The sequence below is a fragment of the Sorex araneus genome, chromosome 2 (assembly GCF_027595985.1).
Source record: "Sorex araneus isolate mSorAra2 chromosome 2, mSorAra2.pri, whole genome shotgun sequence".
In the NCBI taxonomy this organism is placed as follows: domain Eukaryota; kingdom Metazoa; phylum Chordata; class Mammalia; order Eulipotyphla; family Soricidae; genus Sorex; species Sorex araneus.
The window spans coordinates 30,861,384-30,996,828 of record NC_073303.1 but is presented as its reverse complement, the minus strand read 5'-3'; the positions used below and the strand labels follow the sequence as shown (position 1 = coordinate 30,996,828).

General features: G+C 51.6%; 10 protein-coding genes and 1 pseudogene across 21 annotated transcripts in view; 3 read left to right on the top strand and 8 right to left on the bottom strand.

The window, feature by feature from the left end:
* The window catches only part of FKBPL (FKBP prolyl isomerase like), a 2,541-nt gene extending 1,895 nt beyond the window's left edge, over positions 1-646 (bottom strand). For all 3 annotated transcript variants that reach the window (XM_055127566.1, XM_055127567.1, XM_055127568.1), the window contains exon 1: positions 108-646. The gene's annotated coding sequence lies outside the window, so the exon portion shown is untranslated. The remainder of the gene's footprint in view (positions 1-107) is intronic.
* Positions 647-1,987: 1,341 nt separating this feature from the next.
* LOC129402696 (U2 spliceosomal RNA) lies at positions 1,988-2,160 on the bottom strand (annotated as a pseudogene).
* Positions 2,161-24,323: 22,163 nt separating this feature from the next.
* On the bottom strand, positions 24,324-29,360 carry PRRT1 (proline rich transmembrane protein 1). Its single transcript, XM_004621303.2, has 4 exons — positions 29,160-29,360; positions 27,724-28,259; positions 26,906-27,091; positions 24,324-26,771 (listed from the first exon to the last, which is right to left on the bottom strand). The coding sequence occupies exons 1-4, from the start codon at positions 29,176-29,178 to the stop codon at positions 26,595-26,597; spliced, it is 918 nt and encodes a 305-aa protein (XP_004621360.1). The 5' UTR covers positions 29,179-29,360; the 3' UTR covers positions 24,324-26,594.
* Positions 29,361-30,757: 1,397 nt separating this feature from the next.
* Positions 30,758-45,761, top strand: PPT2 (palmitoyl-protein thioesterase 2). Of its 4 annotated transcripts, none has more exons than XM_004621304.2 (9): positions 30,758-31,508; positions 32,448-32,641; positions 32,885-33,038; positions 33,634-33,729; positions 33,821-33,928; positions 36,047-36,130; positions 36,242-36,326; positions 44,760-44,814; positions 44,973-45,761. In XM_004621304.2, the coding sequence occupies exons 1-9, from the start codon at positions 31,499-31,501 to the stop codon at positions 45,114-45,116; spliced, it is 930 nt and encodes a 309-aa protein (XP_004621361.1). In that variant the 5' UTR covers positions 30,758-31,498; the 3' UTR covers positions 45,117-45,761. The 4 variants fall into 4 exon arrangements, with proteins under 4 accessions (XP_004621361.1, XP_054984697.1, XP_054984698.1 ...); XM_055128722.1 differs by lacking the exon at positions 30,758-31,508 and adding an exon at positions 31,535-32,125; XM_055128723.1 differs by lacking the exon at positions 30,758-31,508 and adding an exon at positions 32,230-32,332.
* A 151-nt stretch (positions 45,762-45,912) lies between these two features.
* On the top strand, positions 45,913-49,381 carry EGFL8 (EGF like domain multiple 8). Of its 3 annotated transcripts, none has more exons than XM_004621330.2 (9): positions 45,913-46,722; positions 47,381-47,501; positions 47,689-47,811; positions 47,904-48,016; positions 48,117-48,212; positions 48,298-48,468; positions 48,552-48,631; positions 48,707-48,860; positions 49,047-49,381. In XM_004621330.2, exons 1-9 carry the CDS (start codon positions 46,605-46,607, stop codon positions 49,097-49,099), a joined length of 1,029 nt encoding a protein of 342 aa, XP_004621387.2. In that variant the 5' UTR covers positions 45,913-46,604; the 3' UTR covers positions 49,100-49,381. The 3 variants fall into 3 exon arrangements, with proteins under 3 accessions (XP_004621387.2, XP_054984694.1, XP_054984695.1); XM_055128720.1 differs by lacking the exon at positions 49,047-49,381 and adding an exon at positions 46,979-47,043 and having other exon boundaries at positions 46,634-46,722; positions 48,707-49,040; XM_055128719.1 differs by lacking the exon at positions 49,047-49,381 and having other exon boundaries at positions 48,707-49,040.
* A 136-nt stretch (positions 49,382-49,517) lies between these two features.
* On the bottom strand, positions 49,518-61,201 carry AGPAT1 (1-acylglycerol-3-phosphate O-acyltransferase 1). 4 transcript variants are annotated; one of them, XM_055128725.1, is made up of 7 exons: positions 60,970-61,201; positions 52,921-53,129; positions 52,577-52,710; positions 52,106-52,281; positions 51,882-51,977; positions 51,681-51,753; positions 49,518-50,762 (listed from the first exon to the last, which is right to left on the bottom strand). In XM_055128725.1, the coding sequence occupies exons 2-7, from the start codon at positions 53,118-53,120 to the stop codon at positions 50,578-50,580; spliced, it is 864 nt and encodes a 287-aa protein (XP_054984700.1). In that variant the 5' UTR covers positions 53,121-53,129; positions 60,970-61,201; the 3' UTR covers positions 49,518-50,577. The 4 variants fall into 4 exon arrangements, with proteins under 4 accessions (XP_054984700.1, XP_004621362.1, XP_054984699.1 ...); XM_004621305.2 differs by lacking the exon at positions 60,970-61,201 and adding an exon at positions 59,064-59,304; XM_055128724.1 differs by lacking the exon at positions 60,970-61,201 and adding an exon at positions 57,772-57,922.
* A 653-nt stretch (positions 61,202-61,854) lies between these two features.
* On the top strand, positions 61,855-64,136 carry RNF5 (ring finger protein 5). Its single transcript, XM_004621309.2, has 6 exons — positions 61,855-62,072; positions 62,898-62,916; positions 63,011-63,123; positions 63,216-63,270; positions 63,347-63,464; positions 63,569-64,136. Exons 1-6 carry the CDS (start codon positions 61,933-61,935, stop codon positions 63,664-63,666), a joined length of 543 nt encoding a protein of 180 aa, XP_004621366.1. The 5' UTR covers positions 61,855-61,932; the 3' UTR covers positions 63,667-64,136.
* A 189-nt stretch (positions 64,137-64,325) lies between these two features.
* On the bottom strand, positions 64,326-69,663 carry AGER (advanced glycosylation end-product specific receptor). Its single transcript, XM_004621308.3, has 11 exons — positions 68,031-69,663; positions 67,759-67,868; positions 67,445-67,637; positions 67,229-67,293; positions 67,036-67,123; positions 66,010-66,189; positions 65,751-65,869; positions 65,423-65,564; positions 65,127-65,147; positions 64,699-64,828; positions 64,326-64,578 (listed from the first exon to the last, which is right to left on the bottom strand). Exons 1-11 carry the CDS (start codon positions 68,083-68,085, stop codon positions 64,479-64,481), a joined length of 1,203 nt encoding a protein of 400 aa, XP_004621365.1. The 5' UTR covers positions 68,086-69,663; the 3' UTR covers positions 64,326-64,478.
* Positions 69,664-69,814: 151 nt separating this feature from the next.
* PBX2 (PBX homeobox 2) lies at positions 69,815-73,939 on the bottom strand. The gene is made up of 9 exons (XM_055125499.1): positions 73,704-73,939; positions 72,793-72,866; positions 72,344-72,591; positions 72,059-72,249; positions 71,766-71,901; positions 71,519-71,672; positions 70,743-70,831; positions 70,547-70,633; positions 69,815-70,435 (listed from the first exon to the last, which is right to left on the bottom strand). Exons 1-9 carry the CDS (start codon positions 73,922-73,924, stop codon positions 70,343-70,345), a joined length of 1,293 nt encoding a protein of 430 aa, XP_054981474.1. The 5' UTR covers positions 73,925-73,939; the 3' UTR covers positions 69,815-70,342.
* Positions 73,940-74,738: 799 nt separating this feature from the next.
* Positions 74,739-78,641, bottom strand: GPSM3 (G protein signaling modulator 3). 2 transcript variants are annotated; one of them, XM_055125500.1, is made up of 5 exons: positions 76,904-78,641; positions 76,633-76,762; positions 76,343-76,442; positions 75,690-75,889; positions 74,739-75,450 (listed from the first exon to the last, which is right to left on the bottom strand). In XM_055125500.1, the coding sequence occupies exons 1-5, from the start codon at positions 76,999-77,001 to the stop codon at positions 75,310-75,312; spliced, it is 669 nt and encodes a 222-aa protein (XP_054981475.1). In that variant the 5' UTR covers positions 77,002-78,641; the 3' UTR covers positions 74,739-75,309. The 2 variants fall into 2 exon arrangements, with proteins under 2 accessions (XP_054981475.1, XP_004621369.1); XM_004621312.2 differs by having other exon boundaries at positions 76,633-78,641.
* A 115-nt stretch (positions 78,642-78,756) lies between these two features.
* On the bottom strand, positions 78,757-108,657 carry NOTCH4 (notch receptor 4). Its single transcript, XM_055125498.1, has 30 exons — positions 108,491-108,657; positions 107,655-107,736; positions 107,201-107,493; positions 104,432-104,779; positions 104,231-104,353; positions 103,882-104,118; positions 103,626-103,781; positions 102,615-102,809; positions 101,253-101,366; positions 99,700-99,813; positions 99,498-99,620; positions 97,566-97,725; positions 96,444-96,595; positions 96,059-96,211; positions 94,721-94,838; positions 94,443-94,530; positions 94,056-94,209; positions 92,626-92,810; positions 89,456-89,708; positions 89,133-89,245; positions 87,557-88,080; positions 85,234-85,617; positions 84,955-85,130; positions 83,901-84,120; positions 83,275-83,353; positions 83,059-83,197; positions 82,012-82,307; positions 80,680-80,827; positions 80,141-80,238; positions 78,757-79,982 (listed from the first exon to the last, which is right to left on the bottom strand). The coding sequence occupies exons 1-30, from the start codon at positions 108,555-108,557 to the stop codon at positions 79,314-79,316; spliced, it is 5,961 nt and encodes a 1,986-aa protein (XP_054981473.1). The 5' UTR covers positions 108,558-108,657; the 3' UTR covers positions 78,757-79,313.
* Between the last annotated feature and the right edge of the window lie 26,788 nt (positions 108,658-135,445).

The window sequence follows — 135,445 nt, the reverse complement described above, 5'->3', positions numbered from 1 at the left end:
GGAGGTTGGCCAAGATCAATATTTAGGCTTCTCCGCCCCCCGCCTCCCATCCCCCCAACCTCCCCGCACCAAATCGGCTCTGTTTCCTTGGAAGAGCGTCTTCTTACCTTTCCCTTCTTATTCTCCATCGCCGTTCATGCTCTTCTTCATCTTAATAGCTTTTCTTAAAAGCTTAAGATTTGGGGAGGAACTTTAAAAAAAAAAAAAAAAAGATTCCGGGGAAATCTTCGTGGTCTTTCGATTCACGGTGTGTATCTGTGTCACCAGGGAAACTTGTTAAATTGCAGGTTCCGATTTCGGAAGTCTGGGAAGGGGCTTGCAGTTTAGCATTTTTAACAAGCTTTTGCTTGCTGGTTGGTGGATCACACTTTGAATTAACCCTCTTCCGGTTGTCTTCTCCCTAGGCAGTGCTCCCCTTCAGTCTCTTCCCTGTTTTGCATATAGAACTGGTAGAACCTGCCCCACTAGGTCTTTCAGTGTTCTTCCATAGGGGCAGTATATAATTATGTGTGAAGATGCAGGTTCCTTTTGTGACTCATCCCTGCTTGTCCTGTACCCTGTACCTGCTGGATGATTACAGCTCTTCAAAGAAGGAGAATGCCACTTAGCCCTTCACTTGGAGTCTCTGTAAATTTGCTTTCCAAAAGCCCGCCCTTGTGTCCCAGGCTGCAAGGAACAAGCTAGGAACAACCAAAACAGGGAGGAGTTTCATGTCTCAGAGGTGTCAAAATAATACTTTCCTTAACTGAAAACAAGATCCACACTTCAACAATCGTTGTAAAAATGTGCTCGGCAAGGTGGCAGGTTGGGAGTTCTGGGATGGTGGCCGGGGGAGGGGAGACACGGGACTGGGAACCCCGGTGAAGGGACAAAAACACTGGTCCTAGGATTAGTGCTGGAACATAGTTTGTCTGAAAACTGCGGATAACTTTCTAAATCATACTTTATACATTTTTAAAAAAATAACTTTCCGGGGCTGGAGCGATAGCACAGCGGGTAGGGCGTTTGCCTTGCACGCAACCGACCCGGATTCTAATCCGAGTATCCCATATGGTCCCCTGAGCACCGCCAGGGGTAATTCCTGAGTGAAGAGCCAGGAGTAACCCCTGTGCATCGCCGGGTGCGACCCAAAAAACCAAAAAAATTTTTTTAAAAAATAATAACTTTCATTGTTTTATAATGAGTCACAGGCCTTTTTCAAGTTTTTTTTTTTTAATGGGTTCTCCCCCATGAGGCCTTAACGGAATTAAGAACAACTTTTGGGCCCACTACCAGCCCCCTTCCCCCCATAACTAAATACTGAGATTCCTAGAATCTCTGGGCTTTTATTGGAAATTAATCCACCTCTACTACATTCTTCTCTTGCTATATTAGGGACTTCTAAGAAAGGCAGGAATTCTAGAATAAGTGACAAAAGGTTGAATTATACCCTAATCCCTGGATAAACGTTGCTAGCCTCTATTATTTGTTGTCTGTAACTGAGAGGGCTGCTCTAAATGAATCTCCAGATATCAACTCTCTTTAGAGGAAGCTATACTCTGCTACAAATGCGTTGCTTTGTTATGTTCCCTTCGTGTTTTGTGTCTGTAGACTTCTGTTCCAGCAAACACAACACAACAGACATTTGTCTTTTTTGTGTTTTATCTCCTTGTTTGGCAAATAATTTATTGAGTATCTGCTATGTTCCAGGCAGCATACTGGAGTTGAGGACAGATAGATGAATGAGACAGATACAGTCCCTGAGCTCATGGAACTTGTAATCATCTGGCAAGGGAGAATCCGTTGTTACAGAAAGTAACAAGTGTGCCATGCCAAGAGAGTGAAAGATGAGGAAATAATCTTTGAGGTTGAAATACTTCTGAGGCTCTTAGAGCTGAATTTTGGAGGGGGCTGAGCTATAGTACAATGGGTAGGATACTTGCCTTGAATGCAGCTGACCCAGGTTTGGTCCCCAGCATCCAATATGGTCCCCCAAGCACAACCAGGAGTGAGTTTCAACTTCAGAGCCAGGAGTAATCCCTGAGCATCGCCAGGTGTGGCCTGAAACTACATCCCCCGCCCCCAAAAAAGAATTTTTGAGAAGACAATAAACTTTGTACTGAGAAATAATGAATGAAATTCATACTACACTTGATCTTAGCCAAAAGGCCGAGAAGCAATGAATGAAATTCATGTTCTTATTTTATTTTTAGATTCTGGGCTATATCCCAGAGTACTCAGGGCTTACTCCTGCCTCTCTGCTCAGGTGTCACTCCTGACCGAGCTCATGGGATCATATGTGACACCTGGGATCAAACCTTGGTCTTTAGTGTGCTTTCCTGTCTCTCCAACCCACACTGAATTAAATTTAAAGTATAACTTAGGGGGGCTGGAGCGATAGCATAGTGGGTAGGGTATTTGCCTTGCACACAGCCAACCCGGATTGAATTCCCAGCATCCCATATGGTCCCCTGAGCACTGCCAGGGGTATTCCTAAGTGAATGAGCCAGGAGTAACCCCTGTGCATACTGGGTGTGATGCAAAAAGCAAAAAAAAGCAATGCATCTGGACTGTGAGCTGGGCTACAGCTCCGTGCTGCCCAGGGATGGATTTTTCCTCTCCACCCTGTTTTTATGCATGGAAAATGGCGGCGGCAGCAATATCCACGTGGCGAGAGCCACCTTCTAAGACTCCTAACCCAGAGGTACGGTTTTTGCAGTTTTGTGGCTCATAGGCAATCATGGGAAGCGGGTGTTACCGGCACACCCTCGGCCCAGATAAGATCCGGAGCTGCTGAGCGCGAAATGGACCCTCTGCTCCTAAAGACTATGATTCCAGAGGTCTTCTAACCCATTTTGGCACCCAGAGCGGCTTCTTACAGCAATGCATCTGGACTGTGATCTGAGATAAAATATCAGAAATCCAAAACCGTGCAGCCTCCAGTGGCCGCGCAAGTTTATAGAGTCTTCATTCTCAGCAATGAAAAGAAATTATTAAATGATGCCTTTTCAGCAGGCCTGATTGTTGGGGGAAAATTCCAAACAATAATAATGAGTTCTCTATTAAGATATTGAATATATTCAAAGTATAGCGAGAATAAAGTGAAGAACATCAGCTACTTAGGTGGGGGCTGGGTGGGAGGGGGGTATTTTGGGGTTCTTGGGTACATGTGCACTGGTGAAGGGATGGGGGTTCAATCATTATGTGACTGAGACTTAAACCTGAAAGCTTTGTTTTTTTTTTTCACGGTGTTTCAATAAAATAAAAACTTTTTAAAAGAGCAAAAAAAAATGTATAACTTAGTCTCTTTATGTTGCCTTTTCACCACTGCAACTATAAAAACAAATATAAGGGACCTGAGAGATAGCAAAGGGTCCGATCACACACTTTACATGCAAAAGTCGTATGTTCCGGCACAGCACTTTTATGGTCCCCTGAGAACCACCAAGAACCCCTGTTGAAATCTGGCTGCACACAACCAAAGGTCCCACCTAGATTAAAATTAGCAAGTTAGGGGCCAGAGAGATAGTCAAGAGGGTAGGGTACTTGCCTTGCACATGGCCGACCCAGGTTTGATCCTCAGCATCCCATATGGTCCCCCAGGCACCGGCAGGAGTGATTCCTGAGTGCAGAGCCAGACATAAGCCCTGAGCATTGCTAGGTGTGGCTCCAAAACAGACAGACAAACAAAATTAGCAGGTGATTCTCTGAAAAGTGGCATAAATTTGCTCATGGAATTGGGCAAGATTTGAGATGCCTTCTGGATTCCACACCAATGGACTAAGAATCACCCAGTGGCCCGGCAAGGAGCACTAGGCATCCTCATTCAGCAGAGTGACCCTTCCCTCCATCCAGAGCTGGAAAATCCAGAGCTCCACTGCTGTTTCATGAGCTTCTGTCTTAACTGATTTATAGCCTCGCCCTTCCTTTTTGTTGATAATCGAATTGTATCTTTTTATTGTTGCAGTGTATACTTGTCCCAATTAAATCCTGTTATGATTATATGCAATTGGATTAAATTAGAAAGTCAAAGAAACCAAGACTGAAGAGATAATACAATGGGTAGGGCACCTGCCTTGCCCACAGCCAACCTAAGCACCACAAGGCATAATTCCTGAACTCAGAGTCAGGAGTAATCCCTGGGCTTCTCCAAGGGTCACTGTCACTGTCACTGTCCTCCCGTTGCTCATCGGTTTGCTCAAGCAGGCACCAGTAACGACTTAATTGTAAAATTTCTTGTTACTGTTTTTGGCATATCGAATAGCTTGCCAGGCTCTGCCGTGCAGGTGAGATACTTTCGGTAGCTTTCCGGGCTCTCTGAGAGGGGTGGAAGAATCGAACCAGGGTCAGCCATGTGCAAGGCAAATGCCTTACCCGATGTGCTATCACTCCAGCCCATTCTCCAAGGGTGGTCCAAAAAAACAAAATTAAAAGTGAAAAATACTTTCAGGTAACATGGTTACAATAGTGTCAACTTTTATGGTTTGGAGGTATAAATTACTGTCCAAAACTCTCCATCACTATCCTTATGTCAGTTCTAGTCCAGCTCTTCCTCCAACCCCCACACCCACACAACCTTGATGATCTCAGTGACTCAATCAAAGGCCAAAGATTTGTCATTTGTCATCATTTGATATTGTCTATTCCCTTGTTTTGTTTCTCCATACAATTGAGATAATCTGACTTATTTCACTTAACATGATTCCCTTCGAGTTGCAGCAAGCTGCCAGAATTCTTTTCTGATAGCTGCATAGTATTTCATTGTGTGTGTGCGTGTATGTGTGTGTGTGTGTGTGTGTGTGTGAGAGAGAGAGAGAGAGAGAGAGAGAGAGAGAGAGAGAGAGAGAGAGAGAGGGAGGGAGGGAGGGAGAGAGAGGGGGAGAGGGAGAGGGAGGGAGAGAGATTTATTTATTCATCTGTTCTTGGGCATTTGCGTTTTTCCATATCCTGGCTATTGTACCTAGTGCTGCAATGAACATAGGTGCGCATATGTTTAGAAGCCTTTCTAGCTAACAGTAGAAGTTCGCTCTCTTGAGGTCTGAACCTCATCTTATGCACACACTGCTTGCTAACTCCGTTTCTTTGCCTCTTGAGTTTCATTATGCCAAGGCTCATCAAGGAATTGAAAGGAAGGATGGAAACAAGCCAAAATTGTTAGATATTAACCCTAAGTGTTTTGGATTTCATCAGTGAATTTCCCCTTTCCCTCCTCTTAGAGAAGCTTACATGTTCTTCTTGCTAGCATCCCTAATTTAGTTGAAGTTTATCTTTGCATCCCTAATTTAGTTAAAGTTTATCTTTAACCTTCCCTTTGTGTTTTACTTCTCATTGTCTCAGTTCCCCAACTCAGTCTTGATTACTTATAAGCCAAAATTTCTAGTAATTCTGAATTTTGTATTTGTAGTGCTTTGTATTTGAAGTGCTGTGTACCTGCTTTTCTATTTCCCCCATAGCCTTTTTATATTTTACTATAGAGCAATATTCTTTGGTTAAACACAAAAAGACTTAATGCTATGCGCCTAATATTTGAGAGTTGATTAACTCTAAAATAGATCTACTCCTGGGCATTGGTCATCATTACTTGACTCAGAGCTTCGGTTCCTGTAGTTCCTAACACCCCAAAAGGGAGGTCCTGCCATGGGACTGGGACAGACCTGGGGCGAGTCACAAAGCTACCCCAGAATCAAAATGGGACAAGTCTAGAAAGCATAAATGCATGTTCTTGATACAAGTTGTTATGACTTAAGAGACTGGACCACCATGGGGAAGGACAAACTGGGCTGGTCTGAGGAGACTTTAATCTGGGATTTATGGTAAAAGTCTTGCTTGCTCGCAGAGCCCAGAGAACTAAGTTTTGAGATCTTTGTCTTTTACTGTGTTTATCCGAACAACTGCAGGTATTGATAAGAAGTAAACTTAGCTGTTTAACACACAGGACTAGAAAGAAAGACGAAAGCAATGTAGATGTCCCTCTGAGACAGAGTGTCTCCTTGAGTTTTGCTTCTGCCAAATGTTTTGTGTTAATCTGAAGAGAATTGCCTCTGCCAAATGTTTTGTCTCTAAATGATCAATCACACCTACGTCCTATACCTCAACCCCCGTCAGATGTCCTGTAAGTATACTAGCAGCTCTGCATTAAATGGGCCAGTTTCACCATCAGGCTGTGGTCCCTCATCCTCTGTCTCTCTGCTGGGGAGGCCTGGGGAGAATGGGAAGCAGCTCTCAGCCACCAAATGCATGTGTCGCCGGCACACACATATTTTTTGGGTTTTTGGGGGGTCTTTTTTTTGGGGGGGTCACACCTGGCGATGCTCAGGGGTTACTCCTGGCTCTGCACTCAGGAATTACTCCTGGCGATGCTCAGGGGACCACAATGGATGCCGGAAATTGAAACCGGGGTTGACCGCATGCAAGGCAAACACCCTACCCACTGTGCTATCGATCCAGCCCCCTACTCATATTTTTTGAACTCACAAAAATGATCCTGTTCCCAGGTCTAGCTAGAGAAGACATGCAAAAAAGATGACATGTGAAAAAATGCTTATCTCTTGGGATAGAGGCTTGGACTAGGTTATGAAGATGGATAATGTTTTCACTTTACTTGATCTCTAACATTTGAAAATGATGTGCAGAAGCAGCCTTGGGGGGCCTTGGGGGGCTCAGGTGGTAACGGTCTCCTTGGTCTGGAGTGCCCCCATTAAATGCTGAAGGCCCAAGTTATCCACCTCCATCCCCCGAAGCAGTGCATGACCTCTTGGGGCCCTCTGGTGGGGAGGACCCCTCAGAATAAGCTGGGAGTAGCTCAGCTTACTGCGGAGGTCCAAATGCATAAACAAAGTAAATCAAAGTAGAGATTTAATTGGCTTTATTCAAGATTTATGAAAATGGCAGCATGCACTTTAGCAACTAAAAAGATATTAAATGATTGAATGAGTTTATACGAAAACAGAGGGGTTTGTAGTCAGCTAGAGGGTGAGACAAGGTTACTAACAAAAGACAAGCCTATTGTTTGCACGAGTGATTTCTTCTTTTTAAAAATTTTATTTTTATTTGTTTGGGAGCCACATCTGGCAATGCTCAGGGGTTTCTTCTCCTGGCTCTGCACTCAGAAAGTGCTCCTGGCAGTGCCCTGAGGACCAGATGAGATGCCGGGGATGGAACTCAGGCTAGCCGTGTGCAAGCAAAGCACCATATCCACTGTACCCTCTCTCTAATTTCTTTGTTGTTTTGTGTTTTTATTTTTGTTTTGGGCTGCACCTGGCTATTCCCAGACCTTACTCCTGGGATCACTCCTGGTGGGCTCAGGGGTTCATATGGGGTGCCAGAGATCAAATCTGAGTTGACAATATGCAAGCCAAGAGTCCTACCCACTTTATTATCACTCAGACCCTCTAATCTCTTATTTATTTATTTATTTGCTTTTTTTTGGGGGGTCACACCCAGTTATGCACAGGGGTTACTCCTGGCTCATGCACTCAGGAATTACTCCTGGCAGTGCTTGGGGGACCATATGGGATGCTGGGAATCGAACCCAGGTCGGCCACGTGCAAGGCAAACGCCCTACACACTGTGCTATCGCTCCAGCCCCAGACCCTCTAATTTCTTAAATTGGATACACAACTCATAGGCTAAAAAAAGGAAAGAAACAATACATTGTACTTTATTGTTGCTGGTGGCTCATAAAGTGGGAAGCAGAGGAGGTAGACTCAAGGAAAGAGTGCTCCCATATCTCTGTTCAATCCACCGCAGCCACCAGCTCTCTCAGAAATGCCTGGCCCAGATCAGGTTACTCCCAACCTCAGCACAGACATTGTGGGTCCATTGCCTTTCCCTCACAGAACAGAATTCCAGGAGGAGGCCAAATAGTTATTAGAACCAAAGTACAGACCTTTTCCACAGGAACCAAAGTGCAGCCAGTTTAGTTGTTAGTAACCATCTTGCTATTCTGTATGATCATATAACTGATGATGAACTTGGGCATGAACCCGAGACCACAAATTGGGAAAGGGAACAGAATAAACAAAATTTACAGGGAGTGCCAGCGAATCAGTAACCTAGTAGTCAACTAGGCATGAAAAGAATAGAACAAATGGGCACCCACAGGTGGCACTATCCAATCAGCACTATCGGATAAATCACCAGCCAATCAGGCGAGTTAGGGAGAAAGAACAATGTGGCTTTAGGGTACTTAAACCCTTCCCTGCAGCTGGTGGGGGTCATAGCCCAACCATTTCTCTGTGGGGTGCGGCCCTGGTCAGTCAGTCTATAATACTCTCTGTCCTCTCCATCTCTGTCTGCCTCTGTCTGTCTCTGTCTCTGTCTCTGTCTCTGCCCCACCCCCCGCCACCACCCCTGTCTCTCTCTCTCTCTCTCTCTCTCTCTCTCTCTCTCTCTCTCTCTCTCTCTCTCTCTCTCTCTAACAAATCTCTTTATAATCTTTGGACTCCTCACAGGTGCCTTGTGTTCGAATCACAGAACCTAACACAGTGAAGCGAGAACGTTTCACTGAAACGTATTTACAAAGATGTGAAGGGAAGAGAGACATGCATGCTTGAGAGAGATCACAGGCTTCTCTGGAGTGGAAACAGGCAAGCATGAAGACAAGCAAAGTGAGATACATGTTCAAAGGAGAACAGGAGCTTGAAGAGCGAGGCCCGACTGGCTTTGGAAGGAGTTTTTATACAGTTCTTCCAAGTGGATTTTTCTGGAGTTTTGCATACATGGAAATGAATCTGGGCATTGTCACAGGAAAATATGGCACTGTTGATGATATGAGACTCATGGATTCTCTTGTCGCTTCTCCTTTCCTGAGGGGTCCACCCTTCTCTGGATTTCTGTGTGTAGGTGGTAATTCAGTTTCTCTTTTCCAAAGGTCTTAGGATTTGTATGTGTCAGAGGGATCTGGTCTTCGGAGCCAGGAATCACTTTTTTTTTTTTTTGCTTCTTAGGTAGGTCACACCCAGCGATGCACAGGGGTTACTCCTGGCTCTGCACTCAAGAATTACTTCTTGGGGCCGGAGCGATAGCACAGCGGGTAGGGCGTTTGCCTTGCACGTGGCCGACCTGGGTTCGATCCCCGGCATCCCATATGGTCCCCCAAGCACCACCAGGAGTAATTCCTGAGTGCAAGCCAGGAGTAACCCCTGAGCATTGCTGGGTGTGACCCAAAAAGAAAAAAAAAAAAGAATTACTCCTGGCCGTGCTCGAAGGACCTTATGGGATGCTGGAATTTGAGCCTGGGTTGGCTGGGTGCAATCACAGGAGCTACTTCTGGCTCTGTGCTCAGGGATCACTTCTGGCAGTGCTTGGGGAACCATATGGGATGCCAGGGTTCTAAGGTCACCTGCATGCAAGGCAAGTGCCCGGCCTTCTGTACTATTGCTCTGGCCCCTCAGGAGAAACTCTTAAACTGAACCACCCGGGCCAGAGAGAGAGCGAGAGCACAGTAGGGAAGGCACTTGCTTTGAGCCTGAGTGAGATCGGGTCAGAGAGATAGCACAGTGATAGTTCAGTCTGAGAGCTAGAAGGTTCAATTTGCCTTCAAATTAAACAATACAAGGCCAGAGAGAGACAACAGTGAGGAAGGCACTTGCCCTCAAACCCGAGTTCGCTCCGTGAGCAACACTAGAAGTGATTTCTGAGTCCAGAGTCAGAGTCAGCCCTGAACAAGACAAGCAAAAACAAAAACTGAAAGACAAAAAACATCATCCTTTTTTTTTAATAGGCAAAATGTTGTTTTGTTTAGGGGGCACACGTGGCTGTACTCAGGGCTTGCTCCTGGCTCTGCTCTCAGGGATCACTTCTGGTGGTGCTTCAGGAGCCATGTGGGGTGATGGGGATTTAATCCAGGTCTGCCTCATGCAACACAAATGCCCTATTCACTGTACTATCACTTTGGCCTATGGACAAAAGATTTTAGTAGACATTTCACAAGATAATGTGTATGAATGGTTATAAATTATGCAAACAGACAGCATCATTTGTCATAGAGCAAAACATTTAAAACCAAGAAGATAGGGGCTGGAGCAATAGCACAGCGGGTAGGGCGTTTTCCTTGCATGCGGCCGACCCGAGTTCGATTCCCAGCATCCCATATGGTCCCCTGAGCACCACCAGGAGTGATTCCTGAGTGTAGAGCCAGAAGTAACCCCTGTGCATAGCCAGGTGTGACCCAAAAAGAAAAAAAAAACCAAGAAGATAATAATAAACAAGCAAACAGTTCTGTATTCTGAAAATGTAGTGTCCCCATTAAAAAATTCCCACTAAACATTTTCAGTTCCCAGTTCCTTCTCATCCACAAAAATATATGTCCAACTATTATTTAACAGTTATAATGAATATTTATTATTATTATATTACATTTTTTTTAGCTTTTGGGGCACACCTGGTAGTGCTCAGGGCTTACTCTGGCTCTGTGCTCAGGGATTACTCCTAGCAGGTTTGGGGGACCTAATGGAATGTCAGGGATCAAACCAGAATTGGTTGCATGCGAGGCAAGTGCCCTATTCTCTGTACTATCTCTCCGGCCCTGGATGTTTATTATTAAATTAAATGCAAACATCTCACTCATTAAAAAAAACTGTCTACAAAGGCTTGTTCATAGCAGATATATTCATAACAGCACCAGATTGAAAGCAATACATATGTACATCAAGTACATGTATGTATGTACATCAAGTACATATGTATATCAAGTACAAGTAAATGGATAAACTGATAATCACAAAATGGAATGCCACTGTTGTTAGGGGCTGGGACAGAGATTATTTGCAAAGCAGTATAAGGGAATTTGGGGGATTATAAAAATATTACTACTATTGGGACTGAAGCGATAGTACAGCAGGTAGGGCATTTGCCTTGCATATGGCCGACCTGGATTCATTCTCAGCATCCCATATGGTCCCCAAGCACAGCTAGGAGTACTTCCTGAGTGCATGAGCCAAGAGTAACCCCTGTGCATCGCCGGGTGTGACCTAAAATGAAAAAAAATATTACTATTATTATTGCCTTGTGATTAAGACATTTCTATAGCCTCGGGTGAGAGGAATGAGAGAAAGGAGCATATGGAATCTTTGGAAAAGAGAGATTATGGGAAACTCTGGGTTAGGAAGGTGAGAAGCAGGGGCCAGAGAGAGAGAGTTCAATGAACCTAGTACATGTTCTGCATGTAAGAGACTTGGATTCGATCTTCAACACTACATGAACCCCTGAAGACCACCAGGAGTGACCCTTGATCACTGCTGGCAGTAGCCCCTCAGCACTGTCAGATGCGACCCCAAAACAAGACAAAAATAGAGACAACTGGAGGAACATGGGGTTATTGGTTCTGGTATCTGTCACTACAAGAAGTGAATCTATTTGGGGGCTGGAGCAATAATACAGCGGGTAGGGCTTGCATTCAGCCGACCTGGGTTCGATTCCCGGCATCCCATATGGTCCTCTGAGCACCGCCAGGGGTGATTCTTGAGTGCAGAGCCAGGAGTAACCCCTCTGCATTGCCAGATGTGACCCATAAAGCAAAAAACAATTTAAAAAAGTGAATCTATTATTTTGGACCAGTCCTTCCCTCAACTAACTGTTGGGAGCAATTCATGCTGAGGGGATGAATTTGGCTGTTGTTTGAGGATTTAAATAATTCTTTTTTATTGCACTTGAAGTCCAACCAAGGGTCTTGTACCCGAGACTCCAGCATGCAAGTCATGTGCTCCAGTCCTTTGAGCCATCTCTCCAGACTTACCTTTGCTCCAGTGTTGGCCTGTAAGGCCGTTGCTTCACCTTTAGTAAAGATCTAGCCAGGACCAGAGAGATAGTCCAGTGAGCTGCATGCAGGAGTTCCCCAGCACTGCCAGGAGTCTCTGAGCACTGCCAGGTGTACCAGGAAGTCAAAACCAAAAGGAGAGAAAAAAGAAATGATCTAACCAGGGTGTGCTACCTTCTGGAGTCGCCCACATGCCAGCTTGGGGTGCATAATTTCTCTTAACTTTATAGGTCTCTCTTTTATTCCTAAATAAAACTATTTGCTTCAGAGGGGAAAAAAAAGAAAGGGAGGAAAAATAAAAGAAGGGGTCTGAGGGTAGGGTGCTTGCCTTGCACCCGGCCAACCCAGGTTTGATCCTCAGCACCATGTAGTGGTCCCCTGAGAACTGCCAAAAACAATTCCAGGACACAGAGAAAGGAGTAAGCTCTGAGAACCACTGAGTGTGGCCCATAAGCAGGAACAACAATAGCAACAACAAAGGAAAGGATATAATTAGATGGTAGATGGAGAGGTTTAGAAGTTAACGCAGGTTATTTGTAAGAACAGTTGGTAAGGTAAGGTGGTGGTTCAGCGTTACCTTCTCAACGCAAGGTATATGGCACTTGCTTGTTAAGTGGGTAGAGTTTGGATTTTTTTCTTATTTATCTAATAATCCTACTGAAGAGTCAGAATTTGTGAATGAACATGGAGGTACATGGGTTGGGAGTCGGAGAGGATAAGGCAGACTACAAATGATTTAAGAATCTATCCTTATGGGGGGGTTGGGCACTTTGGTGGAAGTAAAGTAACTTCATATATTAGATGTAAATGCTGATACTGTTTGTAACCATGTTACTTAACAAACTACAATAACATTTGCTATATTTATTTATTTTTTGGACTGGAGCGATAGCACAGAGGGTAGGGCCTTGCACGCAGCCGACCTGGGTTCGATTCCTCCGTCCCTCTTGGAGAGCCCGGCAAGCTACCGAGAGTATCCTGCCCAGCAGAGTCTGGCAAGCTCCCCGTGGCATATTTGATATGCCAAAAACAGTAACGAGTCTCACAATGGAGACGTTACTAGTGCCCACTCGAGCAAATCGATGAACAATGGGACACAGTGCTACAACAGTGCTACAGTGCTACATTTGGTTTTTTGGTTTTGGGGTAGTACCCAGAGGTCCTCAAGGGCTTATTCTCAGCAGTGCACTCAGCAATCACTCCTGGCAGGCTTTGGGAACCAGATGGAGTAGTGGGGATTGAATTTAGATGCAAGGTAAGTGCCCTACTATCTCTTGGGCCCTTAAATTTTAAAACAACTTTTGTTTTATTTTGTTTTGTTTTGGGTAATAGTGGGTATCTGTATCTCCATGTTTATTTCTTCTTTTAAAAGTTTTTTTTTTTGAGGGCCAGAGCAAAAGTACAGTGAGTATGGTATTTGCTTTACATGTGACCAACCCAGGTTCAACCCCCAGTATCCCATATGGTTCCCCCAAGCACTGTCAGGAGTAATTCCTTAGTGCACAGCTAGGAGTAACCCCCGAGCATTGCCAGATGTGACTCAAAAAGCCAAAAAATAAGATAAAATAAAGATATAGGAATGTGGATTGGGGTTGTAGGTCAGCAGTAGAGTAATTGCCTTGTATATCTCTTTTTTTTCTTTTATTGAGGGGAATTGGGATTGCCACACTCAGCTGTGCTCAGGGCTTACTCCTGACTCTGCACTCAGAGATCACTCCTGGCTGTACTCAAGGAACTTTATGGGGTGCCAGGGATCGAACCCAGGTCAGCCATGTGCAGGGCAAGCAGTCAACTTGCTGTACTATTTGCTCTGCCTCTTCCTGTATGTCTTGTATCTTTTATTTTATTTTATTTTATTTTGCAGTGTTAAGGCATTAGAGATGTCCTTGAGACTCAAACTTAATAGCAAGGGAAGTGAAAGCAAAAATAAACAAGTGAGGGCAGAGAAATAGAGCGTGGCAGAACTATAGAATAGGCTCTTACTTGCCTATTCTATAGTTTTGCATGTGGCCCATCCCTGAGCGCCTACAGGGGTCGCTCCTGAGCACAGAGCCTGGAATTGTCCCTGAGCACTTCATGGTGTCTCCAAACCGGTTTGCTCCAAATAAATAAAAATAAACAATTGAAACTATTAAATTTTAAACCACACAGGGGCTGGAGCGATATAGCACAGCGGGTAGGGCATTTGCCTTGCACGCAGCTGACCCAGTTCGATTCCCAGCATCCCATATGGTCCCCTGAGCACTGCCAGAAGTAATTTTTGAGTGCATGAGCCAGAGTAACCCCTGTACTTTGCCAAGTGTGACCCAAGAAGCCTAAATATATATATACATATATATACATATATATATATATATTTAAACCACACAATATGAGCTAGGGATGCACTCGTAAAATCAAGCAAAATTGTAAAATAAAAATAATAAAATAAGATAAAAGAATAGGCCAGAACCAGGGAGTTAGTTCAAAGAACGGAGTACACGTTCTGCATTCTGGGTGTGCTTCTTGGGCACCTACATAGAGAGTGACGTCTGAGCCAGGAGTACCTTCCAAGTACATTCAGGTATGGTCCAATCTATCCAGCTCCCAAGAATGGAAAGTAGCATAGATAAATCACAGAAACATAATGGGATACTCTTCAGATACTTATTTTTAGTGGGGGAGAGGGACATTTGGCGGTGCTCAGGAATTACTCCTGGCTCGGTGTTCAGAGATTACTCTAAGTGGGCTCAGGGAATCATATGGGATAGTGGGGATTGAATCCCAGTAGCCCCATGCAAGGCAAGTGTCCTACCCACTATATTATTGCTCCGGCTTTATTCAGCTATTTTTAAGAATCTGAGAATTTTCCATTTGCAGTAAAATGGAAGGAACTTGACAGGGACATGCAGAACAAAGTAAGTCAGAAGGTGAAAGACAAATAATGGATTATTTCACCTGTCTGTGAAAGATCACTGTATATCACTGTCATCCTGTTGTTCATTGATTTGCTCGAGTGGATGCCAGTAATGTCTCCATTCACCCCTGTTGCGTGCTATGTAGCCTGATGGTGTATTGGGGGCTCTTTCAGGGTCAGGGGAATGAGGACCGTCGTTATTACTGTTTTTGGCATATCGAGTACGCCACGGGTAGCTTGCCAGGCTCTGCAAGATAGGAGATAAAATTGATGAGCAGAGAAAAATGAAACTAAGCCAGTGGTCATTGACCACAGAAACAGAACTGAATTGCAGGGCAAAGGGTGGGTTAAAAGAAAGAGTGGAGGGAATTTCATAGTTAATTTTTGCTTTTTTGGGACTTTGGTGAGTGACTCAGGGAGGTCATAGTTAAGGAAAGCTCCAGATACAAGGGCAAAAGTGATAAATGGCAGGGGAGACATTTCCAGCTATGGGTGCTCTGTAAGGAGTATGGACAGTTGAGCCTTGGAGAATGGCATTGTTTGTTTTCCATTCCCTCTTGATCATTCAAGGTTGCTGTTGTTGGTTGCAGTGACTGATTTTTACATGCCTGGTTGTGGCACTCACGCCATTTAGCTGTGATGCTCACTGGGGTGCCACATCAGGTTGTGTTCACCCACTCAACCACAGTGCTCCCCGAGGCTTCCACTCCTTGCAGTGCTCACTGGTGCTTGCAGAAATTGGACCATTGTGCTTTGAGGTTATTTTCGTTGCGAGGGCTGGGGTGGTGCTGGGGATCTCTGACAGTGAAGCGGCCAGGATCACACTCTGAACCACATGGGATACCAGGATTTGATCTTGTAACCATATGCTTGAAGGCAGGCACTCCAATCATAGTGCGCTCTCTCTCTCTCTCTCTCTCTCTCTCTCTCTCTCTCTCTCTCTCTCTCTCTCTCTCTTTCTCTCTCTCTCTTTCTCTCTCTCTCTCTCTCTTCTCTCCTCTCTCTCTTTCTCTTATTTTTGGTTTTCCAGCTACACCCAACTGTGGATAGGCCTTACCTTGGTTTTGTGTCAAGGATCACTCCTAGTGGGGCTCAGGGGACCATGTGAGGTGCTGGGGATCAAATCCAGGTCAACCATGTGCAAAGCAAGCACCTTTAAAGAGATGATACCCACTGTACTATCTCTCCCCTCTTTCATTTTGTTTTGTTTTTGGGGGGGACACTGGTTGATTCTAGTGGTACCTGGGGTGAGGCGGACTTTGTGGTTCTGGGTGGTTGGACCCAGGCTCCCACATGCAATGCATGTTCTCAGCCCATTGAGCAATCTCTCTGGCCCCATAAATCCTAGCTTCCTAAACTGCATCACTAAATGTGGGAATCGCAAAAAAATTTTGTGACAATAAAAGATGTTTTTGTTTTTTGTCTCTTTTTGGTTTGGTTTTATTTTTTTGCAGTTTGGACTACATCTGGCAGGATTTAGGGGATTACTCCCGGCTTTGTGGTTAGGGCTCACTCCCAGCAGTGCTCAGGGGATCAGGAATTGAACCCAGGCCTCTTGGATGCAAAATACGTGTTTAGCCCTTTCTAATGTGGAATGACCAAAGATTAATCAGAAATCAACAGCATAATGAATACAAGGCCCTTCTGGCAGCGTCCCCCCCTCCCGTGTTGCATTTCTCAGGCACAAAGAAGTCCTGCGTGGAAAAAGTTTATGAGGTTCAGCTCTGAATCACTGCTGCTTCTCTAGGACGAGTCGTAATTTGGAAATGCAGAGAAAGGACGTTTTGCAGACAGTGGAAGTAGCACAACCCAGGAGAGGTGAATAGAGAAAAAACTTTACACCCAGTGTTGCTGATCTCTGGCTTATTTATCTCTCTTTCTGCGCTAGTCCTAGCTGCCCTGCCACCAGGCATGGAACGTGTTGGAAGTTTCTGCTCCCTCACACTCTCCTCTGTTCCATACTCACCACATGGAACCATATGCTGCATTTAGTCCCTGCCAATTATCATCAGCATGTGAGACAAAAATTCTAGCTTTTCCAAAGGCTAAATAAATTTCCCCTTCTGTTTAGCTTTAGTGGTTTCTGTGGTTTTCAGTTCTGCTGGGATTTATGTCAAAATTACATCCCCTCCTGCTTGCTCCAAAAGCATTTTGCTTCTGCTTCCGTTTCAGGCCTGGATTTCAGCAGGGCGAGGCCATTTCCAAAGTGGAATGCTTCCCCGATAAGAGCTGCTCTTCACTGAACCCTGACCGTGCATGAGGAACATAACACCAGGCCCTGTTCAGCGGGTCGCATGTACATGACCTCATTTTCTCTTCATTGTGTGAGGAGCTGCTCTCCAGTCACTCAGATCTTTACCAAACACCTCCTCAGTGCCAGACACTGTGCACTGGGAACAAAGCAATGGCGGGGGGCGAGGGGAAGCCCTGGCACTCCAGCAGCTGCTGTTTCAAATGAAGATAACAGGCAATGAAAATCAATCAGCAAAATATAATGTCATGGGGACTGGAGAGAGTACAAGTGGGGCGGGGGCTTGCCTAGAACAAGGCCAATCCAGATTCGATCCCCGGCATCCCATATGGTTCCCTGAGCACCACCAACAGTAATTCCTGAGTGCAGAGCCAGAAGTTACCCCTGAGCATCAACGGGTGTGGCCTAAAATATGTGTATATATGTATATATATAATGTCTTTTAAAAAGAATTCTTGTTGCAACAAATTAGAAATGGAAATATATATTTATGTATACATATACACATATTTTCAGATGTACATATGAAAGGTCACATCACTCAATCTTTAACAACATGTCAGTGACGTCCAAAAGAATGTCTTAATGACCCCTACCAAAATAGAACAATCTTCACACTGTTTCCTCTGTAGAAATTTTTTTTAGCATTTTTCAGCCATTTTTCATAACAGACAATGCAAAATATATTATTTCGGTTATGCTTTGGGACTGGAATTGGGGCTTAGAATGGAAACATCCCAAATTTGGTGGTGGGAAGGTGTAATGGTGGTGGGATTGGTGTTTGAATATTAAATGTAATCAAGGGGCTGGAGCGGTAGTAAGAGGGTAGGGCGCTTGCCTTGCACTCAGCCGACCTGGGTTCGATTCTCAGCATCCCATATGGTCCCCTGAGCACCACCAGGGGTGATTCCTGAGTGCAGAGCCAGGAATAACCTCTGTGCATTGCCGGGTGTCACCCAAAAAGCAAAAAAAAAAAAAAAAAAAAAAATTCTTGTTGTTGTTGTCCACGAGGAGAAAATAGAAGTACAAAGGTCCTAATTGCATTGTTTTTATTTTTACTTTCAAGTAATGCTCAGGGGTTGCTCCTGGCTCTGCACTCAGGCATTACTTCCGGCAGTGCTGGGGGGAGGGGGGGCAGAGAAGATGCCAGAGATCAGACCCCAGTCTAGCACCATACCAGCTGTACTATCACTCTGGCTCATCAATTTTTTTTCAGACAAAATGATTTTTATTGAATTTCATTTAGAAAGATGTGAGGGGCAGAAAGAATATGAGTCTATGGGCTTCTCCAGAGTGGAAAAAGAAAAGAGAGAGAAACAAGCAGGCAAGACACCTGTTCAAGGGAGAACAAGGCATGAAGAGTGAGCAAGAATTGGATTTTGATGCTCAATTCAGGGCAGATAGAAGAATTGCAAGGGGGCCCTAGGGGTGAAGCAAGAGTGGGTGGGGATAAGGTCTGAGGGTTTGGTAAGAACTGCAAGGAGATTGGATCTGTTTGTTTGGTTCTTGGGCCACACCTAGAGATACTCAGGACTGGCTCTGCATTCTGGGATGACTCCGGGTGGGCTAGGGGACCAGTATGGATTGCCCAGGATAGAACCTGGCTTAGTTTTATGCAATAAGCCCCTTACCCACTGTACTATCTCTCACACCCCAAGTTTTATATTTTTAAAGTGGGACTAGTAATCCTCAGTGGGTTTTAGCAAGGTGAGTGATATCATCTGGGAGTCTAAATGATTACCCTGGGGACTGGAAAGATAGCTCAAAGGACTGGAATGCATGCTACACTCACGAGATGCCTGGGTTTGATCCCCAAAACTGTGTAGTCCCCCAAGCACAGAACCAGGAATTAGACTCTGAGCACCTCCCCCCAAATTAAAAAAAATCACTGGTGTCTTTTTGGGCTAAGGGCTATATATCAGTCAAAATTGGATGTGGATGCAGGAAGAAGGGCCAAAGCAATAGTACAGTGGGTAGGGTGCTTGCCTTGCAAGTGGCCCACCCATGTTCAATCTCTAGCACCCAATATGGTCCCCTGAGCTCTGCTGGGAATGATCCCTGAGCACAGTACTATGAGTAATCCCTAAGTGGTCCAAAAAAAAAAAAAAAAAGAAAAGAAAAAAAGAAATCAATGTAAGGGCCAAAGAGATAGTACAATGGGTAGGGTGTTTGCCTTGCATATAGCTGACCCTGGTTCAATCCCTGGACCCTATATGGTTTCCCCAAGTCTCTCCAGAAGTGATTCCTGAGGGCAGAGCCAGGAGTTAGCCTGAGCAATTCTGGGTGTGGCCCCAAAACTAACAAACAAAAAAATAGATGTGGAAAATTAAGATGTTGGTCAAGGACAGTAGTTAACATGTATTCTTTGCCTTTCCTCCCCTGCCCCAACGAGACCCCAAGTCACTGCCCACGAATGGCCTCTCTGGCTTCTGATCAAGTAGCTTAATGGCCATGATCCCAGAGACTCAGAAACAAATCTCGGAACCCAGTGGCTTTTGGCAGAAATCCCTCCAGATTTAATTATTAAAATTTCAGAACTCCAAAATCACATGCTATTCATAATCAGCAAGAGAAAACAAACTGTCTAATGTTGCCTTTCGGCAGACCTGAGTGTTGAGGTAAAATCTCAAATAATAATGGTGGGTCTGGTGTCAAAATATTGAACGTAATCAAAGTAGAGATAGAGTAATGTGAAATCATCTGCCACACAGGTAGGGGAGGGTGTGAGATGGGGGTATACTGGGGTTTTTGGTAGTGGAAAATGTGCACTGGTGAAGAGACAAGTGTTTCTCCATAGTATGACCGAGACTTAAACCAGAAAGCCTTGTAACTGCTCTCATGGTGATTCAATAAATAAATTTATAGCACTGCACTGTAGCACTGTCATCCCGTTGTTCATCGATTTGCTCAAGCGGGCACCAGTAACGTCTCCATTGTGAGACTTGTTGTTACTGTCTCTGGCATATCGAATACACCACAGGTAGCGAGCCAGGCTTTGCCGTGCGAGTGGGATACTCTTGGTAGCTTGCTGGGCTCTCCAAGAGGGACGGAGGAATCGAACCTGGGTTAGCCGCGTGCAAGGCAAACTCCCTACCTGGTGTGCTATCGCTCCAGTCTCTGTGGCACAATGGAGAGCGCATTGCATTTCTAGACTAGATGGGAGAGGAGCAGGAGCTATAAATGCAGACCAGAAAGGAGTATTTTTGGGGAGAGGGGCACACATGACAGTGTTCAGGGGTTACTCCCGACTCTGCACTCAGAAATTACGCCTGACGGTTCTCGGGGGATGAAATGGAATGCCGGGCGTTGACTCCAGGTCAGCAGTATGCAAGGGAAGTGCCTTATCTGCTGTACTATCTCTCTGGCCCCTAGAAAGAGATTTTGAAGTAAAGAAAACAGTTCAAGGAGGAGGGAGTGACCTGTCACATGATGTCACGTCAACTGTCACATGATGTTGATGGGTCTAAACCAGGCTTTCTCATCCTCAGCACACATTTATCACTAAGTTATTGAACAAACATCATGTGACTGAAAAAATAAAGCCTTCCTGCTATTGTTGAAATTTATCCTTGTCCCTCTTTAATCAGAATTTCCCTCCCACCATGGGAGTAGCAAATAGGAATTTATTTATTCGTGTTTTGGCAAACAAAATATTTTCCTCAAAGATGAGCTATAGAATTGTGGCATGAGTTGCATCATGATGGCACAATTGTATGATAATGGGCACCTTTCAGTAGGGGGGAAACTAATTATGCAAAATACCAGAGTTAATTTCAAGTGTCCCATTTCTGAGTGGATGTAAGGGGCAGCTCCCAGTGCACCAATGAGAGAGGAGCAAGTCAGCGGCTGCAGTAACAGGGGAAGGGAAGGTTTGAATATGGTAGAGAGACCCGCCCAGAGACTTGGGAGTAGGCACCATGAGGAAATACTCTCCTGAAAGTGTCCTCACTTTCAGAAGTAGAAAGAAAGGCCATCACCTTCTGAAATTGTGGTCTCAGATCTGGGAAATGTGAGCCAGCTGGGGAAGTATGAGTCTACAGGCTACACTGAAGGTCCACATGAGGAAGTAGCGATGCACGATAGCACTGTTGTCCCGGTGTCACCGATTTGCTCGAGCAGGCACCAGTAATGTCTCCATTGTGAGATTTGTTACTGTTTTTGGCATATCGAATAGGCTACAGGTAGCTTGCCAGGCTCTGCCGTGCGGGCGGGATATTCTCGGTAGCTTGCCAGGCTCTCTGAAAGGGACGGAGGAATCAAACCAGGGTCAGCCGTGTGCAAGGCAAACACCCCACCCGCTGTGCTATCTATCACTCAAGTCCACATGAGGAAGTAAGAGCAGTCAAAAGACTTGTTTCCCTCCAGACACATTCAGCCCAGGGAGCTGTAAATATCAGGCAGGGTTGGTATCTACCGGGGGGGGGGGGGGGGGGGGTGAAATGAATCCAAGTGAGAAGTGCCAAGAATACAGGGCAAGGGCTGAGAGGTGATTACAGTGGTGAACTTTGGAAACCTTGAACTGGGGACTGAAGAGGGTAATGAACCCCGGGGATCCAAGCACACTGCGTGAAAGAGCAAATGGCTGGGGCTAGTGGGTAAGCCTGAGAATTTTTGAAATTTCAACGTTTTGAAATTTTGAAATGGGGATACCTAAAGGAGGAGGGAGTGACATGAAAAGACTAACGAGATTTTGGATGAAGCAACATTACTGGCACCAACCAAGTCAAAAAAATATCCATATTGCAGGAAGAGAGTCGTTGGGGGTAGGGTTGAGGGGAGCAAGCTAGAGGTGAGGAAGAAAAGAAACTGACCGGGTGCTGGGTGGCTATTTTTATGAAGGCTGAAAAATAATGACAGATGGTAGTAGTCAGGAAAGCAGTAACGAGGTGCTGGATCCTCTATGAATAAAGGAGCTTGATGATCAAGGATCCAACCAAAAATTAGGAGGGGGAAGAGCATGTGGACGGTGGGGGGGGGGGGGGTTCAATAGCTCTGTGTGCAGGCAGTTTAGGTAAGGGGGGGGGGGGGAAGAGAATTAAAAGAAGCCTCCAGAAGAGTCTGAAAGAGGTGAAGAGATCGCCCAGAAGTTGTCATTTCATTTCATCTCTCCAGGACCTGCCTAATTCGTTTTCATTCAGTTGAGTTCAAAGATTGGTAGAAGGGGTTGGAGAGGTAATCCAGCAGATAGGGCACTTGCATGCTGCTGACCTGGATTCGATCCCCAGCCACTTCCCAGGGGTAATTCCTGTGTGCAGAGCCAGGGGTAAGCCCTGAGCACCACCAGGTGTGGTCCCCAAACAAACAAAGCCCCCAAATAGTAGAAGATGTTTTGTCAGATGAGGATCTGAAAACTCATGTGATAGTCAGATGTTGGCTTTCCTCTTCAAAGTAAGGTGTGTACCTCAAGCTCTCTGGTGGGAAGAGAGGGGGAGAGGTAAGCAGAAAAGTGGTTTTAGACTCCGTTGTTGCTCTTGTTGAAGCCACACCTCTCTTTCTGGTGGTCCCTAAAGTGCCTATAAGACTGTCTTTCCTAGCCTCTTGGCTGCTTTTGGAGATCACCTGGGAATATTTTTTAAAATATATATATACTGAGCCCCACCCCTAGAGATTCTGACTTAATTGGGCTAGGATGCCTCAGATCTGGGCTTGGGGATTTTTAAATGCTCCCCAGATGACTTTAATATGTAGCCGGGAGTTAAAATTATTGCTCCAAGGAATGCCCCGAGCTCTGATTAGAAACCCACTGCTTCAACCCTACCCCAGTAGGAGAAAGATTCTTCCTTGCTGAAGTAAGGGGTGAACTGACCTGTGCCTTTAGGCATAGGTAAATTTTGACCATATGTGAATGGTATTGGTGTGTTGCAGGTATGTATGTGTGTGTGTGTGTGTGTGCGGGTGGAGGGGGGTAGTGAGGGGGAAATGTGGAGATTGAAGAAGAGAACACATTTTGAGAAAAAGCTTAGCTGCAGCCGGAAAATACAAGCGGCTAACAATCTGGTATTTAACAGAGGACAAAAGGGCTAAGATTTGAGAACAACTGGGCACTGACCAGGGGGTAGAACTGGTGATTAATTCCATTTGGTTGGAGTTTATATTGAAAAAAGAAGACTGGGTGATCTGCTTAGTTTAGGGGCCATACCCCGCAGTGCTCAGGGACCAAGTCTGGTGGTGCTGGGGACCGTATGCAGTGCCAAGATTAAAACCAACTAAAACGCAAGCACAAAAGTTTGTAAGTCTGTAACTGTACCTCACGGTGATTCATTAAAAATAAATAAATAAATAAATAAATAAATAAATAAATAAATAAATAAAGATAAAAATAATAGGGGCTGGAGTGATAGCAGAGCGGGTAGGGCATTTGCCTTGCACGCATCCAACCCGGGTTCGATTCCCAGCATCCCATTTGGTCCCCTGAGCACCGCTAGGAGTAATTCCTGAGTGCAGAGCCAGGAGTAACCCCTGTGCATCACCGGGTGTGACCCAAAAAGCAAAAACAAAACAAAAAACCAAAAATAAAACCAGTGTGTCACGGCCACAGATGCATTTCAGGCAAGCTCCTTGACCTCTGTATTGCTTCAGCTCTCAAACACTGAATGACTTTAAATTATAAGAGGGATTAAGGGCCAGATTTCAAATTTGTAAATGATTGCGTTAGCAATTGGGCATCTTGAAGAGCTTCTGTCCAGTGTAGTTTTTTTGTTTGTTTTTGTCTTGGGGTCACAGCCAGCAATGCTCTGGGATTACTCCTGTCGGGCTTGGGGAACTGTGAGATGTCGGAATTGAACTTGGGTTGGCCTCATGCAAGGCAAACACTCTACCCCCTGTACTATCACTCCAGCCCCATGTGCAGTGCAATTTTATTTTCATTTATTTTTGAGATGAAAATGGCATGAAATGCTTCATGAATTTGCACATCATCCTTATGTAGGGGTTAATCTTCTCTGCTATTCCAGTGTTCATGTGCTTCATAAGTGAGCACAAGCAGTGTGCTAGTTTTATGAAAAGTGTTCCGGGAGGATCTGACAGCAGTGTCAAGGGAACTCAGAGTAGGGAGAGGAAGTTAGAGAGACCCATTAAGGGAATTGTTGCAATCACCCTAGATGAGGTCATTTATTCAGCAAGGGCTGGAGGAAAGTTCAGATTCACAAGATACTGAGGATAGAACTGATTTGAGTTGAGACCACACCAAAAGTAAAGGCAAGAGGGAAGGAGAAGAGGCATCAAGGTTTTCAGTTAAGGGTTCTGGGGAAAAGGTGCCATTAAGAGACGGGGACACAGGGTTTCAGTGGCATTTCATCAATTTGATCTGGAACCTGCTGAGTTTAGAGGACCAGCAGCCTGGTCCGGTCCATGTGGCCATGTGCCATAGGCACTGGGAGAATGTCTGCAATATAAATATGTAAGTTGGAAAGTGTTGCAACAAAATACCATAAATTGAGTGGCTTATAAACAACAGAAATTTATTTCTCACAGGAGGGTTTGGAGAGGCAGAACACTGTGAAAATGCCATTGATTTTGGCTCCTGGTCAACTTCTAATCATTGAATATTGAGACACAACTTCAGAAGAGTAGGGAGTTAAGAAGGGGGCTTAAAGAAGAAACAATGGTTATGAAAGGAAGATACAGACACATCTCTGACAATAGTATCCCTAGAAAGAACCCATGATTTCCACATCCCATTTCACGTCCTTCCCATGTGTCCCATCTAGGTGCATCACTTTCCTCATAGATTATAAATCCCATGAGTTTCAAGGCTCACACCTACTGTCTGAGATGTTTCCCCCTGCATACTGTATGAATGCAATGCATAAATTCAGGGTAGGACCTTGTCCTGCGTATACAACTGATGAATATCAAGTCCATTGCTTGTGCCCCTTTTCCCCTCCACTAACTTTTGGTTGACCTCAGGGTAGGAGAAGACAACTAGCCACAACTGGACTTGAAAGGTTAATTTCCTTCTTCCTAGAGCTGAGGTCTAAACAGCTGTGTCCTTCCCCACCAAAGCTCTGATGTTGAAACCCCAGTGTGCAAAAGGATGACATTCGGAAGTGGGGCTTTTAGAAGAGTAGTGCCCTCATGAGTGGGATTAGTGATGACCCCACAGCCCTTTCTATCAAGTGAAGATACAATAAGAAATCTGTACTCAGAAATTACTCCTGGTGGTGCTCAGGGAACCATATGGGATGCTGGGACGAATCCCAGATCCGCCATGTGCAAGGCAAGTGCCCTCCCCGCTGTACTACCATTCTGGCCCCGAGAAGGCCGTTATCCTACTGTGTTGGCACCCTGGCTTCTAGCCGCAGGAATTGTGAGACAAACTTCTGCTGTTTATCAGCCAGCAATAGTAATTATATTTAATAACAGGAATGGACCGACGGGGTTCCCACAGCTGTCTGCTCCCTTTGGCTTCTCTCTACCAGCACCACACACCTAAGGGATCCAATCCAAGTTGTCTGTCACTCCCCGGCCCCAGGCCCTGGCAGGAAGAGTTGGAATTTTTCTCCTCTCCCTCCACCCTATTCCAACTCAACTTCTTTGGAATGTTCTGCTGTCTCATCAGTTCTCCTTCTCTGTAGTCCTAAATAAGTCCCGTTTAGTTGACTAGAGAGTGCGTGCCAGGGAAAGAAAGGGGCCCTAAAATCCTCCCATTAGCATTCCCGGGTAGCTTACCTTCCCCCTCCCCCATATGTGTCTCTTAGTGGCCTGAGATTCTGTCTCCTCCCACTTTTGTCTCCAGTGATATTATCTTCCCTGAAATGGGAGATAAAGAATATCACTGGAGAAGTAAAATACTGAAGCAAAAGAACAGGGTAGTTGCAAGGCTGCAGTCTTCAGAACTGGGGTCTCCTTTCTTACATATCGTCGTTCGGAAACTCGCCCGCGCACTCACTCATACACAGGGCAGACCTGGATGGGTACTGTTTGGCCGGGCCCCTGCCAACATGGGTTCTGTCCCCTGGGTTCCCGTCTGCCCGACTAGACCCGGGTCGGGATAGGTGGGCGTATTTACAGAAAACCCAAACACTGTTTTCATCCCAACGTGAAGGGAACCTCCCAAAACTCAGTCCAATCCCGGGCCCTCTACCCCCCACGGCAAAGTAGAGGTTCTGGGATTAGCAAGAAAATAGGCGGAGACCAGGGTGGAAGAGATAGGAAACCGCATTGGCAAAACAAAACGTAAGAGAATGGGGGCTCGCTCCGAGAGACAGGAGCAAAGGCGGAGTCTGCGGATTTGGGGGGGTGAGGCTTGACACTTCCAACCCAGTCACCGGACTCAATAACCCCGCCGGGAAGAAAAGAAGGCGGAGCCTGCCGACCTGGGGGCGGGGTTTGTCAGCGGCGGGGCGGGGCCTACGGAGGAGGCGGGGCTTCGGGAGCCGGTCACTAGGCGGGGGCGCGGACTCGGGGAGCTCGGCGGGGCGCGCTGCAGATGGGGAGGGCGGGGATCTGGAGCGAGTGCGGACCCGGACTGTGGCGGGCGTTTCGGGGAGCGGCGTCCGTGGGAGTGTGGGTTCGGGGGGCGTTGTTGAGAAACTGGTTCTGGAGCGCACCCGCCAGCCTCGAGGTTCCGCGGCGGTCTGGTTTAGGATGCATCGAAGACCCGTCGCCCGGGTGGCGGGTGTGCAGGGCGCCCTTCGGAGTGTCGCTGTGACCGCGGAACGCGCTGGGGAGCTCGGGGGGCGCAGGGCGGGGCCGGGCCAGGGACGTCCTTACGGGTCCCAGTAGTTCTCGTGGTGCTGCGCGGCAATGATGATGACCACGGTAAGGATGGTACAGAGCACCATGGCGGCGATGCCCACGGCCAGGGAGATGAAGGAGAAGTTCCGGGCCTCGCGTGAAGCGATCTCGGCGGACACCATGTCCCCGCGGGCCAACGCTGTGCGCACCTGCGGAGTGGGGTGGGAAAGGGGTCTGAGAACGCTGCCTGGCTGGTCCACCCTAAGATGCTCCCTTGGAGCCTCCAGCACTCCCCCGGAATAAGACACCCAGAACGAGCCCCCTCCGGTCGCCGTCCTCCCACCTGCACTGCCTTGAAGATGGCGATGATGCCTGTGGGCCAGAAGCAGCAGATGGTGGTCAGCACTGCGATGGGCATGTAGTCGTGGGGCGGGCGCCTGGGTTCCAGCAGCGCCAGCCCTGGGCCCTGGGGCGGCGGGGAGAGCGTGGAGGTGACGCCTGTGCCTCCTGGGGTCCCTCCCGCATAGGGCTGTAGAAGGAAGGTTGGGGGAAGAGGCTTGTCACTCGGAAGCGCTCAAGTTCTGTCTGGCCCAGCAGTTTTCAAAGCCCAGTTCTTAAGCATGCATCTCAAACAACTTGGTCGTCCACTGCCTTCCTGCGCCCCCAGAGGTCACTGAGGTCCCTCCCTTCACTGCACTCTCAGCCCTATAGCCGAGGGGCTCTCACATTCCCGTCCCATCAGTGCTGCCCTGGCTGGCCTGATTTCAAGACCTTGTTCCTTTTCCCCAGATCCTCTCTCCTCCCCAACTCAGGCCCCGGTCTGCTCTCTCTGCCTCATATCGGCTTGGGGGCTAGATTTCATTCCCCACAGCCCTTCTTCGAAACCCTCTGGGGATTAACCTCCACTCCCTCCAGTGCCCAGGTCCGGACCCCGTGAGACAGCAGACCCACCCCAGTCTCAAGCTGTTCCCTCGTCTGTCCTTTCTCCCTAGGCCCTGCCCCTCCCCACCCCCACCCGCCTCAATGTCCCCATTTCCCCTTTCCACCAGACCTCAGTGTGTCCCCGATTTCAGCTCTTGCTCCATCATGCCCCCTACGTGTCCCAGCCTGACCCTCCCCCGCTCCTCCCGCCCTTGTCCCCCAGTCTGCGGGGTTACTCACCGCGCTCACGGGGTAGACAGGCAAGTAGGCAGTGCAAGGCTGCAGCTGTAAGGGGTAGCCCGGGGCTACGTAGCCCCCCAGCGGCAGCGTGCCCACCGCGCCTGTGTGCGTGGGCACCACGAAGCCGGGCGCCTGGGCCGTGTGAGAGGGCGCCGGCGGGGGCGGGGCGGCAGCGGGCGGCGGCGGGGGCAGTGCGCCCTCGAAGCGAGTCTCCTGCAGGTAAGGGTCGGGTGGCATGCGGGGCAAGGTAGCGCAGCCGGGTGGGGGCGCTCCGGCCGCAGAGCCGGGCGGGGCGTGGTGGGGGGGCCGCGGCAGCGTGGCCGAGGACGAGGGGCCGCGCGCAGCGCTGGTGCCGGAGGAAGCGAGGCCCCCGGCCCCGAGGCGCGGCAGGGTGGCGGTGCCAGACTGGTGGTAGTGGTGATGGTGGTGGTGGTGCGAGGAGGGGGTTGCCTGGGGCGGCGGAGCGGGGGGCTCGGCTGGAGGCTGGGGGGCATTGTAGGGCGGTGGAGAGGTGTGAGGGACTGAGTCCGCGAGGCCTGGGGGCAGGAGGGCAGAAGTGACGGGGTGGAAAGAAACCAGACAGAAAGGACACCGGAAGGTGGGGAGGGGGGGCGGGACAGAGGGTCAGGGATGGAGACGGATAACGGGAGAAACAGAGCAGAAGGGTGAGAAAACATCTCTCTCTGGGGCAGGAGAGGAGCGTCGAGGCCCCCTGCCCCCTTTCTTCCTTTCAGTCTAGTTTTGAGGTCACAACTCTGCCGCTTACTGTCCCTTCCTCAGCAACGTGAATGCACTCGCAGCCCCAAACTCCTGTCCCTGGGGCTTATGGCTGCCTCGGAGTGTGCGCACATGTGCAGATCGCTGTGCGCGTTGGGTTAACATGTGCTCAATTCAACAGTTGTATAAACACATGCAGGCTATGTTCCACTTTGCTGTTCCCTCAGTGAGGAGGGGGTCTCTGACCCCTCTGGGAATTTCGGTGTTTCATTTCAACAGGATCAAGAAGGATCCTGTGGATTTTGCGCCCGAAAACCTCCCTTCCCTCCCTCCCCCCCCCCAGCTGATTATGGCTTCGTATTTCCGCACTGAATGATTCCATACAAGCCAGTGTCACCTGTCCATCTGTCACTCCCAGGGATGCTGTCCACGCAGTACCTGGCTGATGCTAAGCCACTCTCGTACTTCCCTTACCCTCTCAACCTGCCCCTCTGCCTGCGCTGTTGGCAAGGGGCAGAGTCTGAGAGTGGAAGGAGGAAAGGGAGAGAAGGGAATCATATAGAAAGAGGAAGGGGATGGGAGGTGGGGGGCAGATGTTGAGAAGGATGGAAACAGACCCCTGCTGGGGAGGGCCGAGGGAGGGGGGGGGGTCAGGGCCAAGGATAGGGGAGCATCCAGAGAAGCTGGACCGGGCTGCAGCTGCTGCTGCTGTTGTTTACCTGACTTCTCCGATGACATGCCTGCAGTCTCTCTCTGGGACGGGGTGTCTGCAGCCCCCCGAGTCGCGGTCCTGGGCTGGTGCCGGAGGCTGGGTGCACGGATTGCGCAGCCGGCAGCAGCGCAGAGATGGAGAGATGAAGACAGCCGTGGGGGGTGGAGGGAAGGGGGGGGGAGCTTAAAGGGACCGAGGCAAGGGAGGGGGAGCGCTTCAGAAGTACCCCCTCTCCGTCTCTCTCTCTCTCTCTCTCTCTCTCTCTCTCTCTCTCTCTCTCTCTCTCTCGATTTGATTTGGACTAGTCTCTCCTCCTCTCACCCTGGCATTCAAGCCCCCAGTTTGGGTTCCCTTGGAGTTGTCATGGAAACAGAGGCAGTAAGACCAGGCAAGGCGGGTGGGACTAAGGGAAAGAAGGGGGGGGGAGAGAACTCTCTCGAGTCTTCCCCACCGAGACTGGTTGTAGTGATATTGTGGGAGGAAGCTAGCAGGTGCTCGGTGCTTTCAACACCCCAGTTCCCTCGGCATATGGTTCACACTCCCCACAAACCCCAGTTTCCCTCGGAGTCCCTGCAAGGTTCCAGGATCTTTTCCCAAACCCTTAGTCCTAGTTCCCCTCCACATTAGGAGAGGTGACTATGGATGAAAACTGCAGAGGTGAGAAGTTCCCTGCCGGAATAATTCCCAGGCTTATCTTTGGACCTGCCGCCCTGGCCCAGAGCGATCTGGAAGCTAAGTGGGCGGTTCCTTCTCCAGTACCCCAGAGGGATACTGGACTGCAGGGGTGAGGTGGGGCGGGAGCGTTGGACCAGAGCTAGAAGCGTGGGCTTTCTTAGGGACGTTCTCCCCTCCAGGGTGAAGTTGCTGACACCTTTGGGATGAGAGAATGAATCAGCGGCTCAGCCCTCTCAGCCCTTCGGGATTGCATGCTTGATTCCCCTTGCATTTATTGCGCTTCTTAGAGTTCCTGGGCCTGCAGCCTTCAGATCCATTCCTTAAATCCCACCCACCCATCCACCCACCACCCCATCCGAGACGCAGCACCACCTCCAGAGTCGACTAGGGGACACAGCGGTAATTGCAGTCTTTTTATTTGCTTGCTGCGTCTCGGGAGCGCCTAGAAGGGGAGGGGAGGCCTATGGAGACTCACATGAATTGGGCCTTTACAAAAAACAGTCGGGGAACCATTACCGCCCGCCCCCTCACTCCCCAGTTTCAGACCAGCACTTTCCTGCCCCCGCCTGATGTAGTCATTTCCCAGCGCCCAGCCAGGCCTTCCCCTCTCTGCCCCAGCCAGCCAAGATGGGAATTATTCAGAGTTATTCACTCTGGCTACCTTCCCCCATCCTCACTCTACACAAAGTAAGGAGCAATTTGGGGGGCTGGAGCAATAGTACAGCAGTTAGGGCGTTTGCCTTGCATGCAGCCAACTCGGGTTCAATTCCCAGCATCCAATACGGTCCTGTCCCCCCCCCCCCCCCACCCCGGCCCAGCACCTCCAGGAGTGATTCCTGAGTGCAGATCCAGGAGTCAGCCCTGAGCATCGTCGGGTGTGACCCAAAAAGCCAAAAAAAAAAAAAAAAAGGAGCAGTTTGGTTTTATCTTTCAAGTTTTGTGGGGTCTTTTCTTTTTTGGTTTCTTTTTGAGGGTGGGTCACACCCGGCAGTGCTCAAGAGTCACTCCTGGCTCCGCATCAGGCATTACTTCAGGAGGTGCTCGGATGCGGGGTATCAGACCCGGGTCCAATGCCCAGACGCTGTACTATCTCTCCAGCCCGTTTGTTTTTGTTTGTGTGTTTCTGGGTCACATCCCTGCAGTTCCCGGGCTACTCCAGGAGAAGTTGAGGCAGGGGGAGGGGCACTCTCGTGCCGGGGAATCCAGCCCCGCAGGGCCTCCCGCTCGCGGGCAAAGCTTTCAGCCCTTTGATCTCTCTGGCTGAAAAAGACCTGGTGGACGGGGAGGAGTTTGCAGACAAACGCAAAATCGGTTCTTTCAGGCGCAAGTGTCCCTGCTAAGCCCAAGCCTAGAGGAGGCCCGGCCGTGTGGCGGAGAGGTGTGACCCCGAAGGCTCCGAGGATTGGACGCGGCGAGGCAGGAGCCGCCTACTAGGCGCTCGCGGCGGCAGAGGGCCAGGTTGTGGGGTCGCCCAGGTTGAAAGACTGGTCGAAGCCACGCGAGCGTGAGTCAGCGCTGCCCCAGGGGCCCTCCGCCCCTTGGGGGTGAGTCGTCTTCGGGGAGCGGAGGAGAAGAAGGCCGGAGAAACTGGGCCAGGCTGCACTTGGAACTCGAGGGTCCTCGAGGCCTCTCCGCCGAGTCTGAAGCCCGGGGCGCTACACGCACTTGAGCATGAAGAGTTGTAAGACGCCGACCTGGGCCGCCTGGGCGGGCTGGGGCCGGGGCTGGGGGTCCCGCCAGGCCGGGGGTCGGCTCTCCGGCGAAAATGCAGAGGACTTGTCTTTCTCCAGTCTAGCCCCAGCGCCCCTGGCAGGGGGTGGAGGGGGGTGGGGGAAAGAAACTTCGCGTTCCGCTTGGCGCCACGAGGCCGAATTGGGAAGAGGGGCGAATCCAGGCCGCGGGGCCCCGGCCCTTGGGTCGCGCGTGCATCAGCTGGGCCTGCAGAGGCCGCCTGGAGCGCCCCAGGATCCGTTTCTGGCCCTGGCCTCCCCCCGCCGTGCGAATGGGCCGCTCCGCCGAGCTCCTCCCCCCGCGCCCGGCGCGCGGTGGAAAGTTCCATGCCCCCTCGGGCTGCGGCCGGCCTTCGTAGCGGGGGACGCAGGCTCGGTTGCCAGGGAAAGCCCCGGACGTGACGGCTGAGCGCGACCCCGAGCAGCCTCCCCTCTGGCCGTCCGTCATTCCCCTGTGCGCGCGCTGCCCTCGAACCCTGCACACACACACACGCACCCCGCCCCCAACCCCCGTGGGTTCCAGGTTAAGGAACCAGCAGGCGGAGCGGGGCTCTCGGACCCTGGCCAGGTGGGAGTTTGCACTCTCCAGGGGCTCTGCGCTGCTGCTGCTGCACGGGGCCCCTTCTTGCCGAACCCCGTGTGGTGCATGGCTGGAGTGAAAAGCTGGGGAGAGCCGAGGCCTGGGGGTGGGGGGGACCCGGTCCCCCGCGCGCGGAGTTGGGGGCGGGGCGCCGGCTGCGCTTCGGTGCGTCTGCGTGGTGGAGGTGGCCTGGAAGTAGGTTATTCTGCCGAGGACTTGATGTGGGCACGGGGAGGAGGCTGGGTCCCGGGGCGGGGGTTCCGAGGCCGGCGGGGGTGGTCCTCGCCCTCACACGTCGCCCCCCTTGCAGGCGGGAGCATGCTGGGGCTGTGGCGGCCGCGGCTCCCCCCGCCGGGGCTCCTGCTCCTGCTGCCGTTTCTGCTGCCGCTGCTCCTGCCCGCGGCTCCTGCGTCCCACCGCGCCTCCTACAAGCCGGTCATCGTGGTGCACGGGCTCTTTGACAGCTCGTACAGCTTCCGCCACCTGCTGGAATACATCAACGAGGTCTGGCCGGGGACACCCCGTTGTGGGTTTGAGGTGTCTTCGGGACAGAGGTTGGGGTGAGAGGATGGGGAACTGAAAGCCCCCGCCTGCTCGTGTGGCTCTGCCCACGTCCTAGCGGAGCTGGCGCGGGTGGGCGTGGGGGACGCGATGGTGACAGCCCTGATTCTAGTGGTGGCTGGCCCCGTGTGTGGGAGGGGTGGGGGTGGGGTCCACCGTTCTTTCCTGTTCTCCCCCTTCCCACAGACACATCCCGGGACTGTGGTGACAGTGCTGGATCTCTTCGATGGCAGAGAGAGCCTGCGACCCCTGTGGGAGCAGGTGCAAGGGTTCCGAGAGGCCGTGGCCCCCATCATGGCAAAGGCCCCGGAAGGGGTGCATCTGCTCTGCTACTCACAGGGTAGGCGTCCTCCCGTCCCCCCACCTCCTAAGTCTTTCTGGAATCTTCTCTGAGGCACATAATTGCAGTGCTCTTGCCAGGACCCAGCTGACATCCTTGTCTGACATCCCTCAGCACCCAGATCTTCTCTTTGGCTGTGTCCCGAGTGGGAAGGTGCCACTTTTGGCCCCATCACCTATGGTTTTAGACACCGGGGATAATGGACCATAAAGCGGTACCCAAGATTTAAGCGTCAGAGGGACTGGAGAGATAGTACAGTGGGTAGGGCATTTGCCTTGCATGCGGCTGACCCGGGTTCAATTCCCAGCATCCCATATGGTCCCCTGAGCACCGCCAGGAGTAATTCCTGAGTGCAGAGCAAGGAGGAACCCCTGTGCATCGCCAAGTATGACCCAAAAAGAAAAAAACAAAAACAAAAACAAGATCTAAGCGTCAGAGACTCAATCTAATTCTGGCTCTTGTGTGACATGTCGCCTCTTGCCTGCTTTCTCTGGGCCTCAGTTTCCCTTCTGGACCTAGTGTCGGTGGTGGGGAGAGTGGGGAGGTTGTTGGCCAGGCATGCCCTGAGTTCCTCCCCGACATGTTCTGCCTTCAGGGGGGCTGGTGTGCCGGGCCCTTCTCTCCGTCATGGATGAGCACAATGTGGATTCTTTCATCTCTCTCTCTTCTCCACAAATGGGACAGTATGGAGGTGAGTGGGCACTGTGGATTCTGCAGTGGGGCCTTGAGTTGTGCGGGGCACAAGGACTCGGGGTCACTTGGCACTACTGTTCTCTTGCCAGACACAGACTATCTGAAGTGGCTCTTTCCCACCTCCATGAGGTCCAACCTCTACAGGATCTGCTACAGCCCTTGGGGCCAGGAATTCTCCATCTGCAACTACTGGCATGGTGAGTAGCGGATGCCAAATGGGGGTCACCGTGGAAAAGACATCCTGGCTGCCTTCATCCACAGCAGTGAAAATAATGTTAAATTTATTGACATCACTCGGTGAATAGGCACTGCTCGAATGTTTTACATTTATTCCCTTATTCCCCTTACAGTATAGTTTAGTGAAGGGGAAGGGAACCTTTACTCTTGCTTTGTAGTCTTAGGGCCTTAGCTGATGGTTCTCAAGCTCTGCTCTGAGCTCAGTGCTCGGGGATCCTTGCTGGCAGTGCTCAGGGGACCGTGCGGTGCTGGGGATCAGTGACAGGGCTCCAACGTGGGCCTTCTGTGTGCAGAGGATGTGCTCCAGCTGCTCGAGCTGTGCCTGTCCCTGTCTTTGTTTTATTTCTGAGAGGTGCTCGTGTGGGAGAGAAGGGGTGGAGGGATCTACTCTAGGCTTTTCCAGGGATCTAACTTGGGACCTCTGCCCTTTGAGCCAGTTCCTCCAAATCTTTTATCTTTGAATGGTCAGGTAGTCAGTATTTTTGTTCTTTTTTTTTTTTGGGTCACACCTGGCTATGCACAGGGGTTACTCCTGGCTCTGCACTCAGGAATTACCCTGGTGCTGGGGGGACCATATGGGATGCTGGAAATCGAACCTGGGTCAGCCGCGTGCAAGGCAAACGCTCTACCCACTGTGCTATCGCTCCAGCCCCAGTATTTTTGTTCTTTAGGCCATTTTACCTCTGGTTTTTGTATTTGCTTAACAGGCCACAGCCTGTGGTGCTCAAAGCTTATTCCTCGTTCTGTGCTCAGGGATCATTCCTGGCAAGGCTCAGAGGATCATACGTGGTGCTGGGGATTGAACCCAGCTTGATTCCTGTAAGCAAGCACCTTACCAGGTGTCCTGGCCCCAATATAATGTGGCAGCCGCTCTCTTCTGTTCTAATACCTTTTTGTTTACAAGAAACAAGTAGAGGACTGGGTTTGGCCCCATGTTTACAAATGGGGCGGTTTGTTTTTATTTTTGTTTGGGGGCCACACTTGCGGGGCTCCCAAGGCTTTACTCCTGGCTCTGTGTGAATGGATCACTCTTATCAGGACACAAGGGACCATAGGCAGTGCAGGGGATTGAACCCGGCCACATCAGTTATGTGCAAGGCAAGCGCCTTACCGCCAGAAGTAGTTTTCTTTTTTTTCTTTTTTCTTTTTGTTGTTTGGGTAATGCTCAGAGACCATGTGATGCTGGAGAATTGAACTCAGGCCTCCCAGTCTGTGAGGCATATATTCAGTCCTTTATTATCTCTGAGTCTAGAGTAGTTTTTAAGACCATGGATCCTGTGAACCGTTTAAAGCCTGTTTTCCTCACACGTGAAATAATATTAATATAGTACCTATCGACTGGAGCGATAGCACAGTGGGTTGCATGCAGCCGACCCGGGTTCGATTCCTCCATCCCTCTCAGAGAGCCCGGCAAGCTACCGAGAGTATCCTGCCCTCACGGCAGAGCCTGGCAAGCTACCCGTGGCATATTTGATATGCCAAAAAACAGTAACGACAAATCTCACAATGGAGATGTTACTGGTGCCCGCTCGAGCAAATAGATGAACAGTGGGATGACAGTGCTACAGTGCTATAGTACCCAGACCCCCACCTATCTTAATCAAGTGGTTGTGGCATCAGGAAAGTGCACGGGGCAGTGCCTTACATGAGACCAGCCTGGATCCAAGCCCCTGAGCCCGGCCAGGAGAGCCCTTGAGCACTGTTGGGTGGGGGCCCAAGAATCAGAAAAAAAACAAAAACGAGAGTCTGGGAAGGTAGGTCAGAAGGCTGGAACACCTGCTTTGCATGTTGGAACCCAGATCACCACATGGTACCTCAGGCGCCGCCAGGAACCACCCCCAGCACCCACTCATATTGAGCCTGCCCCAAAAATGTATGAAACAGGTGGTTGTGGAGATAAAAGAGCTGATGGATGTGAAGTACCCTCACAGCAGGCGCTGGCTAGAGGTGCTTGCTCTTGTGTTTGTGGTGATTATTGCTACTCCAGGATTACCGTCCACGTCGGTTCTTCTCAGCCTCCAGTCTGGCCTCCTTTCCCTGCTTTTCTGATCATCTTCCTAACCGCTTTTTGTACCCAGACCCCCACCACGATGACTTGTACCTCAATGCCAGCAGCTTCCTGGCCCTCATCAATGGGGAAAGAGACCATCCCAATGCCACAGGTAAGACCCTAAGCAGCATCCATAGGTCCCATGTTCTGCTCTCTGACCCCTTACCCAGCCGCTGTCTCCTGGCCCGACCCTCTGACTGAGTGTCATTTTCCCACCCTGCAGCATGGCGGAAGAACTTTCTCCGAGTGGGCCGCTTGGTGCTGATTGGGGGCCCCGATGACGGTGTTATCACCCCATGGCAGTCCAGGTAATCAGGTCACTGTGGCCTAGAGATCTGCTAGGGACGGTCTGTCTCATACCTGCTCCCCTATTGTTTAACGCTCCCCCCGTCACCCACGCCAAAACCCTGGGCGGCGTCCCTGCAGGCGCTTGTATCTTGCCAATTACTAAGTCCTGCCACCCGTTTCCTCCTCATCCCTACTGTGGCCCATTCATGGGGAAAGTTTTGGGTTTTTATCTTACGTTTTTCAGTTTATTACAAAAGATAGGAATGAGCCTTTAGCTGGAAAGGTACTTAGGGAGAGGTTGGCATACTTTACCATCTCCTGAGGTTGGGATTGGGATATACACACCATCCTCTTCAGATGTAACCGTGCACCAACTTCCCTGCAAAACTTTTCACTTTGAAATATTTGCCTGGGGATGCAGAGATAATATAGCCTGTGAGATGCTTGCCTTGCACTTGCAGTTGGCCCAGGTTTGATCCTTGACACCCCATATGGTCCTCCCAAGCTTGCCAGGAGTGATCCCTTCACCACCAGGTGTGACCCATAATGAACAAACTTCTCCTGTTCATAGGAAGTTGCAGAGATAGTTTACAGAGGTCCTGTGCTCTGTTACCCATTTTCCTGGTATGACTGTATACTATGAAACCATACCACGGTGTTAAACCAGATCATTTATACTGCTACAGAGTGCAAGGCAAACACCCTACCCATTGTACTGTCACTCTGGGTCCATATGTTAAACAAACGAACAAAATAAAATAAAATAAAACCAAAAAGCAAAATAGGTGGTTGTGTGGCTGGGGCGATAATTCAGAGGGCTGGAACACCTGATTTGTATGTAGGAAACCATGTTGCCACATGGTCCTCCCACGCACTGCCAGGAGCCATGCCCCAGCACCCACTTATAACGAGCCACCGGGCCAGCTCGATAATACAGCAGGTATGGTGTTTGCCTTATACGAGGCTGAATCAGGTTCAGTCTCTGGCATCCCATAAGTTCCCCTGAGGACCACCAGGAGTAATTCCTGAGTGCAGATGAGTGCAGAGCCAGGAGTAACCCCTGGACATTGCTGGGTGTGACCCAAAAAGCAAAAAAAAAAAAAAAAAAAAAAAAACAGGAACAAAAACAGGGGCTGGAGCGATAGCACAGCGGGTAGGGCAATTGCCTTGCACGTGGCCAACCTGGGTTCGATCCCCAGCATCCCGTGTGGTCCCCTGAGCACCACCAGGAGTAATTCCTAAGTACATGAGCCAGGAGTAACCCCAGTGCATTTTTGGGTGTGACCCAAAAAGCAAAAAAAAAAAAAAAAAAAAAAAGAAAGAAAGAAAAGAACAAAAACAACCCAAAACAACCATTTATTTATTTATTTTTTTAATGTCAAGGGCAAACCCAGTGCCTCAATCATGCAAGGCAAGTACTCTACTTCTGAGCTACCATCCTGACCCTTTATCACATAACTTTTTTTTTGCACCACAGTGGGCAATGTTCAGGTGTTACTCTAGGCTTTGCACTCAGGAATCACTCCTGGCAGTGCCTTGGGGACCATATGGGATACTGAGGATTGAACCTGGGTTGTCCTTGTATAAGGCAAAACACTCTACCGCTGTGCTATTGCTCCGTCCCCCCTGTTATCGCAATTCTTAGCACTTCTTTCACTTACCCGGGATGTATTAACCTCCAGTCATAGCCTCTTCATCTAAGTCCTCAGAAAAATTCCTAGTTCTATGGCATTGCTTAAATGCCTCAGTTATAGCTCATCATTAGTGATCTGAAATGTCACCTGAACTACTCAGTTAATTTTTCAGTTTTGGGGTCCCTCCCGGTGATGCTCAGGATCCATGCTCCCGGGCCATATCCAGCAGTGCTTGGGGCCACTCCTGGTGGTGCTCAGCAGTTACTCCCAGCAGTGCTGGGGGGATCCGGCCCTGTGTCCAGTGTGCAGAGCATGCACTCAGGCCTTTGAGCTCTCTGCTCACCTGAGTCATCACTTTAATCACTCAACAAATATTTATTGAGCTCGTCGTGCCAAAACACTATTCTGGGCCTTGGGGATACGCAGGTAAAAGACAAGTTTTCTCGTGTAGCTTAACTTCTGGAGGGGGAGATGGGTCATAAATGTGACTATGTATTTCAGACGGTGGTAAAATAAGGCAGAGGGAGGAATGAGAAGATGCTTAGGGGCTCTAGAGGAACAGGACAGGCGGTGAGGCGTTTGCCCTGCAAGCTGCCAATCGGCTGGCACTACATGTGGTTCCCTGAGCACCACCAGGGGTCACTCCTGAGCACTTTGCAGTGTTTCTCCCCTCCCGCTCCCCACACAAACACACACACACACACACACACACACACACACGGAACAGGATGGCTGGAGTCTCTTAGTGGGAAGTCTCCTGAAGGAATCATCATTCGAGACTAAAGGAAGTTCTAAACAGTTCTACCTTCTCAGAGCAGAGACTAAACAGTTCTACCTTCTCAGGCAAAATGAGACTCAAGAAGGAGCTGCAAAAGGAGCTGCAAAAGGCCTGGGGCAGGTGTGAGGAATAAGAACACTGTTCAGGGGGCTGGAGCCATAGGAGGTGGGGTGCTTGCCTTGCACACAGCCATTCCAGGTTCATTCTCCTAGAAGGCCCCCTGAGCACCACCAGGAGTAGTTCCTGAGTGCAGAGCCAGAAGTAACCCCTGAGCATCGTGGGGTGTGGCCCCCCCAAAAATACAATACTGTGTAACTGGAATGCAAGGCACAAGGGAGGGGTGGCAAAAGGTAACAGGGAACCAGGTCAGCTTTTATTTATCTTTTATTTGCTTTGGGGCCACAGCTGGCATTGCTTAGGACTTACTCCTGGCTGGGCGGGGAGACTGTGTGGGGTTGACTGCATGCAAGGTCCTGCCTTCTGTACTGTCGCCCCAGCTTCAAACCATTTGAGCTTTTTAGGGCAAACTCAAACCCTGGATATTTTATTTTATTTTTTAAAATTTATTTATTTATTTTAAATATAGGAGTACTGCTATTTATGCAGCCATTGATGAATTTTTAAAAATTTTATATTCTATTTATAGGCTTTTTGGGTCATACCTGACAAAGTGTAAGCACATGCAGGGGTTACACGGGGCTCTGCCCTCAGGAATGATGATCCTGGTGATCCTTTGGGGGAACATTCGGGATGCCGGGGATCAAAACATATGGGATGCCAGGGATTGAAACCAAGTTGGTCACATGAAAGGCAAATGCCCTACCCACTATACTATTGCTCCAGCCCTGAACCTTGATATTTTAAAAATAATGTTTATCAGGACCAGAGGAGAGATAGTGTGTGAATTAAGGCGCTTACTGTTGCAAGCTGCTCAGGCTGCCCTGAGCACCACCAGGAGTGACCCAAAACCATCAACAACAACAAAAACAAAAACAAACCAATGTTTATCTATTTTTGGTGCCAAGGATTGAACCTAGGACCTTATAAGCAAAACATATGTTCAACCACTGAGCTACATCCAGGCCCTACGGTGCCCTCTTTCCCACTGAAATATGCACATCAGACTCAGGACATGGCGTAAGGGACTGGAGCATTTACTTTGCATGGCCTGGGCTTGGTCCCTGGCACTGATTGGTCCCTCAAACACCCCGGGAGAGGCCCCTGAGCACAAAGCCAATAGTAGCCCCCACTGCTGGGGATGTGTATAAAACAAAAAGCCCTCAATATGCACATGTAAAGTTTACTTTTTTGTGTTAATTTGAGCTGCATCTGGCTGTGCTCAGGACTTACTTTTGGCTCTGCACTTTTTTTTTTTCTTTTTGGATCACACCCGGAGATGCACAGGGGTTACTCCTGGCTCTGCACTCAGGAACCACCCCTGGAGGTGCTCAGGGGACCATATGGAATGCTGGGACTCAAACCCGGGTCGGCCGTGTGCAAGGCAAACGCCCTACCCACTGTGCTATTGCTCCAGCCCCACAGGGATCACTTTTGATAGTGCTCAGGGGCCCATATGAGGTGCTGTGGATAGAACTGGGGTCAGCTGTATGCAAAGAAAGTTCCCTACCTACTATACTATTGCTCCAGCCTGACTCTTTTATTTTAGGTCTTTTTTTTTTCTTTTTTTTGGGTCACACCTGGCAATGCACAGGGGTTACTCCTGGCTCTGCACTCAGGAATCACCCCTGGCGGTGCTCAGGGGACCATATGGGATGCTGGGAATTGAACCTGGATCTGCTGCGTGCAAGGCAGACGCCCTACCCGCTGTGTTATTGTTCCAGCCCCCTATTTTAGGTCTTTTTAAAATTTTGTTTTTTTGAACTACACTCAGCAGTGTTCTGAGGGCCACTCCCAGCCCAGTGCTCAGGAGTTTTCATGGTGGTATTTGGGGGACCATGTGGTGCCAGGGACTGAATGTGGGCCTCTGGCATATAAAATATGTACTTCAAACCTTGAATCATCTCTGAGCCTCTAGAATGTTTTGAATGACAGATGACAGCCTTAACGGAAAGGGATGAAATACAGCATCTCATTTCATATGCAGCTACTGTGAGAATAGTAAGTAACTCATAGTTCCAAAGCACCTTTACGTACCAAAACACTATTCTAAGTACTTTTCAAATAAAGTCCATTTAATCTACGCAACAAACCCTCTGGGATAATTACTGTACCCGCATTTGACATAGAAAGTAATGTATGTACATCAGAGAATAAGTGATGTATGGGTCTTATAAGCAGAACATACTCTCCGTCACTTAGCTGCATCCTGGCCCTGACCTCTTCCTGTTCCTGCATTGTTCTCTATCCCGTGTCCACTGTCCTAGCTTAAAACCTGCAGCTGGAATCCTGTCACCTATGTCCCCTTGCTGGGGCTTGCTACTCTGTGATCTGTCACTGGGCCTCCCTAGGATTGGGGCCCAGCAGCTTCCTGTCCCCTTGGCTTTCCTTAGCCTCCGGCCCATGTTGAGGTCTCCTCGGCTGTCCTGTCCTCTGGGTATAGGTGAAAGGCCAAAGAGAGTTGCCCGGCTGGGGCCTCCTTTTTACCTCCTATCTCCCACTCCCAGCATTCCCGTTACCTAACTGGATACCTTTTTTTTTTTTGCTTTTTGGGTCACACCCGGCAATGCTCAGGGCGTCAGCATTGCCTTTTCTGAGGGTGAGTTTTATTTAAAGTGTCAGTTAAATGAACTAGTTCACTTGGTGCACTGTACCCTCAGTTAATATATATAATATATTTGGGGCCACCTAGCAATGCTTAGGAATTAGTCCTGGGAGTGTTTTGGGGAATCATATAGAATATTGGGGTTGGCTATGTGCTTGGGTAAGCACCATATCCGCTATAGAATCTCTCTGCCACACCTACAGCTCCCCCACCCCCAACCGGTAAATTTTTGTTTTGAACCAAGATCGATTTTTGTTTTTGTTTTTGTTTTCTTTTTGGGTCACACCTGGTGATGCACAGGGTTTACACCTGGCTCTGCACTCAGGAATTAGTCCTGGAGGTGCTTGGGGGACCATACGGGATGCCGGGGATTGAACCCGGTTGGCTGCATGCAAGGCAAATGCCCTACCCGTTGTGCTATTGCACCAGCCCCGAACCAAGATAGTGTTTATTGAGACTTTCTTAGAAATGTGAGGGAAGAGAAAGGAGATGTGTGTGTTCAAGAGAGAGCACAGGTTTCTCCAGAGTGGAAATAGGCGAGCAGAGAAACAGACAGGCAAGCGAGATGCTTGTCCAAGGGAGAACATGTTGCTTGGACAGCAAGACAACTAAATATTTTTCACTAATAATTTATTGCCTTTTACTTTGGTGGGTTTTTTTTATGGGGGGTGTGGTTAGGGGGGTCATACCAGATGCTGGAGATGGAACCAGACTTAGCCCTGTGCAAGGCCAGTGCCCTACCCAGTGTACTATCCAGCCTCTTACCTCCCCTTTTTGAAAACCTACCAAGTAGTGCTTTAGTGGATCAGAGGCTTCCCAGGCATACTCGGCCAACTCAGCTGACTGGTTCAGTGCTCAAGTGCAGTGGTGGGCTGCTGTCCGTGCCCAGTGATGCTGGGGGCCACAGCAGTGCTCTGGGGATCATGTGGTACCAAAGAAAGAACTCATATTTTTGCGTATACAAGACTTGAGCCTCTGGCCAGAGCAATAATACAATGGGTAAGGCATTTGCCCTGCAGGCACAGACCTGGGTTTCGTCACTGTACCACATACAATGCCCTAGGGTTCACCAGGAGTGATTCCTGTCACTGTACCACATACAATGCCCTAAGGTTCACCAGGAGTGATTCCTGAGCACAGATCCAGGGGTAAGCCCTGAGCATCACCATGTGTGGCACCTTTCCCTCCGCCCCCCCCCAAAAAAACCCCAAAAAATGTGAATCTCTGACCCCAGAGTTATCTCTCTGGCCCTGCAATATGTTAAAACTTGACCATGTTTTCATTAGCTGTCTCTCATCTATGTGTGTGCATTGTGTGATATTTATATTGTTGTGTGTGAACCATGTGAGAGTAGGTTGCAAACATAACGTCTCTTTACCCCTATACTTTAATATGTCAGTGTGTATTTCCTGTGTGGGAAATTCTTTTCCACATCCACAATACAGTTATCAAAATCAGGAAATTGCCATTGATTCATTACTCTATATACTTTATTTAAATGTTTTCTTTCTTTGTTCTTTATTTTAAATGTTCTTATTCCAACATTTGTCTTTTTTTAGGAAAAAAATTCCAGTGTAAGATCCAGCCCATGTTCAGTTACTGTGTTAGTTGTGGCTTCAGTCTCAGTCAATGTGGAATTTTCCTTCAGTTCATGACTTTGATTATTTTGAAGTTTTTTTTTTTTTTGGTAGAGAGGGATTGGGTTGGGACTTTTTGGATCCCACCTGGTGGTGCTTACGGGCTGCTCCCTGCCATATTAGGGAGTTGGCTTGCATCAGGGTTTGGGATACTGTGCAGTGCTGGGAATGGAGCCTAGGTCTCCTGCATCACAGTACGCATGCGCTCCTTTGAACTGCCTCTCCAGCCCTGTAGCTATCTTCTAGACTCTTCCTCAGATGGAATTATCTTGGCTATTTTCTCATGGTTAGACACTTATTTTTTTATTTTGCTTTTTTTGTTTAGGGGTTAAACACAGCAGTCCTCAGGGGCTACTCCTGGCTCTGTGCCCAGTAGGGACACTGCTGGTAGTCCTTGGGGCGCCGTATGGTACCAGGATGGAACCTGGGCCACCCACAAAGTCTGTGCTGCAGCCCACTGAACCATCTCTCCAGCCCTAGCTCTTGTGTTCTTGGTGGGGATTCCACACACACAACGTAGCCTCAGGTCATTATTATGTTAAGGATTTATTTTCCCTGGTTTTTTTTTTTTTTTTTTGGGACCAAACTCTCCTGTGCTCCGAGCCCACTCCTGGTTCTGTACTCAGGACTCATTCCTGACAGGCTTGGGGGACTAGCTGGGGTGCCACAGTTTGAAACAGTGCAAGGCAAGTACCCGCAGTACTATCTCTCTAGCACTCAGCTGAGGGTTTTTGAGGGTCTTCTTTGAAGAGGAGTCCTGTTTGACCTGGAGAGATAGTACTGCGGGTAGGGCACTTCCTTTGACATGCAGCCAGCCTGGGTTTGATCCCTGGCGTCCTTACGGTTCTCCAAGTCATCCATGAGCACAGAGTAGGAGCAAGCCCTGAGCACAGATGATTGTGGCCCCGAAGCAAAAACCGAAACAGAAAGAACAGCTGTTCTCCAACAGGCAGTTGAAGGTCGAGAACCAGGAAGGACCCCGTCCCCAGTCTTGGTTTGTGTTTGCTTGCGTCTGGGCCACACTCAGTGGTGCTCAGGAATATCTTCATCTCACTGCTTGAGAGTCACTCCCAGCTGTGTTCAGGGGACCAGGGACCAGAGACCAGAGACCAGAGACCAGGCCTCCAGCTTGCATAGCATTTGTGCCAGCCTGTTGAGCATCTTCCTACCTAGCCCCATCCTTTTTTTTTAAAGAAGAAATGCGGTTTATTTATTTATTTATTTATTTATTTATTTAATTTATTGCTTTTTGGGTCACACCCAGCAATGCACAGGGGTTACTCTTGGCTTTGTACTCAGGCAGGAATTACCCCTGGCGGTGCTCAGGGGACCATATGGGATGCTGGGAATTGAACCCAGGTTGGCCACGTGTAAGGCAATCGCCCTACCTGCGGTGCTGTCACTCCAGCCCCTCCATCCTTTTGTTGTTGTTGTGTTTCAGGTCATACCCAGCTGGGCTCCGGGCTTATTCCTGCCTCTGTGCTTGGGCATCACTCTCTCAGGGCACCATATATGGTGCCAGGGATCAGTCTGTTTGCTTGTGTCTGGGCCACACTCAGTGGTGCTCCGGAGTGGTGCTTAGTCACATTCAGAGCAAGCGCCTTACCCTGCTCCGGCCCCCAGCCCGTTCTTATTCTGTCCAGCTTTCCTGGTAACAGCACTTCTTTCCCATCTCTCTGCAGCTTCTTTGGTTTCTATGATGCAAATGAGACGGTGTTGGAGATGGAGGAGCAGCTGGTGAGTGTGAGCTCCCGGAAGTGAATTCCGTGATCCCCGTGCACAGAGTCCCACGTGGTTTCTGTTGTCCTCCCTGCCTGTGACCTGGGACCCCAGCCGAGTCTCACTTGGTGTCTTCCTGTGTCTCTCTGTTCCATCCCCTGCTAACCCCCTTGAAGGTTTATCTTCGGGATTCCTTTGGGTTGAAGACTCTGCTGGCCCGGGGGGCCATCGTGAAGTGTCCGATGGCCGGGATCGTGCACACGGCCTGGCACTCGAACCGCACCCTGTACGACACCTGCATTGAACCGTGGCTCTCCTGAGGACATCCACAGGGACCTGTCCCCCTGCAGGCCCTGGCCCAGAGACCAAGCGGTGGCCTTGGATAGCCGAGGCCAGGCTGTGGTGTGCCTCACTGCCCCCACACTGCCCCCTACCAGCCAGGGCTCCCCACCCCCCCAGCTCCTCTGTGAATGACAGCACGTCCTGGACGCCCCACCTCGCGTGCCCTCCTTCGGAGGCTGCTCCTCCCGCGTCCTCCCGAGGCTGAGGATGGGAAGTGACACACCAGGTTTTCCACGCTGGCCGCTGCTGCTGCTTCATCTCTGGCCATGCCGGGGGAGAGCCCAGCCTCTGCCCACACGAGGCTCTCCTTCCCGGCCACTCAGGACATTTTTAGCTTCTGTTCTTCCCCCGGATCTCTTTTTTCTCTGAACTCCCCCGTCGTCAGCCCTCCCAACCTCTGGAAGGACTAACTCGTGAGCGTGGGGTTCTGAGGTTCCCCTATGGGGACAGTTCCGTTCTTGAAGTGTCAGTGTTGGGGAATATCTGTGGCCTGCGAGGCCCATCTCAGGTTTGGGGATCCCCCAGTCCCTATGTTCAGTGTTGGGGTACCCCTGGGGGCCTAGTTTCTTTGAGGCCCCAGCCCCTCTTTTAGCTACCCATGAATGGGTACGGCCCCAGTATTTATGAAAATAAAAGTTCCATTTCCTCAGTGTGTTCTGGCTTATTTCCAGGTGAGGGGACCTGGTTCCCCAGGGAGGGTGGGGCGGGGGAGCCTGGGGCCCGGGTGCCCGGATGCCTGATATGGGGTGGGGATCCCCTTGGTCCTTCCGCTCTCTCAATGCCCATTCTGTGTGGGTTCCTGGTTCTCTGCGGGTTCTTTCCTGCTGCGGACAATTCTCTTCCTGTCTCAGCCTGACACTGGGGGGCCGAGTCTAAGTCTCCGGCCCAGCCGCACGGGTGGAATGTGTCTGCCACCCCTAGGCCAGATGAGGGGGCTGGGGGTCATGGTGGGCCTTAGTGGAGCCCCCTTTTGACCTTTGTAGGTCAGCGCCGGCCAAGGGGCTAGACAATGAGTCTCCTCTTCCTAGAAAGAAGGAATTTTGGCGGCGACAATAGAGCAGTGTCTGCTCTGGCGTGGGGTGTGGTGGCTGACTCAGTTCTGCCCCCCAGACGTTGCTCTAACAAATGTCATCAAGAAATGGGGGCAGTTTCCCCTTCATGCCCTGGCTGCCCCCCCCACCTTTGACGACTGCCTTCTTAGCTAATCTTGCCACTTCTCCCATGACCCAACCTGCTTTGTTCTCTCCCAGCTCAGTCTCATTCCCTGACCCACAGCCAGTGCCCCTCGTCTGGGTGGGGTTGGCATGGGGGAGGGGCGAGGCCAGGGCTGCTGCCGCTGGTGGCCTCTGTGGAACTGGAGACGACGGTCTATAAATAAGGGCTTATCAGGGACTTGGGAAGCGATGTCTAAGGAGCCCTTTGCAGGGGGAGAGTGAGGTCGTGAGTGGGCTTGAGCAGGGTCAGGGATGGGAGGGCTCTGTCTGGGCTGGCTCCTCCTCTTCTCTGCAGCTGCCCAGCCCGCCCACTGGAGTGAGCTGCTGCCGCTGAGGCTGAAGTCTCCAAAGAGAAGAGTGAGAAGGACAGGTGGGAGCGATCTGTCACGGGGCAGGAGATGGGGTGGAGGGGGAGGGGTGTCTCGCGGGGCCTGAGAGCATGTTGGGAGATGCTGCCAGCACAAGGGGTGGGGGTGGCAGGATTATGCGTGAGGGTGGGGCCTGGAGGTGTGTGGATTTGTGTACAAAGTGTCTGTAGGGTAATGGTGGATCTCTGAGGGAGGCTGTTTGGGGGTGCAGGGGGGCTATTCCTGCCTATGCTTGGACTACTCTGGCTCATTACTCAGGCCTTGCTCCTGGCACTGCGCAGGGGATCCTACAGTGATGGGGATCGAACCTAGGCCTCCTGCAGGTAAGGCATCTGATTCCCCAGTTTGAAGACGGAGGTAGAAACGGCATGTCAGAGAGTGGAGGGTTAACATGGTTAAGTCCAGTGTGTGTGTGTGTATGTGTGTGTGTGTGTGTGTGTGTCGGGGGCGATGCAGGGAGTTTGTCATGTCAGATGTGCGCTTATATGAAGCTGCGTGGACTGTGATGTGCTGAAGGAAGAGGTGGCATTAGGACATACAGGTGGAGACTCCCAGTGGCTAGTGCAGGACTGTGCAGTGACTGGCCTGCCCCCCTCCCCGTGGAGGGTACCTCCTACAAGTCCACAGGCAGGTCCTCCATTAACGTCTTCTTGCCTACAGCCAGCCGCCTGGCGCAAAGAATCATGGGGCCCGGAGCTGAGCACACTCTCCTAGGCGGCCTCGCATTCCTCCTGCTTCTCATGTCAGGCGAGGGAGCCAAGGGTGGATCCCACAAAGAGAGGTGACAACTGGGGATGGGGCAGGTTGAGGTCTTCACGGACCCTGCCGGGGACAGGGCTTTGCGGGTGACCAGATGGTTTCTAGAAGGGGACCCTCTGTAGAGCCTTTGGGGGAGTGCCTGGCTCAGGGTCTGGACCACTCAGGGTCCCTCCTCCCCCCCCAACCATCCCTCTCTGGCACGAGTGCAGCCCGAGGGTCTGCTCGAAGCAGACACTGGTGGTCCCGCTCCAGTACAACGAATCCTACAGCCAGCCGGTGTACAAGCCCTACCTGACTCTCTGTGGCGGGAGGCGCGTCTGCAGCACCTACAGGTGAGGGATGGGACCTGGATCCCGGGATCTCCCAAGAGGAGCCCCAGGAACTGCCATCAGACCAATGGCCAGAGCCCGGCGCTGTGTTCCAGGACCACGTACCGGGTGGCGTGGCGGGAGGTGCGGAGGGAGGTGCCGCAGACCCACACCGTGTGCTGCCAGGGCTGGAAGAAGCGGCACCCGGGGGCGCTTACCTGTGACCAAGGTGAGGTTGGGACTTCGGGGACCCCCGGGAAGGGGCTCTGGGTTGGACCGGGCCACCAGGCCTTTGGTCCCATCCTCCAGCCCCTCTCTCGCACCCTCAGCCGTCTGCGCCAAGCCCTGCCAGAACGGAGGCACCTGCGTGCGGCCCGAGCAGTGCGAGTGCGCCCCCGGCTGGGGTGGGAGACACTGTCACGTGGGTGAGTCAGGGCCTCGGGCAGCTCGTGACCCCGCCGGCCACCCCACCCCCACCCCCACTCAGCGTCCTCCTGTCCCCGGTCACAGACGTGGACGAGTGCCGGCCCGGCATCTCCCTGTGTTCGCACCGCTGCCTCAACACGGCGGGCAGCTTCACCTGCGGCTGCCCCGCGGGCCTGGCGCTGGGCCCCGACGGGCGCACCTGCACCGAGGGCTCCGCTGAGCCCCCCACCAGTGCCAGCATCCTCAGCGTGGCCGGTGAGTGCGTGGGGATGCGAGCCGTGAGGCGGAGCCTGGGCTGGTGGCGGGGTCTCCAGTGGTGGCTGTGTCCTCTGTCCCAGTTCGGGAAGCGGAGCGCGAGGACGGCGCCCTGAAGCGGGAGATCAGGGAGCTGCAGGGGCGCCTGGAGAGGCTGGAGCAGGTGAGCGCGGGTGCCTGCAGTGAAGCCCCTGGCACCCAGAGCCCCGCGCCAGCCCCTGAACATCCTCTCTTCTAGTGGGCGGGGCAGGCCGGGGCCTGGGTCCGAGCGGTGCTGCCCATGCCGCCTGAAGAGATCGAGCCCGAGCAGGTGGCCGAGCTGTGGGGCCGGGGCGACAGGATCGAGTCCCTCAGTGAGCAGGTGCTGCTGCTGGAGGAGAAGCTGGGCACCTGTGAGTCGCGCCCCTACCCCCAGACACCTCCTGACACCCGCTTCCTGGGCCTGGTCGCCCCGGCCCTCCCGGCCCCACCCCCAGGCTGAGTGGTTTGGTTTATATGCGTGAGAGTCTGGCAGTGCTCACAGCCCCCCTCAGGCTGGAGACCAGCGAAGGCTTGCCTCTCCCCTTGTCCTTAACCAGGTTCCTGCGAGGACAATAGCCTGGGCCTGGGCCTCAGTCGAAGACGGCGATAAAGGAACTGGCGCTGGGCTCCTGCTCCCTAATTTATACAGGACTGGACTTACTCATCTGGGATTGGCTGGCTGCGAGGCTGCAGATAAAGGTTATCTGCTGCCAAAAAGCAGTGTGCGGGGCTGGGGCGATAGGATGGAGGGCAGGGGGCCCGCCTTGCACGCAGCTGACCCAGGTTTGATCTCTGGCATCCCATACGGTGCCCCACCCCCCACCAGGAGTAATTCCTGAACTACTGGTGCCAGCAGTAGCCTCTGAGAACCACTGGGCGTGGCCCAAAACCAGAAATTAAAAAAGAACAACCTGCATCTTTGCAGAAGAGGCAGTGTCCTGGCTGGCCCAGCCTTCAGTGTGGGACAGGTCACCTGGAAGAATTGCTTTCTTCCACTCCTTAACAAACACAACCAGAAAGCGCCTAGATCTCTCTCTCTCTCTGTCTTTATTCTTGGTTGTTTTTTTTTCTTTCTGTTATCCAATAATTAATAAAATTCAACCACGCAAAACCAGGTCCCACTCTCTCCTTTTGCTCCCAGCCCACCTCTTTGGCTGTGGGCACAGGTCTGGGGTAGGAGGCAGGGAGTGGATAATGCCACAGAAGGAAATGAAAACTGGCTCAGAGAGGGAAGCCTCAAAAGAACGTGAAATAAATTAAAAGCCCTCCTGTCCCCTTCATCCAGGGCTCAGTTCCTTTCCCCAGCGCCCCAAGAGCAAAGTGAGAGCAGTAGCTGATGTCTGCCTCTTCCCCTGGTGTCTGTTTAGAATGGTACGGCAAGGCTGCAGGGGGCTGGGGGGGCCTGAACCACTGAAGAATTGTACCACGGGGACGGGGGGGGGGCTGAAATGTGGAGACCAAAACTGACAACCAGGAGTGTCCTTGATCCTCGGCACAGGCGGGCATGAGACCTTGGAGTCCAAGTCCAGCCTCCGACGACGGGAGGCTCCATAGGAGGGTGAAGGTGCTGAGGAATGTTCCCGAGACGAGCCTGGCAGGAGTGTTCCAGGCGTCAGCTTCCAGCCACGGCGTGAGGAGACCGCCTCACACACAGAAGAGTCCACGGAACCCACGGGTGTGGGGGCGGCGGCGGGGAACTGTCCCAGAGAATGGAGGAGTCCACTAGCCAATGGGGGGGCGGAGAGGGAGAGATCACAAAGGAAGAGGTCCACTGAGGACAGGCTGGAGTGCCCCCACCTGTGTAGGCTGAGCCACTGGCTGGCGGGGAGGCAACTGTCCCACAGACAAAATGGCACAGGAGGTGGGCATGGGCCAAAGTGTAGACTGCACCGAGGCAAGAGAGTCTGAGGGAGCCAGGGAGGGGCGGGTGCGGTGCTGTATCCACATTCACTTCAGAAGTCGGAGATTCCAAAGAAGAGAACAAGTGGGGCGAGGGAAAAAAATGAGGAAGAGGGCTTGGCCCTGCGGCAGGGCCCACTCGGGGCTGGGAGGAGTGGGGAAGAGGGCGGGGGAAGAGGAGAGGGAAGCTCAGAGCCGGGCCTCGCCCACCCCGCCAGGCTTCTTCAGATAGTCACCGCCACCCCTGCCATCCGTGGAGATTTCCCGGAAAACGGTGAGCATGGAGTGTCGAACTGTGTCGGCCAGCTCGGGGACGTCCTCTGGTGTCAATCCTTCTGTGGGCACTGGAGGCAGCACCCGCACTTGACATCGCCCTGGGAGGGATTGAGCAACACCGTGGTGTGTTTACCCAGGCCTCGGCCCACCAGGCAGCCAGCGTCTGCTGTTCCTGCTCGATCCTTAACTCTTCAGTTCTCACGCCCTGCCCGGAGCTGAGCCCTGCTCTGACGCTCGCCCTCATGACGCCTTCCCCGAGCCCGGTCCAAACCCGTGGCCGTACCTGGCCAGCCCCTGTTGGGCACTGACTACGCCACTGCACACAGACCTTTCTTTCCGGCGGACAGTGACAGCCCTTGTAGGAGAGGCCAAGTGTCATTACCCTGGCAATGCATGGTGAGTGCTTACTATCCTGCGGTAAGCAAGGTCTGGGCGACCTCAGACATGACACTGATGGCATCTCCAGTGCACTTCTGGTCGATAAAGAGGACTCCTACCAGCCAGCAGGCGGCAGGGCAGAGCTGGCCTACAGGAGCTCTCACGCTTAGAACTAGGCACACAGGTGCTGAAGGGACTTGTGACATTTCCACTCTGCCTCTGCCCCACCTTCCTATCTCATGGAAAGGCTTGTCCGTGTCCCTCTAGGCTCTCCCAGAGTTCCATTCCCCTCATTTTTTTAAGTGTGTGTGTGTCGGGGGGGAGAGTAGAGGGGTTGGGCCACACCCAGCTGTGCTTCAGGGCTACTCCAGCTTTGTGCTCAGAGGTCACTCCTGACAGTGTCTGTGGTCTATGTGACATCGGGGATGTAAGACGCTCAGCTGTGTGCGAGGCAAGTGCTTTCCCCCCTGTACCACCTCTGTGCGCCCTTCTTGTGTTCTTAGTTTTTGGCAGTGCCGAGAGCTGGACCCAGGGTTTCACCTAGACAAGTACTTGCCCACTGGGTCACATCCCTGCACCCCCACCCTCCCCTACAGTCTGTTTGGCGACCCAGCCCCAGAGCTGCCCAGAACTCTCACCAGAAGTGAACCGGCGCTCCTTCTTACAGTAGAAGTCTCGATAGGAGGACATGACTATGGGAACAATGGGAACCTGGGGAAGGAAAAGGACATCAGTCCACAGCTTCTTTCCAAGGGCCCTGGGACAAGCCTGTGAGGAGACGAAGAGATGGTGGAGGGCGCGGGCTCTGTCGGAGAAGGGGCACCGAGAGCAGTGATTACCTGGGCCTGCACAGCGAGGTGGAAGGCGCCGCGTTTGAAGGGCAGCATGGAGCCATTGTGGTTTCTCGTGCCCTCAGGGAAAACCCAGACCCGCACCTAAGGAAGACACAGACAGTTGTGTTGAGGCCATGGACTCTCTGAGGCCTGTTGAGCTGCCCATCAACTCAGCTACACCTGTTCTACTCCAGAGCCCCCCCAGCCCCCGTTTCCCCAGGGTGACTCACATCCTGGGTAAGCAAGGTCTGGGCGACCTCAGACATGACACTGATGGCATCTCCAGTGCGTTTCCGGTCGATAAAGATGACTCCTGCCAGCCAGCAGGCCAGGCCGGCAGAGCCGGCCCATAGGAGCTCACGCTTGGCAATGGGCACACAGCGGCCTGGCAGAACCTCCATCATTCCTTGGGCAGAGACGGAAACGGGAAGAGGATCAGTATGCAGGCGGTTGACTCTGCCCAGGTCATTACTAACACGATAAGGAGGGAACCGAAGACAGAGAAGGAGGGAGACGGGAAGGGGGAGGAGAGAGTAACTGCAGGGTACTCAGGGTACCCCAAGGAGAAAAGTCTGGGAGGGAATAAGGGGGCATGGCCCAAATAAGGGTGGAAGTTGAGGACCTCAAGGGCAGGAAAATCTGAGGAAAGCCCCAGGAGGACAGGCCTGGTTGGGGAGCAGGTGCCCTAAGTGGGGTCTCACCGAGCAGATCGAGGGAGCTCTGGTGATTGGAGACGACAACATAGGGCTGGGACGGAGGGAAGTGGTGAGCCCCGCGCACCTCCACTCGGATCCCATACAGGTACTTGATGTGGAGAAGCATCAGGCGCAAGATTCTGTGGGGTCATGACAAGGGGGGTCCAGATCCATCCCATGGCTGGGCATCCCCCCACCCCCGCTACGATCTTCCTGAGCATCTTGGCAGCCCTCCCGCTTCCGTGTCCCTGGCCACTCTCTCTGCTGGATGCCACGCCCCTTCTGTACCCCAAGGCTCAGGCACCTAGACGCCCACGTCTCCGGGCCTCCCCCACCCTGCTGCCCCTCACTTCATGTTCTCGACGTTGCGTCCTCGCACGGCACACACAGGGATGGCGAGCACAGCCAGGAAGAGGATCCAGCCATTGTAGAAGGCCATTTTGAAGAAGTACTTGGCACTGGGGCTGCAGAACCACAGAGTGGGCAGCAGGAAGAGCAGCAGCAGGAAGAGCAGCATCAACACCGTCCATGCCCCTGGCCACAGCTCCATTCTGGCCACCTGCAGAGGGATGGGCGAGGGACAGTGGGCCTGGATCCTGGAGGGCAGCAGGGCAGGCGAAACAGGAAGGCAGGGGTGGCAGAGTGACTGGCACCAAGGTCATGGCAAAGGGGGCCAAACTAGAGACGTAGGCAGGGTCAGGGCTCGCACTGGACAGGTCCGGACAGTGTAGTGGGGACAGAGCGCAGGACGGCTCTCCGACCCTTTGCTCCCTGAAGACTCCAGTCTATTCAAACAAGAGACTCAAGACATGGACACTCATAATGCACAGGTATACGACAATAAGAAAACAATCAAAATGACAGCAAACACTTAGCTGGCAGGGCTCTTACAGTGGCCTATACCTGTACTGTCTACACAGTAGCCACACAGAGCGAATAAGCACCTGAAACGTGGCCTAGTCTGAATAGAGCTGCGCTGGATATATAACATACACGTCAGATTTCAAAACTTTTGAATGGGAAAAAAAAAAAGAACATGAAATAGTTTACTAAAGGAGTCAAGCAATAGTACAGTGGACAGGGTGCTTGCCTTGCACACAGCTGGCCTGGGTTCAATCTCTGGCACCACATCCAATGGTCCCGGACTCCGCCAGGAGTGATCCCTGAGAGCAGAGCCTGAGCACCACCAGGTGTGGCCCCAAAACCAAAAACCAAATAGTCTATTAAGAGCAGGCGAGGGGCTGGAGTGGTAGCACAGCGGGTAGGGCGTTTGCCTTGCACTTGGCCGACCCAGGTTCGAATCCCAGCACCCCACATGGTCCCCTGAGCACCGCCAGGAGTAATTCCTGACTGCATGAGCCAGGAGTAACCCCTGTGCATTGCTGGGTGTGACCCAAAGAGCAAAAAAACCCAAAAAAACAAAACAAAACAAAACAAAAAGAGCAGGCAAAATAATACAGTCGCTAAGATAGTGTAAGGTCTCCTGAGCACTGCCAGAAGTGATACCTGAGCACAGTTAATATGACCCCCCAAACAACAAAATTCTAATAATCTTTTTTGATTATTTTTGGAAGTTTTTGGAAGGGCTGATGCTGCTCTTCTTGCTGTCCACTCTGTGGTTCTGCAGCCCCCGTGGTTCAGCACTCCAGGGGTGCTCAGGAGTACTGCTGCTCCAGCCTCCTATTAATAATCTTTTAGGTTGAAATTATAAGCTTTTAAACATACCGGAAACTACCAGATATATAGGTATTAATTTCACTCAATTATTTTACGTGGGTTTTTTTTCCCCCCTCTTTGGGTCACACCTGGTGATGCACAGGGGTTACTCCTGGTTCTGGAGTTTATTCTCAGGAATTACTCCTGGCGGTACTCAGGGGACCATATGGGATGCTGGGAATCAAACCCGGGTCAGCTGCGTGCAAGGCAAATGCCCTACCCACTGTGCTATTGCTCCAGCCCCTATTATTTTACATTTTTTGGTGCAGTTATGACAAAATTAAGCATGACATACTGGCCTGGAGAGAAAGTGCAGAGGTTAAGGTGTTTGCCTTGCATTCTTGTCAACCTCCGTTTGAATCCTCAGCACTACATAGGGTCCCCAAATTATGCTAGGGGACCTGGACACAATGGGTGTGGCCCAAAGTCCCTTACCTGCAAAATGACATAATATGGTTTCTATTATATAACAATATAAATAGTCATATTCTTAAATGTGATCTATATAAGTTTTGGTTGTTTTTTGGACCACACCTGGCTGTGCTCACCTGGCTGTGTACACCTGGCTCTGCACTCACTTCTGGCAGGCTGGGGGTGGGGGTGAGAGAACCACATAGGGTGCTCGGGATTAAAACACGAGGTCAGATGCATGTAAGGCGAGTGCCTTACTGCTGTAATATCTCTCTGGCCCCAGATAATTTACATTTTATAGGAAAAGTGCCCAGAGAGGCTAAATAACTTACCAGATATCAAGCAACTCCTGAGGGACTTCCCGGTTTAAACCTAGGCAGTTTCTGCTCCTAATCACTTGGGAACATAGCCACTTGAATGGCCACACATAAACATACACATAGCAGACACAGTGAGAGTGAGCGAACACCCCCGGACATTCTCAAGGCCTAACTGCCAGGAATAAAGGCTGTCACTAATAGTTATACAAAGATGTTGTTCAGACACAAATTTAGCTACACCAGTGACAAATACAGAAATATAAACACATACCTACAAAAATCACCCTCCGCCAGGCAGTCTCACTACCTTGGTCCCAGATAAGGCCAATCACGTACCAGAAGCAATTATACCCGCCAATCTTGCCTCCACCAGCAAACCCACCACCTCTTTCGTCTTTTCTAGCGTTGGCAGCAACTCGGTGCGTTAAGACCTTACCAAATACTGAGGGGTAGGGAAAGGCAAGGACAGAGAGCGAAAGGGACAGACTGTCACATACCACCTCCCAGCGCTGGAGGAAGAGGCACTGGCACCAGAGCCTGCCTTCCCGGCTTTTCCTCCTTTCTACTGCCTGGGGCACGGTCACAACTCACCAAAAGGGTGTTCAGGGAAGTACTCGGCACACACAGGCACTCCCACCAGTGACTGGACGGGCTGTGCTCAAAGGTGAGCCACCCCGCCGAGAAAGCATTCAGGAGACTGTCCCTCTGACCCCCTGCCCCTCCGATCCAGACCAGTGCCACACTCCATGGAATAATGTAAGACAAGCTCCCAACTCTCCCCTCCTACAACTACTCAGCCAGACCTTCTGGTCACCTGTGTTGCAACCACCGAAATTTTTCTTTTTGCTTTGCTTTTGGGCCACACCCAGTGCGGGGCTCAGAACTTATTCCTGGCTCTGTGCTCAGGGTGCTCAGGGGACCATATAGGACGCTGGGGATTGAACCTGGTTTGGCCACATGCAAAGTAAGCACCCTACCCGCTGTACTCTCTCTCTTTGGCTCCAACCACTGACATTTTTCTGGAACATAAATCTGAGTATTTCCTTATCTTGCCTTCTGCTTAGATCTTTGGCCATGTCCCCACAAAAGCCTTTTTCGCCCCCATCAAACTGACTGACCTCATTTGCTCAGACATACCAGGCTCTTTCATGCCTCTATGTCACAAACACGGTGTTTCTTTTGGCTGAAAACCCCTCCTGCCTCTTTCACTTATATTACACAGTTTGGAGTCACTTTCTTGGAGTTCTTCCTTAACCCACCAGGCCTGAGCTGTCACTGGACTGTTGTCAGTGGTTCTTAAAGTATGGAAATGCAAATTCTCCGGCCTCACTCCAGGTTTCCTTAGTCAGAAAATCTAGGCTGGGGCTGCACTACAGCTGTAAAGCACAAAATGCCTTGCATGGATGAGGCCCGGAGAGGCCAATCCTCAGCACTGTGGTGGAAAAAAAGAATTCTGGACGTAGTTCAGCAGTAGAGGGCATATCTTGCACACAAAAGACCTGGATCTGGGAGCTAGAGAGAGAGAGAGAGTCCAGCAGAGAGATCACTACTAGCCTTGGACACAACTCTACCGGTTCTATCCCCAGCACTCCACAGACTTCCCACATCTGGCAGGAGTGATCCCTGAGTTCAGAGCCTTAGGGTACAGCTGCGCATGGCCCCCAAACACACACACACACACACACACACACACACACACACACACACACACACACACCATCACCACCGAAACATTCTGGGTGCTGGTTCAGTCTATACGTTTACAAGTTGCACAGGAGTTAAGAGCCACTAATGAGTTCAAATCAACAGCATTTTTGCTTCTCTTCCTACTCTGTAAGTAGCTTGAAGATAGCAATTCTGTCTTATCCCCAAAAGCCAAGACAAAAGGCACTCAATAAATATTTGCTGAACAGAACACAGGGCTACACACCCACACGGCCATGATTAATGACAGAAACGAGAGTTCAGATGGTGAATTCTACAGCTCACCTCTAAAAGAATGTTGCCTATGATAAGACTAAGGACCGAGGACCAGCAGGGAGGACTGAGGACATAGCTCAAGGAACTAGTACCATGCTCTGTTCAATTTCCAGCACCAAAGGTCCCCAAAGCACCAGTTGCAACCCTTAGCGATGTGTTCAGGTGCTCATGTAATCCCTCCTCACTGCCAATATAAGTGGCCTAAAAACCAAATTCAAACATGGAAAAGGAGACCATGACATAGTACCATAGGTAAGACACTTGTCTTACACAGTCAACTCAGGTTCAACCCCTTATACCACTACATGCAGTTCCCTGAGCCCTGCCAGGAGTGATCCCTGAGTGCAGTCAGGAATAAGCTCTAAGCACAGCTGGGTGTGGCCCCAAACCAAAGAAAACAAAAAAAGGGGCCAGAGAGATTTCACCGGGGTTAAGGTACTTGTCTTACATGCGGTCGACTCGCTCCAACCCTGGTTCAATCCCTAGCACCACATATGCTCTTCTGTGCGCTGCCAAGAAAAACCCCCGAACAGAGTCAGGAGTAAGGAAGGAATAAGGGAAAACACAAGCCAGGAAAAGGAAATCTGTGGCCCTGATGAGAGAGAGAGAGAGAGAGAGAGAGAGAGAGAGAGAGAGAGAGAGAGAGAGAGAGAGAGACTGAGAAACACAGAGAAGGAGAGAGGGCACTGTGACCAGAGCAAGTCTCGCTCTGAAGATACAAATACAATACACAGTCACAGTAAAGGCAGAATGACAATAATCAAGAGTACATACCATCCCAACACTCCAAATGTACAGAGGAGGATTAACAGGCCATGGCGGGGATGGACGAGTGGAAAAGAGTGGACCCCGTGGCAGGCACCAAGCTCCCTGGACACCAACTTACACCACCACGGGCTAGAGAACGTGCACGAAGAGACACGGGCTAAAGAGATCAGCAAGTACAAATACACCAGGATGTTTCTTCCCGCACTCAGAAGCCCAGTTACCTTTTCAAGTCTGTGGTATTGAGTAAGTGCCCCTGTCTGGAGCAGAAATGTCCAAGGCTTAATAAACACCCGAGTGCCAAATAGGTAAATGAGCACACAGCTCCCAGAATATACTGCCAACAGAATTATGAAATAGTATACATAACTAGAAGCACACAGCACATCATGTGAAGGGGCATGCAATGGGTGGTGAGGTGACGGGGGAAGCACGGGGAGTGGAAAGGCGAATCCGCCGACCACAAATGCAGGTCAGCTAAGACACAGGATCCTACACATGGAGAGATGATTTCACATGGTGGGACCATGGATGGAACATGAGCCCCCACAAAATCCAAGGCAAATCTACACATGCATCAGTGTGCAAGAAACAAGAAACCCCTGAACAAATGAAAAAGGAAAACTCACACACTTCAACATTATCAAACCTGGAGTGAGACATGAACATCTGATAGGATGGGCAATTCTGATGGAAAAGAACATCCCTTCTCTATAGCCCAGGGTAAACCGAGGCAACCCGGCTGCAAACAATCAAATAACCACGGCAAAGGCACAAATTCGAGGTAGAAAAAAAAAACAAACGCCCCCCTCCCCCTGCCCCAGGCAGTCTGTGTGTTAGTTAAGAGTCTAGCCACAGTGTGGAAGGCCGAGAGGTCCAAAGAATGAAAAGAGGGGTACTGTGCCTAGATGGATATCCGGTGCCCGAGGGCATTCCTAGGAAGCGAACTGCATTTGGAAGGAGGCAGTAAACCACCTTCTCCCTGCCACCCCCCCCCACCCCCCAAGAGTCATGTGGGGCCACCGAGCAGGAAGAGGAATTTGGGAAAGTGTCAGGAATTTCCTTTCCAGGATTCCCGGTCCACACCCCCATCCCAAATTCGCACGCTCTCCAGCTCTCCTCCCTTTTGTAGCTCGGCCAACCCTCCTCCCTCTCAGCAGCCCTCTCCCCGTGGGCCCGTCTCTCCCCAGCAACCCTCTCCCCAGCCCGCCCTCCCAGCCCCAGACCCCCGTCCCCTCCCTCCGCCCTGGCCCCCTCGGCGCCCTCCGCCCTCGTCCTCCCATCCCTTTTCCCGCCCCCACCTCAATGGGGTGGGGGGCCTGGGGGTCTGGCCCCCTCCCCAGCCAGGCTGCAGCAGCGGTGGCGGCGGGTGGCTGTGTCTCCGCCTCGGTCGGGGTGTCGGTGCCGAGGGGCGACAGGACTTAGGGGTGTCCTAGCCCCGGCCGGTGGAGGGGAGGTGAGATTGGGAGGCTGGGCCCATAGCGGTAGGAATGGTGGGGGGTTGTCCCCCCAGCTCCCTCCCTCCCTCCCTTCCTGCTGTCTCTGAGGGCTGGGGCTGCTGCTGCCGCTATCCCCCCCCACCCCTCCCCTCCGCCTGCTGGTTTCCGGGGCGGGCCAGGAAGTAGGGGGCGGTGATGGGCGGCCCGTTTTGCCAATCGCTTCCCAGCGACCCCGGCGGCTCCTGCCCACATCTCCTGTCGCTCGCTGGCGCCGGGGAGAGCGCTCAGCTGGGTGAGCCTCCGGCTGGCCCTGGCGGGCTCCAGCTGTATCTCCAGCACACATGGCTTGTGTTTGGGTGCGCTCCTGCTTCCCTAGCTCTCCGCGTCCTGCTAGATCCGTGTGCGCTCGCTCCGGGTCTCCTTATTAGCAGACCTGCTGCTTCCCGCCAACTCCAGCCCTTCTCCGGGACCTCTTTTCCCGAATCCCATTCGATTCCCAGTATTTATCAGACACCTGCAACACGCCAAGCAGATGACTTCAGGGCTCTTCTCCCTCTAGGGCTCCATCTCTTCCCCACTTGGCCCTCCTTTTGCCCTTTGAGATTCTTTTGCCCTTTGTCCCCAGCTCTTTGCTCCCTCCTTTGAAAGGGAGAAACGGGATGGAGCGATAGCACAGGAGGTAGGGAGTTTGCCTTGCACACAGCCAACCTGGGTTCGATTCCCAGTATCCCATATGGTCCCCCGAGCACTGCCAGGAGTAATTCCTGAGTGCAGAGCCAGGAGTAACCCCTGTGCATTGCCAGGTGTGACCCAAAAAGCAAAAATAAATAAATGAAAGGGAGAAACACTTTCGAGGCCTCCCCCTGTCCCATACACGCCTCTTAAGCCCTGTCCCCAGTTCTTCCTTGGTACCCCCTTCCTGTGGGTCTCCTCCCTTAAAGCCCGAGCTAAGACAAGTCCTTCCCACGCTACATTCCGGGCGCACCTCTTCTCCTAACGGAAATTGGGTACTGAGCATTACCTCCTTTTTCTGGGGAGGGGGAGAAAATGAGGAAGAATGCGGGTCCCTTGGCAGTGATCACGCCTCCGTGATTCTGTAGCTACGGTCCGAGCTCCCGCAGCAGCCCGTGCCCCTGTCTCCCTGACTCCCATTATACCTTGAACCGGGATCATCCCATCACTCCTCCCTCTTTGGCCTCCAACTCTCCCTCTCAAGTCACTTCCCTCCTCCCCCGCCCAAAGTCTCTTAGGGTTTCTTAAGCCCTCACCTTCCCTGCCCTCCTCTAGGAAACGTCCAACCCCTCACTTGAGTCACATGGGTCCTCCGGATCGGAGGCTTGCAGAACAGCCCCTCCCCCGACACACCTTTGCCCTGCAGGAGTTTACACGCCCTGAGGAGACGTAGAGCACTCGGGCCAGTGGGAGGGTTCCTGGGGCCACGGGGAGGGTTATTCTAGGAAAAGCCCAAACTCGGAAGAAAAGGCGCAAGCTCTGAAGCAGCTTGCCCACGTCCCGGAGTCCAGTCCCGGAGGAAGCCCCCCGCTCCGCAGGACAAGGGACCGAGGAGAGGAAGGGGCGGGTCCAAGCCGTGGCGCGGCGGGTCGCCCGAGCCAGGGGCGGGCCTGGCCCCTCGGGCGCCCCCCACTCACAAAGGGGTGGGGCGCGCCTGCAGTTTCAGTGGGAGTCGAGGTCGACCCCCGTCCCGCTTTGGCGTCACATGATCACGGGAGTGAGTGAGCCTTCCGTTCCGCTGGGCTCTATAAATCACCTAGGAAGGGGCGGGCTGAGTCGTCCAGCCGAGGGAGCTGGGTTAACGCCAGCGCCGCAGACCGACGCTCTCACCATCCAGGCGCCGGGCTAATCCCAGTTCTGCTCCCTTCTTCACTGAGAGGGAGGGGACGACCCAAGTTCTGGTCTCTACGTCACCGAAGGAGGCCGGAGCCATTTTGAACCCTGCGACCCTAGTGTTTGCCTTCTTTTCTAGGTCTCCGCCGTCTTTCCCGAGCTCAGCCAATCGGGGTCGAAAGAAACGGCCCAATCAGCTGACAGAGACCGCCGCCGGAGGACCCGGATGGAGCCGAACCGAGGCCTTTGAACCCCCAAGTCCCGCCAATTGTAAAGCAGTTACCATGGCGACAAGTCAGAAGTGAAAGGGTGGGACTAGAAAAGGCGCGACCCTCTTGGGATTGGCCCTGCCTTTCCCGCCACCCACTGCGCACGCGCCTATCGCCTAACCACCATTTTCCATGGCGTTCTAGCCAATCGGTTGCTTTGGAGCGATAAGCTCCAAAGTCCAATAGGAATCCGGACATTCTATGAAAGAGGAAGTGAAGGAAAGGGGGTGGTTCATCGCGAGCGAGATCTGTTCGGACAAGCCAATTGCTTCTGGCATGAGTGATGACTGGCAGCTGCTCCGACGAATAAAGCCCTCCTTGACGGGGCAAAACGTAGGGCGTCGTCACCAATCCTAAGGCACTGCATACGGACTGAGACCGGAAGGACCAATAGCATTTGCAAGGGCAGAACCTCACAAACCTCTTTCCACTCCCACCCTGTGAGCCAATCCTTTCTTTGTAACCCGAGTGACTGGCAGGCAAACAGACCAATCGTGTAGAAAACCTTGAAGCCTGCCCAACGATCGTAGGCTGGAGGCGGTTTCTTGTTTGTTGGGGCGTGTGTATGTGTGTTTGGGGGGACTGAGGGGGCTCACGGGGGCGAAACCGGAGCGACCATGGCAGCGGCGGAGGAGGAGGACGGAGGCCCCGAAGGGCTAAATCGCGAGCGGGGCGGGGCGGGCGCGACCTTCGAATGTAATATATGTCTGGAGACTGCTCGGGAAGCGGTGGTCAGTGTGTGTGGCCACCTGTACTGGTGAGAATCCGGGGAGTGCTGCTCACCTTTATACCGGGGAGCCTGGGGATGGGGGCTCCTACCATTCTACCGATGACCAGAGGGGACACCCCCATAGGAGAGGTCCGAGGAGGGGACTTTGTGAGTCTTGTCGGATATGTGTGGGCGGAAGGGTCCTACCGGTACAGACCGGACCCAGGGGGCGTGTCAGCGCGCTTCTGTCCCGGTGAGACCCGAGCCACCTTGTCCCAGGGAAGCGAGGCGTCTTGATCTCCGCTGAACGGTAGGACGGAGGCGCATATAGAATAGGGGAGGCGCACATCAGTTGAGTGGGTGAGACCTAGGGGAATGTGGAGTCACTTTCAGGTGAGATACGGGAGCGAGTGATGTGACGAACGTGGGGACAGCAGCGCTGTGGAGGGGACGCCCGAGAGAGTAAATTAGGGTTGTGGAAATGGGAACGTGATTTGTTCTGGGAAAGAGAAAAAGGAGTAATGGGTGGGGGGGATGTCGAATGGGTTTTTTGGGCGTGATGGAAATCAGAATGGGGCTAGGCTGAAGGAGATCCAGGAAGGAGGGTTTGAAGAGAACTGGAAAGAAGTGTGTGCCTGTGTGTGTGTGTGTGTGTGTAGATTGAGGATGGACGTAGCGTTTGGTATTGGGAGATCAGAGGAGCAGGATGGCCCTGTTGACACTCAGATATTAGGAAAAGAAACAGCAGGTGCTGTCTGGGAAGGAAAGCAGAATGAGACTCCGAAGTTGGGTCTGGGACTCTTCTTTCCTTTTTCAAGTTTGACCAATCCTTCTTTTCTCCCCCCCCCCCCCCCCCCCCGCCCCCTCATGCAGTTGGCCGTGTCTTCATCAGGTGCGTAGTCAGAGGACATGAAGAGGGAAATGGGGGGTCTGAGGAGCTGGAAGAACCCGCTGTAGACTGGAAACCACTTCGTTTTTCCCCCCAGTGGCTGGAGACTCGGCCCGACAGGCAAGAGTGCCCAGTGTGTAAAGCTGGGATCAGCAGAGAAAAGGTCATTCCCCTGTATGGGCGTGGGAGTCAGAAGCCCCGGGATCCCAGGTGAGCGAGGTGGCCTTTGGCAGGGGGACAGTGGGAGGGGAGGGCCTGCCCAGGGTGGGGTGCCTACTGATGACCACTCTCTGCTTTCTCAGATTGAAAACTCCACCCCGCCCCCAGGGCCAGCGCCCAGCTCCGGAGAGCAGAGGGGTGAGTCTTGTCTGATTGTGTTCCTTCCTTGCCCAAGGTTTGCCCGCTTCCCCTCTGACTTCCTCCACCTCCCTAGGGATTCCAGCCTTTTGGTGACACCGGCGGCTTTCACTTCTCATTTGGTGTTGGTGCTTTTCCCTTTGGTTTTTTCACCACTGTCTTCAACACCCATGAGCCATTCCGTCGGGGTACAGGTAAGACTCTTCCCTCCTCCTCCTCCTCCTCCTCCCCGGGGAACCTTCTGAATCCCTTCAGGCCTCCTGGAGTGGGCGCTCCCACTGCTTTCTTCTTCCTGCAGGTGTGGATCTGGGACAGGGTCACCCGGCCTCCAGCTGGCAGGACTCCCTCTTCCTGTTCCTCGCAATCTTCTTCTTTTTCTGGCTGCTCAGTATTTGAGCCGTGTCTGCTTCCCACCCACCTCCAGCCAGAGGAAAAATCAGTATTGGGGGTCCTTGCCGACCCACCCTTCCCCCCCGACCCTCCCCCCTGCTCCTCCAGTCCTGCTGGCTGAGGCCACTCTCCAGGAAGGTGTGACAGCTGAACCTTGGATGGGAGGCCCTTCTGCTCGGAACTGCTTTCTCAGTAGCAGCACACTCGCCGCTGTGGGAGAGGACGGGCCAAGAACGGCCGTTATCTCTCCCTTCCTGATCCCTTGTCTTCCCCCACATTTGTTCAGCTGATGCTGAAAGGTGGGCAAGGCTCCCTGACTCTCCCCCACTGTCCCCTTTGTTGATTTAATTTAATTTTGCCTCTCCCCAGTGTCTAGTATGGGTTCTGACTCTCACGGGCTTCCTTCCCTAACTACCTCCTGATTCCGTGTTCAATAAACGAGGTGAGCCGGATTGATGGGCACCCTCTCCCCTTGGTCCTCTGCTCCTTCCTAACCTGGCCTGGAGCACCTTCTCCCCAATGTGCTCTGAAGCCCCAGGGGTGAGCCCCTCTTCCTTTTGAGGATCTCAGGTTGCAGGAGATGAAGTGTCTCACACTCTCTCTCTCTCTCTCTCACACACACACACACACACACACGCAAACGAGCGCGAGGATGTGTCAGGTGTTTACTCATCACTTCGGTGAGTGGCTCTGGTTGCAGCAGAACGGTCGGGAGGTGGGGTAGAGATTACACAGGGGAAGGTCAGCTGAGGGGGGGTCACGACAGTGCAGGAGAGGAGAAGGGGAGCTGCTGGTGGCGGGGTCTGGCTGGGGGACCCTCAAGGCCCTCCTGCACTGCTGCTCTCAGGTGCCTCAGGTTCCCCCGACTGCTTCAGCTCTGCACGCTCCTCCTCCTCCTCCTGGTTTTCTGGCACTTTCCTGGGGAGGAGGATGGGGGAGAATTCTGCACATGGTTTCGGGCACTCTGACATTCTTCACCCACACCCGCTCCTTGCCGCCTGAGCGCCCCTAGTCCCAGATGCCTGGCTCCCCGCTCACCTCTCTTCTCCTCGGCGCCGGCGCCGCCTTTGCCACATGATGATCCCAAGGAGCAGGGCAGCGGCCCCCAGGCCTCCGAGAACCCCGAGGCCCAGGGTCAGAGTTCCCAGCCCGGCTTCCTCGTCAGAGCCTGTGGGAAGACGGGAAGAACTAAGGGCACAGCCCCCACACCTCACCGGTCCTCTCTCGTCAAGAGTGGAACCTCCCGGGGCCGGAGCAATAGCAGAGCGGGTAGGGCGTTTGCCTTGCACGCAACCGACCCGGGTTCGATCCTCGGCATCCCATATGGTCCCCCAAGCACTGCCAGGAGTAATTCCTGAGTGCAGAGCCAGGAGTCAGCCCTGAGCATCGCTGGGTGTGACCCAAAAAGCGGGGGGAAAAAAAAAAAGAGTGGAACCTCCCGCCTCTGACTTGGTGCCACCCCACACCTGCAGACGGCCGCTCCTCACCTGTGTTGGGAAGACCTCGGCGGAGCAAGTCGGGACAGTCTGAGTGGGTGCCCCATGGGGAGTTTAGCCCTTTCTTCAGTTCAGAGGGGAGAGGAACCAGGCTGGGCCGCTGGCTTGGTAGGGTTTGGGTGAGGCCGACAAGGCCCAGGTGTGGGCACGTAAGGAAGGCTGGGAGGAGAGGGGCTGCCTCCTGGGGCCAAGGCCTGAGAGGGGTGAGGAGTTGGAGTCTGCACTGCCCAGCCCTGGGGAGCTGGGGGTCCAGGGAGAGGTCTCACCGATGAGGCTGATGGTGACAGCACGACTTTCCTGGGGCCCGTGGCTGGGATGGGTGACCACACAGCTGTAGGTTCCCTGGTCCTGAGGCCCTACCTCACTGAGAAGCAGCACGGGGTTGGGGGACACGGGCAGTGGCATGCCCTGGTGGGGGAAAGCGGACGGTGGCTGTTGTAACCCCCGTCCACACATCCCTACTCCTTCGTCTCCACGGTTTCAGACACCCTGCCTGCCTCCCCGCTCACCTACCTCTCCCTCCAGGCGCCCTCTGCCCACCTACTTGGCAGTTGGCATCTTTCTACCTCCCCACTCCCTCTCCGGGTCACTCACATCCTTGATCCAGTGGATTTGAGGGGCAGGGGCTTCACAGGTCAGGGTCACAGTCCCACCAGGGGCTACTGCCCCACCTTCGGGCTCCACTAGCAAATGAATCTCTAGGGGCACAGGCTCTGGGGGCGGGAAGGGCACGGGGTGGAGAATTACACATACACATCATCCTGGCAATGCTGGCTTTACCCTTCCCTCCTGAGGGCCAGACTTTCAGAATATGCTCCCTGGAGCTTGGGGCCCTTCCCACCGCTGTACTCACCCCCGAACCGGAGGGGGGCCGAGTGAAGGACACGGCGCCGGGGAAGGCCCGGATTGAAGCTACAGGAGAAGGTGGAGCCCGGCAAAGCTTCTCCCTCTTCTAGGGTCACCATCAGCTCAGACTGCAGGGTGAAAAGCCCTGTCTCCGGGTGTTGTATGGTCTCCTCCTTCACAGACACACCTGTGGTGGGAGGAAGACAAGACATCCAGGGTGAGTGGGAGACAAGGCTCAGAAAGATGGTGAGGGGCCTGGAGCAATGGCACAGCGGGTAGGCCGCTTGCCTTGCACATGGCCCACCTGGGTTCGATCCCTGACATCCCATGTGGTCCCCGAAGCACTGCCAGGAGTAATTCCTGAGCAGAGAGCCTGTAGTGACCCCTGTGCATTGCTGGGTGTGGCCCCTAAAACAAAACTCACAAAAAACAAAAAGATGGTGGAGTGGGGCTGGAGCAATAGCACAGCGGGTAGGGCGTCTGCCTTACACACAGCCAACCCGGGTTCGAATCCGAGCATCCCTGAGCACCACCAGGAGTTAATTCCTGAGTGCAGAGCCAGGACTAACCCCTGTGCATCGCCGGGTATGACCCAAAAAGAAGAAGAAGAAAAAAAAAAAGATGGAGTGGCCAGAGCGATGGTACCAAGGGTACGGCATTTGCCTTACACGTGGCCTATCCGATTTTGATACCTAGACCCGAATTCACCAGGGGTGATCCCTGAGCACAGTCTGTGGTAAGCCCCTGAGCATCACCAGGTGTGGCCAAAAAAGGAACAAAAAAAGATGGCTGTCTGGGGAGCTCGGTGGTCTGGGTGCATGCTTTGCACACTGGAGCCCCAGGTTGGATCCCTGGCATGGCCTGTCCCCTAAGCACCACTGGGTGTGGCCCAACCAGGGAGTGGTTTGAAGGGTTGGCACACATGCTTTGCATGCAGGAGTTCCTGAGTTCAAGTCCCTGGCACTGCATGGTCCCCAGAGCTCTGTGTGGGGCGTAACTCTGAGGTGGCTGCTTGGGGGACACTGGCATTTACCTTTTTCATCAGGTACCAGGGGTTTTCCATCGAGGAGCCAGCTAAGGGTCCCTTCAGGGTAGCCCCCTTTGGACACACATGTCCCCACCTAGGGAAAGGGGTGACATGATGTGAAACTAAGACTCCATCCACACCCACACGGCCCCTCCCCGCTCATTCTCACGACCACTGACTACATCTCGGGTTCTACTACCTTGTTGGAGACACCAGCCTTGAGTTCTGAAGCAGGATCAACAATTTCTGGCTTCCTGGGAGGCTCTGAAGGAAGGATAAACACAGTCAGAGGAGGCTTCTCATGCCTCAGTGTGGAGATGCGCCGTGGAGGCCCCCAGCGTGGCTATGCCGGGGCCACGGAGGCAAGCTGGGGGCTGAGACTCTTGAGACGAGACAAAGGCCCTGGGGCCCTTACCATACACTCGGACTTGGTAGTTGGACCTGATCTCCTTTCCGCTTCTGCTCACTGCCCGGCACTGGAAGGCCCCCTCATCTTGTATCCCGACAGCTGGCAGGAGGAGGGAGCCGTTAGGGAGGATGCGAGCCACACTGTCCCAGGAGCCCTCGTGGGGATTCAGGATCGTCCAAGCCTCTGTTCGACCTGTGTTCTGGGGACAAGAGCAGGGCGTCAGTAGCACAAGGCCTCTGGGAAGGACCGACGAGGCAGGGAGGTGGGGGATGCAGATGGAATCCAAGGAGTGCTCGTCCAGAAACGGGAGCCCAACTCACCAGCTTCCATTCCGGCTGCTGCTGCGGCTGTTTTCTGGGGATCCCCTTGCATCTCAGCACCAGTGACTTCCCGATCCGGGCTGTGATGTTTTGACCACCGACTACTGCCCCTGGGAGACAGCACCAAGGTAAAAGGGGCAGGGAGGGAAAAGAGGGGGGGGCTCATTAAGCCAGGACAGGGAGCTTGAAACCAATGCCCAGGTTCCAGAAAGTTCTGGGGAGATTTGGGGAGTACAGAGATCTTTAGTTGAAGGAGCAGGGGGGTAGCTCACCCCACAAACTAAGAACCAGCACCCAGGTTCCAGCCGCTGCTGCCCCTGCTGCCATCCTGCTTCCTTCCCGGGCTCCTGGCTCTGTCTGCGCCTCTCAACTGCTGAGACCAACGCCCTAGGTGGGGCTCGCACCCCAGCCCCTGCCCCCAGCTCCCATCCTGGCCGTCACAGGGAATGCTAAGAATTCCGGCCTCTCCGACAAGAGTCCTTCAGGTACTAAGAGAAACAATTATCACCCCGCCCCTGGGCACTGCCAGCCTCTGGACACCACATCCATGGGGGTGGGGAGTATACCTCCCAGTCATGCCTGGGGGCGGAGTGGGGGGGCAGTCCAGCCTGTAGCCTACGAAGTCAGTGCAAATGACCCCTGAAGCTCCATCCTGACTTAGCAACCAGGGGCAAGTTTCCAGCAGAGAAAGGCCTGGGTTTGAGGCCTGGGATGGTGAGGGAGAGGTTTGGGGGGGTGGGGGGGAACAGACACAAGGGGTTGGTGAAGGCAGCGGCTCATAGGTAAAACCCTTGGGGGATGATGAGAAAAAAAAATTTTTTTTCTGGAATTTTTCCCTTTTTTTTTTTTTTTTTTTGCTTTTTGGGGTCACACCCGGCAATGCACAGGGGTTACTCCTGGCTCTGCACTCAGGAATTAGCCCTGGCGGTGCTCAGGGGACCATATGGGATGCTGGGAGTTGAACCCGGGTCGGCTGCGTGCAAGGCAAATGCCCTACCCACTATGCTATTGCTCCAGCCCCAATTTTTCCTATTTTTGAAAAAAAAAAAATTCTCAACTAAACCCAGGGAAAAAAGAAATTTCTTTATTTAAAACTGCAGTGTTTTTTTTTTTCCTGTGAAACTACAAGTTTACAATGAGGAGAGAACTGCCCCAGGCCCGCACCTCCCGCCCCAACCCATCACATTCCCAACCTGCCCCGACCCTGCCCAGATCTTGGATGGGAGGAGTTCCTTAGTACGAGTCTTGTTATAATCCTGAGGGTGTTTGAGGGGTTCAGATGGTAGGGTTCAGGGCCAAGGATGGGACAATGGTCATTTTTCTTTCCCCACGCCTGGCTTTTGCACCTCCCTCCTCTCGATTTTGGACTGAGAAAAAGATACCTCGTTCCTGGGGAAACTGAGGAAGATACAGATACAAGCACCCAAACGCGTATTTAACATATTTGGCAATAACCCCCTCCCCATTCTTCCCCTCCAATCTGCACACGAGTGAAGATTCAAAGGCATGTCACTCACAGGGGAAGGTGGCATCTCTGAGGTGCTATTTCCTCAAAACAACCGAGTCCAGCCTTGTGGGAAGGGGGACTAGCCCAGAAGAGCAAGCCACAATGCCTCGCACAAGCTAACACCGACGTGATTTTACAAGCGAAGGAGAACATCTAAGACATTTTAGGGGGTGTAAGCTTGGGGCCCTGCTAAATCTATTTCCTGATGGTCAGGACTGGAGCAAGGTGGGTCTCTTGACCGGTTCTATTTGTTCCCCTTTCTCTCAGACCCCTTTGGCTATCACCCCTAATATGGGAAAGCAAGAAATAAAAAAAAAAAAATCAACGTATTTGTAAAAACATCTACTTCCCCAAACTAAAAATTAAGAACCAACAACAAACCAAGAAATAATAATAATTAAAAAAAAAAAAAAGTTAGATGGATCCCAGGGTTTCATTTTCTTTCCTTTAAAAAAAAAAAAAAAGTTTAACCCCAAAGCCCAGTCAACAATCAATCCCTAAAGTAGCAGAAACTCCCTCCGAGGTAGATATCTGAGTCAGACACTCTCGTCCACCGAGCAATTCTATTGGTTTAAGATGAGCTGCGTATGAGGTAATAAAGCCATCTGGAGGGGCGGAGGGCAGGGAGGCACAGGGGGCGTGGCAGCCTCTGTCCAGAAGCTGGGCCCCCATTTTTGGCATTTCTGGTCACACAGGGCTGGCATCTCCACAGATCCCAGAGCTTAGACAAGTGGGGTGGGGGAGCCCAGAGAGGATAGTTATATACCGTGTATGTGAGAGAAAGGGAGGATCTGGAGACAGGATTCTGGGAGTGTTTTTCAGTGTGGGAGAAAGGGGGGCGAGAGAAGACTGAGAATCGGGGGAGAAAGACACCCTTCTCCCCCCTTGGTGAACCCCGTTCTCCCTGTCACGTAATCAGCATCCCCAGCACTGAGATTCCGGGCGGGGCGGAAATGACCCCCCCGTTCGCCCTCAAAGTCTTGTGCTTCTTCCGTGTCTGGGGCTTGTCCTCTGGATGCCTGCGTCCTCTCAGAGTCGCCTGGTGAGACCCCACCCCTGTGGCCCTGAGGGGCGAGTTCAGTTGGAAGTGTCAGAGTGAACGCTCCCTGGTCCCTCTGTCGGGGATGTCACTGAGGATGGGGTCACAGCCTCCTGCCAGCCACCATTTGCCTAGAAGAAGAGAGAAGCAGTTGGGGGTGGGCTCAAGAGAATTGCTCCACGCACCAGGGAACGGGCCCTCCCATTCAAAGCTGGGAAGATAGGCTTCAGGGGTCTACTCACCCTCATTTCCCGAGGGCTGTACATCTGGCCTCCCCCGAGGTTATCCCCGTAGCCTCCTGCCCCCATGGAGTGTCGGAGAGATTCCACCTGCAGGCCACAAGGGAGGAGAGGACACTGAGATGCATCCAAAGGGAAAAAGAAAAACAAAACGCTCCAGTTCGAAGGGGAGGTCTGGAAGCTGGGACACGGGCCTGACCTGGGAGGCAGAGTAGGAGTCTCCATTGAGGCCGGGCATTCCCAGAAACATGTCTCCAGAGCCTGAGAGGTTGAAAGAGCCGCCAGAGCCTTGCAGGAGAAGAAGGGAAGAAGAGATCAGAGTCCGTGAGGGCAGACAAGAAACCCACCAAAGTTTGATTTTCCCCAAATCCCGATCTCTGTGGGGGCACGTCCTTACATGCCACAAAACAACACTGCCAAGATAGTCCCAGGGCAAGGCACTTGCCTTGCATGTCGCCATGCTCAGTTAGTTGAACCCCAACACTGCAGAAGCCTGGTGTGGCCCCAACCCGCTACCCTCCCCACCCCCCAAATAAGGAAAACAAAATGCTGCCATATTCAGAAAAACGCTCATATTCAGGTTGGCTCCTGAGCCTCCCTGGCCACATACTGCAAGAAAAAGTGGACAGGGGCTGGAGCGACAGCACAGTGGGTAAGGCGTTTGCCTTGCATGCAGCTGAGCCGGGTTCGACTCCCAGCATCCCATATGGTCCCCTGAGCACTGCCAGGAGTAATTCCTGAGTGCAGAGCCAAGAGTAACCCCGTGCATCGCCGAGTGTGACCCAAAAATTAAAAAAAAAAAAAAAAAAGTGGACACCACAGCAGTCCCCATCCCGACACTGCCATCCCTCCTCAGCTTAATCCCTTGAACCCGCCACCCCAAAGGTACCCTCTTGACTCTGACCCTGCCTAGTGAGCAAGTGGGAACAAAAGCAAGGAGTAAAAGAGCCAGCCAAGGGGGCCAGCGAGCAACACCTGCAGAGGAAGGGGGTGTCGGGGAGCTGGTGCGGCTGTGGCCCCCCTGGGTAACTGACACGGCCGTCTTCACGGCATAGATGTTTGCCTCCTCTTGGAACTTCCCGATATTTTTCTTATAGCGAATCCGCTTGTTCCCAAACCAGTTGGAGACCTGCGGGGCGTGGGGCAGAAAGGACAGTCAGGCGGACACCTTCCCTCGGGAAGTCGGGGCAGAGCCTTCTGCAAGCGCGCTCTGTCGGGTTACCTGAGACACGGTGATTCCGCACTTCTTGGCCAGCTCCTCCTTGGCCTCCTCGCTGGGATACGGGTTACTCAGGTGGGAGTAGAAATACTCGTTCAGAACTTCCGTGGCCTGTTTGCTGAAGTTTCGGCGCTTTCGCCTGCAGAGAGAGGGCAAGGGCATTGAGGTCAGTGGGGTCCGTCTTGCATACCCGCAGGGGACACCCCTGTCATGCGGTGCTGTGTGGTGCAGTGTGGCGGCCCAGGGGCTTGGAGAATGGAAGACTCGAGGTCCAGAGTGGGGGGTCTGGGCCCTACCTGGCATCCAGGAAGCGGGAGCGCAGGATCATGACGGCCTCGCAGGTGCTCTGCTTCAGCTGCATCTGGATGGCGCTGAACTTCCGGTGGATGATGCTCACCATCCGCTCCATCTCCTTGGGGGCCACAGGCCGCGTGCGGCTCTGCTCCCTCAGCAGGTTCATGACATGGGTCGTGAACTCGTTACAGGCCTGCAGGGAGGACCAGTGGCCTGGTGAGGTGGCCCCTGAGAGGGCCCCCACCCCCGAGGGTGTTCCGCTCACCCCCCGGGCCTCCTCTCCTCACCTGCTCATACTTCTCCAGCTCGGAGTGGTAGATGTGGCGGATCTGGGCGAGTTTGCTGCGATAGTCCGAGTGTTCGATGGAGTTGTCCGGGGACACGCCACCCCCGGAGGCGGCGGCTGCTGCAGCTGCTGCAGCCGAGCCCCCTCCTTTCTCAGGCCCCGCGACACCCTCAGCGAGCAGCATGTTGTCCAAGCGCATCAGCTGGGGGTCCACCGGCTCTTCCTCTTGGGAGCTTCGAATGCTGAGGCCTAGCACGCAGGCGAGTGGACTCAGGGGTGTGGACCAACCCCCTTCCCCATGACATTTGCAAGCTTTGGTTCCCTCCCCAGGCTGCGTCAGTCACCTCCCGAGTCCCTTCATTCTCAGAACCCCAAGTCCCAAACTCTCTGGCCAGGTTCACCAGCCACTGGGGCTCTGGTCCCCCGTGAGAAATCACACGACCCACATACCCGTTTTCTCCTTGATTTCACACAGGACACTGAAGAGAGCAGGCTTCATCCGGTGGCAGTTCAGGGCATGTTTCCTTGGGACAACAGGAGACAAAAGTCGAGAACATACAAAGACAGTGAAGGGTATCCAGGGGGCTGAGGGGAGCTGGGGAACAGGGGAGGTAGGTAAATCGGAGGCTGAATGGGGTGGGGGGTTCCTGGGAAAAGATCCAATACTGGAGTTTGAAGATATGGGAGGCAGTTTGGCTTCAGGAGACTGAGGGACGATGCCCACAGGACTCTAAGGGGACTAGGGTCAGCTGTAAGGGACAGTCCCAAAGAACACAGGGGGAGGGGTCTGGGGGTGTCTGCAGAGGTGAGGGTGACTATGTAGATTTCCGAGAGAGGCCGGGAAAAGAGGCAGGAGTTTGAGATGCAAGGGGCTAGGGGCGCGGGCTCCAGTGGAGAGCTCAGTACAGCTGCACGTGAAGGGTCCTGGGGCCGGGCATCTCCCCCTCCCCGCAGGGGGCGCAGACCCCTGGAAGCTGGGTCGAGACTGGAGAGGAATGAGAGCAGGGTGAGGGTGAGGGGTGCCTGGGTCCTCTGAGGTGCGGGTGGGCTGGGTGGAGCCGGAAAGGGGACAGCAAAAGCAGTTTCTTAGTCTGGGAGCCAGAGGCGGCTCTGGCGGGGGAGGGTCCGGGCAGGGAGGGTCAGTGAGAGGTTAGGAGGGGGCGAGATGACCTGGGGGTCCCCTCTCTGAAGGTTTCAGGGGCTGGGATCAGGGGAGGTTCCAGAGGAATCACTTATCTCGGGGCTCCCCAGGGGTAAGAAGAGGCTCCAGGAGTTGGGGGGGGGCCGCTCCCCGGAAGAGTCAGCGCTTGTGAATGGGGTTTCGGCCGCTCAGTGCGGGGTCCCGGGGTGGGGGCACTCACTTGGCCTGGGCTTCGTCCAGGCTCTGGTCGGTGATGGTCATTATCTGCTGCAGAATGTCCCCGATGTCTTGCTTCCCTCGGCCTCCCGGGACCCCCCCGCCACCCCCACCGGGGTCGCCGGCACCGGGAGGCTCTCCAGGGCCCCCAGTCTCCCCACCCACCAATCCCAGGCCCCCCCGGCCCCCGCCCGGAGGGGGCGGCCCCAGCAGCCGCTCGTCCATAGTTGGGGGGGGCCCTGAGGCCCCCTCCCTGCTCCGCCCCTCCCCCCGCCTGGTTACTTCCCCCCCGAAACTCGCAGGGGCCGCTGCTCCCTCCGCCCCAACCCCCGCCCGTCTCCCTCGCTCCCGTCTCCCCCGGGGGTTCACCCCGGCCCGGAGGGAGACCTGGGGTACCGTCTGGGTCCCCCACAGGAGACCCCGGCCCCCGGCGGCGGAGAAAATGGAGCCGGAGAGAGAGAGAGGAGGCCCAAGCGGGGGTGTGTGTGCGAGAGAGGGAGGAGGGCGGAGGGAGCAGGGGGAGCGAGGGAGGAGGCTGGGGGAGGGGAGCCGGGAGGAAGAGGAGGGGAGACGAGAGGAGGAACGGGGAGGAGCTGGGGGCGGGGAGAGCCGCGCAGAAACCCAGGAGCCGAGGCCGGGTGGAGGAGGGGAGAGGGGCGCGGGGCGGAGCCGGCCCAAGGGGAAACCCGGGGCTGGTGGGGGGCCGGCCCGCGCCCCGACTAGGCGGCCGGGGGTTGGGGGTGCGCCGCCCCCTGAGTTCTGAGGCCGAGATCTGGGGGATCCGGACTCTGGCCGCTGGAATGTCCGGGTTCACCGGCGGCTCAGTTCATATTTCTTGTCCTAATGACTCCCCTCCCTTTTCTACTTAATTAAAACCAGGAGAGGGGGCATAGGGGGGCGCATAATTAGGGAGGTCTCCAGCCGCTGCTTAATGAGCCAGTAATTAACTAGCCGGGGAGGGGAGCTGGCCTCGGGCCAGCCCAGAGCGCGGCCTCACCTTCCTCCCCTCTCCCCCTCGGCCCCAGACACCAGGCTTCAGTCTCGAGGAGAATCCGATTTATTCACACCACCCGAGGGCAGACAGACAGACAGTAGCCGCGGGCAAGGAGGGCGGGGGCCGGGCTAAAGTCCGTCCACAGCCCCGGGTCCCTCGGTCCGGCCGGGTGCTGAGGACGGGGAGGCGAACCTCCTTCCCCGCGCTCTTACCGGGAGGGAGTGCGGGGTGGGCTCACCCCTCAGGACACGCCTGCGATCCGCTGTGGGCGGCTGAGGACCGAACCTGCAGCCCCTCAGCCTGACTTGGGGTGGCCCCACTAGGAGCCAGGACCCAGAGGGCCCCCCACTATCCGAGAAGGGGTGGGGAGTCTGGGCAGCTGGACGGGTGGTCCTGTGGGTCAGGCTCCCAGGGACTTGGCGAAGAGTCAAATGACTATCCCACCTGGACCATTCCTCAGGACCGGGGCCTCTCACCCCCTCCCGTTCCCGGGGAAAGTGGGTGAGGGTGATGACAGGTGTCTGTTGGGTCTTCCAGCATCTGGCGCCCCTGCCAGGCAGGGGTGGGGGCAGGCTGTCCAGCTTTGAGGCCCAGATTTGCGGACAGGTCTCAAGTCTCAGCAGGTGTGTTGTGCAGGGGGCTGGGACCTTTGCTCCTCCATCCGGCCCCCACCCTGAACTCTCAGCAGCAACTCCAGGAGCTCCTGGCCCCCCGGGGGGAGGGGCGGCTCTGAGCGCTGGGCTTCCATCCGCTGGCACTGGAGAGGAGGGACCACGGGGGCTTGGTGAGGGCTGAGGGCAGTCCCTGAGGGAGCCCGGGCAGGGGTGGGGGCATGCAGGACACCTGTGATGGGGTGGGACTGTAGGGCTCGGGTGAGAGGGCACACAGCCTGGGGAGGAGGTAGGACCCCAGAAAGAATAAGGGTTCGGAGGTCTTGAAGCCTGAGTCTCCTGGTGGCAGTGATCAGGACTGGGGGGGGAGGGCGGGAAATCTCACCTGGTGACTGAGGATGGTGCTGTAGAGCTGTTCTCTGTCCTCGAGAGGCCGCGGTGGGGTTCGGACTAGGCTCGGGGGGCTCGGGGGAGCGTGGAAGGTGGCCCTCTGCTCCTCTAGGCGGCGGGACTGGGCCTCTGCCACCAGGTCCAGGAGTTGCTCAGTCTGCAGGGAGAGCAGGGAGGCCGAGCGCGGCGCCAGGACTGGGGAGCAGAGGGGAGCACTCAGAGACCGAGGAGTCGGCAAAGGAGGCACAGAGGAGGTGATGGTGGGGGACTGGGTGAGGGATAGGGAGGGGTCACAGCTAAGGGGGTGATGCAGAGTTCAGAGGTGGGTAGAGGGCCCATGATGGGCTAGGACCTAGGAGAGAGGTCAAGGGATGAAGATGTAGGCACCAGTGTCAGGGAGATCCTGTGTGTGTGTGTGTGTGTGTGTGTTTATGTGTGTGAGGGAGATCCCAGTGTGTGTGTGTGTGTCTGTGTGTGTGAGTGAGATCCCAGTGTATGTGAGGGAGATCCTGTGTGTGTGTGAGGGAGATCCCAGTGTGTGTGTGTGTGTGTGCGCGCGCGTGTGAGTGAGATCTCAGTGTGTGTGTGTGAGGGAGATCCTGTGTGTGTGTGTGTGTGTGTGTGTATGTGTGTGTGCGCGAGTGGTACCTGTTTGGCGGGTTCCTCGAGGAGGGGATGGAGGAGCAGATCGCCAAGGCCGAGCGGTGGGGCTCACAGGGGGCCAGCCATGCTCATCCTGCTGGGGCCCCTGAGGTGGACAGACAAGCGTTCTAGCCACTCCAGGTGGAGTGGGCAGGGGGCTAGGCCAGCAACCTAGTTCCTCTTCTGTGTCTCCCTGCTCAAACCCTTCCCAGGCCATGGTCACTCGGTGCCCCCCGCAGGTCCTCTCACCTCCCTCCTGCCTACTGCCAGCCGCCCACATCCCCCGCCCAGCTCACCTGCTCACCATCTTCTTCTTCCTGGGGTCTCTCAGCCTCCATCCCCTGGAGGGGAGAACCTGGAGGGGGCGGGGGGAGGCTGGGATTTGGGAGGAGGACCGGATACCTGGGTTCCTGAGGGGACTGGGGGCTGGAAAGGGGTGGGGGTGAGCCAGGGGCTGGATGCCTGGGTACAGAACAGGAAACTCAGTTCCTGGTCAGCCCCTCACGGCCCCGCCCCTCCCTGTCAACTTCCTCCAGTTCTCTTTTCCCACCCAAACAGCTCGCTTACTGGGCCTCTCTGGACCCCTGTGGAGGGCAGAGACTGGGAAAAGCTCCTCCAGCGACTCTAGTGTGGGGTTCCTGGTGGGAAAGGACTAAAGGCCTCATCTCCAGGGACTCAGTAGCCCCCCAGCCTGGGCTGTGTTCCCTCCAGTCCCCTCCTCCCCTGCAGCTCTGTCAACACAGGAACTAGCGATACAGGAAGTGGTTTCACTCCTCCAACAGCACCCCCCCATACACACACACACACACACACACACACACACACACACACACACACACATACAGTCCAGGTTCCTTCCCTCCCTAAAGTGACCCTGATGTAGGTTTTGGCTCTCACCAGCCTCCCAGCTTGCCTCTCACTTATTGGGACTGGCTCCAGTGGGAAGCATAAAATTCAGAAATGGCAGGGCCTCAAATATAGTGATATATTCTAGTTCTGATATATTAAGTAATCAGTATTATTTAAATGGTTATCCCTGCTCTCCAAGTAGGCACGTTCCAACAGGGAGGTAAGATGTAAGATGTGCACCAAGTACAAGAATAAACAGGTCTTAAATAAACAAGGTTTAGATACAGGTAAGAGAGGACTGTCTCCCTGATTTGGTCTCTAATCAGTGCTGGTCAGTCTCACTGGCAGTAGGGTGAGAGGAAGGTAAACTTATTAAGACCAACGGGTGGGGCAGGAAGATAGTACAAGGGTTAAGGCACTAGGTCACATGTGGCTAACCCTGATCCAACCCCTAGCACCACATCTGGTTTCCCAGGCCCACAGTGACCCCTGAGCTCAGAGAGTACCAGTACCACCCTCTGAGCACTGTGGGGGTGTGGCCCAAACCACCCTCTTCCCCTCAAAAGACTGACAAATGCCAACCCGTCAGTTTAGGTTTATAGCGTGACTTGGAGCATGGCATGTGAAGAAACCTGGTTTTGCTATTTGCAATTTTGGCAAATAAAATCTCTGCATTGGTTTCTGAAAGTGTGGTTTTGTGTGTGTGTGTGTGGGGGGTGGGGTGGGGGTGGCGTCCAGAGCTGTGCTCAGCAGGCCTGTGGTCCACTCCCAGGGACACTCAGTCAACCAGGTTGGTCAGTTTAATGCTGGGACGAGCGATTCCATTTTGCTCAGTGATGTTGGCGCCACCAGAGCTATAGCCAGTGATACTTGGGCACCTCAGGACTACACTTAGCTGTGTTGTAGGGGTGTCATGCAATGCTGCAGATCCAATTCACTTAGGTCCTTGTGGATGCAAGGCATGTACCCCTGACCTCTGAGCTATCTCCCTGCCCCGCAAAGAGCTTTAATAGTGTCAGCTTTATACAGTTGATGTGAGATTGAAATATGATAAAGTGCATGGCATATACAGTTGAATAGGTGGTAGTTATTCGTTTTCAAGATGCCTTATGTTTCCAATGTTATCACCTTGAAAGAAATATAAACAGAGCAAGGTGAATAGTTTGAGATGTCTTCTCCATCCTTTCCTATTTAAAGTGGTAGGAGTCTCCTAAGTGGCCTTAACAAAGGATATGCATGGCCTCGTGTGTGCATTTTCTCCCTGAGCTACTTGTTTTGTCTTCAGACAATACCATAACATGGAACTGCCAAATTACTTCATCTTGGTCTTAAAACTATATTATGAAGATTCTTTTGGTTTGGTTTTGGAAAACGCGGTGCAATTTGCAACTCCTCTCTTCTGGATCCCCTGGGGTTGCTCCTAGCAGTACTAGGGACCATGCTATTCAGGGCCAAGCATGCAAATTCAGGGCTCCAGCATGCAAAGCTCTATCTAAATCTCACAAAATTCTAAAAATACTGTGCACTTTCTTATTTTTCCAGATTCTACTTCCCAACCCTTTTAAAAAAGCAACACTTCAACTGAGTTTTATTAACAGGTGAAATATTTAGATTCTTAAATAGAGACAGGAGTGCTTGGAAGAATGCTTCATCCTTGCAGTAGTGGGTTTGGGGGTGGGGAGAATGCAAGGAGTCATAAGCTGGTCGGCCTGTAGCACCTATATAGTCCTGGCACATAATAGGTGCTCAATAAATAGTTATCAGCTTAACAGTGGGGGAGATAAGAGATAGACAGTCCTGTTATTCTACAGGAATAAAAATATATCCTATATAGAGTTCTTGGTCCCAGTCCAGCGTTATATGTCTCACTCCATCCTCTTGCAGCCCCACAATCCCTGGAAGAGGCTGGGTCCTCTTCATCCCATCACCCGAATCCCATTTCGGGGCTGCAGCTGCTCCACATGGAAGCCGATGATGGTTCTGGTGGGCATTCACTCCTTTTGGGAGAGCACTACACTTACGGCTCATTGGGGGGGGCTCGAGGATCTGAAAATCTGGAGTGCTTCCAGACTGCCCGTCATCTAGCGGGCACTGATTTTCAGACTCCCTCCGCGCCAGGTAATATAACCTAGTTTTCGCCACCGCTTCCTTTACGGAAGTGTACCACTTGCTGGGCTGGGAGACCCCAAGTAAGTTGAGGCGATCCGGGTTCCGGGGACGGAGTCAGACAAGGGGGCGGGATCGGCGTGCTGGAGGAGGGGCTGAAGACTCCCCCCAAGGTCACCCAATCGCAAGGCCAGTCGGCAGCTGAGCCCACCCCGCCGCTCCCGGCCGCAACCCCGGAGCTTCCTCGTACAATTGCCGGGTTGGGCCGGGGCTCGCGCATGCCTGCTGAGAACCTCCGGCCGCGCGGGGGCGGGCCTCCGCCTCCGCCTCCGCCTCCTCCGCCTCCTCCTCTTCCTCCCTTCGAGAAGTTCCGGTGCTGCGGGCAGGCGCCGGCCGACAGCGTCCGGCTGCGCGGCGGGGCCCCGCCCCTGGGCAGGGCCGCGGCCCCCGACGCCGAGCGCGCGCGCGGGCACGGCCCCGCCCCGCGGCCCCGCGCGCCCCTGGGCCGCGCCTCCGGGGCCGCCGCCCCCTCCAGCAGCGTCAGCAGGTCCCAGTGGTGGCGCTGGCGGGCGACGTCCCGGGGCGCCAGTCCCGTGTGGTCCCGCAGCCCTCGCGCCGCCCCCAGGCCCAGCAGCAGCCGGGCCACCTCCACCGCTCCTTCTCGGGCTGCCAGGAAGAGGGGCGTCTGCTCCTGGGCGGGAGGAAATAGCCGCGGGGTGAGGTCAGGGGAGGAGTGGCCCCTCCACCTCCCCGCCCGCCCCGGCCCGGCGAGCCCGGCTTCCGCGCGTTCCGCGGCTGTTTCCTTATTTTGGAGGGGGAGGGGGAGGGGAGCCCGCGACCCGATCTAACCCTGCCGTCCTGCGCGTCCTTATCAGCTCCGGCCTGCAGAAGGGAGCGGGCGGCCCGGGCGTTGTTCACGGCGGCGGCCCAGTGCAGCGCGGTTTTTCCTAGGTGGGGGGTGGGGACCGTGGGAGGTTGTTAGCCCGAGGCTTGCGGGGGAGGGGGGGGGAACCAGACGCCAGGGTTCCGGTTTCCCAAGGATTCTGGTCTTGGGGGGTAGGGTTGCTGGGAACCGCCGGGGTCCCTCGGAGGCGGAAGCGTTACCGGGGTGACCGCCTGGCAGCAGGAAGCGTTGCCCTTGATGACGTCACCGGCACGCGGGTGGGACAATGGGGCATTGTTCTGGGGTCGGTGGGACCGGGAGAACACCTTCCATCCCGAGACCTCTCCCAGGCTCCTGCGCTCCTTCCCCGGCCTACTTCCCTTTAGGCTGGGTGTGCGGGGGTGTGTGTGATGGGGAAGGAGTGCCTTAGCCTCCACCTGGTTCCTCGGCTCTCCCTTCCTCTTGAGTTTTATCTTAAGCCCCATCAGACTTGACAGATGCATACCCCATTTATCTCTGGCCCCGACGTCTGCTCGGGCTGCAATCAGTTCTTCAACTAGGTCCTCCACTGCCAGCCGAGCAGCCAGCATCAGGGCCGTCGTCCCATCTTCTGTCCGGGCATCCACTGAAGTCTGTCTGTTTCGGAGTAGGATCTGGGGGTCCAAAGTGACTCCAGTTAGGGGCCTCATAATTTTTTTTTTTTTCGTATGTGTAGGCCACACCTGGCACCGTGGTCTCAGGTCCCCAGCTGTGTTTCATGGACCATGTGCCGGGAGTCCAACCTGTCCCCTATCCCCCGCCTCATGCAAAGCATGCAGTCCTGCCCCAGGTACCTCACTGCCCTTAGTTGTTGGGGGCTGTGTGGTGCGTGGGGTCAAACACAGCCTCATATATGCAGGGCAAATGCTTTACCATTGAGTCATATCCCATCTTCATATATTTTTTGGGAGGGGCTACCCAACTGCTCAGGACCGTGAGGCTATTTCTGGTAATACTTGGCCTCACAGTGCTATTTTTGACAGGTGTTCACTTATGGTGGGGAGGGGAGCATGCGGTCTACTCCTTTGAGCTTTCTCCCCAGCCTTAGTTTTATTTATATATTTATATTTGTACTGGGAATGGAACCCAGGGTTTTTTGGGAAACGTGCTCTGCCACTTGAGCCACATCTCTGGCCATTTTTTGTGTGTGCTGGAGACATACCCAGCTTATTCTTGGCTCTGTGCTCAGGGACCACACCTGCTGTGTTTGGGGAAGTCACATACTGTGCTTGGGACTGAACCTGTTGGCCCCATGCAAAGTCTTTGCGTTATGCCTTACCCACTATACTCTCTCCAGCCCTGCCCTTTTTGTGTGTGGGGGGGAGGGGCACACCCAGCGGTGCTTAGGGTTTACTGCTGTGGCTCTGCACTCAAGAGTCTTTTGTGGCGGGGCTCGGGGGCCATATGGGGTGCTGGGGACCAAACCCAAGTCAACCACATGCAAGGCAAGCACTCTACCTGCTATGCTATTTCTCTAGCTCTCCTTCTCACACTTGTTTTTATTTTGGAGCCCCACCCAGAGGTGCTCAGGGGTTTACTTCTGGCTCTGTGCTCAAGGATCACTCCTGGTAGGCTCTGAGGACCGTATACGATGCCACTGATTTAACCTGGGTAAACTTATGTGCCAGGCAAACGCTCTAACACTTATGATCACTCTGGCTCCTACCTCTTAGTTCTCCCAACCCAGCTGTTCCCCTCTCATTTCCCCGGGCCTTCTTTGTATCAGACTCAGGATTGCTTTTTGCCAGTACAGCGCCGGTTTGCCCACTGAGTTCCGTTAGACCCACTGTGCACTGACCTGGCAGACCTCCTGAGCATCCGCAGCCACAGCTGTGTGAAGGGGCGTGCGCCCCGCCTGGTCGGGCTGGTTGGGGTTGGCTCCAGCCTCAAGGAGGCGTCGGGCAGCTGTTGGCCGAGAGAATCTGGCAGCCAGGTGCAGGGGCGTCTCCCCAGTACCTGTGGGGTGAGCCTGGGGACAGACTTCTCCACCTAGCAGGGGTTCCCAGGGCTCAGGGCCTGCCAGCCAAGCCCCCTGGATGGTCCGGGACTCCACTTTCTCACAGCAAACTGTTGACATCAGGGGTGTCACCCTTCCTGTGAGTGACAGAATGCAAGTAATAAGTAATAGGACATTATTTTGAGGGGACACACAGCATGAGGGAGAATCATAACCTGAGATGTTGGGAAGACCCACTCTGACCCTTGATTTTGTGTGGATTTAGGCAAGTGACTTCTACTTGCTTTGGACTTCAATTTTCTGTAAAGGAGCCAGCAACCTAATTCTCAAACATCTCAGAATAATTGTTCTCAAGCTTCAATCTAATTTTTTTCCTCTTTTCTGTTTTGGGGGCAGGGTGTGAGACACTCCTTGCTGGACTCAGGCGACCACATGGGTCCTGGGAATTGAACCCAGGTCGCTACATGGAAGGCAACCGGCCTTTTAAGGTTCAATCTAGATCAGATTTTCCCAAAGGAGTTGTTAAGACACTGATGTCTTAATATCTTGAATTCTGAATCTGTAGCTCTAAAGGAGAACTGAGAATTTGGGGGGGGGGTCAGGGGAGGTCACTCCTGGTGGTGTTGAGATCATGTGGTACTGGGTAGTGAACCCCCAAAGCGTGTACTCCAGGCCTCTGAGCTATCATCTTGGCCCAGAGTTTGCCTTTCTAGCAAGTTTCCTTTTGATTTAACTCTTCTGTCAAGGGATGACCACATTTTGAGAGTCACTGTTCTGAAGCACTGACTTTAACATTAGTTGCGTCAGTTCGGATATTAAAGGATGCTCTGCTTGGTAAAGGGTCAAAGGGCAATTTCATTTCCTCTGGGTCTGGGTTGACTCACGTACCAGGTCCACAGGAGTCCACGTCAGTGACCTCCGTCTCTGATTCCTGGGGAGGAGTCAGTATGGCTTCCTGGGGGAGCTCCCAGAGGTCACCACTCAGAGGCCAGAGTTGGCACTTGGAGGGGGAGGCCATGTCTTCAGCCTTGGGGATCAGAGTAAGGGTCATGAAGAAGACCGTTTTTCTGTCCCTCCAGCCCCACTGTGCTCTGGTGCTTTTACCTGGCACAGCTCTCCTTCCTCGAGACCTGAGCAGATCACAACTCCGTCCTCATCAACTTCTGCCTCTGATTTCAGTGTCCTTGGAAAAAAGGGAGTGGGCGATAGAGATGACATGGGCTTAGGACTTTCAAAGTCCCCAAGATTCCCAACAGCCATTCTTTCTTCCCTTGTCCCTTGTTCATTTTTTTTTTTGTCTTTGGGCTATCCCCAGAGGTGTCAGGGCTTGCTCCTGGAACGGTGCTCAGGGATCACTCCTGACAGGGCTTAGAGAACCATATGGGATGCTGGGGATCAAACCCGGGTCGGCTAGATACAAGGCCCGGGTCTGGCCCCTTCTGTGTTTATTTTCTACAGTAATGTCTCATACCGCTGCCTTTTTTTTTTTTCTTTTTGGGTCACACCTGGAGATGCTCAGGGGTTACTCTGCACTCAGAAATTACTCTTGGCGGTGCTCGGGCAACCATATGGGGTGCTGGGGACTGAACCCAGGTCAGCCGCGTGCAAGGCAAAGCTCTACCCACTGTACTATCTCTCTGGCCCCATCATATTGCTTCTGATCATAAATACCTTCACAGGAAAGATCCTGCCCGCACACACCCCCCACCCCACCACCATCTCCCTCTCACTTGAGGCCAATGCTGTCCTCTCCGAGGGGGGGCCTGCGTCGGTGGGGAGTCGGCCGAGACTGAGACCTTCTGGTGAACCCCGGGGGCAGCCAGAGGGCCCCGTGCTCTCTGCGACGCCTCCGAATGAGCTGGAGGACGAGAAGGGCCCCGAGGACCAGAAGGAGCAATCCGGCCACTGGCGAGCAGAGCACGGGCCAGGGGAGCTGGTTGTGGGGGGGCGCTGGCGAGAGTCACAAAAAGAACATTCCTGGTGAGGCTGGGCTGTACCAGGAGACTCCTGGACAAACGTGGGAGCCTATCGCTGCCTTAGTTTCCTATATCTAAAATGGGAAGTTTAGGATGGGGTGTGGGGGGCGGGGCGTGGTGCACACCTGGGGATCTAACCGGGAGCTTCTTGCATGCAAAACGTGCGCTTTAGCCCTTGGCGCTATCACCACAATCCTGAACTGGGACTTTGGTTTAGGTTTTGGAGCCAAGCCCAGCGGTGCTCAGGGCCTGCTCCTGACTTGGGGGTTGCTTCCGTCTCGGGAGTTGCCTCTCGGCAGTGCTTTGGGGAGCCTGAGGTTCCAGTGATGGAACCTGGGTCAGCTGCACGCAGGCAAGTGCCTTCACCCTCTCTCCAGCCCCCAAGCTGGAGTTTTATTATAGCATACTTCTTGAGATTGTTGGCAGGATTAAGTGAACGGGTACTCGAAAGTGCTTATTAAACAAGGGCGGGCAGCGAGTAAACAGCAACTTATATAACGGTTGACTATGAACTATTTAATACAGAAGTAATTGCATACTCTCAACCTAGTAGAGGGCAGACCAGAACTCAAATGACTCTGTGGGAAGTCTTAGAGGTCAGAATCAACTAACTGCTCAGGGAAATAAGGAAACTGCAGAGCGGCTAGGCCAGGAGGGGGTCCAGTTAGAGACTGCAGTGAGGAGGCTTTGTCCTCTCAAAGGACATTGTTGGGCTCCAGAGAGTCTATTGCATTTGACCTCCACGGGCGGTTGCGGGCTTGAAAGCAAACCTGGGCATAAAGTCAGGGGAAATGAGAGGGTCACTTACCGGTGCCTGCACGTGGGTGGGCAGCCAGCAGAGGTCCTGGCAGTAGGGGCTCCAGAGCCCCTACGGCAGCCATCGCTGCAAGGAAGCGGAGCAGGAGCCCGGGGTCCCAGGGACAGCGGGAGGCGGGGCGTTCTGGGCCGCAGTGGGACATATCCACACCCATCACCACCACAAACCTGCAGGAAAGCACCCCAGAAAGCCGTGTGTTGCTTCAGAGCCCCGTTCCCTCTGCTGGTTGCAGAGCTGGTGTCTGCCCTGCCCTTGGCCCAGCCTCCTTACCCGGTGCCGAGGGTGTCGGCCTCCTTGCCCACAGGTTGTGTCGGGGGCGCTGCTCTCTTCTGCTGGGACGGGTCCGTGGCTCCTTGTAGCTCTTCTTCAGCCTGGGCCCCGGGATAGGGGTAGACCATGTTCCCGCCATCGCTGTCCTTCCTCACCCAGAGCCCCACCCTCAGAGTCAGGGACAGCGCACGGGCCAGGGCAAGCAGCTGCTGGTCCAGGGCCTGGGGGCTCAGCACCACTAGCAAGGCCAGCGAGGGCCCCCACGCTGCTCCGCTGTCTCTGGGCCTGCAGTCACCCCCATCCCAGCCACATTCCGGGGTGTTGCAGCCCTTCTCGCAGTGCCCATTGTGGAAATGGTCGCGGCAGTACTGATCATAGGCGGGGCTGTGGAGTGAGGAGAGGGACACTCAGAATCCCCACCGAGACCTCAGCCCTGCTCTGCCCCAGAGGATTCGGCTGTGCCCCAGTGTCCACACTCAAAGGTTCTCAACCTTTCACATCTGCAGTCTGGCAGCTGAACACTGTGCTCTGTAGGCCCTAGCTTCTTAAACTGTGGCTCATGACCCAGGGCTCGAAAAAAGTTGAAAAAAATTGGGTGGCCACACCCAGCAGTGCTCAGGATTACTCCTGGCTCTGTGCTCAGGGTAGCTCGTAGGGAACTCAGGGAACCATGTGGTATCAGGGATCAAACTTGGGTCTCCTGCATGCAAGGCGTGTGCTCTAGCCCACAGAGTACGCTCTCCGTTCCTGTAGAGACTAGAATTAGTACTGTGGGTAGGGCTCTTTGCCTTGACATGACTAATCTGGATTCAATCCCTGGCATCCTGAATGGTCCCTCAAGCCTGCCAGGAGTGATCCCTGAGCACAGAGCCAGGAGTAAGCCCTGCCGCCTGCTTGGTGTGACCCCACAAATAAAACAACTTAAAATAAATTTGACTATTATCAGTAAATGTTTGTCTTTTTTTTTAAGCTTTTTTTTGGGGGGGCATCACACCCGGCAATGCACAGGGGTTCCTCCTGGTTCTGCACTTGGGAATTACTCTTGTGGTGCTTGGGGGACCATACGGGATGCTGGGAATCGAACCTGGGTTGGCCATGTGCGAGGCAAATGCCCTACCCGCTGTGCTATCGCTCCAGCCCCATTATCAGTAAATGTTTGACTTGTATTCCTAATGTACCCATATGCCACTATTGTGTAAAACTTTCTTGGTGGAAGGGGTTGAGGGTAGAAGTTTGAGCAGCCCTGCTGTGGGGCTCCAGAGCAATGGGCTCGCATAGGCTCTGGATGGAGGCACCAGACATCCTAGTATCTACTAATACCTTTGTTTCTTTTTATCTTGATGGCCTCGCAAGCAGTGCTTGGGGGGCTGGGGTCTAATTCTTGACATTCTCTAGCCTGGAAATGCTCAGATTGGCGATGCAGCACTGCTTGGACTCAGCGGTGCTGGGGACTACAAGGACCCCTTCCTGCCCAGTGCTGGGGGCCACCAGCACCACCAGTGCTTGAACGCCTCCAGGACTACACCTGGTAGGGCTTAGGGGACCATGTAGTGTGGGGGGGGTCAAGCCCAGTTCCTTTTATACGTGAGGCACGCGCCCCTGACCCCCGAGCTACCTTCTAAGCTTGTACCTTTGCTTAGTTTCCTTTTTGTGTGTGTGTGTGGGGGGTGGGGTGGGGGCATACCCAGTGGTGCTCAGGGGTTACTCCTGGCTCTGTGCTCAGGGATCACTCCTGGTGGGGATCAGGGGACCATGTAGAGAGCAGGAGATCAAACCTGGGTTGACCACGTGCAAGGCAAGTGTACTATGTGCTATGTACCCACTATATTATGGCTCTGTCCCCTGCTTTGGTCTTCCTTGTGGTTTTGGGGCAACACTGGTGCTCAGAGATTACTCCTGGCTCTGTGCTCAGGGATCAGGCCTGGTGGTGCTTGGGAGACTGCCAGGATCAAAGGGGGATCAGCTGCATAGAAGGCAAGTGCCCTCCCCACTGTACTATCTCTAGTCCCTGTTCCTCTCTTCTGACTCCCTGAGAGCAAATCCAGGGCCCTTTCCCTCAGAGAATACATTGCTAGAAAATAGTCCATGGCCAGAGGCTGGAGGCCAGAGCCCCTCTTTCTTGGTTCCTCCATTTAGTGCTGACCGCTTCCTGGATTGGAGTCTAGCACCCTATACCTCTGCTTAGCCATACAAACACCCCGGAGCTTGAGGCTGTGATCACATTGTCATTTAGAGGCTGCTAGCTCCTTCCTTCTGCCTTCACGGTCCCTCCTCCTCCCACGACCCTCCCGACCCTCCCCGGCCTTCAGGGGTTCAGACTCACGTGCAGGCCGCGGGAGTCTCGCAGTCATAACCGTCAAACAGACACTCTTCGGAGTCGCACTGCGGATGGCACTGGCCGTCCCGGAAGAGGAGCCAGCACTGAGACCTGGCGGGACAGCCCTTCCAGGGGTCTGGGACCCCCAGGGAGCAGTCCCCCTCATCCCAGTTCCCTCCTGGGCCACTGCAGCCGCTGTCACAGGCCCCATCTCCCCGCCTGCCCTCACAGCCATTTGCTTCTGGCCCTTGACACCGGGGTCCAGGAGAGCTGGGGGGACAGGAGCATCGGAAACCTGGGCCCCCCAGCCCCAGGACCTCTGAGCAGCTGCCGTTGTGTAGACAAGGAGAGGGAGGGCCACAGCCTTGAGGAGCCGGTGGGGTCAGGCAGTCGGGGCCCCCATAGCCGTTAAGGCAAGCGCAGCTGGGTGGGAAGCCCGGCTTGGGCGAGGGCAGACAGAGGCCCCCGTGGTGGCAGTGATGCGAGCCGCAGGAGGGGGCTCGGTGGCTGCAGGTGGGTCCTTCGAAACCCTGGAGAGAGGAGGGGAGACGTTAGAGCTTTTCGTTATTCTTCCAACTGCCCATTGAGCTGACACCCGGGTTAAGTGAACTCAGAGGGACTAGAATGATTCTGTCTGGAAGGACCTCGAAGATTATCCTGGGCAGCTATTGAAACCATGTCCCACAGTAATTTCACATGGGAAGGTGAAAATGGATGAATCATATCTATGTGCATAAATAAATCTGAATAAATCTCAGTTTTATGATGCAATTCCTGGAAGACTTAACGGTTACCGGAGTGATATTAACAGAATGAATACATTATCTTATACTTTCTCCTCCTCCGGAAGGACGTATCAGTCATTGTTAATATTGTAATTCTTGGATGAGGTTCATAGGTGCTATCTTGTAAGAATAAGTGTTAGTATATAATGAGCCAACGCTCAGGATCTGTGTGGGTCGTGCATCTCACACACACACACACACACACACACACACACACACACACACATACACACACACAAACTTAACCAAAATCATCCAGCTACACAATGACCCCTTAGGCTTTGTCCATATTTCTAAAACTTCGATTCATGCTACAACCATTTTTATTTTGCAGTGTGGGATATATTTTAGTAAAAGCAAGTTTGCTATGGTTGTTAATATTCTGGAAAAATCTTTTTTGGGGGGTCACACTCAGCAATGCACAGGGATTACTCCTGGCTCTGCACTCAGAAATTACTCCAGGTGGTGCTTAGGGGACCACATGGGATGCTGGGAATCGAACTCAGGTTGGCTGCATACTAGGCAAATGCCCTACCCACTATACTGTCCAGCCCCCTGGAAGAAATCTTGAACATCCAGATTCTCAAAGTGAGATTTAGATTGAGCCCAGATTCAGTGATTCTAGGGGCCTTCCCCCTCCTAGAGCCTCGTGATTCTGGTGGCTTTCTTCGATAATTCCCACTCTAGGACTCCTCCAGACTCACCTCTAAGATCTTACCCTGCACCAGTGGGGGCACCAGGATGGGGGCACCAGGATGGGGCAACCAGTGTAGGGGTGCCAGGGTGGGGGTACTCACCTGCGGGCAGTGGCAGATGAAACCTGGACTGGATCCTGTGGTGCTTTCACAGGACCCTCCATGGGCGCAGGGCTGACTCTGGCAGGGATCAACCTCCACTTCACACCACTGGCCTGTGGCGGGAACAGATATCACACGCTTCAGTCACTTCTCTCTTCCTAGCTCATCTCCAGGAATACCAGGTAAAGGGACTCTGGGGCCACGCTCTTGGCATGAGGCCTGGGCATGGACAAGACACCGCCTCTTTGATAGGGGGTTGTCTAGGTTTTCATGGCTGGCTCAGCTGGGCCACAGACATCCCTCTGTCCCATCGTGGGCCTCACCTGTGTGCCCAGGCAGACACTGGCAGTAAAAGGCATTGGCCAGAGAGTGGCAGGCAGCCGTGCCTGTGGGGTTGCAGGGCTGGTCCAGGCACTCATCCACATCCCCCTCACAGCGCAGCCCCACAAAGCCCGGAGGGCAGGCACAGTGGAAGCCTCCGGGCTGGGGGGTACAGGTCCCATGGTTGTGACACGGTTGGGACTGACAAGCATCGTGTTTCTTCGAGCAGTTCTGTCCACTGTAGCCTGGGCTGCACTGAAGGCAAGGAGGGTGGATCAGGGGACCAGTTAACACCACAGGGAACCCAGTTCAAAAGCCTGCATAGCCCCAGTTTTTCAGCAGAAACTGTTACTCAACTCATCAAACCTAGTACCAGTAGCTTGACCCTTCTATCAGCTCCACATGATATGTAGCTCAATAATGCAACCTAATCTGTCTCCTCTCCCGAGTAACCACGATGGCAAATTGTCACAAAATACAGCACTGTGTTTTGTGGAACTTTCCTTCCCCACTACACAATTGCCAGACTCTGTCCTATTTCACACAGACACACAGAAACAGACACACACACACACAATGGTTTTTGTTTTTGGGCCACACCTGGCGGTGCTCAGGAACTACTCCTGGCTCTATGCTCAGGAATTACTTCTGGTGGTGCTCTGGGGGCCCTATGGATGCCAAGAATCAAATCGGGTCAGCCATGTGCAAGGCAAACACCCTCCCTGCGGTACTTTTGTTCCAGCCCTGCTGTCCTACTTTATTAAGGCAGGCACTGTCTGGGACGCTGGGAATACAAAGAATCCAGAATCTCTGCTTCCACGAAGTTCCGAGACAGCCATCTAGGGCAATAACTCACAGTTATTGCAAGTTCATTGTGTGACACTTACAGAACCCCCTAAAACCACCACCCCCCACCCAGTTTTGCTATCTGGATGATTCCATTTGAGTGCCACTTCACAAAAAAGAAAACTGATTCCTTGAATGTTTACATGTTTTGTACCAGTTGCACAGCTAGGACGTGTCAGGGTTGGGATCCATTGCATAACTGATACAGAACCAATGCCTTAGCTGTTTTCTGATGGTTTCATTTTCTGCCATGTGCTGAGTTCTTTCTTTCTTTTTCTTTTCTTTTTGGGTCACACCTGGCACTGCACAGGGGTTACTCCTGGCTCTGCATTCAGGAATCACCCCTGGCGGTACGCAGGGGACCATATGGGATGCTGAGAATCGAACCCGGGTCGGCCACTTGCAAGGCAAACGCCCTACCTGCTGTGCTATTGCTCCAGCCCTGTGCTGAGTACTTTCAGGGGAAGGAGAACATGCAAGAATGGAGTACTGGAGCTGGAGACATAGTAAAGTGGGTAGGGTGTTTGCTTTGCATGTGGCCGACCTGGGTTCAATTCCTAGCATCTGATATGGTCCCCGAGCACCACCAGGAGTAATTCCTGAGTGCAGAGCCAGGAGTAACCCCTAAGCATTGCTGGGTGTGACCCAAAAAAGGAAAAAATTTTTAAAATTAAAATTATTTATTTATTTATTTATTTCGCTTCACACCCGGTGATGCACAGGGGCTACTCCTGGCTCATGCACTCAGGAATTACCCCTGGCAATGCTCGGGGGACCATATGGGATGCTGGGAATCGAACCCAGGTTGGCTGTGTGCAAGGCAAATGCCCTACCCGCTGTGCTATCACTCCAGCCACTAAATTTTAAAAAATTAATAAAATTTTTTAAAAAAGAATGGAGTACTGGGAAGGCTTCAGAAAGATGAAGAAAAAGGGATTTTCCAAGATCTGCAGAGTTGCCAATTAGAGGGGAGAAGCAGATGAGGGAGGTCTGGGGAGCCTCTGGAGGAGAGAGTTTCACGAGAGAAGTCAGCTGAATGATGAGCACCTGGGGGTTGATACCAATCATACACTGTTTTTGTTTGAAAACATTCATGAAGGGCTGGAGAGATAGTACGGGGGTCACGGCATTTGCATTGTATGACACTACTCCTGGGTCAATCCCTGTCACCAGGTATGGTCCCCCAGCACCACTTGGAGTGATCCCCAAGAACAGAGACAGGTTTAAGCCCTGAGTGCTGCTGTTGTGGCTCCAAACAAAAGTTCACAATATAATTAACCATTTTAGATGTTGAAGAAAGATGGTGGTTAGGGAGTTTGCATGATGCCTTCTGCCTGAAACCATGGTTCTGAGTACAGCGGCCATGTGTCTGGGTTTGAGTCTTGGCTTTGCTTCTCTTACATGATGACCCAAACCCTGAAAGAAGCCCTAGCCTGCCTGGAGAGAATACAGGAGGTCTGATGCTGAGAAACACACCCCCAGCCGTGCCCAGTGGTAGAGGGGTGGGCCAGGCCTTTGCAGATACAGTGCATAGTGGACAGAGGCTGAGAGGCAAGAGCCAGGATGCGGTGCAGAGAGAACCAGCAGCAGTTTGGGTTGCTGGAGCAGAGGGCAGGGGTTGTGGGGAAGGGGTCATGGGCAGGGATGAGGCCTGAGAGGCAGGCCAGGCCGGGCCAGGCAGGCCTTGAAATTTGCTCTGAGAGGGATGACCAGCCACTAAAGGGTTGGAGCAGGGGAGTGACAGACCAGCTTAACACTATCAGAACAGTACCAAAAGGTGTGGTGTCAGATCTAAGGCTGAACCGCTAGAGGATTAGTGCGGGGACAGGATGAAAGGACGCTGATGCATGCAGCCACTGGCATGGGTTGACTTTGATTTGAAGGGCAATGGGCAAGGACAGAGTTGATAATCTTTAGGAGGTAAAATGGCATTGCTTGGTGGTTGGTTGGATGTGTGGGGTAAGGAAAAGGATAACCAGGAGCTGGAGAGATAGCACAGCAAGTAGAGTGTTTGCCTTGCGTGTGGCCGACCCAAGTTCAATCCCCAGCATCCCATATGGTCCCCTGAGCACCACCAGGAGTAATTCCTGAGTGCAGAGCCAGGAGTAACCCCTGTGCATCGCCGAGTGTGACCCAAAAAGCAAAAAAAAAGAAGAAAGAAAGAAAGAAAGAAAGAAAGAAAGAAAGAAAGAAAGAAAGAAAGAAAGAAAGAAAGAAAGAAAGAAAGAAAGAAAGAAAAGGATGACCATTCCCTCCCTCATGTGAGTGGGCTCCCACATCCAACCCACCCTTGTCTCCCTTCACCCTCTCCTCCAGACCCAGTCACCTGGCAGAAATACCCATTGGGCTGCGCCACGCAGGTGGCCCCATGCTGGCAGGGTTTTGAGTCACACGGGTTCACCCTGTCCTGGCAAACACTGCCTTGGAACCCCGGGGGGCAGTGGCAGAAGTAGGAGGGGCCACTGTCCATGCAGAGGCCTCCATTCCGGCACAGGGACGAGACTTCTGTGCCTAGGGAGAAAGACAAACGGGGATGGATAAACCTAAGTGGGGAGGAGTAGCCTGGTGGGGGCGTGGGGGGGCCACTAACATTCTCGGGGCAGGCAGTGGGGCCCAAGGAGACAGCAGCTCTTGAGGTTAAAACATCAAGTTTCCCGTCCTGCTTGTTCTGCAGGAACGGGGAGAGACTCCTCCCCAGCTTACTGGAGAATTAACTGTGATTGTTTTCTTGTCCTCCAAGAGGTGACAAGCCAGAAGGCACTCAAGGGATCAGGCTTACGGAATGGCCTCAGCCTGTGCCCAGAGCTCTGTGTCCTCTGACATTCTCTCCTGGGAGGTGATTCCTGTCAGCTCCTGCCCAGGTCCCGGCCCTGGGAGTTCCCACCTCAAGCCTTATTTGGTTAGGGAGGGTTAGGACTGCAGGGAGGAGCCACGTTAAGTGGGTGGGTTGCAGTGAAGGTGCTGGTTGAGTGCCACCTCAGGCTGTGGAGTCAGGGGAGGGGCAGGGTCCCCTCGGGCTGTGGAATCTGGTGGGGCAAGCATGAGTTTCTCTCTGGTTGGGCTCAGCATGTTGCCTGGGACGTTTGCATGTGTGAACTGTGTTGGGAGTGTTGCATGTGTGAACTGTGTTGGGAGTGTTGCATGTGTGAACTGTGTTGGGAGTGTTACATGTGTGAACTGTGTTGGGAGTTTGCATGTGTGAACTGTGTTGGGAGTGTTGCATGTGTGAGCTGTGTTGGGAGTGTTACATGTGTGAACTGTGTTGGGAGTGTTGCATGTGTGAACTGTGTTGGGAGTGTTGCATGTGTGAACTGTGTTGGGAGTGTTACATGTGTGAACTGTGTTGGGAGTGTTACATGTGTGAACTGTGTTGGGAGTGTTGCATGTGTGAACTGTGTTGGGAGTGTTGCATGTGTGAGCTGTGTTGGGAGTGTTGCATGTGTGAACTGTGTTGGGAGTGTTGCATGTGTGAACTGTGTTGGGAGTGTTGCATGTGTGAACTGTGTTGGGAGTGTTACATGTGTGAACTGTGTTGGGAGTGTTGCATGTGTGAACTGTGTTGGGAGTTAGACCACCCCGATGTTGAGCTATCTGTTGAGCCGTCGAATCAGTGATTTTGTTTGGTTTGAGCTGCTCTGACTTTCAGTTGGCTATTTTGACCGCTAGTTGTGTGTGGCTGTCCTTCCTGGGTTGGGGTGAAGCGAGGGGGCACCCTTTGTCTCTTCCTCTCTTCCCAGACAGTTCTTGGATTGGTACCTTGACTTAAAGCGGCCTTCTGGCAGGAGGACAGTGGACGGTCACAGAGAGGCCCGGTCCATCCCTGGAGGCACAGGCACTTGAAGGAAGGTCCCATCTTGAGGCAGCGGGAGTTGTGGGGACAGGGTTTCTGGGCACATAAGTCCATCAGAGTCTGAGAATGGGGGAGAGCGTGAAGCAGGACAGAGCATTAGATTCCCCGGCCCAGAGAGCATCCCTTGGCCTGCTCTTCAAACTGGCTCCCCAGAGAGCAGGCTTTCGAAATCCTTTCTGCGGTCACCTCCACCCAAATCTCACGCTAGAGCTTGACTCCTACATTTCTAAACCTTTATTCATGAGCGTCTGTTCCCTCCCTCAGCACACCTGGCTCAGGGCCTTTCTCCTCACCTGGCAGCTGGCTCCCGTGTAACCAGGGCGACAGAGACAGCGGGGACCCCGAGGGCCATCCTGACAGGTTGCCCCGTTCCTGCAGGGACTGAATAAGACAGAGATGGGACACAGTAGGAGGAAGGTCTGAGAACGCGGTGGGGGTCGGGCCATGTGGAGAGGGGAGCGTGGCATTCAGGGCGTGGGGTCAGAGGGAGAGGATTCAGGATGAGGAGTGAGAGGAGAGGGAGAGGGAGGTGGGAGGCCTGGGGCTCCCTGCCCACCTCTGGGGATCTTACCTGTCCGCACAGCTGGGTTGGACCCTCCCCTCACAGCTCGGGCCTTGGAAGCCTGAGGCGCAGATGCAGGAGAAGGTGCCAGGCCTGTTCACACAGGTACCCCCGTTGAGGCAGGGGGCTGGAGAGAGGAGGCTGTGAGGGATTGGGTTCCTCGCCTGTAACCTGGCCTGTGACCACAGTCACACAGCACACACGCCTCACGGTACTATATATATATATATATATATATATATATATACATGTGTGTGTGTATATATATATATATATATATATATATATCCCTCTTTGAGAGCCAGGAAAGCTACCAAGAGTATATCGCCTACAGTGCAGAGCCTGGCAAGCTACCCGTGGTGTATTCGATATGCCAAAAACAGTAACAACAAGTCTTACAATGGAGATGTTACTGGTGCCCGCTCGAGCAAATCAATGAACAATGGGATGACAGTGATACAGTGATACACACACACACATACATACATATACACACACATATATATGTATATCTGTGTGTGTATATAAAATAAAATATCCATACACATATATGTGAGTGTGTGTATATATATGTGAACGTGTGTATATATATATATATATGAGTGTGTGTTTTGGACCATACCCAGTTTTGCTGCTCAAGACTTACTCCTTGCTCTGTGCTCAGGGATCACAACTGGAGGGGCTTAGAAGACCATATGGGGTGTCGGGGATTGAACTCAGGTCGCTGCTTGCAAGGCAAGTACACTACCTGCTGTGCTATTACTCTGGCCCATCATTCACCTTTTTTTTTTTTAATTGCTGTGGGGACTCCTGGTGCTGCTTGGGGGATCATGTGGTGGCAGGGGCAGAATCCAGGCCTCACACACACAAGGCAAGTGCTCTACCTTTTCAGTCATATCCTCTGACCCAGTTAATGTTTTGTTTTGTTTTGCCACCCTGGCTGTGCTCAGGGCATACTTCCGGCTTTGTGCTCAGAGATAACTCCTGGCAGGATTCAGCGAATCACATGGGGTGCCTGGATAGAACCGGGATCATAACCTCTGTATCTTTTTAAAATTTTTTTATTTTTATTTATTTATCTATTTATTTATTTTTGCTTTTTGGGTCACACCTGGCAATGCTCAGGGGTTACTCCTGGCACATGCACTCAGGAATTACCCCTGGTGGTGCTCAGGGGACCATATGGGATGCTGGGAATCGAACCTTGGTCGGCCGCGTGCAAGGCAAACGCCCTACTGCCATGCTATCGCTCCAGCCCCTGTATCTTTTTTTTTTTAATGGCATAAACACACCTTGACCAGTCCCCTCATTAGCCCCTGGCCTAGCCCAGGACACGAGGCCACTCACCAGAGGCACAGTGGTCAGTGCTGGACTCGCAGTGGGCTCCAGTGTGGCTCGGAGGGCAGGTGCAGGAGTAGCCCCCGGGGCTGGGGTTGCAGGTGCCACTGTTGAGACAGGGCTCTGAGTGACAAACTGTCACGTCCTCACTGCAGCTGGGGCCTGTGGAAATGGGGAGCTCTGGGAAAGGGAAGCCTCCTTTCCTCCCTGTCCTTTCCCTCCCTCTTCTTCCAGGCCCACCCCATTGTCCTTCCCCAACGACCCCTCCTCACCACCTGCTGTGCCCCTCCAAGCCCATGTCTAGTCCTGGAGCCCGACACCAGACCCTTGCCCGCACCTTCCCTGCCCCCCTGCTTGGCTGAGAGGGACATTAGGGGGCTAGGGAGTGCCTCACCTGTGTAGCCTGCGGGGCACGTGCAGTTATAGCCTGAGCGCTGGGGGTGGCAGGTGCCCCCGTGGGCACAGGGCAGGGAGACACAGTCCCCCAGCTCCACCTCACACTCTGCTCCTGTCCAGCCCACGTCACACACACAGGAGGAGCTCGTCCTAGAGAGAGGGGGTTGGGGGTTATGTCTCCCTTCCTTGTCTTGGGTGGATCCCCATTGTCTCTTCTTTTACCCCTGTTTGTTTCTGGGTCACACCTGGCTGTGGTCAGGGCTTAATCCTGGCTCTGTGCTCAGGGATCACTCCTGGAGGGGCTTAGGGGACCTTTATGGGGTGCCGGGATGGAACCTGGGATAGGTGCTGTACTATCTCTCCAGTCAAATCTCTTTCTTTTTTTTTTTTTTTTGCTTTTTGGGTCACACCCAATAATGCTCAGGGGTTATTCCTGGCTCTGCACTCAGGAATTACTCCTGGTGGTGCTCCGGAGATCATATGGGGTGCTGAAAATCGAACCCGAGTTGGCTGGGTCCAAAGCAAATGCCCTACCTGCTGCACTATCACTCCAACACCCTCAACCTCTTCTTTTTGGCCCTGAGACACGGGCTTCTTTAGTGATTTTGGGCCCAACTGGTTTTGTTTTTGTTTTTTGGCCACACCCAAAAATCAGTGCTCAGGGGCTACTCCTGGCTCTTGGCTCAGGGACTCTTGGCTCACTCCCAGCAGTGCTCCGGAGATCATGTGGTTCCGGGGAGGAAACTCGGACCTCCTCATGCAAAGCATGTACTCAGCTCACTGAGCAGTCCCTGGCCTTGCTCTCAGCTTTGCCCTTCGTTCTCCCCACCCTGATTTTTCTCTAACTCTGCATGAAACAGTCTCTCCACATAGAACGTGCCCAGTGAATGATGGTCTAATGAACGGCAAAGTCACGGGAATTGGGGCTCCCTTTTCTGTTCTGTGCCAGCCCGCTGGACCCCTGTTGCCCGTGAACTCTGACTGAGCAGGGCCCCATCTGCGTCCTTTCCCTGACACTGCCCTCACAACTTGGCCATCTCTTCCCCTTTCCCACAGGCTTGTTCCTCTTGCATCCCCCCCCGCCCGTACCCCAGAAGCCAGAGGGGAGATGAGCCGTTACCCCTGGCAGTGCCCGTGGAGGCAGGTGCAATTGTCCTCAGCAGGGGCGCAGCCGGGGCTCCCATCAGGGCACACGCAGTGGGCCTTGTCCTCCGAATCCTGGCATTTCTGCCAGGGCTGGCACAGGCTGGGGGCACACAGGGGAACCTCACAGAGATGACCTGGAGGGGGGAGATTGGTCAGACACAGAACATAAGAGTCTCTCCCTGCTCTTGACGGGGCCAAGGCTGCCTCTGGGCATGGCTTGCTCATTCCCAGGCCCCTGTTCTCCCCAGTGCCCTCTTGCCTCAGGACTCCCAGAATGACGTGGGGAGGGTGCCCCAGGACCTGACCTTCCTACCTCTGCTGCTCTTCCTCTTGCCTATCATACTCTGACGTTCCTCTCAGAGGGTAAGTTGGGGGGCACTTTTCTTCCCTCCGTGCCTTTGAACACCCAATTATCTGCACTCAAGACATGCTGGTTGGCATTCTACTTCTGTTTTATTTTGTTTTGAGGCCATACCTAGAGATGCTCAGCAATTATTCCTGGCTCTGTGCTCATGGGTCAGTCCTGGTGGTACTCAGGAGACCATATGGGATGTTGGGGATTGAACCTGGGTCAGCTGCATGCAAGGCATCACCTTGTCTGTTGTACCATCGCTTTGGCCCCAGGTTGTAATTCCACTTTTTTTGAGGCCTTCCAAATGGTACTCTGGGTGCTTGGGAGTCACTCCTAGTGATTCTTAGCCAACCCACTGGCAATTCAAACAAGGGCTTAAGGATGTGGTGTTTCCCAGTCCCTGCAGTGCTGGGGATCACTAGGGCCATTCAACAGTGCTCAGGGGCCTTGAAGCCACACCCAAGGATACTGGGGTGGCCAGTTGGTGCAGGGAATCAGACTGGGGTCAGACACATTCAAGACACACATCCTTGCCTCTATACTATCTCCCTGGCCCCTGACATTCTATTTTAACAAACTCCAGTGCCAGAGAGATAGCACAACTGTTAAGGCACTTGTCTTGCTTGCGGCCAACCTGGATTTGAATCTGGCACCCCAGATGATCCCCTGAGCCTACTAGAAGTGATGCCTGAACACAGAGCCAGAAGGAAGCCCTGAACACAGACAGGGGAAAGAAACCCAAGGTAAAAAAAAAAATGCACACAAAAGAGATGAGGTTCAGTCATCACCTCCTCCAGTCTCTCTCATCTCTCTGTTGGTTCTGGTGCTCCTAAACATCTCTCAAGGCTCTTCTCTGGGCTAAGAGATTTATCCGTCTCTGCCTTGGATTTATTTATTTATTTATTTATTTATTTGGTTTTTGGGTCACACCCGGTGATGCACAGGGGTCACTCCTGGCTCATGCACTCAGGAATTACTCCTGGCGGTGCTCGGGGGACCATATGGGATGCTGGGAATCGAACTCGGGTCAGCCGCGTGCAAGGCAAACGCCCTACCCGCTGTGCTATCACTCCAGCCCTCTGTCTTGGATTTAAAGTCACAAGTCTATCAATTTTGTGTCTGTGGCCAGCAGGGCTGCATTAAGAAACAATGCAGGTGGCTTCCCTTTGAACAGTAGCCCTCACAGTTATACACACCCTCGTACCCATGTTTATAGATTGTGTAGGTTTGACACTGAATAACTTTTTTTTTTTTTTTTTGCTTTTTGGGTCACACCGGCGATGCACAGGGGTTACTCCTGGCTCTGCACTCAGGAATTACTCCTGGCGGTGCTCAGGGGACCATATGGGATGCTGGGATTTGAACCTGGGTCGGCCACGTGCAAGGCAAACGCCCTACCCGTTGTGCTATCACTCCAGCCCTGACACTGAATAACTTTAATGGGTTCATTCTCCTATTCTTACTCCCCAACCATCAGATGCCCTCCGATGACCTCTACTCCACCCGTAATAGTCAAATACCCTGCCATGGTTTCCCAGTGCCTCCCCTGCTCACCTGTGAGGCCGGAAGGACAGAGGCAAAAGAAGGCTCCAGGGAGATCGAGGCAGCTGGCTCCAGGGGGGCACGGGCCACTCTGACACTCATCCACCTCTATTTGACAGCGTGGGCCTTCATAGCCTGCGCACAGGAGGATACTCAGGGATGTGCACGGAAGTTAGTCCCCCACCTCTGCCCCCATGTTTGAGCCCATGCGTACCTGGGAGACACTCGCAGTGGAAGGATCCAGGCTGGTCCTGGCACTGCCCACCGTTGGCACAGGGAGAGCTCCCACACTCATTGATGTCCTCCTCACACCGGGAGCCGGTGAATCCTGGGGGCAAGGAGTGGAGGGATGGCATAGGTCATCTCCGTTATTTTCCTGTCCTGTCCTGTCCTTTCCTTCCCTTCTCTGTATGCAGTAGGAACTTAATTTCAAATTCCTGAGTGAGCTTTACAGGTGTTCTCTAAAGGAGTCAAGAAATTAAGAGTTGGGGCTGGAGGGATAGCACAGTGGGTAGGGCGTTTGCCTTGTATGCTGCCGACCCAGGTTCGATTCCCAGCATCCCATATGGTCCCCTGATCACCACCAGGGGTAGTTCTTGAGTGCAGAGCCGGGAGTAACCCCTATGCATTGCCGGGTGTGACCCAAAAAGCAAAAAAAAAAAAAAAAAAAAAAAAATTAAGAGTTAACAAGCCTCTGGCCTGGGATACGGCTCAATGGCAAAGCTCATGACTTGCAAACATAAGAAATTGGTTTGAGTCTCTATCCCTACAGAGAAATAAATAATATTGCTATATATTGTAATGGAGAAAATCCTTCCCCTAAAAATTTGATTTGGGGTTTTGTATAAATGTGTCATTTTCTAACAAAAACACTTATTTTTTTTTGCTTTTTGGGTCACACCCACAGGTGCTCAGGAATTACTCCTGGCAGTGCTTTTGGGGACCATATGGGATGCTGGGGATCGAACCTGGGTTGGTCGCGTGCAAGGCAAATGCCCTACCCTCTGAACTATTGCTCCAACCCTGAAAAAACTAATTTGAGGGGCTTCTCAAATAGGGCCTCTCAAACTTTCCAACACCAATGCAGTGTGATCGTCCAGGTAAGGTAGAAGCAGGTGTGCGTAGTAAAACGGAAAGGACACTTTCCCAGAAGCGTCACTCTCAGTCCTGGCCCTCCGTTTGCCAGGAGAGCTGACTATAGCGGGGTTCACAGAGAAGACGCCCAGGGCAAGAATGGCCGTGGGAGAGGCTCAGCCACATGCCAGCTGTGAGACTGTGGGCAAACCAACAGCTCTCACAGCTCCGGTGTCCTGTCTGGGTGAGGGGTTGTAAGGGAGTGGCCTCATGGGTTAAATGGGGCAGTGCCCCTTCATGAGCCAATTTGCACGGAGTAAGTGTTCAGTAAATGTACTGCTACTCTGATCTCAGCGGGAAGCTGGGGGTGCCCCTTGACGGGGGAGCAGGAAGGCCTGGGGAGTTTCCTCCGGGCCCCTGATGAGCAGTGCAAAGACCATGCAAGGACCCCAACATGCAGGGACAGCCCAGAGGGAATCGAGGGGCGCTGGAGAGAAGGGTGACTTGGGGGAAATAACAAAACAGAGCTGGGGGCAGGGGAAGATTTGGGAGTAGCAGCAGAAGAGTTGGGGAGCCGGGGAGCCGTGAAGGAGCACTGGGGGCCTCCGTGGGCAGGCTGATGACTGACTGAGGGTCCCAGACTGTGGGGCTCAGAGGCTGTGGGGGCCGACTGTCAGGCGAGTTGGCACTCACCGGGCGGGCAGACGCACAGGAAACCATCGGGCAGGTCGTGGCAGTCGGCCTGGTTGAGGCAAGGCGCTGAGGCGCACTCGTCCGTCTCCAGCTCGCACAGCTGCCCTTCCCGGCCTGAGGACACAGCGGGTGGGGGAGGTGAGCACAGCCGTGCCAGCCCGATCCTGCCCCTGGGGACCTGGCACCCTTCAGGCGTCCGTCCCTGCCAGGTGCTGGGAGTTGGCTGAGATAACCCGAGACCTTTCTGCTCTGTGGTTTGTGAGCCTGGGTGCAAGCCCCGGGGGGAAAGTGACACTTGAACCTCTGTGTAGACTTACCTAAGTGACTGATGAGCCTGGGGATCCCCCAGGGACTAATGAGATAAGAGGGGAGTGATAGACTCCTCTTGTTCTAGCTGGCCCCTCGCCAGGGAGATGGGGAGCCCCAGCGGCAGCCTGGAAGGGCTTGGGGAGCTGTGGCCCTGTGCTCTTGCTCCTGTTTCTTTGGACTCAACTACCTCGTCTTCACTGTCTACCCCGAACTGAAGCCAAATCAGCCGCTGGACCCCAGCGGTCTGAGTAGGGGCCTGAATTGGAAACATTTGGGCCTCTACAATAATGTTCTTTGGGTCCCTGGGCACTTGTATCAGCACTTTCCTGGGCTGCCATTCGCTAAGGAAGGCGATGTAGAGAAGTGATTAGCACGCTTGAAGCCCTGGGAGACCTTGGACAAGTCACTTAACCTCTCTGCGTGTTGGCTTCTTCATTTGTGAAGTGGGCATCGTGGCCGCCTGGTCTCAAGGTCGGTGGGAAGATGAGGTAACGCACGTCAGAGACCCAGACAGCACTTGGCACAGAGTAAACTGTTATTTTTCTGGTTTCATTCAACTCCTTGATAATGACTCTGTGACCTCCTCCCCCCCTTCCCTGGGGAGATGTTTCTCCCTTAAAACCAGCTGGGAGGGAGGCGGAGCCTTACAGCCTTCCTTTCCTGTTGGACCAAGTTCAAGTGCTGTGCAAGGCCCTCTGGGGACTGAAGGGTTTACTCTGAGAGGGGAGGGTTCCTGTGACTAGGAAGAGTGTCGGGTTGGCACGCGCAAGGCTGCTGTAAGAGAAGTTGGTTCACTGCTATTCTGCTCCCCCTTGAAGGCCCTCTGCGTGCAGTGAACCCGGTTGTGCCGGACAGCGACTATAAAATGAGTGCAGTTCCCTCGCCCCGGCATTGAGCTGTGCACAGCCTCACTCCCATTTGGGGCAAAGTTTTCCCCTGGGGAAAACACTGGGGAGTGTGCTTTGGAGCCGACGCAGTGGCCTGCGCTCTGGAGGAGCAGGGCCCAGTGGGCTCAGGATTAGTCCCCAGTCTCTACACCCAGCCAGCAGGTACCTGGAGGACAGAGGCAGTGGAAGGTGGCGAGCAGGTCCAGGCAGGTGCTGCCTGGGTGGCAGGGCTGGGACAGGCACTCGTTGTGGTCAGCCTCGCAGCGGGAGCCCGTGTAGCCAGGTGGACAGAGACAGTCGAAGGAGCCGGGGGTGTTGAGGCAGGAGCCGCCGTGTTCGCAGGGGCTGGGGCCCAGCTGGGCTGGAGGAGAGAAGAGTCGTGAGCACACAGGGGCTGGACACAGCACCAGGGAAGCTGCTGGTGGCAGCGAGAGCAAAGCAGGGCGGGCCGTGTTGCAAGGCGGGGAAGGGCTGCAGGGGCCTGAGCGTGGGGCTATATGGGGGAGCGATGCTGCACCTGGATGGTCCGGGAAAAGGGCTGTGTGAGTGTGTATGTGTGTGTGTGTGTGTGTGTGTGTGTGCGCACACACACACACGCGTGCTACATTTTATTGTGTTGTGGGCACACCTAGCGATGCTTAGTAGCTACTCCCATTTGAAGGTCACTCCTCATGGTGCTCAAGAGACCATTTGGGTGCTGGAAGTCGAACCTGGGCATCCTGCGTGCAAGTATCCCTACAACCTGCAGAGTCGTCACTCAGGCCTGGGTATTAGTATTTTTTCTTTCTTTTTTTGGTGGGGGAGGTGGAGGTCACACCTGGCTTTGCTCAGGGGTTACTCCTGGCTCAAGCACTCAGAAATTACTTCTGGCGGTGCTCGGGGGACCATATGGGATGCTGGGAATCAAACCCGGGTTGGCCACGTACAAGGCAAACACCCTAGCTGCTGTGCTATCGCTCCAACTCCAAATTTTTAATCTGAGAAGCAACTTGTCCATTTCTCTCTGCAGTGTAGAAACTGTCTGGTCGGGGGTGCTCACCTGGCAGTGCTCTGGGGACCGTATAAGGGACTGGGAATGGAATCAGATTCATGGCTGCAACCGCAGGCTAGGCAAGAGCCGTAAGCTCTGTCCTTTCTCTCAGAGTCCTTGGAGGGGCTTTGACGTGGGGATCCTCACCCATCTGACACTCATCCAGGTCCTGGTGGCAGGTGGGGCCCGAGTAGCCGGGCTGACACAAGCAGAGCGTGGAGCCCGTCAGGGGGTTGGTGCTGCACTGGGCGTCCCCGTGGCAGGGCTGGCTCAGACACATGTCCTCCATGTGGCACAGGAGGCCTGCAAGGCAGGGTGGTGGGGGGACACAGGGGGCACTTGAAGTTCCCAGTCTCCTTCTGCCTCCTCCCCACGCGCAGCCCCCGGCTCCTCGGCCCCGCACCTGTGCGGCCAGGGGGGCAGAGGCAGGAGAAGGAGCCCACGCGGTCGATGCAGGTGGAGCCCGGGGCGCAGGTGGCCGCTGCACAGTCGTCCAGGTTCTCGGCACAGTCTGGGCCTCCCCAGCCGCTCACACACACACAGTGGAAGCTGCCGACCGAGTTCTGGCAGGTCCCCCCATTCCTGCAGCGCGGGGGACCCTGAGCGCCACATTCATCCACATCTTCAGAGCAGTCCAGGCCTGTAGGGGTGAGGGAAGGGGACAACGATGGGAGCTGGGGACCCTCCAAGGAGGGAGCCGGGGGCTGGGCCTCTGAGTCAGGGGTGCCACGGGCATCACTGAAACAACTCACCTGTCCAGGCCTCTGGGCACAGGCAGGTGTAGGTGCCCTGCCCGTCCTGGCAAGTGCCCCCGTTCTGACACTGGTGCTCCACACAGTCGTCTGGGTTCACCTCACAGTCCAGGCCGGTGAAGCCTGACAGGGATACAGGATTAGCCAGGGCAGGGGGCTGGCCAGGGAGAGGGGCGGCGGGGAGGCCTCGGGAGCACGCACCGGGGGGACAGAGGCAGAGGTGGAAGGTGGAGTCTTTCTCGGTAACCAGCTGGCAGGTGCCTCCGTTGAGACAGCCCTTGGCAGGGCAGGGCCCTGGGCGGAGCTCACACGCCGGGCCCCCCTGCCCAGCGGGGCAGAGACACTGGAAGGAGCCCAGAGTGTTGTGGCAAGAGGTGCCTCTCGGGCAGGGTCCTGGGTCCCGGAAACACTCGTTGACATCGTGTTCGCAGGCATGGCCCTCGAAGCCAGGTGGGCAGCGGCACTGGATCTGGGGGTACGTGGTCAGACACACCCCTCCGTTGACGCAGGGGTTGGCTGAGCAGAAGTCCCGAATCTGGCACTGCTCACCTGGGGCGGAGAATAGAGCGGACGTTTCAAGCCCGAATCCCTGCTCCTGGGAGCCAGCCCAGCTCTCCCGCGGGTCTCTTGGTAGCACGTTCTTAGCTCCTTTCCTCCCCTCTGGGCCCCATCCCGTCTTCCCTCGCCTCAGTTTTGCCCTTCTCTAGGAAAGTCTCCTCTGGGGTGGCCAGTTTTGCAGACCGGAAACAGGGATGTGTGTCATTGGTGGAAGGGTTGCCTCTTGGCCTTGCAGGGAAGCTCCCGGACTCAGGGTTCCGGGGGCAGCAATGAGTTGGGGGGAGGCTGGTCTGTGGACAAGGTCGGGCTCTACAGGCAGCTTCTGGATGGATATCATGACTGTTGTTGTCCAGCCTTGTCCTGGTTTCCCAGTCTGTGGCCTCTGATCTGGGGAGGGTCAGGAGACATGCCCAGCCACGCGGGGGGATGGTGGCTGTGTGCAGCGGGAGCTAAGTGAGCACCTTCTCCTCTCAACAGAAATGAGGCGTGGGCATCAGCTGACAGTCAGGACCCAGAGAACTTAAGCACCTGCTTTTTTTTTTCCGTGTATGTTTTTGATTTTGGGGTCTTACCCAGTTCAGTGCTTAGGAATCCCTCCTAGAGGGAACTATGAGGTACGGGAAACTGAACTTGGGGTCCTGCATGCAAAATATGTGCTCCAAGAACTTAAGTAGCAGGGACTGGAGCAATAGCACAGCGGGTAGGGCATTTGTCTTGCATGCAGTTGACCCGGGTTCGATTCCCAGCATCTCATATGGTCCCCCGAGCACTGCCAGGAATGATTCCTGAGTGCAAAGCCAAGAGTAGTCCCTGAGCATCATCGGGTGTGGGGCAAAAAGAAAAAAAAAAAGCTTAAGTAGCTTATGTGAAATCACATGTGTCATCAGCACAGAGCTGGCACTGTTCCAGGAAGGGGTGGCCTCAGACCTCAGACCCCGCCTCCCCCCACCCAAGAGCCCTGGTAAGTCCCTGGTGCCCGTCTTTCTATACTGTGGGCAACAGCTGTTCCCTCGGGGTTGCCTGGACAGTTCGTACATCTTTGTGCCCTGTACCTACCCCACGGGATGCTGGTGTTTTAAGGTTTTTTTTTTTCTTTTTGGGTCACACCCGGCGAAGCACAGGGGTTACTCCTGGCTCTGCACTCAGGAATTACTCCAGGCGGTGCTCAGGGGACCATATGGGATGCTGGGAATCGAACCTGGGTCGACTGCGTGCAAGGCAAACGCCCTACCCGCTGTGCTATTGCTCCAGCCCCTGGTGTTTTAAGGTTTTATAGGTGCTTGCTGCGCCTGCTCAAATTCCATAAACATTGCTGTACTTCCCTCCTCATGAGATGCCACTTTCTAACCACTTTCTTACCCATGTGACCTTGCTGCCACGCCCAGCCCTGTCCTGCTGGGGTTCCTTAGAGCCTTTCTCTTGGGACCACTCAGCTCTCACCACTGCGTCGGGGTGCCACATCCCACCCGTCACAGGGGCTTCTCTCTTGTCCCCGGGCTGGCGGCTCTCCATCCCTCTCCCTGGTTGAAAAATTGCTCCCTACAGCATACCTCCCTTGATGGCCATGCTCAGGAAGCAAAGTCCTGGGGGTGTCCTGCATTGAACCTCTAGCTTCGCATTTGGGGTGTGGGGAGGCCTGGTAAGTGTCAGAGGGTGCACTGAGTGGGTATGGCAGCATCTATTCCCCAGCTGCTTTGGGAATATTTTAGCTTTTGTTGTTGTCTGTCTTGGGGCCACACCCTATGGTTCTCAGGGCATACTCCTAGCTCTGCTCTCCGGGTCACTTCAGCAGGGCTCGGGGACCTCTGAAGTGTGGGGTACGGAACCCGGGTCAGTTATGTACAAGGCAGGCACCCTACTCACCATACCACCTCTCCAGCCCCCAACTTCAGCATTGTTTTTAGGCCACACACAGCGGTGTTCAGGTCTTACTCAAGGATCACTCCTGGTGAGCACCGAGGGACCATGTGGAATGTCAGGGATCGAACCTGGGTCAGCTGCATGCAAGGCAAGCATCCTACCTGCTGCACTACGGCTCTGGCCGCAATTTCAGCATTCTAAATATCAATATGGTCATACTGATGAATGTGTTTCTTTCATGTGTGTGTGTGTGTGTGTGTGTGTGTGTGTGTGTATGTGTGTGTAGTGGGGGGAAGTGAGGGTTGGGTGTGCTCAGTGTTTAGTCTTTGCTCTGTGCTCAGAGGTCACTCTTGGTCGTTCTCTGGAACCACACGCAACGCTAGGGATGATTAACCCCTATACTATCTCTCCAGCTCAGAGGATGCCAGTCTTGGGTGAACGGGTTTCCAAGAATCAGCTTGGCCAGTCCCAAGGTCTCTGTCTTCCATTCCTACCTTCCGTTTCCAGCACAGTGCCTGCCTGTCCCCTGCTCCCACCCTCACCGATGCTCACCTGTCCATCCTGGCTGGCAGGAGCACTGGGGGCGGCCTGAGGCCTGGATGCGGCAGCTGCCCATGTGGGAGCAGAAAGCGTGACAGGGGTCCTTGAGCGTGGCCTGGCACCTGTCTCCAGTGAAGCCAGTGGGGCAAGTGCAGATGAAGCTGGGGGCCCCGGAGGAGGCGGGGCGGGGCGACGCTGGCAGTGTGGGCAGCAGGGCTTGGCAGCTTCCCCCATTCTGACAGAGCTGGCGATCCTGGCAGGGGTCAGCAAATTGGCACGTCTCCCCCAGAAAGCCCGGGGCACACCTGGGTTGGAGGGAAGGAAGCTCTTAGCTCTGTGTCTTCACTGTTTCTCTTCATCTCCTCCTCCTTCTTCTCCTCCCTCTCTCTTCCCTCTCCACCTCCCCACTTCCTGCCCCGCTGCCCCCCACTTCCTTCCCTATTTCCCACCCAACCCCGACACTCACTGGCAGGTGTCTTGCCCCTGAGCTGGGCTCAGGCAGGTGCCTCCGTTGGCGCAGGGCTCTGGGACACCCCCACACTGCAGCCCTGGGATGGAGGTGAGGACATGGGTTAGGCGCGGTGTCCCTACCTTTCCCTTTCCCCTGGGGTGCGATGAGTATCTGCACAGCCCCACAGAGCCCTCACGGTCACCCCAGAGCCCCACTCCAGAGCCCACATGGTCGGGGATCCCAGGCCCCTCAGTGAGTAACCCCCCCCCTTCCTGTTTATTCTCAGCCTCCCAAGCCCAGTCTCAGGCTCCATCCCTTGGAAGCCAGACAACAGGGATCAGGAGGGGGGCTGTGGGGACTCCGGGGACGTGAATGGCCGAGCCAGGGAAGGGATTTCCTCCCGGAAGGCCCCAGCACCGAGTGTGTGTGTGTTGGGGGGGGGGGGATGGATGTGAATGGCTGGACTGGGAAAGGCACTTGCTGGGCCTTTGACCTTCCCAGCGTCCACCTCCCGCTGTCCTCTCCTTCCTCCCCGGGCAGGTGGGCTGGTGCTTCTGTCTTTCCCCTCAAGGGAACTGCAAGAGCCCTGTCCCCTGGCTCTAGGGCAGACTGGAGGTGGGCACCCTCTCACCCATCCCCCCAGCAATCCCCACCCCTGGCACCGGGCCCAAGGCCTTGGGCTGGCAGCTTCGCTGGCAACATCCTCCCTCCCTGTCCGCGGCCCCAGCTGGTGGGTGAGCGGCAAGTTCCTCTCTCCAGTGTCACCTCAAAGCCTTCTTGGCCGTGGCGCTCTGCCTCTCATCCACCAGACATGCTCCCAAGAAAGCGGGGACCCCCTACCCATACCTCACCTCCGGCCTTGATGATGGAGAAACACAGCAGTAGCAGTGGAGGTGGCGACAGCGGAGGGGGCTGCATCCCAGAGCTGCCCCGCCCAGATGCCCCCCACCCCGCAGCCCGCAGGCTGGGACCCTTGAGGTCCTCTGCAGGCAGGAGCCGCCTCCTCTGCTCCCACGGCCCCTTCCTCCTCCTTCTCTGCCTGCTGCAGCCTCACGTCTGAGTCGCTTCCTGAGTCACACAATGTCCTGGACACCCTAGTGATGGGGGCAGGAACTTTGGGGGGGATGAGGGAGGGGCCTTCTGTTCCTAACAACCCCGGGGAGGTGGGGGAGAAGTCGCAGAGCGGGCTGGAGGGCAGGTGCAAGGAGGAGGTGGTTTCTGGGAGAGACTTAAGAGGTGTGGGGGGGCAGCGGGGCTCCTGGGGACCCCTAGAAGGAGTCTTTCATTATTTATTTGGGGGCCCACACTCGGCTCAGGATGTTAATCCTGGCTCTGTGCTCAGGAATCACTCTTGGCAGGACTTGGGGGGACCACATGGGGTGCCGGAGGTTGAATCCAGGTTGGATTATATAAGCTCATCACCAAAGACAGACGAACATCCCCTACAGTAAGTTCTGCAGTTCTATAGTGAACACTGCCTCTGGGTAGGTTCTCGGCTTCCCCTCTCTCCTTTCCTTCACTGCAGAGGTCCCTGGGATCCAGGGAATGGCCGTCACTGGATTCAGGATTGGGGGTAGACAGGCTAATCAGTTAGAGCTTGGTGGATCAGAGCACCAGTCTTCCAAGCATGTGGTCACAGGTTCAAGTCTGTGGTGTCCCACATGCACTGACAGTCTGGCAGCTCTGACATTTGAGCCCTGCAGCTGCGTTCTGCTGCCTGGGACCTTCGGTGCTACAAGCAAATTTTGACCACACCACAACCAGGTGTGTGCAAGCCCTGTATGAAAAGGTGCACCCCCCAGTAAGCACCGCAGCTGGGCTATTCAAGTGCCATGGCAGGGAGGTGTGATGCCTGGTGAGTACTTGTGTGAGCACCACAACTAAAGGAGAGCAACTTGGCAAGCTCAGTGGCCGAGGGTGCGAGCAGCACAGTGGGGTGTGTGACCCTAGAGAACACCACAGTTAAAGAGTGTGAGCACACACCCAGAGATATTCTGGACCTTGTGCTAAGCCAATTTCACCGGGGTGCCTCAGAGGGGAGCAGGTGTCGTCCCTCCACCCGCCACATATGAATCCTGGTGGCTGCAAACCTCCAGAGCCCAATGACATACTCATGTCTGTGGGACCAGTGACTGAAAACTCCAGGCCTCAAGGGACCAGGGATGAATCACTCCTTCCCTTCTCCCTGCCCTTTGGGGTCCTGGTTGTCAGGCCCACAAACTGCCTCTGTGCACTAAGTGCATTAACAGCCATGATCCAGAGACTCACAAATGAATCTCAGAACTGATCAGCTTGCTCAGAGATGTCTCCGGACCCCAATTATTTAAAATTTTAGAATTCCAGGAGCACACAGCCACTTTTGTGACATATCATATTATTCCTAACAAGTAATGCAAAATAAATTAACTAGCACCTGCCTGAGGGGCAGGCTTGAGTGGTGGTGGGAAAATTCAAAATAATGGGGTGGGAAGGTGTAATGGTGGTGGGATTGGTGTTGAAATATTGAATGTTATCAATATTTACATTATAATATTTAATGTTTTATATATATACATAAGCATATATATTCTTTTATTTTTTCTTTTTGGGTCACACCCGGCGATACACAGGGGTTACTCCTGGCTCTGCACTCAGGAATCACCTCTGGCGGTGCTCAGGAGACCATATGGAATGCTGGGACTTGAACCTGGGTCAGCTGCATGCAAGGCAAACGCCCTACCCACCGTGCTATTCCTCCAGCCCCATATATTTTTATATATCTTCTTCTTCCTAAGATTGGTTGCCTTCTACTTTACACCCCATCAAATGTGGTGTGCTACTCTTGCTACATCAGTGGTGTAGAGTATGAGATGTCATGTGATCGCAAATGTTCCAAAAATTCTAAAATTTTAAATATGGTTGTATAGCTGAGATTAATTCAATATTTTGAAAACTGGATAGTGACTTTGGGGTCCAGAGGCATCTTTGTGGCATGTTGTTCTGTGTTGATCTCTTCCGAGAGATTTTTTTGTAAGTCTCTGGATCATGGCTGTTAATGAGTTTATATGGTGCCAGAGGCAGTTTCTGGGCATGACCGCCAGGCTCCCGGAAGCATTGGGAGATGAGGGGAGGGTGCTTATTTCTGACTCTGAGTAAGTCTGGGGATTTCACTCACAAGTCCTGCATACCTGGATTTTTCGGCAGATTCACTCATGGGTGAGGCTTATTCAAGCCTGTGGAGATTGGCTGTAAGCATGGTGATGTTTTTCTGGAGATTTTTGGCTGCCGGGGCTCTGTTAGGGTAGAAAGGGGACTCAGCTGATCCCCTCCAGGTTGCCTTGGTTTCATAACATTCTATTAAAACCTTTTTATTTTGAAATAATTTTAAACTCACAGAAAGAAAGAACCCTTAATATAATTTCAGAATATCCTTCACTTAGATTCACCAATTTATATCATTGACCACATTTACATTATAATTGTTTATCCAAATATACATTAGTATTAGATTTTTTTGAGAGAGTAGGTTGCATATATATCCCTTTACTCCATTTATAATAAATTTGAAAATTCTTCTCAATATTTTGAGGTGTATGCTCCCCAACACACTCAGGTGCCCTGGGGGCTGGCCCAGGATGTGGAACGCTGGGCCCTGGTTGTGCTGGGGTGGCAGGGGACACCTGGCTATGCTTGGGAGACCATACAGTGCTGGGGATCAAGCAGGGTCCCATGCAGGCAGAGCATGTGCCTGACTCCTTTGTATTTCTTTGACCTCAAGCTCTAAACACATAGGTGAAAATTTCTTTCTTGCTTTCATTTTCAGTGTTAGATAGGAATCAGCCCTAGGACCTCAGACTTGAACGGCAAGTGCTCTATCACTGAACTCCATGCCTGACCTGAGTTTAGCTTTAAAACAGATAATTATCAGGGCTGGAGCCATAGTACAATGGAGAGGGTGCTTGATTTGCACAAGGCTGACTTGGGTTTGGTCCTCAACATCCTGTATAGTCCCCTGAGCACCACCAAGATTAAGTCCTGAGTGCAGAGCTAGGAGTAACCCCTGAGCATTGCCAGGTGTGATCCGGTATCAACCAAATGAAAAAGAACAGAGGGGCTGGAGCACAGGGGGTAGGGCGTTTGCCTTGCACACGGCTGACCTGGGTTTAATTCCCAGCATCCCCTATGGTCCCTGAGTAATTCCTGAGTGCACAGCCAGGACTAACCCCTGAGCATCAATGGGTGTGACCCTAAAAGAAAAAAAAAAGAATAGAAATATTCTTTCATATGACCTCAGAGCAACTATAAAAATAGGGAACCTAGATTGTTGCAATATTACTATTTTTTTTTGAAAATAAAAACAAAAAAATCAGTGCTCAGCTGTGTCCAGGGGTCACTGTCCATGGTGCTTGGGGAAACATGAAGTGCCAGGGACTGAACCTGGGCCTCCTATAAGCAAAGCCTGTGCTCAGCTCACAGAGCTCTCTCTCCAGCCTCTATTTTATAATTTTACTTTATATTCAAAATTTCTCAGTTGCTCCCAAATGCCCATGATTTGTGTAACCAATAAACTATTTATTAAATAAATAGATGCATGAATGAAAACATACATATATGCAGACAACTATCAGGTTCTTCATCCCTGAGTGTTTTCTTTTTTTCCTTTTTGGGTCACACCTGGCGCTACACAGGGGTTACTCCTGGCTCTGCACTCAGGAATTACTCGTGGTGGTGCTCAGGGGACCATATGGAATGCTGGGAATTGAACCCAGGTTGGCCGTGTGCTAGGCAAACGCCTTACCCGCTGTACTATCACTCCAGCCCCTTGAGTCTTCATTTAAAAAATTTTTTATTAAGGTACCACAATTTATACATAGTTGTTCATAATAGAGTTCAGACATACAATGTTCAATACCAATCCCACCACTGGTGTCAACTCTCTATCAATGTCCCCAGCTTCCCTCCCACCCCAAATGCTCATTATAATGAATTGTTCTCTTGGTCCACTATCTAATTCATTTAGAGGTCATGTCTTTTAGTCTTAATATAGTCACAGATTTATTTTGACTTTCATCATTTGACTTATATATACATATATATACACACACATATATATATATGTACGTGTATGTATAGTTATACATGTATGTATATGTCAGTTATGTTGTAGGCTCTTCCAAAATTTAAGTTTGTCTGCTATTTCTTCAGTTCATGTGGATTTCATAATACAGATGATAGTGCATCTTTCTTAGTGAATCACACCAGCAAACATGAGCCAGCATCATCATGCATCATCGTTCACAATAATGTTCTCTTTCTGTTTTTGTTTTGGCTTGTGGACCACACTCAGTGGTGCTCAGGTGCCTTAATCCAGTACTGTCTCTTGGAGCTGCCAACATTTAAAAAAATGCAGGATTTTTTTTTGTTTTGGAGGACACAATGCTCAGGGGTTCCTCCTGTCTCTGTATTCAGGATTATTCTCATGGTTCTTATCTTGGAGGTTGCTTCTAGCTGTATTTGGGGGCACCAGTGCTAGGGGTCAAACCCAGGCCTCCCATGTGCAGAGCAAGAGCTTTGACTCTTTTTTTCTTTTTGGGTCACACCCAGCAATGCACAGGGTTTACTTTCTTTCTCTCTTTCTTTCTCTCTTTCTTTCTCTCTTTCTTTCTCTCTTTCTTTCTCTCTTTCTTTCTCTCTTTCTTTCTTTCTTTCTTTCTCTCTTTCTTTCTTTCTTTCTTTCTTTCTTTCTTTCTTTCTTTCTTTCTTTCTTTCTTTCTTTCTTTCTTTCTTTCTTTCTTTCTTTCTTTCTTTCTTTCTTTCTTTCTTTCTTTCTTTCTTTCTTTCTTTCTTTCTTTCTTTCTTTCTTTCTTTCTTTCGCTTTTTGGGTCACACCTGGCGATGCACAGGGGTTACTCCTGGCTCTGCACTCAGGAATTACCCCTGGCCATGCTCAGGGGACCATATGGGATGCTGGGATTTGAACCCGGGTCGGCCATGTGCAAGACAAACGCCCTACCTGCTGTGCTATCTCTCCAGCCCCCACAGGGGTTACTTTCACTAAAACCAGTTTCCTGACATAGGGATTTTGGTGAATCTGCCCCCCCACCCCGCCAACTTTATTTTTAGGTGTGGAGGGGCACACCTGGTTGTGCCCAAGACTTACTCCTGGCTCTGTGCTCAGGAATTATTCCTGGCAGGTCTCATGGAACTGTATGTTGTGCCAGGGATTGAACTAGAGTTGCCACAGGCAAGGCAAATGCCTTCATCTCTGTTAGTTTCTTAATCTCTGGCTCTTCTTTTTTATAAAAAAAAATAACTTTTTCCCTGGAGTCCACCCAGAACCTCAGCTTTGCAAGGCCAGTGCTCTGCCACTGAGCTACGTGCTTGGCACCTGTGATTCTCAATTTCAAAAAACATGCTGAACTGTGTCGCAATAAAAATCCTTGGACATACATATTTGCATGGTTGCCTAATTATTTCCTCTAGATTATATTCCTAGAAGTGAAACCACTATGTCAAAGGGTCAAAGGCTAGACTCATTTGCAAAGCTTGCTGCGCCTCTGTGTCACCGAGTCATTCTCCAGGAGAAGATAGAACTTGACTCCCACAGCCGTGTCCCTGCCCTTCCTCCCCTTGACCCTGGGGGCGAGGATTCTTGCCACTTGGACAGGTGAAATGGGATCTCATTTTCTTTTAAGTTTTTTTAACTTGGGCTTTTGCGCAGTTAATGTTATTTTCTTTTATCTATTGATCTATCTGTCTATCTATTTCTTTTCTTTTTTTTTTTTTTTGGCTTTTTGGGTCACACTCAGCAATGCACAGGGATAACTCCTGGTTTTACACCCAAAAAATTACTCCTGGTGGTGCTCAGGGAACCATATGGAATGCTGGGAATTGAATCTGGGTCTACCTCACACAAGGCAAATGCCCTACCCACTATACTATCACTCCAGCCCGTATTTATTTTCTTTTTCGGTGACATTGACAGTGTTTGGGGCTTATTCCTGGCTCTGTGCTCAGGAAGTACTCCTGGCCGTACTCGGGGGGAGACCATATGGGATGCAAGGACTGATCCTGGGTTGGCTGTGTGCAAGGCAAATGCCCTGCCACTGTACCATCGTTCTGGCGCAATTTTTCATCTGGTTAAAGTCTATTCATGTTTCTTCTTTATAAGTTTTAATTTTATTTTTTTCTGGTTTTGGACCACACCTGTCAGGGCTTACTCCTGACTCTGCATTCAGGGATCACTTTTGGTGGGCCTCGTGGGACGATATGGGGTTCTGGCAATCCAACCCAGGTCAGCCTTGTGCAGGGCAAGTGCCCTGCCCACTGTACTATCACTCCGGCCTCCTTTTTCATGAGCTTTTTGGTCTTTTCTATGTCAATATCATTTCCTATCACCTTTTCTTGTTGAGTTGGCCACGGCGGGTGAACAGTCTCTGCTTTGGGCACTGTTGAGTTGGCTAACTGGGGGAGTTCCTAAGAGGAAAAAGCAAATTAGGACGAGACACCAGGTTCCTTATAGAACCACAAACTAGACCAGAGTGGAAAGAACTAAACTCTCCAATTCTCTCATGTTCCCAACCTCCCCTTTTTTGCAGAGAGAAGCTGTGGTACAAGGTTGGAGTCTGAGAGGAAGAAGAGGAAATGGCAACAGAGACAGAGAAGAAATGGTTAGGGGAAGCGGAACCCGTGGTCCGGTGGGGGCAGAAGCCGAATGGAAAGGAGTAGGAGCCACACCGCCCTCACGGTGCCTTCCTCCTGTCTGAGAAAAGGCAGCCCACGTGGCCTCACAGTAGCGCACTGGCTCTAGGATGCTATTCTCCTGGAGAGCGCTGAAGCTTCCTGATGGTCAGGGCTGATATTGTTGGGACCATCCTCATCATCGTAAGCTGCCATCTATGCCAGGGACACAAGTGCTCTCGGGTGTAAAACTGACCTTTTCCTTGTCTTTTCTGTGCTTCCCTGGAGAGGACCAGCCTGTTAATCATTGATTCTTTTAGTCATCGAGATTGTGAACCTTTTCTTTTTTTTTTGCTTTTTGGGTCACACCTGGCGATGCACAGGGGTTACTCCTGGCTCTGCACTCAGGAATTACCCCTGGCCATGCTCAGGGGACCATATGGGATGCTGGGATTTGAACCTGGGTTGGCCTCGTGCAAGGCAAACGCCCTACCCGCTGTGCTATCTCTCCAGCCCTTCTTTTCTTTCTTTTCTTTTCTTTTCTTTTCTTTTCTTTTCTTTTCTTTTCTTTTCTTTTCTTTTCTTTTCTTTTCTTTTCTTTTCTTTTCTTTTCTTTTCTTTTTCCCCTTTCTTTTCTTTTTTTTTTTTAGAACAAACCAATCCACCAACCAACCACTTATTATTCTCATTTTTCTTGGTTTGTTTTGGGGCCACATATCAGTGTTGCTCAGGGCTTACTCCTGGCACTGAACTCAGGGATCACTCCTGACCATGCTCAAGGGACCATGTGGAGTGTTGGGGATCAAACCCTGGTTGTCTGTACTATCTTTCTAGACCCAGGATGATTTTTTTTATTTGGCAGTACTGGGAATCGAACTCAGGGCCTCAATCATGGAAGACAAATGCTCACTGATGAGCTACATCCCTGACCGCTCTGGGCATTTTTTCCCACACTGTAGTCACAGCTCCTAAAATACAGCTTAGATGGGGCTGGTGAGATAGTACAGGGGGTAAGGCGTTTGCCTTGCATGCGGCTGACCTGGGTTCGATTCCCAGCATCCCATATGGTTCCCCAAGCACCGCCTGGAGTAATTCCTGCGTGCAGAGCCAGGAGTAACCCCTGTGAATCGCTGGGTGTGACCCAAAAAGCAAAAAAAAAAAAAAAAAAAATACAGCTTAGATCATATCACTCCTCTGCTCAAAACTCTCCACTCCTTTGGAGTAAACCAAAATTTCTGACTTGGCCTAGCAGGCCCCACCCAGCTGCTCCCTCCCCTCCTGCCTGCAGGCCTCTATGACCCTATTTTCCTGTTAGACCTCCTCTTCTTTGTATTATCAGATCCTTTCCCTCCTAGGACCTTTGCACCCCCTCTTCCTACTGCCTGGTCCTTTTCCTCTCCAGCCATCTGTGGGACTTGCAAAGAGCATCTAAAATTAATACAAAAGGGGCCTGAAAGATAGTACAGCAGGTCAGGAGTTTCCCTTGCATGCATGGCAGACTCCATTCAATCTCTGGCATCCCATATGGTCCCCCAAGCACCGCCAGGAGTGATTACTGAGCAACAGAATCAGAAGGAATCCCTGAGCATCACTGGTTGTGGCCCCAAAACAAATTAATACAACAATGCTAAGGTCTGATAATAGTCAAGACCATTGTGAAGAAGAATGAAATGGAGCATTTACATTTCCTAATTTCAAATGTTACTATAGTGCAATGGCAATCGAGACAGTTGTGTAGACATTACAAACCAACACCATAGAACAGATTTATGGCCAAATACCTTCCAAGAAAGGAGCTAAGACAACTCAAGGAGAGAAAAAAGGAGCCTCTTTGACAAATGGTTCTGAGACAATTTATTCTTCATATGCATACAAAACAAAACATCTTGGGTTAGACAATGATTTTTATAGTGCCAAATAAAATAAAATATATCAAATATCAATAAAATAGATTTAATTAAAAAATTGAAAAGCATATTTAAAATGATACCTAAAAAAAAGGTGTGGAGAGATGGAATGATAGCTCCATGAGCTGGAGTGCATGCTCGGGTTCTGCATGCGGAGGACCCTGGCACTGCCAGGAGTAAGCAGTGAGCGGGGCGCTGTTCCTGAGCACTGCTGGGTATGGTCCCCCACCAACCTCCTCACACACGGGAAAGACAACAGAATGGGGTGGGGGGGATAATAATTTTCAAATTACATATCAGATAAGCAACTTGGATCCAGAATATATAAACAAACCTATAAAACTAAAGTAAGGGCACTGGGGAGTAGAGTGGGCCAGCTGTATACTTCACACGTTGAGGGTCTGGGTTAATCCATTTGGCTCTTTGATTACTTGCTAGATCTTTTGTTATAGCCCCATTAATAACCGATCTCTGTTCATTAAAGTTTCTTTGTGTGTGGGAGGCCTCCTAAGCAGTGCTCGGGGGTCCTGGGGCCACTCGCAGTGGTGCTCAGCTGACTGGGTCAGGAGGCGCAATGCTCTGGCCTGCTGATGTTTTGCTGCTTGGGCTCAGTAGTTGTTGGGCTACCAGAGCTGTCCAGTGCTTGGGGGTCACATGTGCTGGAGAACATGAACATGCCCAGCCTGCCCTCCACTCAGCATGCAAGGCATGTGCCCCTGACTTCTATGCTGTCTCCTTGGTTTCATGAACATTTTTGTTGAGGTTTAACTTTGCTTTTCAAGACTGTTTATATGTTTTAGGGGTACAATGTGACTTTCTTCAAAATGTATGTTATCGGGGGTACGTTGCCACCCAGCAGATCAGCCTGTACCATGGGGCGAGTACACCAGCAGCCTGATGGTGCCTTCAGGCTTCCTGATACCCCAAAATTGCCGCTGTGCCCCTGGCTGGACCCCAAGAACTTGGGACCAAGTTTCCCCCCGAGAAATTAAATGGCCAAAAGTTAGGTATGTGGGAGTCACGCCCACAAATTGCCTCTGGGCGCTATTTAAGCACATTAACCGCCAAGATTCAGAGACTCACAAATGAATCTCGGAAGAGAGCAGCAGAGACGCCTCCGGACCCCAAATACTTAAAATTTTTAGAATTCCAGGAGCGCACAGCCATTTCTGTGACATCTCATACTGTTCATAACAAACAGTACAAAAACTCACACACACAAATAAGCAATACAAAATAAATTATCTAGCATCTGCCTATGGGGCAGGCTTGGGTGATGGTGGTAAAATTTAAAATGATGGTATGGGAAGGTATAATGGTGATGGGATTCATGTTAAAATATTGAATGCAAACAAATATTGTGAACAACTTTATGAAAATAAAGTAAAAAAAAAAACTCAAAACAAAATGTATGTTATCACACCATGGCTGGACTAAGCAATAGCACAACGGGTAGGGCGTTTGCCTTGCATGCAGCCCACCCGGGTTCGATTCCTCTGTCCCTCTCAGAGAGCTTGGCAAGCTACCGAGAGTATCTCGCCCGCACGGCAGAGCTTGGCAAGCTACATGTGGTGTATTTGATATGCCAAAAACAGTAACAACAAGTCTCCCAATGGAGACGTTACTGGTGCCTGCTCGAGCAAATCGATGAGCAACGGGAAGACAGTGACAGTGATACAGTGATCACACAATGGCCACCACCATACTGTCCCTAGGGTCTTCCCCTCCCTTTTGGTATTCTCAGTTCTGTATTCAGTCTAAAGTTTTGTTTTCATCTTGCTTTTTCTGCTTCCTTTTTCTGTTTCTTTCTAGATCATACATTTATATGAGTTAAGCTGGCATTTGTCTCTCCCCTTCTGATTCATTTCATGACATGACCTCCTTCAGTTTCAGTCATGTTGTGGCAAAAGGCAAGATTTCATCTTTTCCTACAGGTCAGTAACATTCCACTGTGGATATAGCCTACATCATTATCCCTTCATTTGTTGTTGGCTTATGTCAGGGTCTTGCCTGTGGTAAATAGCACCGTAAGGAACATAGGTGTGCACATATCTTTTTACTTTGTGTTTCTGTGTTCAAGTAGATACCTAGTTGTGAAACTGATAGATCATCATAGATCATCATGTAGGTCTATTTTTTTTTGGGGGGGAGCACACCCAGCTGTGAACAGGGATTACTCATGGCTGTGCTCAGGGATCACTCCTGGCAAGGCACCCACCATACATGGTCCCCTGGGACTGAACACAGTTCCTGGGACTGAACACAGTTTTGCCGTTTGCAAGGCAAGTGCCCTACCCACCGTACTATATCTCCTCTGACCCAAGTAAGTCTATTTTTAATTTTTTGAGAACTCTCCATGTTGTTTTTCTTAGGTACTAGACCCATTTTACATTCCTGCCATGTGTTCCTTTTTTAGTCTATTGTGTCTAGGCTGTTCAGAAGTAATTTCTTTTAATCTATGTTAAAGTTCACTTAAAACCTTTGTCCTATTTTTCTGTAAGCCAATCCATCGAGTTTGGGTTTTTATTTTTTGCTTTTTGGGTCACACCTGGCGATGCACAGGGGTTACTCCTGGCTCTGCACTCAGGAATTACCCCTGGCCGTGCTCAGGGGACCATATGGGATGCTGGGATTTGAACCCGGGTCGGCCACGTGCAAGGCAAACGCCCTACCCGCTGTGCTATCTCTCCAGCCCCCCGAGTTTGGGTTTTTAAAATAAATTAAAATAATTATTTTTGAGGGGTGCGGGGAGGTAGTACAACAGGGAAGGCATTTGTCTTGCATGCTGATGACCTGGGTTTGATCCCTTAGCACAGCCAGGAATACACCCTGAGTACAGCCGGCCGTGCCAGTCACCCTGCTCTGCTCCAAACCAAACAAAATTTGCTTGTGTTTTAAAAGTAATTTAAAATTTTTATTATGGAAAAAATTTTAATTCTAAAATTTTTATTTGGTTCTTTAAAAAATATCTTCTACTTTGCTGAGAGTATGACTATTTTTTTCCACAGAAAATTTGTACTTGCTTATTGAAATATCTTCACACTTGCTTTAAAATGCTTTTCTGTGCCTTATATTCCCAGGTGTAGGGCATCTTGAGTGTTGGTGTCTGATTTGCTTTGTCTTTTGGACATTTTGGGCGTCCTATTACAAGAGTCTAGGATTTATTGAAGTCTGTATTATTTATTTTTGCTGCTCAGGGCTTACTCCCGGCTCTGCACTCAGGAATCGGGGTACCATATGGGATACCTCGGACTGAGCCCGGGTGGGCTGCGTGCAAGGTAAGCGCCCCCCCCCCCCGCCGGCGCTGTACTATCTCTCCCGCCGCTGCATCTACTTTAATAGGCGTCCTGGGAGACTGAGGAGGGTCGGCCTCCCCGCGGCGGGCGGACGCGGGTTGCCCAGGCTCTCCCAGGGGGCTCAGGAGGACGTGCGCGGGCGCCTTCCTCGGGCTGGGGCTGGGTGTGTCCGGAGCGCGGCCTCCCTCTAGGTCTCTGCTGACCCCTACTGGCTGGAGACGCGAAGCGCCGTCTTGCTCCTCTGGTTTCCGGGGACTGTCTGGCAGGACAGGAGGACACGCAACTAGACAACTAGACAGGCCTTTGCTCGCGCCCCCCCCCCCACATATGCAAAACTTTAATTTTAGAAAACTATTCTCATTACGAATATAGAAGTCTGGAAACAGGCTGGAGATGCTTGCCTTGAATGCGGCTGGCCCTGCTCTGATCACACACCACAAATCCCCCTGAATGTCACTTAGTGCAGGCCTAGAGGTCCTTCTCAGCCCCCTCCGGTCCCCCCCTCCCATCCCCCCCCTACTACCGAGTGGTACAGGTAACCCTGTACCACCACCGGGTTGGAAAAGCACCGCATCCTTGGGCCACAACCACCTGCTGGACTGTAAATCACCAGGAGGGACTCAGAATATTCTGAACACAGATTGGAAGCCGCCCCTGGAAAACAAACAAGCAAATGACTGTAACACAGCAACAAAACTGAGCCAGAACAAAAAGTCTTGGGAATTTATCTTTTCTCTGCTCAAAGTACATAACCATATACAAGAAAGCAACGTCATTAAAAACAAAACAAAACAAAACAATAGGTAGGGTGCTTGCCTCTTATAGGGGCTGACTAGGGTTCCATCCCAGGTACTACATAGGGTCCCCAGAGTCAGCCAGGAGTGATCCCTGAGCAGTCAGGAGTTACCCCATAAGCACCATTTGCTTCCCCCAAACAAGAAAAAACCAGCAAAACAGCAAAACAGAAAAACAGTATCTGCCTGGAGAGATCTCTCCAGGGACTGGATATTGGGCTGCAGAGATCTCTCCAGAGGCTGGATATTGGGCTGGAGAGATGTCTCCAGAGGCTGGAGATGATGCTGTGCATGCAGGAGACCCAGGTTTGCTCCCCACCACAGCATGGTTTCCCGAGGACCTCTGGGAGTGACCCCCAAATACTGGGCTGGGAATGGCCTCTGTTCACTGCCATTGTGACCTCTCCCCCCATGAAATAAAAGAAAACTATTAATGAGGCAAAAGTAAATATTCATAGATATTAATTAAACTTCTAAGTGTCAGTAAAGCTCAATTTGGGTAGCCAAAGCATCCAAGCTGTACCATTGCCAGTTGGGGGTAAAGTAGGCTCAGGTTTTGCTGGCAGGTTTGTTTTTTTTTAAAGTTGAAGCAAGGCAGCTATTGTCTAAGAGTTTTCTGTCCAGCTAGGTTGTCTCTGCCTTGATACTCTGACAAAGACTGCATGTGTGCATATGTGTGTGTGCATGCTCATGTGGCATGAGTGTGTGTGCGTGTGAATGTGGTATGTGCGCATGTGTGTGCAGGAGTGTACCTGTCAGGATTTCTTGGTTCTGACTTCGCCTGCACCCAGGGATAGGAGGCAAAGAGAAACCTGAAGAAACTCCCCAGTGTGTTGTCTTTGGATCTTGAGATTCCTGGCTCGTCTGGTTTTCTCCATTTTTCAATCTCTTGTTTGTTCTCTAAATAACAAGCCATGCTTTAGGCGTACTTAGCGGGAGGGATCAGAAGTGCATTTACTTCATTTTGCCTTAAACTGGAAACCAGTTTGGCTAGTCCTTAGAAAGTTCAACACAGGTTTATCACGTGGCTCAGCAATTTGATTTCTAATAATTATCCCGAAAAATGAAAGCTATGTTCATGTAAATATTTGTAGGTAAATACTTGAATGTTTATGACAGTATTGTTCTTATTTGCCAAAAAGTGGAGGCAACTCAGAACAAAACGTGATATGTAAAAGTAATAAAAGGAGTGAAATGTGAATGAACCTCAAAATCATGTTAAGTGAACAATCAGGCTCAAGAGGCCACATAGTATAGGAGTGAATTTATATGACGTTTTCAGAATAGGCAGATCTATAGAGACAGAAAGACTATTGGATGCTAGGACTGGGGTTGGAATGGGGCTCAAGTGCAAACACACATGTGTTTCTTTTTAGGCATATTAACTTGTCGTCGTCGTCATCATCATCATCATCATCATCATCATCATCATCATCATCATCATCATCACCACCACCACCACCACCACCACCATCATTATCATCATCATCCCGTTGATCATCAAATTTCTCGAGCGGTCTCAGCAACCTCTCCATTCATCCTATCCCTGAGATTTTAGAAGTCTCTCTCTACTTGGCCTTCCCAACGATGCCACATTGTAGGCTCTTTCAGGGTCAGGGGAATGAGACCCAGTTGTTAATGACTTTCGCATATGAATACACCATGGGAAGCTTGAGAGGCTCTCCCATGTGGCAGGAAACTCTTAGTAGCTTGCCAGTTTCTCCCAGAGAGAGAAGTAATGTTAGCTTGTCATGTTCTAAAATAAGACTATGTCATTGTTTCACAATTCCATAAATATACTAAACTCATTTAATTGTATACCAAAAGCAAGTGAACTTTAGATGTAAATTATATCTCCATAGATAAGTTTCAAAGATGAGTGAGAGGTCCAGAGTGATAGTTTAGTGGGTAGTTGTTTACCTTCATGAGGCAGACCCTGGTTCAATTCCCATATGGTCCCCTGAGCGCCACCAGGAGTGATTCCTGAGCCAGAGCCAGGAGTAAGACCTAAGTACATCCGGGTATGGCCCCCAACCCCCCAAAAAATTTTTAAAAAAAAAGAAAAGAAAGAAAAGAATGAGAGGAAAAGAGGAGGCTCTTTATATTGTAAATGTTTTCTTCTTTTCTTCTGGTGTAGTGTAACTGTTTTCTTCTGTTTTTTCCTTTTCTTCTTTTCTCTTATCCAGGGCCTCATTCATGCAAGGAAGAAACTCTGACACTGAGCCACATCCCCAGTATGAACTTTTTCTGGGGATGGGAGGAGGGAGCCTCTCAAGTGATGCTCAAGGGACCTGGGGCTCAAACCTGGTGATACTTAATCAGCCAGATTGGTGGTTTAGCGCAAGGGAATGATGATGTAGTGCTGAGGATTCTCTCTGGGACCACACTCAGTGATGCTGGGGATCTCCAGGGTAACACACAGTGGTGCTCAGAGGACCATGTTGCATTTGGGTTCAAACTTGGGTCACGGTGTATGCATAGCACGAGTCTCTGAGCAATCTTCCTGTTTGTAATTGCGACAGTAAGTTCCGTCCTTGCATGAGTGAGGCCCTGGATAAGAGAAAAGAAGAAATAAATGTGATATATAAAGGTAATAAAAGGAATGAAATATGAGTGAGCCTGGATCCAAAGCTTGAATTGTTGTTTATCTGTTTTAGTTTTTGGGTCACACATAGTGGTGTTCAGGAGACTATATATGGTGCCAGGGATTGTATCCAGGTTGACTGTGTGCAAGCCAAGTGCCTACCTGATGTACTGCCTCTTAGGTCCCTAGCTTGAAAATTTTGAAGAATATTTCTGTTAAAAGTTGCACAGGAGGCTCTGAGTGATAGTACAGTAAGTAGGGTGTTCACCTTCCATGAGGGCAACCTGGTTCAATCCTGGCATGCCATATGGTTCCCTGAGCATCACTAGGAATAATTCCTGAATACAGAGCCAGGAGCAACCCCTGAGCATTGCTGGGTGTGACCCAAAAACAAACAAACAAAAAATATATTGTTGCACAGGGGAAAATATATATAGTAGAAAGGCACATGAGAGTAAGGGAAATCAAATAAAAATTTATTATTGAAAACTTCTTATTATAGACAAATTTCAATATGCCCATAAGTAGAAGTCTCCTATGTAGCTATCATCCAGATAAAATAATAACTAGCTCTGGTCCATACTGGTTCTACCTCCACTCCCACCCTCCAGTCTATATTATTTTAGGACAAATCCTAGACATCATATAATTTCTACCAAAAATGTTTTAGTATTTAGTACCTATCATAAATATTTATGCTTTATCAAAAAGATAAAGACTCTGAAAAGGTAATCACAATGTCATGAGTATATCTGAAAATCCATGACATTTTCTCAATATCCTCATCCACGTAATGCTCGAATTTTCCAAATTAGCTAATAAAAGTGTATAATATATATATATTTGTTTAGATAAGGATCAAATAAAGACCCACTTATTTTATTTGGTTAATATTTCTCTTAAGTTTCTAATTTTCAAAATTAAAAAAATTTTTTTCTTTTGGTTTTGGGGCCACTTCTGGTAGTGCTTAGGGTTTACTCCTGGCTCTGTGCTCAGGAATCACTCCTGGCTCGGCTTGGAGGACCATATTAGGGTGTCAAGGTTAGAACCTGGGGTTTCATGCTGAGTGAAATGAGTCAGAAAGAGAGAGACAGACATAGAAAGATTGCACTCATCTATGGTATATAGAATAACAGAGTGGGAGACTAACACCCAAGAACTGTAGAAATAAGTACCAGGAGGTTGACTCCATGGCTTCGAGGCTGGCCTCACGTTCCGGGGAAAGGTCAACTCAGAGAAGCGATCACCAACTACATTGTAGTCGAAGGCCATGTGGGGGAAGGGAGTTGCGGGCTGAATGAGGGCTAGAGACTGAGCACAGCGGCCACTCAACACCTTTATTGCAAACCACAACAGCTAATTAGAGAGAGAAAACAGAAGGGAATGCCTTGCCACAGTGGCAGGGTGGGGTGGGGGGGAGATGGGTTTGGGGAGGGTGGGAGGGACACTGGGTTTACGGGTGGTGGAGAATGGGCACTGGTGAAGGGATGGGTTCCCAAACTTTGTATGAGGGAAGTATAAGCACAAAAGTGTATAAATCTGTAACTGTACCCTCACGGTGATTCTCTAATTAAAAATAAATAAATTTAAAAAAAAAAAAAGGTTAGAACCTGGGTCATCTGCATGCAAAGCAATTGCCCTACCTGCTATCCTATAGTTCCAGTTCAGTTTCTCTTTTTCTAAATGGACTTTAATTTTTAAAAAGTTTCACCAAAAAAATTGAGACAGTAGTAGTCCTAATACACCTGGCACCCCAGTATTTCAATATTAACAGCTTATATAAGTATAATGGTTTCTAATAACTAATCAATATTGATAAATTATCATTAATGGCTAAACTTTTTTAGCTTTTGCCCTTTATGTTTTTCTAGTACATAAATTCTAAGATACCATAATAGACACTTAAAAAAAGAGAGAGAAATATTTCTCCATTTATTTGGGGTTTAGTTATTTTATTTTATTTTTTGCGTCACACCTGGCGATGCACAGGGGTTACTCCTGGCTCATGCACTCAGGAATCACTCCTGGCGGTGCTCAGGGGACCATATGGGATGTTGGAAATCGAACCCGGGTCAACCTCGTGCAAGGCAAATGCTCTACCCGCTGTGCTATCACTCCAGCCCCAAATTTGTTTTGTTTTGTTCTTTAGTCACACCCAGTGATGCTCACAGGTTATTTCTTGCTCTTGCACTCAGGGATCACTCCTGGCAGGCTCAGGGGCCATATGGGATATTGGGGGATTGAATCTGGATTGGTTTTGTGCAAGGCAAATGCCCTACCTGCTGTACTATTGCTTCAGTGCCATCTTTAATTTTATTTTTTTTGCTTTTTGGGTCACACCTGGCAATGCACAGAGGTTACTCTTGGCTCTGCATTCAGGAATTACCCCTGGGGGTGCACAGGGAATGCTGGGAATCGAATCTGGGTCGGCCGCGTACAAGGCAAATGCCTTACCCACTGTGCTATTGCTCCAGCCCCGCCATCTTTAAGTTTTAAAAAATTTCTAATATCATGTTTATCAAATTGTTCATAATACGGTTGTTTCAGGCATGAAGTCCACCACTCCTGTCACCTTCCCTCCACCAATGTTCCTAGTTTCCCACCCACCATTCCAGCCTCTCTCTAGCAGACACAAATTTACTTCATATTGTTTGTTACAACACAAATGGAATTTCAAAACTTAGGTTAATAGCATTCAATTTGTGATAAATTATCATATCTCACAATAGTGTTACTGAAGTCATTGTCTGAAGATTTCCTGGGCCATTGTTTGCTAGCTGAGCCATCTGTGTTATTGTTTTCCCTCATTTATTTTCACTCATTGAGTTTGGTTGTCTTCTATGCAACTTTCCCATCAGCTTTGCTGTGATCCTACTGGGCTGACACTACTATGAAATTTGGAGGTGTTGTGTGACTGTTTTTGAGGCCACCGGGTCCAGGAGCTATAAAGACTTGGCATCTTGATGTGGTTCAGTTGTGGAGCTGGGCTGTTCTATGCCTGAGGGTGTTGAGTATGACTTCAGGCTGCTGTACCTTTAGACAGAAAGGGGATCTGCCTGTTCCCATTCTCAGAGCTGACACCCAGGACCAGTCAGTCTATCTGAGAAGATTCAGAGGCATCATGTTCTTTTTGAGATTAGTTGTCCACACATTTACTATTATTTAAAAATTTTAGGTCACACCTAGTAGTGCTCAGAGATTACTCCTGTCTCTGTGTTCAGGGATCATAAGCAGTGCCAGGCAATAAACCTGGGTTGTCTGCATGCAAGGCAAGAATCTTACTCGCAGCGCTATCTTTCATTATACATATTTGTCATGCATGTATTTGAGCACTTCTTACCAATGAGAGCTTCTTGTCATTGTCTAGACCCATTATTTTATCAGGGGTTTAAAGGGATGGTTGAATTATATCATTCTGTTTTTATTTATTTCATACGTAGAGAGAAACCATGCTTCATTTATTGTTTCATCATGAGTGTTGCAAGAAAAGTAAATTAATATATTTCTTTGTTCTTTACCAGTTTTCAGAATAATGAACTTAAATTTTCTTGCATTCTCCAAAAGTAATCAATGAGTTTTTATTTAGTATGGACATAAGCTATTACTAATTAAAAAAATACTGGTTTTGGGACCACACTGTCTGTGCTCAGGGGTAACTCCTGGCTCTGCGCTCAGGTGTCACTCTTGGAGAACCCTATGGGGTGCTGGGGATTGAACCTGGGTAGGCCTTGTGCAAGGCAGGAACCCTACTTGCTCTACTATCACTCCAGTCCCTTACTTGCATATGTGTTTTAATTGCATATGGTGATTATTTTTTTCCTTTTTATTTTTTTGCCACATCCGATGGTGCTCAGGACTCACTCCTGTTTCATGCTCAGGGATTAGCCCTGGTGGTGCTTTAAGGGGACCATATAAAGCCCCATGAACAAATTGAGGTCAGCCATGCACAGGCAAATGTCTTAATACTTAACAGTATCTCTCTGGCCCTGTAGTAAATACTATCATTGATATTCAATCTGTCCCTACTTGGCCAATGATACTATTCTACTATCTTTCATGGTCTTGAGAGGATCATCTTGTATACATACTTTCAAGTGGTTCTTTTTCTTTTTTTTTTTCCCAAGTGGTCCTTTTCAGTAGAAATGGTACAAGGAGATCACAATTTGGGTGTTATGAAGATTTTTACTTGATTGTTTTTGTTTTTTGAGATAGCAGGTGAAATGAGTTTGTGACAGATATGTGACCCACCACAGAGGGAAAGGTGGAGTTTCAATAACAGAAGAGTTGATGAGGGGATGGGTTCCCAAGTAAAGAGGCTTGTTGTTAGTTAAAAGTGAAGAGGAAGGAGGTGTGTAGAGAAGAAGAAATTATTAAATAATTGATTATTTTTTTCCTTTTTATTTTTTGAAAAGTGTATGTGGCCAGAAATAGGCTAAGCATCTCTAACGGCTAATTTTATGTTTAAGGGTTTAAGTGTTCCATGAATTTGTTTGCTTCAGCTGCTTGGATATAGGGGTGAGGTAGATGGTAAGTTGGATATAGATGGACAGGGCTTTTGCCAGGTTGATATGATGGAGAAAGTGAAAAAAAAAGGGAATTGGGTGAGTAAGGTAGCTATTGAATCATAAAATCAAAGTGAGGTACAGTTGGAAAGGAATAGAATCTCTTCCCGTCAGAGTCAGTGAGATTGGAGGTCTAGAAGCAGAACAATTATTGAAGAGAAGGGCAAAAGAGAGACTTGCAAAGATAGGAGGTATTGAATGCAGGGTACTTAAATTGGTACCCTGATATGGTGCACACAATCACAATCAATCAATCACAATATCCCGTTAATCACCGATTTCTCGGGCGGGCTCAGTAACATCTCATTTCGTCCTTTCCCTGAGATCTTAGAAGTCTATTTCGACTCGGCCCTCCTAACGATGTTGCACTGGGGGCTCTTCAGGGTCAGGGGAATGAGATGCAGCTTGTTACTGGATTTTGCATATGAATACACCATGGGAAGCTTGCAAGGCTGTCCCATGGGGGCAGGAAACTCTGAGAAGATTACCAGTTTCTCCTAGAGGGAGAAGTAGGCTAAAGTGCAAAGCGGCCGAGCGCGCTTCTGAGAGCTTGCTTTTAAGTCTCTCTCTGGATGTTGGCCGTTGATGGGATTACACACACCTGGGTTCCTCTGCCGGTACCTTCATGCATGAGACCTGTCCAAATGTGTGGAGAGGGGCCTCCAGCATGGCTGCAGCTAGGTTCCGGTGGTCTTCTGCCGCCGGGAGCTCTGCTCGAGGTGGGGAGGGAAGCTGGAACCCATGGTGTACACAGATACTTAAAACTGAGATTATAGAACTGCTGTAGATCCAGAAATAGTGAAAGTGAAAAAGTCTAGGTATGACTGCGGAGTGGGTAAACCATAGTACAAGGATGACAAGATCTTTGTAAGTGAGAACCTCAAGAAGTCAAGGTGAGCACTTGTGGCATTCGGGGATTGTGTTGGTGGAAGTATAAATGAGATGGACTCAATGACTAGTGGAAGGAAGGAGTTGAGTGGAAAGCTGTTAACTGCCAATAAGAGGAAGATCTGAGGGTGATGCTGTGGATTAACCACATGAGATGATGGGCAACAGCACATGTTACCAAGCCACTGAGGCCCTGTAAAATCCCAGATCATCAGAGAAAAACAGCATGAATAGATCAAGTCATTCGTCAACAAGAATAGATAGTCCGGGGCTGGAGCGATAGCACAGCGGGTAGGGCATTTGCCTTGTACGCGGCCTACCCGGGTTCTAATCCCAGCATCCCATATGGTCCCCTGAGTACCGCCAGGAGTGATTCCTGAGTGAAGAGCCAGGAGTAACACCTGTGCATCGCCAGGTGTGACCCAAAAACCAAAAAACAAACAAACAAACAAACAAACAAAAGAATAGACAGTCTTAGGCAGGGGAGATTTACTATTACTATAGGGGTAAGGGTGCATGTTTGCATGTACCCAACACCACTTTGATTTCTGGCACCATATGAACCCTCCAAACATGGCCAGGAGTAGCCCTGGTGACCCCAAAGCACTATTATAGTGGTCGTAATGGCACAGTGGAACCTGAGCAGCAGGTTTCAGGCCTTCAACTGAACAGCTGGCCATGCTGCATGAGAATTGTATGAAGGGCCCCCTGGCTCTCCTTAGCATCGCTTAGGGACCCTCTAAAAGACACCTGAGTGGCCGAAGTGTTAAGTACATTGGGTAGGGCATTTGCATTGCGTGCGGCCTAGCCGGGTTTGATTCCCAGCATCCCATATGGTCCCCCCAGCACCGCCAGGAGTAATTCCTGAGTGCAGAGCCAGGAGAAACCCCTGAGCATTGTCGGGTGTAACCCAAAAAGGAAAAAAAAAAAACCACCTGATTGTTCATGCTCTGATAAGCAACTCCTCTACCCTTCTATAAGGAGCTCAAGTGTAGTGAGCACAAAATTGTCCACAGAACTGGCCTCATTCAGAGGACACACTTCTCTGTTAATTAGATCCCTCTTGAGTCATTTGGCTTAATTGAATTCTTTGAAATTTTTGGGTCTTTGGGTCACACCCAGTGGTGCTTGGGGACGACTGCAAGGTTGGTGCTGGGCAGTAGCCCCAGATGGCGCCGGCAAGATCATGCAGCAGAGGATCGAGTTATTTATTTTTTTTTATTGAATCACTGTGAGATACAGTTACAAAGCTGTTCATAATGGATATCAGTCATATATTGTTCAATACCCCTCCCTCCACCAGCGTACATTTCCTACCACCAGTGTCCCCAGTTTCCCTCCTGCCACTCCCACTCCAGTCCATTGAGCCATTTCTCCCGTCCTGGTTAATTCACTTTCTGGGTGAACTTTATTAACAAATCTTCTGGAACTGAAACTGTTGTGCAATAAATTTGCAGACATGAAAGCCCTTCTTTCCACAGAAAGCCCCGACCTGGGGGAAGGCATGTGACTTCAGGAGGGGAAGTCAAAGTGGAAGTGCTCTCAGGGTGGAGAGGGTTGACCGTGATGTAAGAGTCACCTCTGGAGTCTGAGGACTGTGAGCTGAAAGGAATCTTAGTGAAGGTTTGTCTGTGATTTTCCAAGTTTTCCTTTTCATCATAGGAGTTTTATCCATCAAACTCAAATCTGTGGAGAGGAGACCCCAAAGGGCACCACGGGGAGTATTTTGGTGGAGAGAAGAATGTCATATAATCAGAAAATGTGGCTGAGAGGTTTGACAATGATTTAAATTCTGCTTTCCTTATCCCCAACTGTGTGATGTTGGTCACACTAGGTAACTGTGATTTACTCAGTTTCCTCATCTGCAAAGAAAAATAAGAATCTAATTTAGAGATGGGCAGGAGAGAGTACAGTGGATGGGTTGTTTGCCTTACATGCAGCTGACCCTGGTTCTATCCCTGGCATCCCATATGGTCCCTCTAGCCCACTAGGAGTGATCCCTGAGCACCAAACCAGGAGTAGTGCAAGGCCTATTCACTGTCAGATATGACCCCCAAACAAAACTGAAAAGAAGACTCTAACGTAGAGAGATAGTATAGGGATTAAGGCACTAGGCTTGTAGCCTATTGACCTTGATTCCAATTCTTGGCACTGTAAATAGTCACTGAGTACTGCCAGGGGTCACTCCTGAACTAAGAACCAGAAATAGCCCCTAAAAAATACTGGGTGTGGTTCCAAAGCCAAAACAAACAAACAACAAATACTGAGAAATTTTGTAGAATATATATTTTGTGAAATGATATATAATATCTTTCACATTTATATAGTATTTTATATGATATTTTGTCTACATTTTGTATATAGTGCCTGACCCATATACATATGTATATATACCTCTTAGGTGACTGAGAAGTGAAAATCTTTACATATTCTTGGAATTTGGCTGTCATTTTTAATAATGGAAGGAAGACTATATTTCTTTCAATAATTCCTGAATGACTTTCCGGTCCTAGAGTGTGTTCAGTCCTTGGGTCCTAAGGTTTTGGGAACCAGGCTCCACTCTTTTCCTTTCTTGCTTGGCCTTTTTCTTCCTCACACCAGGTGATGTGCAGGGCTCACTCCTAACTCTGTACTCAGAGATCAGTCCTGGGTGGTGCTCAGGGGACCATATGTAGTGCCAGTTTTTTTTTCTGTTGACATTTGTTTGTTTTTGTTTTGGGGCCACACCCAGCAATGCTTAGGGGTTACTCTTGGCTCTATACTCAGGAATTACTCCTGGCAGTCTCAGGAAATCATATAGAGTGCCAGTATTTAAAACCTAGGTTGGCTGTGTATGAAGGCCCTTACTCTCAGTACTATTTCTCAGGTACCTCCTATTGCATTTTTTACTCTTCTCCGAAAATGACATGCTACCTGCTGCCTTGTTAACTCTTTGGTCCAGGCCATAGATCTGGAAGTGTGTCTGGATCACATAGCCACATTTGCAGCTGCGTGACACCTCCTGAAGCAACAAAAAGCTTAATAAATTATTTGACAAGGACTTACCAACCCCACAATCAGATATAGCAATGTTCACATAATTATTTTCTTGATCTATTGATTTTAGTATTGCAACCTTGTAATTCAATCAATTTTAATCCTAGAATATATCAACAGTTGCTGCTTTTTTCTGTGATAAATTAAAAAATAAGAATAATAATAAGAAGGAGCAGGAGGAGAAAGAGAAGGAAAAGAAGAAGAAAGAAGAAGAAGGAGAAGGAGAAGGAGAAGAAGAAGAAGAGGAAGAAGAAGAAGAAGAAGAAGAAGAAGAAGAAGAAGAAGAAGAAGAAGAAGAAGAAGAAGAAGAAGAAGAAGAAGAAGAGGAAGAAGAGGAAGAAGAAGAAGAAGAAGAAGAAGAAGAGGAAGAAGAGGAAGAAGAGGAGGAGGAGGAGGAGGAGGAGGGAGAGGAGGAGAAGCAGCAGCAGCAGCATCTGCTCTGCCAAGATCACACTTTCCACAGTTACTTCCCAGCTACCCACAGATGACCATGACTCTTTGCTCCAGTGGTCCATGAAAGTTGTCATTTGGGGCCTCTGGGGCTTTTGAGCAGTGGCTCTGCAGCTGATTTCTGCTCCTGACGTGAGAGCCCACCACGCTCTGGAAGCCTGGCCAGGCTGGGCAGGGAGGCTGGGGCATGCCAGAGTCTCCAGGGCTGTGGTCCAGATGGGGCTGAGGGCGCCACAGCAGGGTGCTTCCTCCTATGTCCCAGGGTGGATCTATGCCCTCACCTTCACACAGTTGGCTTGGGCACTTGGATCTTGGCAGGGGAAGTTAGGGGTTGGTGTGGGTCAAAGAGTAGGGGCAGACAATGAGGCAGCGAAGTGGATGAAGAAATGAGGAAGTAGAAGCTGGATGAAGAAGTGTGAGTTATCAGGGGGATTCCTGAGGGGCTTAGCCAGTATCACCCGCCATCACAGGAGATGATGAACTGGAGCTGCTGAACTGGAGCTGTTGGGTGGAGCAGCGTTATTATTCCTTATCAGAAAGATCAACGACTAACCCTGAACCTAGACTCCAAAGCATTTCCATTCCCTTTTCCTTCTTTTGTTGCGGCTGTTTCAGTGATGCTCAGAGGTCTCATTCTTGGCTGCAGTGCTTGCCTGGTGTGGCACACTGGGTTGTGGTGTTCCATGCTTTTGGTCGCAGGGCTCATGGGGAGTCACGTACTTTGAGTGCAATGCTTGCACACCCCTAGTAGTGGCCAGAGACCTCAGACTCTGTTAGGGCACCAAGAATCTAAATGGCTCAGATCTCACTTGAGCACAGGGGATGGGACTGGAGACTGAGCTATCAGCCCCGTGCCTGGAAGGCGGTGTCCTGTCACTGAGCTAGCCCTGGGATAGCTTAAACATTTTTGTTGATTTTTCAGTGACAAACCCTTGGTCTTGGATTACAAAATCAATCAACAAACAGTGCAGGGAGGGGTGGGTGGAAGTGAAAAAGGGACCAGAGGTGACATATGGACAGTTGGGGAGGTCATGGACATTTTGGTGGTGATGAAGGTACAGTACCTTTGTATAGTAGTACCAAAAACTAACACCATTGTAGCTGTCACTGTCACTGTCACTGTCATCCCGTTGATTGAAAGAGCACCAGTAACATCTTCATTGTGAGACTTGTTGTTATTGTTTTTGGCATATTGAATACTCCACGGGTAGCTTGCCAGGCTCTGCTGTGCAGGCGAGATACTCTTGGTAGCTTGCTGGGCTCTCCGAGAGGGGCAGAGGAATCGAACCCAGGTCAGCCGTGTGCAAGGCGAACGCCCTACCTGCTGCACTATCACTTCAGCCCACCATTGTAGCTAGTTTACCTAAATAAACCATATAAAATTTTTTATATATACATATATTTTGGCTTATGAGTCACACCCACAGCTACTCTGGCTACTACTCCTGGCAGTATTTGGGGAATATGCAGGTGCCATGAATCAAATCTGGGGCTCCTGCATGCAAACATGGCTCTATCCCAAGTCATCTGCCTGGCTCTGACTTTAAAATTTGTACTGGACATATACGATCATGGATTAATTCAGACACTTTAAATTTAGAAACTGTTGGGGATATAGTTAATGGTAGAGCACATGTTTTGTATGTGTGAGGCCCTACATTTGATCCTTAGTACGAAAAATATGAAGCATTCTGAATAGCCAAAACCATACTTAAAAATAAGAAACTGGGTAATTTCATTACCTAATTTAAAAGTATACTATAAAGCCATAGTGATAAAAACAGCATGGTATGGATATAAGGATAGACTCTAGTCAATGGGTCAGAACAGACTATCTAAGGACAAATACTCACATATATGGTCGGCCAATATTTGAGAAAGGTGCTGAGAGCATGAAATGGAGGAAAGCCAGTCTCTTCAACAAGTGGTGCTGGCAAAACTGGATAACAATGTATAAAAAAATAAAACTGAGGGGCTAGAGCGATAGCATAGTGGGTAGGGCGTTTACCTTGCACACGGCCGACCTGGGTTTGATTTCCAGCATCCCATATGGCCCCCTGAGCACCACCAGAAGTAATTTCTGAGTGTAGAACCAGGAGTAAGCCCTGAGCATCGCTGGGTGTGACCCAAAAAGAAAAAAAAAACTGGATTTGTATCTCACACTTTACACAAAAGTCTACTTAAAGATGATCAAAGGCTTTGAGATCAGACTGGAATCTACAAAATACAATGAGGAAAATATAGGCAAAAGTCTTCAAGATCTGGACCTCAATGATGGTGTTTTCATTGAAACAATGCTGCTGGTAAAAGCAACAGAATAAAAAAATTAAAAAAATGGGACAAACTCAAAGAGTTTCTGCATGGCAAAAGAAATATAGGCTAAAATAAAAAGACATCTAACTGAATCAGAGAAAATGTTTGTGGTCAATACATAATGGTTAGAGTACTCACAAACAATCAACCAAAAACAATCCTAAAAATCCCATCCAAAAATGTGGACAGGAAATGAACAGACACTCTCTGAGGAAGACATGAAAAAATGCTCATACTCACTTATTCCTAGGGAAATCCAAATCAAGACAACTATGAGATGCCATCTCACACCAGGCAGAATGGTACATATCAAATAT

Coding starts and splice junctions, on each gene's coding strand:
- PRRT1 (XM_004621303.2), bottom strand. Junction 27,092..27,723: donor CTGTCTACCCCGTGAGCGCG/GTGAGTAACCCC, acceptor TTCCTTCTACAG/CCCTATGCGGGAGGGACCCC. Junction 26,772..26,905: donor CCATCTTCAAGGCAGTGCAG/GTGGGAGGACGG, acceptor CCCACTCCGCAG/GTGCGCACAGCGTTGGCCCG.
- PPT2 (XM_055128721.1), top strand. CDS start 32,357: ATGTGGGCACGGGGAGGAGGCTGGGTCCCGGGGCGGGGGTTCCGAGGC. Junction 33,929..36,046: donor CATCTGCAACTACTGGCATG/GTGAGTAGCGGA, acceptor TTTTGTACCCAG/ACCCCCACCACGATGACTTG. Junction 36,327..44,759: donor ATCACCCCATGGCAGTCCAG/GTAATCAGGTCA, acceptor ATCTCTCTGCAG/CTTCTTTGGTTTCTATGATG.
- EGFL8 (XM_055128719.1), top strand. CDS start 46,605: ATGGGAGGGCTCTGTCTGGGCTGGCTCCTCCTCTTCTCTGCAGCTGCC. Junction 48,017..48,116: donor GGCGCTTACCTGTGACCAAG/GTGAGGTTGGGA, acceptor TCGCACCCTCAG/CCGTCTGCGCCAAGCCCTGC. Junction 48,213..48,297: donor TGGGAGACACTGTCACGTGG/GTGAGTCAGGGC, acceptor CCCCGGTCACAG/ACGTGGACGAGTGCCGGCCC.
- AGPAT1 (XM_055128724.1), bottom strand. Junction 52,282..52,576: donor GAGCTCCCTCGATCTGCTCG/GTGAGACCCCAC, acceptor TCTCTGCCCAAG/GAATGATGGAGGTTCTGCCA. Junction 50,763..51,680: donor GGAGCGCCGGTTCACTTCTG/GTGAGAGTTCTG, acceptor AATCCCTCCCAG/GGCGATGTCAAGTGCGGGTG.
- RNF5 (XM_004621309.2), top strand. CDS start 61,933: ATGGCAGCGGCGGAGGAGGAGGACGGAGGCCCCGAAGGGCTAAATCGC. Junction 63,124..63,215: donor CAGAAGCCCCGGGATCCCAG/GTGAGCGAGGTG, acceptor CTGCTTTCTCAG/ATTGAAAACTCCACCCCGCC. Junction 63,271..63,346: donor CAGCTCCGGAGAGCAGAGGG/GTGAGTCTTGTC, acceptor CCACCTCCCTAG/GGATTCCAGCCTTTTGGTGA.
- AGER (XM_004621308.3), bottom strand. CDS start 68,085: ATGGCAGCAGGGGCAGCAGCGGCTGGAACCTGGGTGCTGGTTCTTAGT. Junction 67,869..68,030: donor GCTGGTTCTTAGTTTGTGGG/GTGAGCTACCCC, acceptor GCTGTCTCCCAG/GGGCAGTAGTCGGTGGTCAA. Junction 65,565..65,750: donor AAATCCACTGGATCAAGGAT/GTGAGTGACCCG, acceptor TTCCCCCACCAG/GGCATGCCACTGCCCGTGTC.
- PBX2 (XM_055125499.1), bottom strand. CDS start 73,924: ATGGACGAGCGGCTGCTGGGGCCGCCCCCTCCGGGCGGGGGCCGGGGG. Junction 72,867..73,703: donor CTGGACGAAGCCCAGGCCAA/GTGAGTGCCCCC, acceptor TGTTGTCCCAAG/GAAACATGCCCTGAACTGCC. Junction 70,832..71,518: donor GACACCCCCTTCCTCTGCAG/GTGTTGCTCGCT, acceptor TTCTCCTGCAAG/GCTCTGGCGGCTCTTTCAAC.
- GPSM3 (XM_055125500.1), bottom strand. CDS start 77,001: ATGAGGCCTTTAGTCCTTTCCCACCAGGAACCCCACACTAGAGTCGCT. Junction 76,763..76,903: donor CAGGGGTCCAGAGAGGCCCA/GTAAGCGAGCTG, acceptor ACCCCTTTCCAG/CCCCCAGTCCCCTCAGGAAC. Junction 75,890..76,342: donor TCGAGGAACCCGCCAAACAG/GTACCACTCGCG, acceptor TCTGCTCCCCAG/TCCTGGCGCCGCGCTCGGCC.
- NOTCH4 (XM_055125498.1), bottom strand. CDS start 108,557: ATGCAGCCCCCTCCGCTGTCGCCACCTCCACTGCTACTGCTGTGTTTC. Junction 101,367..102,614: donor CCACTGCCTCTGTCCTCCAG/GTACCTGCTGGC, acceptor CTGTGTCCTCAG/GCCGGGAAGGGCAGCTGTGC. Junction 79,983..80,140: donor AGGACGCGCAGGACGGCAGG/GTTAGATCGGGT, acceptor CCTCCCGCCCAG/GAGCAGACGCCCCTCTTCCT.